Raw genomic sequence first — 143,188 nt, 5'->3', positions numbered from 1 at the left:
TAGCCGCCATTACTCCAGTCAAAAAAATGACCAAACGACATCTTGAAAAACGATGGCGTGTTTTCACATAACAATACACTTTTTTTTTCGAGTTCGGTGAATGTGTTTTGAAGTCGGAAGTTGTACTTCTCGGAAAGTACCGGAACAATTACTTTAAATAAAATATAAGTACATATTCAGAGAATGTACTTCAAGTTAAAGAGGCCCTGCAATGACTTTTTTTACTAATTTTACATTTGCACCGAGCCTGAGCGCACTGAACGTAGTAACTTAATTAAACTTTTTTTTTGTCGAATTTCGCTTCATTTTAAAAGTTAAAGGCAAATTAAAATTACAAAAACAAGCAAAAAATAACCTCCTTCATGGCGTCCTTGGTTGCTTGAATGGCCGGGAACTAGAGGAGGGGTAGTGAGCACAGCGAGCGCTCACGGCTGTCGCATTATGTGTCGACGGCGCGAGAGGCCGCCACAAAATCATGTTCTCGATAGGATGTATGCAGCGGACAGCTAGGGCGGCTCTCATTGCATTTGCTGGGCGATTAAACACTAATTCGGCATGACACTTCATTGGCCACAAACGACAGCAAACACGGGGTAAAGATAAGTTCAGAATGGGAGAAACTTTGCGCTCCCACAGCGCGAAACGGCCAAACCGCAGGACAAAGCTGCTCGGCGAAGGCCTTCGGAACGCTCGGAGCCGGTCGGATCCACCAGTCCCTTTTCGTGTCGGCGCCTGATCCCACTACACTTTTCTAGTGTGCGCCGCCTTTTCCACCGCTTGGTGGCGGGTATGTCGACGGGTCATTTCTTGTTTCCGTACTTTCTGAACTGCATGTGTTTCTTTTCTGATATAAAATACTGAACAAAAACTACTTTCATAAATAATTGAAACGGTTCGCGACACTTATATTTTGTATCTCGACTAAAAAAAAAAGTTTTTAGCGGCTCTAACCAGTAGTAAGGCCAGGACCTAAGGCGTCTCATATCGCGCGCTTTCGGTACCGCGGGTCGCCCCCGTCGGTGGAGGAGGTTTCTGCGCCGTCCGGTTAAAATATGACGCACTGATATTTAGTTACTCTCCCCGTGCCCGCTGGCTTGCCCGAACCCCAAGAGACGTAGAAGCCGCAAAAAAGGTAGACGCTTAACAAGTTCTCTAAACGTATACTTGAAAAAGAGTCGTTCAGACACCTCTTCTTCCTATACCAAAACTTTCTTTCTCGAAATTTCTGGACCACACGACATTCTTTCTGGGGTTTAGTTCCCTCTAAAGCTTTTCCCGAACTCCCTCGTTAATCCCTAAAATTCCCTGCAATCGTGTTAAAATGCCCGTTTCCCTTTTCAACAAAATTGAGACCGGAAATTCCCTGAAAAAGAAAAAAATTTCCTGCGTGGAACATCACTGGCCGGCTATGGCGGCCGGAAAGGATGGATGAATGGATGAATTCGGCTGAGCCCTTTGGATCGGGCGGTAGCTTACGCCACCTAGCCATTTTGTTTTACCATTTAAGCTTAGAATATTTAAATGTGAAAACTATATTCACTCCGCACTGCAAAGAAAGTGAGGCTAGAAAACCCCCTTGTCATCAGTTAATAAGAAAATACCTAGTTTTCTCTCGCTTTCTGCCACCATTCACTTAATCTTCGCTTGGTAATCTCTATTGTCTTGAAACCCACTTTTCCTTCGCTGTCTCTAAAACCCAATGACTTTATTAAATCTATGTTGTCTTCGGTAGGCATAGGGTGAAGCCCTTTACAGTAGAGCATCAGCCGTCTCGTCCTCCTCTCCACAGGCAGCGCACACTGTATTTATTTCCTGGTACTTCGCTCTGTATGTTCTGTTTCGCAAAACACCTGTCCTTGCCTCAAACAACAATGGGTTTCCCCTAGAATTGTCATGAGTGCTTTCTTTGGCAATAACTGTTTTGTTTAATCCATAGCTTTCCAGAGCTGCCTTTTTATGCATTAACTCTAGCCACCGATCTCTTTTTGTGGCCTTAACTTTCTTCTTAACTGAGACCTGGTCTTCCGTAACTCCACTATAGCCTAAAAACTTTCTTAATTTCCTAGTGCGCTGTCTCAACTTTGATTGTGTCTATACTCCTCATGTATAAATAGCTGAAAACCTTTCGTGCCCATTGCTCCCCATCCATTTGCCTCAACCGATCCTCAAATTATACCTTGCTCACAGCTTTCCTGCTCTCAAGTGACGCACATCCCATGTCTCCTTGAACTCCCTGGTTTGGCGTTTTGCAATGCGCCCCCCAAAGCCAGCCTACCTACTCCACGCTTTTTTTATTTCTAGTCTTGCATGTACTTAGGATTTCATGCATAGCACTGCGCTTCCAAAAGTCAAGCCAAACGCCATGACCCCCTTTCCAAATCTCTCTCACCACCTCGATCATACCTGTTGTAATTCCGAAGTGCTCTATTTTTCATTACAGCTGCATTTTTGTTGCCCTTACCTATTATATACTTTTCATGCTCACTGAGATATTCTGCACCATTACATATCCATACTCCTCGATACTTGTATTTACTAGCTCTCTCAACTGTAATATTCTGTATCTTCAGCCTCTCAACTTCATCATCGTTAAAAATCATGACGGCTGAATTTTCACTACTGAATTCTAAACCAAATTCCTCTCCTTCCCTACCACAGATGCTCATTAATTTCTACAAATCTATGCTGTTGTTAGCTATTAGTACGATATCATCTTCATACATAAATCCCGGTAAGAATTGCTGAATTTTCTGGCCCAGGTCGAATCCAAGCCCACTCTTCCCTAGTCTATCCTCCAGTCCTCTCAGAAAGCGCGCGGAGGGCACGCCGACTTGTGACAGCTTGAGTAACTGACTCCCTGATAGCGAATAAAAAAACACTAAAACCCCACAAAAGATTTTTTTTTTTGTTAGGCCATTTAATATGGTTGTCAGGAGACTACCCAATCAATATTTTGCTACAGTCCCATATATATTTAACAAAGACAAAAAAAAAACTCAACTGCTCCAAACCGCGTCGCTTCTTCCAAAACCGACGCGCCCCATCGCGACGAAATACCACGCAGTGCAGTCTGGGAACTACAGAGTGATACAAGGAGACGCCAGGCTCTGTAAATCGACCGGAAAATTCGGTACGACTTTGTGCAGCGTTGCCCACAGATGGTGCATTTTTTTTTTTTTTTTTTGTAAAATTTGCACAGAGAAAACTTACCTGAGGAAAAAGTACAGAAAGAAAAAGGCTTAGCTCCTATGGGAACGCAGCGACGCCACCGGTCTGCAAACAACACGGCGCCGTTTCGCACGGGAGACAAGAGATGGCGCAAGCGGTCGCGACGCCAACTGCCGCCAACGAAAAGAGCAGACGACGCCGAGAATCGGCCCGGTGTGTTTATACTCCAACGTAACGTCGACGGGCGCACGCGCCCGACCTCGTTGCGTTACGTTGCTGCAAAAGGAGTACAGTCAAACGTAACGCAAAGTAGCGCGCCTCGGCGACCGTCGGCGAAGGTTTCGCCGAGGTAGGCCCTGCTCGAATCTCGGCGTCGGCTGGCGGCTGTCGTGTTCTTTTCTTTTCGTCACTCACCCGTGAGCAAGGGACCGAACTGGTCCCGAAACGTCGGGTAAATGTTTATTAAATTTTTGGTTAGAGTCTCTATTTTTCGCTTCATACCCAGAAGCGTTTGCGCGAGCGACGGGTAGGAAGAAATCGAAATAGCGCACGGCGGTAGCCAGATGAGCCAGAGCGGTAGCGAAATGGACTTGCCAACAAGTGATGCCGAGCGTCTCATTGAGGCAGTCAGAAGTCGTCCTAGCCTTTACGATCTCGGCTGCATCGATTACCGAGACAAGCTCAGGAAGGAGAACGGATGGGCGTCCGTGGCCACAATCTGCGGCATTAAGAGCGGTAAGTTGACACTTTGCATGTCCATGTCTCCTCCGCCTGCAGAACTCGCCGAAATGAATCGAATTATATCCTCGCTTACGCGAGTGAAGTTGTGAGTACGAGAGGTCTGCACGGGCCGATATTTAAAAGCCCGGCTCAGCCCGGCCCGCTGTCTCTTGGGTCCGGACCAGGGTGTAAGATAGACAGGTGGGAAAACGGTCCATAGAAACCTACCGCAGCGCCGTGACCGGATTGTGTACTCGTCTGCTTGCGGGAGGCTTGCGGGTACCCCCGATTTGCGACAGATAGCGCTGCGGCGAGAAGAAAAAAATTGGAATCGAATTTGCATGGAACTTTATGGGAGAGTGCGGAAAATAAACCGAGAGCACGACAGTCCTCCACTGAAAATCCACGAGAAACCTTCTCCGTCAGTTTAACCGGTCGCCAGCGTTCGCCCAGCTGGAGTGAGAGTTCGCGGTGCTCCACATAGATGGCGCCACAGAAAAAGAGAAAACCGAGGGGGACACAAGCCGGTCGCTCATTTGGCTCTCGTTTCACCACCTGTCTATCTTACACCCTGGTCCGGACCAGCCCGCGGCCCGCTATCTATTTCCGACAGCCGACCCGGCCCGGCCCGGCCAGACACTCATTTTCACGGACCCGCTGAGGCCCGCTCTATTTTGTCTCAGTATGAATAGCCCACAAAAAGTGCGGCATGGTAGCTCGCTTGTCACTGCTACGTATATGTTTATTACGGAACCGATAATCAATGCTGTAAGCATCTTTTTTATTATTTTTGCGGGTATTTTTAGTCGGACGTCATTTTCTGCGACCAAACCCGCGCTTAAAGGACGGAAAAACAAAAATGACAAGTAAAAAACACAATGTGACAAGGTTGAAAAAGAATGGAAACGTTGCGACGGGTTTGGACAAAAGATGGACAAAGTTTTAAATTGCCCACCCCCAATGCGTACAAGTGGAAAAAAAAAACTCCCCGTCTTTTGCGGTGGTTTGCGAGAAATAGTTCAGGAAAAGAACCCCTCGGGGGAATCCCTTCACCCATATTGTGGATGCACGTACCCGGTGTACAGATGGTTTACGACGGCGAGGGTGCGCATTGTGTAGGCGCGTATGTGTGCGTGTTGATGGGGGGAAGCGATGGTACGATGGTGGCGGCGGCGGTGACGAAAAGGAACGCCGCCGCTAGCGTTCTGGAAGAGTATTTGCGGCACACACACACCAAACCCTAAAAACATATACACGCACATACACATGCTTTCAGCATTTGGGTTTCCCCCTCTGTGATCCCTCTTCCAAACCCCTTCCCCCCCGAACACGCTTGTCCAGCTCGCTTGCACCTTTGCATTTAATTGCATTATAATTGCAAAGAACATTGCTGCTAAAAAAAATAATAATCTTGGCCGGCTTCGCCCCGCCTTGTACAGTTGAATGCAAGGCCCGTACCCGGCCCGGGCCCCTCATGGATGTAGCCATTAGGCCGAGCCCGGCCCGCGGGCTGGCCCGTACCCGTGCAGTTCTCTACTACATTGAGTGTGCTCACTGCTTTTCAACAAAGCCTTGACCATTAGGTATCTGTTGTATAAACATTGTTTGCACATGCAACAGTATTTAGATGAATAGCTGTGGAAGCAGCTGAACCGACTTATTGACTAGTTCAGCATTTGAACTTTGCATTGAGTCAGCACATGGAAAAACTGAAGTTCCCATGTTTTTTTCAGGTGAGGAGGCGCAAAAAGCCTGGAAGCGCCTGAGAAACAAATATGTCCGGGAACTCAAAGCCCTGGAAGTCGCAACAAGGAGCGGCAGCGGTTTTGTCCGCAAAAAACAGTAGGCATTTATCGAAACAATGGCTTTTTACAAGGACCACATCCGGGTCAGGAAGTATGTAACCAATTTGTACTGCTCTATTGCTGTAGTCAGTGATTTTTTTTTTTTTTTTGCAGGCTTTTCATTTAGACGAAGCACAGACCGCGAATTTTAGACACGAGGGACCTAATTAAGCAGCACGCTAACTGCATACACAACATCCAAAAGGGCCGACTAGGAAGATAATGTCCCAATAATGCCAGTTAGTATCTTTTTTCCAACACACCACGTACAGCGTTCCCCAAATTTAAGGCGTTGACTTGGTTTATAAATATTAAGCTTTTGTCGGCACTTAGACGTAAAATCTCCCGTTGCACTTGTTAAACACGTTGAAATGGAAATAAAAAAAATATATATATATATAAGGTAGTGTGACTGGCAGTGGCATGAATAGTAAAAAATGGGCCAGGTCGTGGCGGTGTGCAGTTTGCAGAACGTTGAACCTTTCCCGGACACGTCTGTTCTATGCGGTTAACCGAACATGAAACAAATCAGTACAATCTACATTTAATATTGTCCAATACAGGGTACTGGAATGTACCAGGAAACACATACCCTGAAACTTCTGTGTCCGTAAACTTGAATGGTCGACACGCCCATGAGCAACAAAGCCCGTGTTTCTTTGCCTTATCTTCCCACTTTTCTCGTCTTTTTCTTGCCTCTTTCTTACTTCGGGAAGAGCTTCTTTTTTTCTTTTTTTTTTGTTGTTTGCTCAAGAATATTTTCTTTTCTAACATCGTACAACATATATAGAGATGTGTCCTGGGTAGCTTCCTGTTCCAGTGTCGTGTTGAACCTTGTTTACTTGCACGCCATAGCTTTTTTCACCTGTGAGCTCCTCCCGCATCTCATCAAGGAGCATCGACTGGTACTCAATTTTCAAATATGGAAGTTTTACTCAGAGCTAGGACAGGCCGGCACACTAATTGACAGTGGTGACTGTATACCACGCCAAACATATTAGTGAGAATTTACAGCACCAAAATACATCCGCGATTGTAGTTCTTGAGTTACGTCGCCAACGGAGCCACTCGCCATATCTCTAGGGTGTCCAGAACCACAAACTATGCCAATAATAAGTTTTCAAATGGCAGAGGCGCGTACCATGGCGGAAATCAGCATTGCAGCAGAGGGCGCCAACACGAACCGGAAGTGAAACAATGTTTCATGAAACTGCCCTATTGTAAATGCATTTGTGTCATAATACTGTCCTGCCCTACACTCGGTGATGTTACAAGCCCAGTGCAGAATCATAGTTGGCAGTTCCTTCTTAGCCCCAGTGCCCGTCAAAGGTACTTCACACACTTTTATTTAATAAAAGTTCCATTAAGCCCTGTTGAAGGCATAAATCAAATATATGCTGTGTCTGTTATTCCAACTTGCAGGACTGTAGCGTGCAATGTACAGGCACCGCCTGTGGGTACTACGGCGGAATCTATTTTGCGGTCAATGGTAGATTCTTCTCCGGAGGACTCTCCCAGCAACCTCCAGGGTGATGAAGTCGAGTACCAGGGCAGCCCTGGTGCCGCTGGCCACGACATGCCTTCTACCTCAACGGGGTACACCTCGAGCGCATCCGCAGGGTCGTCCAGCCACCCTCCAAGGTGCCCGGTGGAGCCAAGGCCCATGCCCTCCAAGCGTAAGGGAGACGGAGACAGTATAGAGCAGGAGCTGTTAAAGCACCTTAGCTGCAAAATGACGCAGAACGAAGCTTTTGCTTATTCAGTGGCACAGTCCCTGGACCGCTGGGGCGAAAGAAAGAGTGCCCGGTTCAGAGCTGCTGTCATGCAGATGGCGTACGAGTACGAGTGCGACGATGAGATTCAATAAAATGCCTTGCTGACCATTGTACCTCTAAAAGTGCATATATCATGTCTTGTTAATAATATACACACCCTGCTACACAGACACACACTGATTGTTTATGAACAAGCGCGCATGTTTCGAAGAGCAAAGCACTTGCACATGTTTTCGTTTCGTAGCCAGCGCCACCACCCTGGTACGACATTTGAGGTGTGTGTCAATAGGTCTGTTCGAGCATACATGTTGACAAAGAAAGTCATCTGCAACTGCCTTGACGCTGAATTGACCGGAGAAGGTGCAAAATTTTGCGAAACTGGTGCTGAACTTCTGCAGCTCTGGAATTATTCGAACCTATCAGTGGAGCGGCCTTGCAAAATTTTATTTAATCGTATGCGCCAGTTCCTGCACAGCGTGAACTACTTAAACCAGCTCAGGCGAATTGATGAGACCTAGTGTATAGACTAAATATTTTGAGTACCATTCTTTCCATACGATTCTGCCCCATTAGTTTAGAAAGCTGCATTGTTGGAGGAAAACAATCTTTTTAAAGCAGTCTGGAGTAATCTTCGTGTTAATGCAAAAAAGTGCCTGCACAAAGGTGTGAGTAGAAAACTATGCTCGGCAAAGGTATATTTTTGGAAGTTATGCTACTTCGAAATATCGTAAACCAAATCACTGAACCCCCATCTTGCAATCTGCACGCAACTTTTTTGTAAACGTTTCTGGGTTTACCAGCCAAATATAAAAAGAGAGATGGAAGAAAGTAAACCAACCGATAGACAACTTAATATTTTAATGAAAGACACCTACCACTAGCTTTTATTCTCTTATTCTGCTTCATTGATGCAGGCCTGTTTGCCTGATGTAGAAACGTCTGCATGTGTATGGAATGCCGTAGATGACCTTTCCACACTGGGCATACTTTGTTTGGCTCATTATAGGGTATCGTACACAAGCTTACCTGCATTTTTACATTCTCGTGTGTACTATCTAAGGTTGTGCCATATGGATGCACCATTCCATACCTTCCCAGTAATAAGCACCAAGGCATTATCACAAAGTGGAAAAAGTGGGTTTGAAAAGTAACATAGTATGTACGTACTTTATTGCACGAGTCCTCAAACAGAACACGGCCCAAATAGTATACAAGGTCGAACAAGTTGGATAGGAATACGAAATAAAGAATGAGATAAGCAGAAAATATTAAAACCCCAAGAAACACAAAATAGAGCAGACCATTTTAAACATATCCTTAATCGTGCTAAAAGTTCATGGTCCCATTGTATATTTTGGGCCTTAAAAAATAAGATAGTCAACACAGAATAAAAGCCCCGCAAAAAAAAATGTTTTTTTTTATATATACACGCATACCCCCATTCAACCTCTGATGCCTAAGATTTATAGGAAGCCCATAATACATAGCTCTAATAACATTTTTGAATCACGAAATAGGTCAGAAACTGTGCCTTTGACCACTTAATTGAGCGCAATGCACTACGACTTCAACACATCCAAGGCACAAATGGAAAATCTAGAGAAAACAAAAATATAAGCCAAACTAGGCACATGAACAAAAACTTTTGCAGAGAACCAAAATCACTCTGTAGACACAACATTATCTTGCCATCGAAGGGAACCATTGCGAGAGATAAAGTAATCGGCCAGCTGTTCCCTTATATCCAGAGCAGTAGGGCTGCTGTTGCCACCCAGGCTACGGTTGGCTCCAACGGCTGCCACCTCGGTTCGCCACGCGCCGTCCACTCGGACGCCCCTGCTCTCACTGTCTACATAGCCGGAAGGGCAATAGGCGTCGTCTTGCATTAAAAAGTTCTGGAGGCAAACCCCTGCCTTGATCATATTTTCACAATGTTCTAGCTTGCCTTCCATGGGGGCCAGGAACGTACGCCACCGGGCGACGAGAATCCCGAAGGCATTTTCTACAGTGCGCCTACCCCGAGAAAGCCTCTAGTTATTCACCTTCTTTCTCCTGTCTAAGCCTCTCCCAGGGAAAGGGCGCATAATATAAGTCTTCAGTGGGAAGGCCTCATCCCCCAAGAGGCACAGGGGTGGTGCAGGCCGCTGAACAGCTGGGATGCCGAGAGTGTTTGCAGTTAGGGCTTTTCCAATGTTCGACTCCTTCAACACTCCACCATCAGACTGGTGGCCAGCTGCACCTATGTCCACCAGCGTGAACCGGTAGCGGGCATCAACTACAGCCAGTAGGATTAGGCTGTAGAATTTCTTATAGTTGTTAAACAAGGAACCGGAATGGGGCGGGCATCTGGTGGCGAAGTGTTTGCCGTCAATGGAACCAATTGCATTAGGAAAATTCCATTTTTGCTCAAATTCCTGCCGGATCGCTTCCCACTGCTTCGGTGTAGGTGCTTTTAGCACCACTGGCGAGAGGCATTCCCATATGGCAGGCAACGTCTCTTTAAGTATGCCATAAAGTGTGGACTTCTGCATACGATAGCTTATCGCTACAGAGCCCAGGGTGCCAGGTGATGCAAGGAACCTGAAAATGTGACAAGAATAAAGTTTAGGAAACCATAATGGTCATGAATGGCCGACACATTGCTATCAAGAACAAATCAATGCATCTCATTAACATCACATTTTTTCTCTCAAGAATAAAATGCCTTGACTTCATTACCGAGAGAAGCCAAGAATGAATTAAGGCACACTTTGGTACCAATTTACATTTGCTGGAAACCTTAGAAATAAAGATACCATGGCAAACCATAGGGACGGCGTCGACTTTCCAGTTTCAACTAAAAAAACATCCGCCGCTGACGTAAATACAAAATCGGTTAAAACCGATGTATACCGGTGGTTCAATATTTTTGTTCAAGCGACCTAGGAAATAAGAGGATTGGAGAACCCCAAACAAGACTGTGAAAATTGAGCTGCAAGAGGGATGTGTTTATTATAGGAGAATCTGCAGGGTGGGCATCCGAGACGACTGCAAGCTGAGTGGTTTAAAATGTGAGTTTTTATGTTGCCGCCAGTATTCCATGAACACTGTCGTTGATCCGGTACTATTTTGCAAGCTCCATGGAGTCTTGGGCAGTAAGTAGTTACTAGTAACACGTTACCGGTAACTAGTTACTTTTTTCAGTAACTTGTAACTGTAACAGGATTACTATTTTTCTAAAGTAACTGTAAAGAGTAACGTCGTTACGTTACTTCTCAGATTTATCTGCAAAAAATATTACAAACATGACCGCAAAATCGTCTCGCAACTCATGAGAGAGTCCAAAGTCCTGACATGGGAAGCGCACAGCAAAAGCTGCTGCAGAAACCGACTGAAGCTCGAAAGAAAAACAAATAAAAAGAAAAAGATAGTAAACGTTGGGGTGACCCTGCTTCGCCAACTGGGATGATGGGGAGGCTTGTGTCCGTAGCCGCCGTGTAAAATGCATCGCCCACAGCGCATGCAGATGGAACAAAACGCGGTATCCCTAAAGTGTTTCGCATTTCTTCGTCCGGCGGAGGAAGCAAATGCTTTTCGCGGAAGAGTTTTTTGTGATTGTCGCCCCAAACCCCCGCAGGCTTACGGGACAACCGATTTTCTGAACCTCGTCTTTTGCCGCGATGCATACGGGTCCTTCCCCTATAATTTGAATCGTCTAGCTCACAGATGCACTCTGGCAGGGTCTCGACTTTGGGCCCTCCCCTTCGTTTGCAGCCTAATTACCGGCCTCGCCTCCCGTTGCCCACTTGTTGTACCCCATTGCTTTGCTTCTGGGGTCCGGTCACATGAGAAAGAGTATTTGCTCGAACCGTCTGTGTCCGAATGTGTCGTTCTGCTAGTTTGTGTGTTTTCTTGAAATTGAAAGACCACCCTTAGCCGGGACCAGAGGCACTTGTCATCACTTGATTCGTGGATATTCAAGTCGTGGGCTTTGCGGGTGGTCTCTTCTAGTTAGGGTGGTAAGCTAAAGGGGCGCAAACGTGTCCGATCTGGTTAGGAAATGGCGGAGAAAAGATCGCAACAACCGTTCTGAATTCCACACGCAGTGGCCGTTTGTACCTCGATCAGTGCTTATTTTGCACCGCTGCTGCGTTCAGCGGGTTTGAATGTGGCCGCTACATCGCTCTCCAAATGTTTAAGAGAAGCTTCGTGTTTCATGAAAGATTGTGCGCACGCAGAGAAAAGGATTCGATTGACGAGTGGATTAGAGTGGCACATCTACAAAGCTGATTGCAAGGTATGACTTATATTATTATTGACTTGACATATACACGATGCTTATTGCTTTCGTCCCATTTCGCCTCAACAAAAAATTTGAAATTACAATTAACCAATTGCATAAACTCGCACCATGACTGAATTCATGTTAAAAATTGAATTAAGAAGTATCAAACATGTTAATATCGGTTACTAGAAAAATCTTAGTTTCTAAAAAAAAAAAATATCTGATTCACTACCATTAACAACACAATGCCTTACGAAAAATCTATGTTAAATGAAATGCATATAAAGGAAAATTCCTTTTGAATGTTTTTTTTTTTAATATTTTTTGCAATATAACGACAAAGTAACCGCGTTACTTTAGCGAAGTCACTGTAACTGTAACAAGTTACTTTTTAAATTTGGTAACTGTAACTGTAGCAGAGTTACTTTTTTCCGTAACTGTAACTCTTATATCTTAGCAGTGACGTGTCCATGACTGGCCATGGACCCAGACTGGACGCTATACTAATCTGCCCGCTGTACATTTTGGGGTTGCGAGTGTCTAAAGAAAATGTTTAGCAGACGTTTTCATAGCTGCGTGTTGAAAACCGACAGTTGCGTGCTAGCATGTAAAATTCAAGCCTAACTAAGCATGCATGAATCTATTTAAATTATCAAATTTGAAGAATAAAAATGCGTACCCCATTCCGCCTGAAGTGTGTGTCCATCCTATTTTTTTTCTCCAGGTGGAAAGGGTTTTAGACGGAAAGGACTTCACACGGAAAGGGGTACATATTTTCTATTCTTCACATTTGATTATACAAATAGATGCATGCCTACTTAGTTAGGCCTGCACCTGACATGCTAGCAAACACCTGTCGGTTTTACTTGGCGTTGAGATTTAACGTTTTAAAGGGTCAATCTGGCCAGTAAAAGACGTATTCAATGTAAGTTTCGACGTAATACGTCGAGGTACTGATTTTTTTTTACGGCGATTTTAGTGTTGAAGTTATATTTTGAAACACCATTTTGAACAGCACTTCATCGGACCTGCACACGCAATACGTAATATACTGATTGTTAAAACGCCGTCTTCGAAATGTTCCAATAACAAGATTAATTCCATACCTGAGCGTGATGGCCAGACGCTCAGCGGGAGAGATCGGAGAACGATGTGTGGGCGCGTGGACAAGCCGATCGTACACGAGCCCGAGCAGATCATCAAACGAAGACTTGGTCATCCTACAAAACAAAACCGGAAGAGATATGAATTGGAAATCGTTCGTTTATTCTCTGCGATAAGCATGAAGTGCCTTGTCGCCTTACCTGAAGTATTGAAAGTGGTACTCGGGGTCGGATTCTCGGAGCTCTTGTACAAGGTGGTAGAACTCGCCGAGCACTTTTCGCTTGTTGAAGATGTCGCGCACATACATTGTACGCCTCCTCCGGCGCTGTATTCGGCGCCACAGGAGCACAGCTGCTATTTTTTTCTTTGTTTGAGCGTCTACGTTCATGTTGACAGCAGATCCAAACAAGAGGAACAAGGGCTCGCGCGCTCGCGGGCTCGCTTCGAACGGCGACAAACCGAGGAACCGGAAATGGCAACGCGATTGCCCTGGTTGCCATGACGACGCGCATGCGTAGCAAGGACGAGCGCGCCGAGGCTCGCTAGACTGCGCCGGACTATAGACCTTTCCAGCGGCAGTCTCGAACGAAGTGATTTACAGCGCGTGTCCCTGGTTTTGAGAGTCTACGTCAGTGTTGCCCGACTGCGCTGAGCTGTGGAGTTTCTCGTCAGTAGGCTGTGGCAGCCTGCGTAGGCGCAATTGCGGACGCTGGTGGCGGCTGAATTGCTGCGTTTTCTTTTTTTATCTTGTGTTCTGTGGTGAACATAATTTATACAGTTCTTTAAGAAAGCAGTGCTTTATTTTTGGGAACCAAAACAAAGAAATGAAAGCTGTTTCGGTGAGTCCGTGCGCGACAAAACAAATGCAACTGGAATGTTTGTTTCATTTTATGTTCATTGTTTTACGGCACCGTACACTCAGCCGTGTCAATCTATAAAGGTCAAAATATTTGACCACACAGGATATCCGTACTGCATGGATATCCCCCCCCCCCCCCCCAATATAGAATTCAATGAGTCTCATCAATCGAACAAAACATATATTGTACGTACCCCACGGTGCCGCGTTATCCGAACAGGATTTGGGAAAGGTCTCAATTAACACAGCATATCCAATATACAGTGTCGACGATAGTCACTTCACGACGATCGGACAGAATCTGGCGTGTTTTTGGGGAACATGTAAAAGAGAGCTCCTTTTTTGCACAGCTTCAAAGCAAATGAACGAACGTGCTTATTCCGCCGCCACACCCCGGACCCGACCCTATCAGCTAGTTTTTGCGAAGACCCGGAACATAACCGAGAAGGCTTTTCGGAGATTATCTCGACGGAAATTTTTTATTTATTTATTTCCAATACTACAAACCCCATTCGGGGTTGTTGTAGGGTGGTACAGTTTGAGATATTACAAGCAGAAAAATAATATTCAACACACAATTTGCAGGTAAATATTCAAAGCAAATATAGAAGTCGCGAATGAAAAATTAGTAAACAACTTCAATACAATAGATACACTGCACTTTTAAAAACAGCATAAAATATTAGTTTATGATGAAAAGTGGGCATCTACGTAATCGAGGAAGATTTCAATAGAAGAGGAATGAACAACGTTTTGAGGCAGGTGGTTCCATTCGTTAATGGTTCGGGGAAAAAAAGAGAATTTAAAGCAGTTATTATGAGCGACGTCTTCCTCGTAAAGCTTGCCATGGTTGTACCGTGTTAATCGTTTGCTTGTATGGATAAGATAATTTTCTTTTGGTAGGTTGAAATGATCGTTGGCTAATTCGTATAGAAATTTAAGTCTAGCTGTTTTTGCTCTTTTTTCTAAAGAGGAGAGACCCAGTTGCCTGCAAAGTTCAGAGGGAGAGACGTGCCTACTATACTTATTGCAAATAAACCTCGCGGCCATTCTCTGAACTCTTTCTCTCTTATTGATGCCGGAGACTGTGTGGGGAAACCAGACGACGTTGGCGTACTCGAGCATAGGACGTATTAAAGTTTTGTAGGCTAGTAATTTAGTGGCAGGAGATGCAAATTTTAAGACTCGTTTAAGGAAACTCAGTTTGTTTAGAGCTTTATTAGTTGTGGAGTGAATGTGTGAGTCCCAACGTAAATTTTGACTTATATTGAGGCCGAGGTATTTGTATTCACCGACTTGTTCCAAGAGGTTATTGCCTATCTGGTAAGGAAAGGAGTAGTGTTGTCTTTTATTGGTTATGGTCATAAATACAGTTTTATTCGAATTTATTTCCATCTGCCAGTCGCGGCACCAATTTATGATGTGTTGAAGCGCATTATTTAGGTTAATCTGGTCATTTGGGTTATTTATTTGTGAGTAAAGTATGCAATCATCAGCAAAGAGGCGAATTTTTACGTTCACATCTTTGACCAGGTCATTTATGTATATTAGAAACAAAAAAGGTGCCAGTACTGATCCCTGTGGGACTCCCGATGAAACTTTGACTTTGAATGATGAGTGCGCGTTAAGTGCTACGTACTGGTAGCGATCTGAAAGGTAGTCTTCAATCCACCTGAGAATTTTTCCTGCTCCTAGTATAGATTCTAGCTTAAACAATAGCTTTGGGTGAGATACCTTGTCGAAGGCTTTTGACAGATCAATGAATATGGCGTCAACCTGTCCTCTATTGTTTATGACAGTGGAAAAATCGTGAATGCTTTCAACGAGTTGCGTCACTGTTGAAAGGTGACGTCTGAAACCGTGCTGATATGGAGTAAGTATTTGATTATTCTCGATGTGGGTGGAGACATGGTTCAGAACAATGTGTTCGAGCAATTTACAGCAAGTTGAGGTAAGGGAGATGGGCCTGTAGTTCGCAAATTCGTTTTTGTTTCCAGACTTATGAATGGGGATGACTTTCGCTAACTTCCAGTCTTCAGGAAGTTGCCCTTTGTTAAGTGATTGTGTAAATATTATAACAAGATATTTTGTTACCCATTCGGCGTATCTTTTTAGAAACTCATTTGGTATATCGTCCGGCCCAGAACTTTTTTTTGTGTTCAGGTTGAGTAGAAGAGATAAGATACCCTGTTCGGTAATTACAACATCATTTACAGCCAAGACTGGAGAATTGGACGCGAATGAGGGTGCATTACCATTATCTGTTGTAAAGACCGAAAGAAAATAATCATTGAAGGCTTTTGCAAGATTTGCTTTGTCACCGAAGAGCGTTTCTAGACTCGATTTGTTTTTGGGTTGACATAGTTCCAGAATTTGACGGGTGAAGATTGAATAAACGATTGGAGAGTGATATTGAAAAATTGTATTTAGCCGACTTGATTTTTTGTCCAAGATCGCTGTTGAGTAATGCCATTTTGTTCTTATTTAGAAGAGTTCTGGTTTTCTTTACCTTCTTACGAAGCCTATTTATTTTGCGCTTTACATGGATGATTTCTCGCGTTATCCAAGGGCTTTTCTTAATTCGTTCAGTTCGTTGTGGAATAAAACATGAGACACACGTGTTAACTGCCGTTTTGAATTCGTTCCAAAGCATATCTACAGTGTTACGGTCGCTCTTGGACAGTAGAAGAAAGTTATCGAAGTGTGTATCAAAGAAGTCGAGCACGCCAACTTCATCTGCTCTGTCAAAGTGCAGAACCTTACAAGTCTGGGGATTGCCAGAAGTTGGGTGTTCGTTTTGAAGCAGCACAAAACCATCTCATGATCAGATATACCATTTAAAACTTCTACGCTGTGTTCATCTTTCAGGAAATGATAGGTGACAAAGACGAGATCGAGCATTGATTGCGACGTTCCCTGAATACGGGTATTTTCAGTAACTATTTGGGTGAGGTTATAATGAAAACATAGATCTGTAAGGATATCTGCGCCGAGAGATGATTCTGTACATTTCGATAGAGAGGACCATTCTAAGGAAGGTAGATTGAAGTCACCTGCAATTATAATCTTACTGCTGACATTAATATTATAATTGATATAACTATACATACTTTTGAAAAACCCTGAAGTGGAAGTGGGAGGTCTATAGAGAACAAGTATATAGCAGCACGTATTTTTATAAGCAATTTTACAACACAGGCGCTCAATTTCTGGGCAATCGGGTAAGGGGGTACATACAATGCCATTTTTTACAAGAATCGCTACTCCACCACCGCGAGAACCTCTATCCTTGCGCAAAATCGTATAGTTTGGGGGCGTGATTTCACAGTCAAGAATGCTGTCTGATAGCCAAGTTTCTGTCATTGCTATAATATCAGGTTGGGTATTCAAAACAGCAGCTTCAAGTTTATCAGTTTTATTTACGATGCTTCGCGCGTTTAGGTTTAGTAATCGAAATTCATATACACGGTTGACTTGAGTAGGGCTTGGTCACGTACTGGGATTCCGGGTTTCCTCAGATATGGGAACCTTATCGTTTATGGCCTCATTCCAAATGTATACTGTGCCATTTATCTTAATTTTGTCATAGGTAAGCGTGACCTTATCACCAGCAAGTTTATTTGATTTCGAGCTATCAAGTAATTTTTTTCTAATGCCCTGAATTCGCTTTGAGTAGTCTTCACTAATCGAGAGTCGTTCATTTTTCAATTTATTGCAGTTGCGTAAAATATTCAATTTATCTTTAAAGTTTACGAGTCGAAATATTACTGGACGGGTTTTGCCATGAGCTGGCCTCCCAAGGCGATGTATACGATCGATTCCATTAATCTTTACATTTAGTTTTCCACCAAGAATCTCTTTAGTTACTCTATTCTCGAGGGTGCTACTCTCTTCGTCAGGTAGTTCAGAAAGACCAAAAATAATTAGATTGTTTCTTCTGCTACGGTTCTCTAAATCATCAATTTTGTTCGAGAGTGATGTGATGGTGGCTTCGAGGCGGTTGGTCTTGTCGCAGTTTTTGTTCACAACGGACCTGAGTTCTTCAAGGCCTTCGAGGCGCGATTCTATTTTCTCTAGTCTCGATGTTGTCGCAGCCTGGCTCAGCTTAATTTCCTTAATGTCGACCGAGATATTAGTTAACATTTCCATCATCGCTGCCCTGTCAGGACCGGGATTTGTCTCTATATCTCCGCACAGCATGAGCAAATCAGCAAATCGTGCACGCATTTTACACTACAAGGCAAAACAGGTCCGTGGGCACGGCAGCAAAAAAAGACAAAGGTTGTTGCTACGGTAACAGAAAGGATAGCGTTTTCCTACCTGTGCAATGAACACGAAGGTGTTAACGACTGTCATCTTGGCGATGCCACCGTGCCCACAGTGGAGTGCAGATCGGGGGTGGTCTTTCATACTTGGCAGCGCTGGCGCTGAGGTAGCCGATGTCGATGGCGATGTGAATCTTGAGAATTCCAGGTTTTTGTTGAAGGTCCACCGAAGAAAATTTCGGTCTGTATGAGTCGCTGCTTTCTTGTTATCAGCCGTGATGATGCGCTCAGCTCGATGAATCGCCGCCGGACAGCTTTTGACGGCGTCACCGGCCCAGTGCGGCGGCAGAAGCAGCAGTACCTGTGCAATGAACACGAAGGTGTTAACGACTGTCATCTTGGCGATGCCACGGTGGCGATGGGTGGCGATAACCACGTGGCATCGCCACCCAATAATCCTCCAAGCACGTCGAACTGCCTGCGTCGCGGGCTGCTTGACGTTCGCTCTCTTCGTTCGTTTCCTGCGAAGGCCGAGCGGGCTACGAGCCCTGGTATTCCCTGGTTCTCACAGCGGAAGATAACATACAAAGGGTAAGCATCCTAAACAGGCGAATAAAATAAAAACTTCCAAGAAATGCCGCCGAACTCCGAATGCAAAATGCAGGTGGGGAGCCACGCTGACCAGGTTTCCACAGCTCAGGCGGGTGCCAGAAAATTCTGGCTGATAGGGGTCGCTCGATTCGCAGAATGGCGGCGGCCAGAGACCGTTCCATTAGGGTCATAGCAGAGAGGGTAAAAGAGAAAAAAAAATGCATTCCCCCTCTCCCCCGCAAGCCGTCCACTCCGCCGAATGGGCTGTAGCTAGCGTCCGGCTGGCGTGCAAACTCTGTTTAAAATCGCGTCATTTTGGAACTTCCAAGCGGAGATGCGCAGATTTTGGTATTCCAGTTATCGTGTAATACTATGCTAGATAAAAAGACTCGCAGGGTCCAATTGCACTGTTACCTGCGTGCAAATAAAAAACAAAAATAAGGAAAACTGTGTCAGATTGGCCGGTCTCTTTGGCGAAAAGAAAATCCGGTTGCTGTACCTTTTTTACTATACAAAAGTTCGTACTGGTGTAGGCCTTTAGCGACCATGAGTGGAAGTCTGAAATAATAAATAAAAACGTGCTCTCCTGCCGCAATACACGCAGTAGTTGAGGGTAGTACTGCCGGCTGACTCAACTGCTATTTAAGTAACGGAAAAAAGATATGCTAGTTTATCATTTAGCAAAATAGAACAACAGAGAGCTATAGGCTGATTTTGGAGTAGCCACAACTATCCTAATACCCCTGTCAGACGGGCACTTCAAATGACATTTACCCCAAATGACATTCAGCGTAAATGTCATTTAGGCAGTGTCACACGGGAACTTAAATGACATTCGACTTAAATGACATTCGAGCTCAACTGAGTTCGCCCAAACTCATTTACGGCTCGTAAATGTGTAGTCTCGTCAACAGCGGTCAGCGCAAGTTCCGCGAATTGAAATAAAACATTATAAATAATATAAATACAATTGAAAACAGTGCTTGTAGCAATTATTTTTAGAAAAAAATGCTTATAACCTGTATATCTCGCACACCTTTTGCGATATATTCGTTTAATATACTCGCGGTCTCAGTTGCCCAGTACCAGCCGTTGTCTGCTCGCTCGTCTGCTCGCTCGCTTACCTCGGTTGTTTAGCTTTCCCATTCCTTTTGCCATTTATCTGTCTCATCTTCTATTTCTTTTGTTTATATTTTATCATCGTTTTATAGTCTTTTATTCTTGTGTTGTATATAAATAATATTTTTGTTGTACATATATATTTTATTGTTTTAAGTCGTTTTAAGAACGCGCGCGAAGTGACACCATGTCGAACGGAGCGGGACCAGCGGGACCTTCGGCCGCGAAGAAGAGGGAACCGCGCGTAGTGTGGACTTCCCAGGAGACCTGGACGTTGATCCGGCTCTGGGAGGGCAGAATGGAGGACCTTCGACGCGCCAAGCGTAACGGAGGCGTGTACGAAGAGATTGCGGAGGAGCTGCTTCGTAGCGGCATCGTGAGGACGAAGGGCCAGGTCCACACCAAGATAGAAAATTTGACCAACACGTACCGGTAAGATAATTGTAAAGTTTCATGCACCCTGAGAGTAGTACGAGTCAGTACGGAAAATAAAAATTAAGATTACTTAAATCGTGGTTTAGATCATGATTTATATCATGATTTAAATATCCCAGTTAAAAAATCCCATTATACATACATCAATAGCTTTGCCATAAAGTTGCCATTTACTGCGATTCCATTTTTCAGAAAACACCTGAGGGAAGGGACCACCACGGGTTCCGGTGCCATGAAGTGGCCCTTCTTCTGGGACCTCAACCGACTGTTGGGGTCCCTACCGCTGAACGACACGACCCTCGTGGATGAAAGCCTAGCTTCTAACCATGCTACACCAGCAGTAGTGGAGGTGGGTTTTGTGGTTTCTCTCAAAAAAGTTTCCGCATTTTTTAATAACAAATCATTTCAATGTACAAGTGGCAGCCAGTGGCAAATGCATGAAATTATTTTGAAAATTGCCCACCGAGCAGAGTTCACCGAGCTAATCGAGGTGCTCCTCTGCTTTGGCTGCTTTTTCGACAAGCCGTTGCAAAGCGATGAAACTTTGCATGCGTGTGACGGTGCAGTGCGGTAAAGCTTGATGCAAGAGCTTCAGCTGAAGTGGAGCATTGTGGCTGCTTTAAAAATTCAAGGTTCTGCCAGACTATGGCTATACTCTTGACACATAACTATGGTAGCAATACCTAGCATTATGATTCTCAACTACAAAGCATTCATACACAGGGTTGGAGCTCCGTTACATTTGAGTACCAATTGTATAATGGCTTTGGGTGGCACCTAACAGCTTGCTGCAGTCTCTTGTAGCTTAACAAGAAAACTACTTGTGTGGTACTCCTCTCAGTTGCTCTCCGACATGCAAGAGGGAGGCGTGGTCGAAGTAGACTACTTCGAGGAGCCCGTCGAGGAACCGGGAGAGGAGCTGCGTGGCGAGGAAAGCCAAGTCACCAGCACCCCCGCCACTACAAGTGTCAGCAGGCCGGGGCCCAGCAGCGTCAATGGCACGAGTAACGTGCCGCCCAGGCCACAGAAAAGGAAGAGGCCGCAAGCTCCAAGCACCGCATATATTAAAACGGTGATTGATGAGCAGAGGCTGCTCAGGCAGAGTTTTGAGGCATCGAGGGCAAGAGAGTTCGCCCTACGCGAGCGGGAAATAGTCCTGCAAGAAACCGCCATCAAGGTGCAGCAAGAGCTCGCGACTTCATTGATGGCTTTCATGAATAAAAATGCCTCATAAACTGCAATGTAAGCTGTCCCGGTGTGCATTTATGCTACATTCAAGAGTAGCTCGGTGGCTCCCGAGCAGAATGTTTGCCTACGTATCCCCAGTTGGCGGGATATAATCCTGTCCGTGGTGTCTGCAATCTGACGGAGGCTTATTGCGGAGAGGGCGCTGTGTAACCAAGATTTCGGTTGTACCTCAAGGTCCCTAGGTGACCCACACTAATCCCCAGTTTTTCCTTAAGTTGTACCAGATGCCATTGATTGGTTTGGCATGTGGAGCCCCCAAATAGAATTCTTGGTATTCGATATTTGATTATACATTGGACTTTTTGCCAACTATTTGGGAATATTCGATTTCATTCAAGCTGAAATTCTACTATGTGCACACCCATACTTTTTTTCCTTGCAACTCTCGTGGAAAGCAACAGTTGAAGGAATCCCCCAAACAGGTGCTGGTATGGTATTTCTTGTACTCCAGCAGTGACCCTTTCAGATGATCTTTTGTTTTATAAGCTTTGTTTCATTGCACATAGTAGCTATGAGAGGTGCTTGAACTTATATTTGGGCAGTCAATGCCTTAAAATTTCTTAAAATTGTGTTATAAAAGCCACATGAAAGCATACAGAAGGCGAAGCATATGGACTGAAACATGAGACTTCACTTGGGACACGGGAGTTGGCAGCACGTCTTATGCTCCAAAGCCAGATTTGTTTGGCCCTAAAAAGGGCCTTTTGTTCTTCACGCACTGGAAAGGGCCCTCGTAGATGTCAAGGTCTGTGCTGCAAACAGGAGCAGCCACTTGAGCTCTTCATCTAGAGTCCTAGACCATTTGCCTCGAGCGTTGGTGTAGATAGCCCGCAATAGCGTCCCTGGCGCTCTGCCCATTGTCTGCCTCAGCATCTGTGGTGCACACCGGTTGCAGATAGATCCTATCCTCCGTCGCCACGTCGCTGAGCCACTGGGGCTCGACACCGTCATTGAAATGCTCGCACACATTGTTTAAAATGCAGCAGGCTCGCACAACAAGCCGGGCATTGTCCACCTCGCACTCCATCCTCTTCATGATGAAGCGGAATCGGGCCTTGACCCTTCCGAAGGCGTTCTCCACGACTCGGCGAGCAGATGACAGATGTCGGTTGAAGCCTTCCTGTGGAGAGTCCTTCTTAACGTCCTTGCGAGGGTACGGCTTGAGCATGTTGGACGTCAAAGGGAATGCCTGGTCACACAGGATCAGGGGCGGCACGGTGGTCCCGTTGACGGTGACCATGGGCATCTGCAGCGTTGGTTCTTGTAGAACAGCCGCCAAAGCCGACCTCCGGTACACATGTGCGTCGTGGCACCGCCCTGGTGTCCCGACGTTCACATACCGGAACCGGTAACGGTGGTCTACGAGGGCCAGCAGGATGATGCTATACCTGGATACAAACATTACAAGGCATATATCAGTTCCATGGGTGTTGAATGCTGTAGCCATACAGTCCTCAAAACTGGAGATTCAAAAGGGAAGTAGACAGCACAGCACAATTCGTTAAAACTCCGCAGAACAGAGGTGTACATAGCTTCTAAACATCACATTAAGTGTAAAAAGCTGGCTATCAGTTGCTGGCACCTCATATTCAAGAATAGCTATTTCATAACCTCCATGTCATCAAACACGTGTGGCTTATATGATATATCACCATATTAAAATTTATAGGGAAAAATGTTTGGTCCAGGTACATTTTATTCAAATCGAAACCTTTGAAACCATTTGCCGTGCAAGTTTGTCTGCTTTTTGCGCACCTTGTGCATTTGTTTTCCGCACCTCGTGCATTTGTTTTCCCCCCAAATGTGCCCACACGGGTTTGTTTCCCCTCGACCAAAAACGGCACGAGTTGGCTGCCTCATCATCGCAAATTTTCTATGCGTTCTCTTCGTTGCTCTTTGCTTGGCGTGCCCCTCTTTGTTTCGATGCATCAGACTCATTTTAGAACACTTGCTAGCAGGCAGCAACGAGTTTGCATCATTCAGTTTGGCCAGCTTCATTGAATTTGCTTACTGAGAGGAATTCACAGTCAATATTTATTAGAGAAATTGTTTTTTTTCCCTTTTTTTGTTGCAATATCGGTTTGAAAACAGATGCCCGACTTCTTAAAGGGCCAGGAAGTTCAACGTATATGGTATTGGTTCTAGCAGTCCATAGATGATCATACACATTATCCTTGAAGTAAAGGTTACCTACCAGCCCTTGTAGTTGTGGTAGTCGCTCGCGTTGACCTTCGGTGGTGAGATGGGGAAGTGGCAGCCATCCAGCGCCCCTATGCCCTGTGGAAACTCCAGAGCAGCTTGGAACTCCCGGATGTGGTCCGGAAGCTCGGCGGCGCTCACCATCTTGAGCCAGTCCTGCTCGAGGACGGAGACAACTACCCTACAGAACTCCCTGTAGTTCTCGTTGACGGTGGACCGTCCCAGGCCGAACAAGTTGGCGATGGTGCGGTCTTCTGCGCTCGAGCACAACTTGTACAGCGCGGCACCAACTCTCTTTTCCACCGGAATGGTGGAACGCATGTTGGTAACTTCGCGCTCCATGTGAGGCCGACACACGTCTACCAGGTACCTAAACGTAACCGGCTTGACGCGGAAGGACTGCTTGAAGAAGTGCTCCGGCAAGTGCGGTAGAGTGTCCTCAAACCAGCGTTCGTTCCTCCTGAACGCTTGGATGCTTCGTGGGATGATACTTGACGCTTCAACGGCAGCGAACATCAGGTCGTTGGAAAGGAGCCTTTCTTGAAGGCGGACGCTTTCTGCACTGGCAGATCGTATGTCGGCCCTCAGCAGCGTCAAGGCATTCTGTTGTTGTGCGTACAAACACGCCAGAAAAGCAATCCGACGCTCCGGATCCATCGCACTACGATCACTGTCGTCAGCAGGCTCCATCGCTACAGCGTCACGGTCTTCGCTTGATCGATCGCAGACGTAAACGTAAACGGGGTATACGAATCCGGCGAAGAACGAAAGTGCGCGAGGAACAACGGCGAGCAAGATGCGCGGAGTTCCGAAAGCAGACGAACCAAGCGGCGGAACGGATACGGCTACGGATTAATTGGGATTGCTGACGTCGTGTCATAGTTGCCACAGAATACCTTGTCTCCGTCAAAACGTCTACTTCGTTTCATCTCCGTGTTTGCATTCTATGTTCTGAGAGTTTATTACATTTTATTTACTTAGTAAACAATAAAATAAACACTAGTTTGCCGGGTTAACAATAATACAAACGCTACATTTTTAGGTTAACAACAGACCGCTATCGTGATAGACATCACCCAAATGACATTTGAGTTTCCCGTCTGAACACGACACGACTTAAATGTCATTTGAAAATCCTAAAGGCCTTTAGCGTAAATGACATTCGAGGTGCCCGTCTGACAGGGGTATAAGAACGCGAACCACTTCACAACGGCAGCCACGAGCGAGAGTTCGGTGTTCGGTAGAGCCCGCCGATACAGCCCAAAGATGGAGAACGGCAACCTCCCGGTTTGTCGTCTGCTAGCGGAGTCGGCGGCGTGCCCTCTCTCTCGTTTTACCCCGCCGAACCCGCTGAACTTCCCGAATGTGTGGAGAGGGCGCTGCGGTCGAACAAAATGGTGCCGGCCAGGGAGCGCTAAATGGAATGGTCTATACACCTTTCCAAAAAACACTCGACCCCAGGGGCAACAAACCGACTTCGAGCCCAGTCACTGAGTCTGAGGCTAGACTCTCACCGGCGTCCCTCCTAACCCTAACCGAGTGGACAGTGATTTCAATAAGCGTAGCCTGCATAGGCGCAGTTTCAAACGCTGCTGGCAGCTAAATTCTCGTTTTTTCCTGCTATATTTTGTGTTTCATGGTACGTGTATTTTCCCGAGGACATTGAGAAAGCATTGTGCCACAATTAGAAAAAAGAAAAAAAAAAAGCCCTGTAAACTATTTTTCTTGGGTAAGCGCGCGACAGAACGAATGCGACTGGAATGAATAGTTCTAGTTATTTTTTTTTTTCTTACGATAAGTTTTGACGGCGCCGAGGGATTCGCCGCATGTGAAACGACAAAGCGGTTTGCTGTCAAAAATAAATTGCAACAGAAGAGGACCGAAAGGCATGCATTTTTCACGCTCACAAATAACGTGTTTAACGATGGACAGGACACGGACATACAATTGAGGAAGTGTTAACATTCGAACAATATATCGTACGTACCACACGATGCAGCGTTATCCGAAACGAATTTATTTGAGAAAGATCTCAAATAACACAGTCACAGTTGACGACAGTCACATCTTGACGATCGGACGGAATCCGAGATGAATTCGTTTTGGGGCACGTTTCGGGGAGAGCTTCCTTTTTTCACAACCGCACCAAGGTAAAGAAACAAACGCGACTGACCCGTTTTTCACCCCAACCCGGACAACTATTTTTGGAGATGACTGAGGATTCTACGCGGATTATCTCTGGGAGGGGGGAGAACAATGTTCGCAAAATCGCGTCGAGGGTCGTTCGACGTCCTTCAACTCCTTCGTTTCCCGTGAATGTCGAGCAGAAAAGCTTGAATGGCAGGCACTTACCAGCCTTATTTCTCACAATGGAAGATAACACAGAAACGGTACGCAGCACGCATAAAAAAATTAAGTGGAAACTTTCAAGAGGAGCGAGAAAACGTCGAATGCAAAACCGCAAAAACGCAGGTAGAGAACCGCGCTGAGTGCGTCTTCACAGTCCCAGAGAGTGGCAGAAAATTTCTAGCTGATAGAGGGCGCGAGAGTCGCACCAGCCGCATCAGCATCAGCAACATGGCGGCGGCCTAGGAGCGTTTTTTTGGAAAGGTGTTGACAATTCCTTCCGCAGCGTGACGCAGCGTGGCGAAGTGGACGACGGACATCGTTTTGCGCCGGCGAACGTTAGGTTCGCCGACGTTGGAGTATAAACGCACCTTAGCAGACAAGGAACTGCACTTCCTTGCTGTTACCGCGCCTGTCTTTTTGTTTCTGCGACTGTCGCCGCCTGCGGAACGCGCGCAGCTTTTGAGTCGCAAAGATCGTCAGCTAAAAAGGCCTGCCCTCGGCGCTGTATGCTCGTTCGTTGGCGGCGTTCGTTGCGCCATCTCTTGTCTCCCGTGCGAAACGGCGCCGTGTTGTATGCAGCATAGAGTTATTACAATAAACGCTAGAGGCTCATCTGGCGCTAGTGTCTACGGGACTTCCAGTTGCAAATTGAAGCAGACAGCATGCAGTCTACTTTTCCAGTCTTCCTGTGTATTCCTATGGGAAAACGTGCGTGAATTTTGTAACGTCGCCGGAAAATAACATGAATAACTTTTGTTATTTTGGTTGTACCGGGTAGTATGTACCTTTATTAGTATTGTGAAAGTGTAATTGCTTTAGTTACAGCATTTTTCCTTTGCCACTGAACGATGCTAAACTTCGCTATATTTCAGGCCCAAACCTCTGTTCTATAGGAACCGTGCGCATCTAATTCAAGCCCCGACCAGGGCGCCCCTAGCGGCAAACGGGTCCATTGCATCGGGGAGCTTCTGCCAGTCGCTGCGTTGGTTGTGCGTTGTAGTGGGTTAGCGCTGTAAATTCTGAGATGGCTATTCCGCACCAAGAAAGCCGCAACAATTGCTGCGTGGTCGGCTGCAACAGTACGTCGAAGATAGCGCACGGCACGAAGTACTACATCGTCCCTTCGAAGCCGTACGAGGCGGAGTACTGCGCGATCTGGGTGCGACTTGTGCGTCCATGCAGGCTAGTGGCGTTTCTTACCTTCCAGTTCGCGCTTTGTTTAAGCTGCTGACAAATAATACAATTAACTTTTTTTCTATTCTAGCGACGATGGAACAGCATCGACACCGACGGCAAACTCTAAAGTATGCAGCAAACACTTCACCGGAATCGAGAAGCGGAATGCGGTCGCCCACCTAAGCCTACCTTTGTGTGTTTCCATCAGCCTACAGTGGGAATCGCGTAACGGCGCGAAAAAAATCTCCCAGTTATTGTCAAGCTGATTCAGAAATAAACGTACAGAATTACCACAGTCCACTCAACGCCAACTACATTTTTTGCGGGCGCGCTTAATTTCGTTAGCGGAGTACGGCGCTCCGTGACATCCACTTGTCCGTCGAAACGGACCTCCTTCACGTCGTACACGCGGCCAGATTCACGAAGGAGTTTTCCCTTCTTCATATTGGTGCCACGGAAGAAGCTTTCTAGATACGTAACCGCCTTAAACCCCGTCGTAATCACCCCGGGGACACTGTCCGCTGTGCTGCTCATCGCCATTGCTTCCCCCCGATGATCCTGCACCGGCTACCGAAGAAGCTTTCCGGATTCGTAATCGCCCACTGTCCTCTGTGGTGTTCGTTGCTATTACTTTCCAATGATTCTGCGCCGACGGCACCGGCTACCGAAGGAAATTTCCGAATTCGTAACTGCCTTAAATTCCTTCGTAATCACGACGGGGACACTGCCCGCCGTGCTCTTTATCGCCATTGCTCCCCGATGCTCCTGCGGCGGCTACCGCTAGGTCGCGGCGAACAATAGGCGACCGCCGCGACACGGTCGGCTTGCTCGCTTCCTATGGCAGGTATGTACCGGGTAATTCAAGGAGACGGCAGGCTCTTTAAATCGACCAGAAAATTCGGTTTCGTAACCTATCGCGCTACGACTTTGTGCAGCGTTGCCCACAGATGGTGCTTTTTTTTTTTTTGTAAAATTTGCAAGGAGCGAACTTACTTGAGGCAAAAGTAAAGAAAGAAAAAGGCTTAGCTCCTATGGAAACGCAGCGACGCCACCGGTCTTCAAACAACATGGCGCCGTTTCGCACGGGAGACAAGAGATGGCGCAACGAACGCCGCCAACGAACGAGCATATACGGCGCCACTGATCTCAATGACAATTGCTGGATCGCGTTTGCCCGCTCTGCGAACGCGGTCACTGGCGGCCATCTTTAGGTAGAGTTATATTACCTCTAGCCAAGGTACAGCTCCTGCAGCCACTGTAATCCATCCATGGCAGACAGCGTTCTGGCAGGTGTGGTGGCAGGCTGTCGTCAAAATAGGGTGGATGATATTTTGTGCCTGATTGAAATTGTTTGACGAAACATGTTTTTAAAACCCAGCGTGAGCGGTAGCGCGATCTTTGAAGACCCGGTGAAAGTTTCACGAAATCGCAGCACAGGGGGAAAAGCAGCACAGCTCGCATCGAAAGACGCATCGAAGGAAGCATCGAAAGCAGACGCCGTTACGGAGTCTGCTTTCGATGCGAGCTGCGCTGCTTTCCCCCGGTGCTGCGCTTTTGTAGAACTTTCTCCGGGCCCTCAAAGATGAGGCTACCGTTCACGCCGGGTTTCAAGAATCTGCGTCGTCGAACAACTTGAATCAAGCACGAATTGTCTCCCACGGTACAGTGTACTAGATCCACGGCTATTTTATGGCACCCGGCCGCCATAGGACCGAAGCGCTCAAGTTTCGCCGCCGACTACAGCGCCATTCCAGCCCCTGGCGGGACGCCCGAGTCCGAGTGGCTCGTTGTTTTTCGCCTCGCTTCTCCGTCGTAGGCGGTCGGATATGACACTCATTGCGATAGAGACGATATAAAAGCCCCGCTAGCACGAATATTTCGCTGTTGATCGCAGCAACAATCTCCGATGTTGTTGTAGTCGATCCTTAAAATTCTACCGCTGCCCTGAAAAGCCGTGCGAGACTCGAACGGCGCCAAGCCTGGACTACGTCGGTGCTCCGACAAAAGTAAGTTTCTCGTTCGTTGGAAGATCAGTTTTGCTAAATACGCGGGAAAAACTAAATAGAATTGGTGTCAGAATAGAAACAGAATCACTACCGAACGCGGAAAAGTCAGTTGGCAGTGCCTGCGTGACGGACTATCTGATTTTCGTGCACGTCTGTCGCTTCCCTCGAGGTGTTTGACGGGGCTTCGGTCGCGATGTTGGATCCCTTTGGCACGAATATTTCAACTACAATCACTGGCAGGGTGAGAACGGCAGGGAGAAGCTTCAGTTCCTCCAGTATTAGCTTCGAACCGTTGACAGGGTTTCTATCTCGCGACCGTCGAGCGTTCACGTGCAGCCACATCGCAACGAAGGGCAACGAAGACGTGCTGGAGCTCGGCCGTTCACAAGAGACGCCCTGCCTGCCGTTCTGACTTTGTCAGCACACTTCTAGCTAGGGGAGGGGCTTTTGGGGGTTGCAATTGCAGCTTTCTTCTGCCGTGTGTGTTTCTTAATCGCTGTTCGTTTTTTTTTTAGCTGTTTATAGCCATCATGTACGACGCTATAATATACACATGCATCCCCCCCCCCCCCCTCCCAAACAACACACACAAGGAATGCACTTCCAAACAGCCTCAACCAGCCAGCCCCCCCCCCCCCCCTTTCCTTTTTAAAATAAAAAGAAAGCCTGATTATGTTTTTACTTGCTAGGGACAATAACAGTTTCTATTATTTCGTGTCGATTTTCTGCTGATCACACCAGAGATCTTATATTATTGATTTATTTTTCAGTGGGGGCGGTTCAGTTTTGATTCCGCCAACGTCAGCGAGGATCTGCAGCGTGCACTTCGTGAACACCTGCAAGGACAACGCTCAGGCTCATCCTGCAACAAGTCACTAGACGAGATGCCAGCTGAGGTGTTTAATAAAGACTAATTGCAGGAAACCTACCAACCCTGTAATTGCTGGTGAAAGATTCTTAGTTAATTTAAATTAATTTTCACTCCCACGCTCGAAGATACAGGTGACCTTTCCTCATCTATGTTGCATTCTCTATGTGTGCCCGGTTCTTAGCCAGTTAAAAGTATTGTTAGTTCATTGGCAACTTCTGTAGTCTCTTTCGTCTTCGAGTTGCACGTTCTGGTTTAGTCTACCCCAAGATTCAATATAGCTTGGCTAAAGATGGATAAGCTTAGGTGACGACTGCTTTCTCACGAACTGGGAGACATCTTTCGTGAGATCTGGAATATCTTGAACAGCTGATCTGCCGTGCAAGATCTCTGAAATAGTCGGGGTTCTCGGCCCTACAATTTCTTGGACAGTCCTTGCTTCTCGAGATGTGTACATCATCTGCAAGTGTCCTGCCAGCCATACTTCGAGTCTGCGCCAATGTCACCGTGTTAAGAGCACGAGAAGAATTTTTATATTGTCACAAGGTTGTGTGTTTACCTACTCGTGGTTGTGACAAAACTCAATAAAAATTGTTTTCACTGTCAAGAAAACATTTCTGAAAGCGATGCATTATGCTGCTGTACCATATTTTCCAGACTATAGTCCATAGGGGCAAATTTGGGGTAAAAAATAGATTTTGCTTACATTGCACACATACAGTGCATCGTCTGCACCTGGTGCTTAGTGGTCACAAATATCCTCTCATAGACAGCACACCTTGAGAAATGTCTGCTTTCTTAGCGCAAAAAGAAGCTGGTATTATGCATAAATTATCATTAACATACCCTTTCATTCACAAAATCCGTCTCGTCATAATCAACGATATTGAAAAACAAAAATCCGGCATAGTCCGCACAGCCTAAAATTTTCATTTTTAAAAGCATAGCCCGGAAAATACGGTACATTTCTGGAAACGCTTGAAAACATGCCAACATGGCACGAAAGAAACTTTATTCAGTGAAGCAGCAATGAAACACTGACAGGCATGGATTATTTTTCCAGAAAATAAAAATTGTTCTACTAATGACAACCTATCATGTGTCACTGGTGTTTTCTTTGCTGCACAACATTTTCCTCCTAAAATGTCCCACACAGTAAAGTATGAATCAAGCCCCCACCCAATATTTGAAAATCTTGCATGTGGACTGGACAACTTGAACCTGAAAGAGAAATGAAGTTTTTTTTTATAAATCCATCCAACTGAACATTGTCATGAAAATTCGACTAAAATTACGTGCAGTCATATGCATAGCAGACATTTATGCTGGAGATTTAGTCTAGGCTAGCCTCTTTTCGTTTTCAACTGTTTTGCCCCTCTTTCTGGCAGAATCTCGCGGCACGGTATTGTTCAAACTCGCAGAAAAATTACCATTAATCAGCAGGAGCAGGTCCCCAGTAACTGCAACCTACTGCCTCAGTGAAGGGGGACAAAAAAACCTGGTAATAAATCTACGAGGCCTTTGTTCAGGTCGTGCCCTGGCGTTTTAGTTCCCTACTGCTGAGGCAGGCTGATGAGGACGCGTGTTCAACAATACTAATAAAATTACGAGCGTCGGCACAATGCTCGCACCGGTCCGCGACTCCAGCCCAGCGAGGACCTGCAGTCTCAACTGCACGCGGGGGACTTATCCCTTCCCGGAATTATCACCCTATGCCCGCACGATCCCCGACAAGTTAATATTTCTTCGACGTGGGCGAGCCCGAAAAGCTATCCCACTCGTAGCCTCTAGTGCGAGAACGTAGTCTGCCGGTGGTTCAGCGACCGAAAAATAGTATCCCGACGTCGTCTAACAGGACTCACGAGAACAGTGGTTCATTGTGATCAGTAATCTTTAAGGCACAATGTTATTACAGCGCAAAATTTAAACAAGTGCCGCTCACCTGTAAAGTTATCTCGTAGACGCCGCACGGCCGGCACGGATGGATGGATGAATACGGCTGAGCCCTTTGGATCGGGCGGTAGCTTACGCCACCTAGCCATTTTGTTTTACCATTTAAGCTTAGAATATTTAAATGTGAAATCTATATTCACTCCGCAGTGCAAAGAAAGTGAGGCTATGAAACCCCCTTGCCATCAGTGATTAAGAAAATACCTAGTTTTCTCTCGATTTCTGCCACCATTCACTTAATCTTTGCTTGGTAATCTCTACAGTCTTGAAATCCACTCTCCCTTCGCTGTCTCTAAAACCCAATGACTTTATTAAATCTATGTTGTCTTCGGTAGGCATAGGGTGAAGCCCTTTACAGTAGAGTATCAAGTGCTCAGCCGTCTCGTCCTCCTCTCCACAAGCAGTGCACACTGTATCGATTTCCTGGTACTTCACTCTGTATGTTCTGGTTCGCAGAACACCCGTTCTTGCCTCAAACAGCAATGAGCTTCCCCTAGAATTGTCATAAATGCTTTCTTTGGCAATAACTCTTTTGTTTAATCTATAGCTTTCCAGAGCAGTCTTTGTCTGCATTCCCTCTAGCCACCGATCTCTTTCTGTGGCCTTAACTTTCTTCTTAACTGAGACTTGCTCTTCCGTATCTTCGCTATAGCCCAAAAACCTTCCTCTTAATTTCCTAGTACGCTGTCTCCACTTTGTGTCTACACTCCTCATGTATAAATAGCTGAAAACCTTTCGTGCCCATTGCTCCCCATCCATTAGCCTCAACCTATCCTCAAATTCTACCTTGCTCACCGCTTCCCTGCTCTCAAATGATGCCCATCCCATGTCTCCTTGTACTCCCTGGTTTGGCGTTTTGCAATGCGCCCCCAAAGCCAGTCTACCTACTCCGCGCTGTTTTATTTCTAGTTTCGCATGCACTTCGGATTTCATGCATAGCACTGCGTTTCCAAAAGTCAAGCCAGGCACCATTACCCCTTTCCAAATCTCTCTCACCACCTCATACCTGTTGTAATTCCAAAGTGCTCTATTTTTCATTACAGCTGCATTTCTGTTGCCCTTACCTATTATATACTTTTCATGGTCTCTGAGATATTCTGCACCATCACATATCCATACTCCTAGATACTTGTATTTACTAGCTCTCTCAACTGTAATATTCTGTATCTTCAGCCTCTCAACTTCATCCTCGTTAAAAATCATGACTGCCGATTTTTCGCTACTGAATTATAAACCTAATTCCTCTCCTTCCCTACCACAGATGCTCATTAATTCCTGCAACTCTGTCCTGTTGTTAGCCATTAGTACAATATCGTCCGCATACATCAATCCCGGTAAGGATTGCTGAATTTTTTGGCCTAGCTTACTGTAAGAAAGGTTGAACCCAAGCCCACTCTTCTCTAGTCTATCCTCCAATCCTCTCAGATACAACATAAACAGCAAAGGCGATAACGGGCACCCCTGCCTAAGGCCTCGTCTTATCTCTATTTTCCCTGTCGCCTTTCCTTCCCATGTTATAATCACCTTGTTATCTTTGTAAATGTTCCTTAATAGTGCTGTTAGTCCTTCATCTAGGTTTAAGTTCTCCATTATGTCCCACAGGTTTCTTTGGTTCACATTGTCATAGGCACCCTTGATATCCAGAAATGCCAGCCAGAGCTGTCTGTTTTCTTTTTGCGCTATTTCTATACACTGTGTTAGAGAAAATAAGTTGTCCTCCAACCTTCTTTGTTTTCGAAACCCGTTCTGTAACTCGCCCAGTATGCCCTCGCAATCTACCCATTCCTCCAGTCTGTTCTTTATAATCTGCATTACCAACCTGTAAATAACCGGTGTCACGGTTATAGGACGATAATTCCTAATATCAGACTTATCTCCCTTTCCCTTATATATCATACTCATCCTACTAAGCCTCCATTCATCTGGAATATTTCCTTTTGTTATCATGGTACTCACTACCTCCCTTAGCTTTGCCTTAGATTTAGGACCCAAATTCTTCACCAGCTTGATAGGGATACCATCTGTGTCTGTCGACGTGCCACTAGGGACTTTTCGTTCCGCCTTTTCCCATTCTCTTTGTCCAAAATCCGCGATGTCACAAACTGGACTGCTACTTCCTTCGGTTCTCCTATCTTCCACATGTACCCGTTCCCGAAATTTCTCCTCCATCACTGCTCCTATATATTGTATCGCATCATCTCCCTCTAATTGATCTCCCTGATGCGAGAGTATAAACCTCTGTCTAGCTTGCGTTGTTTCACCGAGTGAGTTCAAGTGCTCCCAAAACTTCTTGGCAGCATTTCTATCTTTCTTACTTACATTACTCATCCATTCCTCACCCTTTCTCTGAATTTTCGCATTGATCAAACTGGATGCCTCTCGGCGACATGTTACAAAATTGTCCCATTTTCTTTTTACTTCCGTTTCGGTCTCCCCACTACGCTTGGAATACCTGTGTTCTCTAGAGGCTTCCTGACGTTTTTGTATCGCTTGCTTCACTTCTTTGTCCCACCAACTTTTTGGTCTATGTCCTTGCTTCCCCTTTCGTTTACTCTTAACTTTGTCTAGTTCTAGAGAAAAAAGCCTAGTTAGGCTCTCATAGGTCCAATCTGTATGCCATCGCCCTGAAACTGCTGCCTCTATTCTTTCAACAACTATTTCCAACTCTTTGTCGCTGCAGAAAGTTTGCTTTGAATTATGTTGTCTAGTTTCAGCATTTACTTCTCTGGCAAAATTCAGCTTAATACGTTTGTGATCACTACCAAGACTTTTGGAACCTTCTTCATCTATTTTCATTACTTGTAACTTACCATATATTTTGTGTGACACGAGTACGTAATCTATAGTTGAATGCAGATTGCCAGTTTCCCAAGTTATGTGCCCGTCACACTTCTGACTGGTATTACATAAAACTAAGTCATGTTTTTCCACCAGTTCTAGTAATATGCTTCCAGTTGAGTCCGTATACCCATCCAGACCCTCAATATGGGCATTCATGTCTCCCATAATAATTATTTCGGAGCCTTCCCCTAGTTCACTAATGTCTCTTGATATGCAATCAATCATTTTTCTGTTTTCCTCTTTAGCACCTGTCCCTGTCCATAAGTAAACCACTCCAAGGACTGTTGATTCCCCAGCGACTTTTCCTTTCAGCCACAAATGTTCGGCGCACTCCTTTCTGATCCTTTGAAAGTTCATATTCTTCTTAATGAATGCTCCAATTCCACCTCCCTTCCTCGTTCCCTCCATTCTGTTGCATTCTTCCCACACATAGTCAGGGTTGCAAGGTGGCTGCTCCATGTCTCTGAGATGTGTTTCCACAAACCCATACACCATTAAATCCTCCTTTCTTAGTTGCTCCTCTACCTCTTCCCATTTTAACCTATTTCTACCACCCTGCATGTTAATATATCCAATGTCTGATTGTGCTGATTTTTTATACCTGTTCTTACGTTTTCTCCTCTTTTTAACCCTGGGTGCCTCTCCTGACTTTGTTGGGTTTTCAGTTACTTCAGTGCCCCCAGGGCCCTCGGTCCCCCCAAAAAAGCAGTCACCGTGCGGCCCATCCTATCCCCCACCCTGTAACCCGTGGCCTCACTGTAGTGAATGCCATCTGCAAAAGGGCGGGAGCCAGCCTCGTACACTTCTCTGTTTACTTCCATTACGTCGTACCGAAGCTGTCGACTCATACCCTTAATTACTCCGTTGGCTTCGACAACCCTCCTCTCCGTTAACCCGGACTGCCCCCGAACTTCTGGAATGGTGCACACAACCACATGCACATTCTCAGACACGTCCCTCAGCTTACGTATTCCCACGTTTAGCTGCTTTCCGAGGTTCTGGCTCCTACCCTTCAGCACATCATTAAGCCCCGCATGAACTATTACTAGGTTCCTTCCCTCCCGGTTATCCCACACCCCCTCACGTGCTGCGGTCATAGCATCCACCATACACTTCCCTGGCTGGACCTCTACGGTTACCCTCTGGTCTCCCTTCACCCTGTTATGTACACCCCTCCTAACCCGTGCTACGTTAGAGCTCCCCACTACCAGTACCCTAGATCCCCCTGGTGCCTGCGCGCCTTTGTCCTGCGACTTATCTCCTGTCACCTGACTGCCCGACGCCTGCTGCTCGAAGGCGCCATTGAGCTGAGGTTCAATCAGCTCTCCAGCGTCGTCGAGCCCGCCTGCCAACAGGCCGGACTCCCGACCACCAGGGACCCCAGCCTGCAGACTGGTGGTTCGTCCCGCTAGAACTGACACTTCCTCCTTTCTTCCCTCGCTACTCTCACTCGCTCGAATTACCCCTTCCAGGCGCTCTACCCTACTGTCACACTCCCTCTTACGCTCCTCTAAACCCGCCTTCCATACTTCCCCCAGCTCTTCCGCCTGCTTCTCGAGGCCGACCCGCTGCTCCCTCTCATGATTAAGCTGCCTAGTCAGCTCCTCTACCTGGGCCTCGAGACCCACCCGCTTCTCTCCTTCTGCCTTAAGCTGGGCCTCAATCTCCCGAACTCTACCCTCCCATTCCCCAGTTACCTGCTGAAGCTTCACACAAAGCCGACACTCGAAACTCACCTCCGCCGCCACCTCCAGGCTCCCGAAACCCGTCTCCTCCAGGTAACACCACCTCCCACACCCCTCGCACTGCACCAACTCGTCCCCACCCTTGTCATGCCGACCCAAATCTAGACCCATGTCTAGACCGGGAACAAACCGTCCCTTCCCGCCAAAAATTCAAACAGAGCCTACTTTGCGAAACTAACGTTAACTGCTGCTGTTCAAACCTAATACTGCTACCGCATAGTCACTTCCAATCAACTCTCAAAAAAAGAGAGAGAAAAGAAGAAAAACTGGCACTTAGCTTCGGATGCTCGAGGAGAACCAGGAAACACGTCCGCTCACCGCAACTCAGTCGAGAGACTGAGTTGCGGTGCTTGCGGCCGTACTTGCGAGGCGGACCCGACTCGTTGGCGGGGAAATCAACCGCTTTCTCGGTGGAAGATGCTTGTTATTGAAGCTTTTCTATCGTTTCTTGACTCACCATGAGAAATATTTCTCGCACGCTTTCTATCCTTCTCTCAATCTTCGCCGTACGCTCGAAATACCTGCGACGCCAATGCAACGCTACGAGCACGACCGGCGCGACACGACCATGTGTTGTACTGCGGTGGCGCTATCATCGCAATTTCGAAGCGCCCCCTGGTTGGGCGAATCGATTCTATTGCGCTGTCCGCCATATTACTATGATGGCTAGAGATGATATAACTCTACCTAAAGATGGCCGCCAGTGACCGCATTTCGGTCCATAGGCGGAGCTGGTCAAACGCGATTCAGCAAATAGACATAGAGATCAGTGCGGCGCCGAGAGCCAGCGTCTTTAGCAGACAATCTTTTCGACTCAAAACTGGAGCGCGTTCCGCGGGCGGCGACAGTCGCAGAAACAAAAACAGGCCCGGTAACAAGGAACTGCAGTTCCTTGTCTGCTAAATACGCCGGCTATCGGCGTCGTCTGCTCGTTCGTTGGCGGCAGTTGGAGTCGTGACCGCTTGCGCCATCTCTTGTCTCCCGTGCGAAACGGCGCCGTGTTGTTTGAAGACCGATGGCTTCGCTGCGTTTCCATAGGAGCTAAGCCTTTTTCTTTCTTTACCTTTTTCCTCAGGTAAGTTTGCTCTTTGCAAATTTTACAAAAAAAAAAATGCACCATCTGTGGGCAACGCTGCACAAAGTCGTCGCGCGATAGGTTAAGAAACCGAATTTTCCGGTCGATTTAAAGAGTCTGCCGTCTCCTTGAATCACCCGAGAAACGAGTGACGATTCTAAGCAAAATAACGATCGAAAGGAAATCGAAAGGAATGTAGAATGTGTTCAAAGTTCGCCAGCATTCCGTTGGTGCTTATATATTGCTAATATGCCTGCCTAGCCCTCCCTATATAAAAATGACCCCGTCGTGCATCTTCACGAGTGGCTAAAGAAAACGTTCGAAACGTAAAGAATAAAAGACGTGGACTACGAAAGGTGTGTTTTTTATTATTTCATATGTTGGGCAGTTTTTATCGCGCACCTCTCCTCTGGCTTCCCCCTATTTACACATATTTGGAGTATGCGGGTGAGGACTGTGGGATTGCTCTTTTATAAGGGTACCACTTAGAAACACAGAAGGTTCCTCGGGTCCGGATAAAGACGTGTTTATTTGACTTAGATGACACACGCTTGCCCGAAGGAAAACAATGTTGGAGATGACGGCGCTGTCTCTTTTGACAGGATCGCCAGTCGGAGTCCGCGCTGCCGCTATTGACAGTATCACGGAGGGGGAGGATCATATAAGAATAAGAAGGCTCCGTCGAGCAGAGCCTCCCCCAGCGAGAGTCCCGCCCGTTGGATTAGGGCACTCATCTCTGTTACGTCACGGCGCAGTGGTGGCGTGTCGGTCGCACTTCCGGTCTGGGGCTGTCGGCAGAAGTCCCCATGCCAGACGTGTATGCCTGTGTTGTTTTGAAAGGAACCAGACAAAAACCTGCCTTCTCGTCAAAACGCCGGAACTGGGGCCGTACCAAAAGTGTGGAGAAAAGTTTGAAGATCATTTTTCACGTGCTCGGTTCGTCCGAGAATCTGGACATGTGCCGTGAAAAGGGAAAAGCAGACGCCGTCAAACTACGATTGCTAAGACGGGAAGCACTTTGGATTGAATTCACGGATGCTTGAGGTCATCAGATTTATTTGTTTTGTTCCAACATGAACACCAGAAAACCGACAAGTTGTGCGAACCACGTGCGGACTACGTTTAGTGTGTCTTCAATCTCAAACGGCGGCCGGATCGTTCGAACTGTCGTGTGCTCTTTGAAACGTTTCTGCTTGTCGTCTGCTCTCTTAAGGGGTGTCCAAACAGGACACTACAAAACTCACGACTCCGGCATATCGTGAAAATTGAAGCGGACGCTTCTATTTTTACGGTCTGTCGGAGTCGTGAAAATGTTTGCAGGAGTCGTGAAAATATTTACGATCACAACTGCTCTCCTCTTCAGATTGACGTCACACCCCAACCCCCACGTGCGTCTGGCTCACCTCGCCAACGCCCTCGCGTACCGCCGTCGCCTCGGCTCGAAGGCCAAGGAGGTCCGGCTTTGGGTGGATTTGGGACATTCCTGCGTCAAAGGGTGCGTTTCGCCCGCCTCGGATCTGCTTTCTTTGTCGAGATTCACTTTCGTCGTGATGGCGTCCGATTGGTCCGATGCGGTTCCGTATTGCGAGCGGAGGCCTTGAGCGATTGACCGACAGCCAACAGAGCGTGTGAGTGGCTCTCCGGACCCACGTGATGAGCAGAGCAAGGCCGCCGTGGAGGAAGCGAGGGGGAGATTTGACGGAGGGAAGTTTCCCCCCGGGAAGAATTGACGGAGGGAAATTTCCCTCCGACGGCCGGAAGCGGATCGCGGCAGAGCGCGGCGCGATTTGCCGGAGTCGTGAGTTTTGTAGTGTCCTGTTTGTTGGCCCGGTACTTGCGATAAGAAGTAAGTGCAGGCCTCAAAAGACTAAAGTTTGAAGGTTGGTAAGCAGGCTGGATGTAAACAGTAGATACAAGGAGATGTTGATCATTGTTACCAGTGGCCATCACCGAGTTGTCATTCCTAATTCACTTGGTCCGATTCTGCTTGCGATTTTCAGTATCAACGTCGACCATCTCAGCTACGGTTCACGCTTTTGCAGCCCGAGTGCCGTTGCGACTGAAAATTGCGAACGAAATCTCATCATGCGAATCGGGCTGTAGCGTACATACTGCCGCGTCCACGCGGAATGAATCGCCACATGTCACATTATTCACGCGAAGTTTTGCAGTGTAACTAGCTTCGGTAGTTTCGGTGACGCCGCTCAAGTAGTCAGACATCGCCAAGAAGACGTAGAATCAACAATTCGAACGCAAAAAAGGGCAGGGGGACTCAGACGGACGCCGACAACATCGCGTTCCAATGGTTTATGGGCGACGGCGAGCGTTTTGCCCACACCCACATCGCGCATGCGCGGCGCCGGTGGCGTCCGCTAGGGGCGCTACGGTTCTGCGGGAATGGACGCGCCCAGGGTGGGTCTGTGTTATAATGTGAATAAACTGTTCTGCATTACAAATAGAGTTTGATGTTGTTTACTTACATTTGGTGGGGTGCCAATTTGTCTTATACCTTAGTAGTTACATCACACTGCATTTGAGATATCAATCCTGCCCCAACAATAGCTAGCGCACATGGGCCCCTTTTTTCCTTTCTGATCACTCCACAAATAATGCCCGGTGCTTCTCTGCGTGCACCAGAGCAACGTAAGAAAGCTAACTGCGAGAGCACTGGCTTTTCTCCGCTGCGTGGAGAAGGTTACCAAAAAAGAGCTGGTGCTTTTCACATACACCGGCGCGATGTGGGAAAACTTACAGCGAGAGCACGAGTGCTTCTCCGCGTGTACTGGTGCAACAAGGAAAAGCTTAACACGAGAGCATTGTCGCAAAGTATTAAGCTTGATACTGGCATTGTATTGAGAACACCACAGTTTGCAGAGACGTGGTTCATTACTCCGACAAGCTGGAAGTGCGCTGTGGAGGCATTTGTTTACAGCATTTTCAAAAAAAATTGTTTTACCGTCGAAGGATGTATGGCCATATCTGTAGACTATAGAAAAACTTTCCAACACAAAGAATGGAAAGAAACTACGGTGGACTGCTTCCTTCAACCAGCAATGACAGTGATGAATTTTGTTGCTGGTTGAAATAAGTAGTAGTCGTCTGGAGTTAGTATTCTATTCCTTTTATGTCCAAAAGTTTGAAACCAACACTTTATTCTTATTTTCCTGCTAATCCTTAATGCTTTTCAGAGGCTGCTGGCCCAGATAGCTAACAATTTCTTTGTTTGCATTGTTCGGCCAAGCATCACAGCTACCAGACAACTGGGTTCTAGTCGCCTGGTAGAAAAGCTGCTTTTCTACCAGGCAACTGCACGTGCCGCCTCGATTATTATTATAGCAACAGGATTATTATTATCAGCAACAGGATTATTATTATAAACCTGTTGCTGACCCTCCTAATTCGAGGGCCACAAATGACAGCCCTTTTTTGCCAGCACTATCTACTATCGCTGTAGCGCTGCCAAATCATTATTTGCAAAGAAAAGTGGTGTAACATAATTCCTCGTGTCTCTGCGGTACAAGGCAGCGTTTGCCTTTGCCCGATTGACACCTACACAGAGTCGCAAATACTTTTCCAGAAGCTCTTGTCTCCACTATAATCAACTATATAAAGAACATGGCATTGCCACTCTTTCCGAGCATTTGTGCTACCCACTTATCTATACACTTGAAGCATAAAAGCAGCAATATTACAATATTAGTAAGTTAGCTATAAAAAAATTAAACAGTTTGGTTCTTGCATGGGACATCCTGATTGTAATTATATCATCTTGAACTTTAGAAATATCTAGAACACAAAGTTCAAGCTGATATAATTACAAGTATGTACCAACAAGCTCAACTCTTAACCGTTACACATCCTGATTCAATCGACTTATAGATTTAATGTCCATCCGATCGATTCCAGAAAAGCAGACCGTACCGAATTTCACCTGCAGGGTGCAAAGTTATCTAATAGTATATCAACAAAATGTTGGAAAAAATTTTTCAGCCTATCTTCATCCCTTGGCCATCCCCCATTGCCCTCGTATAAATTGAGGGCTCAATGTCGCATGCTGCAAATGAAATGATTGGCAGTGGTCATGCACTGACACACATATTGACAGGGTGGAGGATAAAAATCAAGTTGATTTAAATCGAAATCATGATTTAGACCACAACTTTAATCATAGAGGTTACTTCTAAAATGTAATTTAATTACAATTACTTTGCTCCAAAAGTAGTTTAACTACAGTTACAATTAGTACTACCTGAGAAATAATTCATTGCAATTACAAATTACTTTGCTGATGACATCATCAGTGTTGATGACAATGCTAATGTCGGTGACGTCATCAGTGACGTCACTGATGTCATCATCAGTGATGATGATGCAAGGATTTCCGGTTGGCACCGGAAATCCTTGCAAAAGTAATTGTAATTATGCCTCAAAGTTTGTAATTACTGATGCTAAAAAGTAAATAAAGTACAATTGCAGCTCCCTTTAGCAGGAAGTAATGAATTACAAATTACCAGAAAAGTAATTAAATTACAGTAATTTAATTACTGTAATTAAATGACTACCCAAGTATGATTTGAATACCGATGTTTCAAATCAAACATTTTGATATATTAAAAAAAACATTAATTTTACCACTGGAACCTCAACTATTTTATTGTTTTCAGGTGTATTTATCTTTTCATTCCATGTAAAGTAATTATCAAGTAATATTGATATGGGGATAACGAGCAAATATAAGACTTCTTCGAGGCACAAGTAAATTGTAGAATTGAACGCTCTATCTACTTTTCAGCTCGTTCTTCAGGTATAGCAAAACGAGGGAAAGGGTAGAATCAACAAAAGAACTGCGTGCGTGAACAAGCATACAAACTCAAATACCAGCAGAGAGAGGTATAGAATCAGGCAGACAGACTAAAGTGTCTCTGGTTGATCTTGCATATTCTAGTGTATTTATTATTTTCAGAGAAATTATATTTCTCTCAAAAAATTATTTTGAGAAAACAGTTTAAATCTAATCAATGATTTTTTCTTTTTTTTTTTTTTAATTTCGCCAGTGAGAAATCTGTAATTTGGTTAGTTTTAAAGTCATGTTCAGTCAATCAATGTGGCCTATCGCCATAAGTGCTCTTCGGAGGATGAGATTCGCGCATGGATTTCTTGCAGTAAATGTAGATAATGAAGAAGTATTTCTAGGTCGCTTTTCCGCAGTACACAACTTTGTAAGGTGAAGCGCACTTGCGGGGTTTTTGCTTTCCTGCAAAACTCGGTGTTTCAGGGAGAAGCACGCTTATGGAACGTTAGGTCTTCTGGTTTCCCATCTTACTGCAAGTGACAAGTACATTTGCTGGTTCTGCGCTTTCCCACAGGGAAAATACGTGCAAGGGGAAGCACACTTGCGAGTTACTTGGTCCGCCGCTTTCCCGCCGTACAGCAAATAGAAAGGGGAAACCCTCCTTCCAGGGTACAAGCTCTTTTCTGAGTTTCAAACTGTTCCACAAGGCACATTCTCGTAGGAAGAACCGCTTTTGCGGGTCGCGCTATTCTGGATAGCGTGCGTTTTTAATTAGAAGCACGTTTGTGGGCTTTCTACTCCACAGATGTCATAGAAAAATGTCCTTCCAGGGGCAAGCAGACTTCCAAGTTAATTGTATTTGTTCCTTGAAACCTCTACTTCAGCAATGTTGCTATTGTGATGAAGCACATGTTTCCTCCCAATTATAAGGTTAGTACAAATAAATGGTGTACAAAACACGTCTTAGCTTCAGCCAAAACTCTGTACTCAGCATACAATGTGTATGTAAAAGAAAACACATGGTGATATAGATTTGAATGATTAAATCAATATAAAACAGTAATAATAATAAAACTTTGTGGTGGAGGAACACTTCAAATGTTAAAATGTAAAGTTGCATAAGTAACGATGTACTAGAATAATGCTTTCTTTTTATTTCTTGCCTGTTTAATAGTTCCTACACTTGGAGAGTTCATTTAATAATTAATAATCGCCACAATTCAATACCATCTAACCTCTGAAAGAATAATTACATTCAGGAAGTCATCTCCAGCTATCCCATACTCACCAGTTCAATCGATCATTCCCTTGCACAGACACATAAGCTACCCTAGCCTCGCATAGGACTCCAGCTCGACTGACGCAGGCTTTGCCCTTTCATACGTAGTTTTTTCTGAATAATCATACAAAATTTAAGGTTTCATCAGCAAATTTTAATGAGAAGGAGATGGTGGTCTTTGTGTGAAATATGATTAATAAATGGAAGATTGTGGAGGGAAGGTAAAAAGAAAGGATCTACCAATCTATGGGGGGATAGAGGTAAAAGAGATGGAAGAATAAGCAGAGAAGGCGTTTGGCCCCACAGCTTCATGAATTCTTTCAGAGGGGTCAAATGATGGTGTTTCCTTCGGTCATAATCTCAGACATAATCTCCTACACCCGCTGTAAATGGTTCGGCTCTTCGCCTATCATCTGTGTATTGCTTGCTGTGCTTCTGGTAATCAGCAATGCATTGGCGGAGTTGCTGCATCTCGATGTGAACGGTCTCGTCAAAACTTGGGAAGCCCACAATGTCCATACGGGTACGCATTTTATGTCCGTGGATGCGCTCAGCGGGGGAGAGCTTCGTCGCTGCATGTGGTGTGCTTTGGTAGACACCCGGAAACTCCTCAGGGCCTGTACGAACGTTGGTTTGTTCCTGCAGGATAGTTTGGATGTACTGCTTAAGCACTCGGTTGAAGCGCTCAACCTGACCATTGGCTTGTGGATGGTATGTCGGAGACCGATGGTGGTAAATCCCTCTGGACTTCAGGAACTCCTGGAATATACGGGATTCAAACTATGGGCCATGATCAGAAACAATCACCTTCGGATACCATTCCCGGTTGAAGATTCTAATGAGGAATTCACATACAGCTTCAGCCGTAACTTGGTTACAAAGAGCTACCTCTGGCCACTTACTGAAGTAGTCGACTAGGGCGACTGCAAATCTGAATTGCAATGGAAGTTTGTAAAAAGGTCCGACAATGTCTATTCCTAGTTGTTTCCATGCACCCGATGGGAATGGAACTGGTTGTAGGGGTGCCCCTGCCGTCACAGCTGTCTTGTCGTTCGCCTGACAGGTGTTGCAGTCTCTAATGTAGGTGTCGACCTCGATGTCGACTTTGGGCCAACAGAAGAGCTGGTGTAGACGCTGCTTCGTCTGCACAATTCCAGGGCGTGACTCATGAGCTAGATCAATGAGTCGATGCCGTAGCCAAATAGGTGGAACCAACACTTCACGACGTAGTAGTAAGTCATCCACGGAGGAAAGCTCTTCTCGCAACTTGTAGTATGTAGATAGTACTTTATCACATTGTTCCTCGTGACCCCATCCAGTGCAGATACACTGGATTACTCGAGGCAAATTAGGGTCTTGCCTGGTTTCTTTCTTGATTTCTTCTTGATCGATTGTGCATAGATTGCGTACCGGCAAGTGAATTCTTCCTTGTCGTCACTAAACTTGCTGCCATCCGAAGAATTCGGAGTAGGCAGGCATGACAGTGCGTCTGCTACAACACTCTTGTTTCCTTTCTGGTAATGTACCTCGTAGTCGTACCTGAGGAGTCTCATAGCCCACCTGGTTATCCTCATTGGTTGTTGACCGGATCCTCGTGTAGAAAGCAAAGTAACGAGAGCCTGATGATCTGTCTTGAGCGTGAAATGGCGCCCGAAGAGAAAAAAAGCGCCATTTCTCGCAGGCCCAAAGGCACGCCAATGCTTCTTTCTCCCCTGCAGAGTAGTTGCGTTCGACGCCTGAAAGTTTTCACAATGCGAACGACACCGTTCGAATTCCTTCCGGATGTACTTGCTGCAGAACCGCGCTTAATCCGTAATTAGATGCATCCGTTGTGACGACGGTGGGCAGCACCACGTCAAAGTCAGTGGATTGCTGTTTCGTATCAGATCCTTCACAGCAGTGAATGCCTCTTTTTGTGCCTTTTTCCATTAAAAGGGAGCATCCTTCCGCAGGAGCACGTGCAGAGGCTCCACGATGGTCGCGAAGTTTCGTACAAACTTGAGGTAATATGTGAGCAGGCCGAGTAATGATTGTAGTGATGTTATGTTTGTGGGGGGTGAAGCCTGCATGATAGCCTCAATATTATCTTTGCATTGTTTGATTCCCTGCGGTGTCAGCTCGTGCCCTAAGAATTGAAGCTGCTGGACTGCAAAAAAACACATTTGTGCTGGTTTAGTTTCAAGCCTGCATCTTGAAGGCGTGAAAGAACTTGCCTCAGGCGGGCATCATGCTCTTCTCTTGTGCGCCCGAAAATAAGTACATCATCCAGGTAGACAATGGTACCTGGAGTACCTCAGAGTATATATTCCATCATTTTTGAAAGGCAGGGGCGGCGGATGCCAGCCCGAAACATACTCTGGTGAACCTGAAGAGACATTCATGCGTCACAAATGCCGTTAGGTCTCTGCTTTCCTCTGCCAGGTCCAACTGGTGATACGCCAATGAGAGGTCTAGCTTGCTGAAGACGTGGGCACCGGAAAGCTGATGAAAAAGTTTGTCGGGGCACGGTAGAGGGTCGGAATCCAAAACTATTGCAGTGTTCGGCTTGCATAGGCCTACACAGAGCCGGATCTGCCCATTCTTTTTGCGGGCCACTACGATGGGAGACACCCACTCCGAAGCATCGATGCGCTCGATAACCCCGGAGTGTTCCAGCTTCACCAGTCACTCAGAAACTTTCTCCCGCACTGCGAAAGGTAGTCTTAGTAGCTTTTGTTGGAAAGGAGCGACGGAATCTTTTGTCTTTACCTTATGTACAAATCCTTTCGCATGACCTAATCCCTCGGAGAACAGATGGGGGAAGTCTTGTGTGATCTCTGGAAGGTTTCTCGCGGAGACCGTTGCTACCTGTCCTCCGGTGGGAGGAGCAAAGTTTAGTTGGATGTCCAATGCACAAAAGGCGTTTAGGCCCATGACAGCCGCGCCTGTTCGTACGACGTGAAATGTGCAGGTGCTGAGTCTTTGAGCGAACTGCACCGGTGCGTCGAATTTCCGCAGAACGGGAATGTCTTTTCCGGAGTAGTCCAGAAGTGTTGCACTCAAACATTCCAACTTGTAAAAGTGGAAGTGTCTTCGGTAGACGTCAATTTTGGCAGGATTGAAACGGATGAACCCGTGTCGACTAAACATTTGGTGGGAACATGTGCCAGATGTATCTCACACGTAACCGATTGTTTGGTAAAGCTGGTAGTTAGCACCTGGACTTGGTCGTGCGCTTGTTCCACTCTTCGGACATGGGATTTTGCTCGTGAAACTCCCTGCTTGCAAACGGAGGCGAAGTGTCCCTTCTTGTTGCATTTTCTGCAAGCTTCATTCTTTGCCAGCACTTAGGATGGTCCGCCATGTGGTGCGGTGACCCACATCTGTAACAAGTGCCGGACGACTTGCTGGGACTTGCCCTCGAATTTTTGGCTTTTATTTTTGCCACTTGTGAACTGGATCCCTCGTCCGTCAAGAGCTTGGCCTCCTTCATCACTTGCTCAACTTGAGAGGCGATGGCAAGAGCAGATTCTACAGAAAAACCAGCTGCTCCATCTCGTGCTCCATTCGTATCCCCCTTCCTTTTCGTCCTCGTCTACCAGCAGCCAGGATCAGCTTGTAGACACAACAGAGTATACGCAGCTATTTAATAGAGTTGCAGGACGGTGAGGGCGACGCGCTCACTGAATGAGTCGAGTATCACATTCATACATTCGTCTCCTTCTGTGTTCCTGAGTCTCGGGTTTTATTACCATGTATCACATTCTACTCTGATAACACTCTACGCATTCTACTGCAGTGACAGGGCCAGGCAACATATGTGACCGAGTGGTCCAGTCAGCTTTAACCGTGAGTGTGTCATATGGTGGGCACACCTTTTCAGTACTGCTCGGTTTGATTGAAGGTGCAAGTGTCAACACCTACACAAAAATCAGCCTCAGAAGAAAAAACTAAATCTGGTTCTATATAAAAACAAACACAAAGAACAAATGCATAATATGTAAAATTAATATGCATGATTACAAATTGAGTTAAATCCCAGTTACAATTCTTTGCTTCAAGTTGATTCCCAGTTAGGTCCCCATTGGTTCCCAACTGGAACCGGCATATCTCAGTAGTAGTGACTCCAAGTGGACCCAGTTTCAAATCTAACTGGCGTACCCGCAACGACCCCCCTCCCCCGTACCACCCCCGTTCCCTCCCGGGGGTCGCTCCTATCCGTTCAACCTTCTTGCAGCTGGGTTACGCACACTTACCACCTGTAACTGAGAACCTTAACGTAACTCAGCTGTTGGCTCGTTGAAAACTACTCATTAGGTGCGATAATCAATGATTCTGGTCACGTTTGAGATCTTTGCAACAGCGAACACCCATCTAAGCGCGCGGGCGCACTCGGCCGGCCGTCACTACCGCCGGTCACGCTGGTGCAAGAAAGCATTGAGCGTCGTGCTATATTCCGCTCGCGGGCAGTGTAACGAAGGCTACGGGCACGAGATCAGCTGCGAGACGTTTTTTTCACAGGACGAGCGCCCGGGCTGGAGGAGCGTGCAATGTACAATGCAAGGGACAGCCGATTCGGAGCACACTACGGCACGCGACGCGCGCGCTAGGGCCACGGCAGCCACGCCCACAATAATAACGTCACGTGACACAAAGACAATAAAAATGTATTTATATGCATTAATACTATTTTTATAACTCACAACTTTTGTCAGGCTGTCTTTAAAAAGTTGTAAATAAACAAATGTTGTGACAAAAATGTTTAGTCACGTGACCTTTTACTGTAAAACTACAATAAAATCGAACGGGTTTATTTTTATTTGCACTTATTTTCAAAGGCACATTATATTCTGTATTTAGTAATGATTTATATTAGTTATTAATAATTAACAGGGTGACGTCACTTCTGTTACGTTACTTCCGGCGTCGGAGGAGTGATTTGCACACAGATGTCACTAGGGGTGTCGCAAACTTTTGTCGAACCAGATTTTTAAGTCAAACTTTCGGGGTTCGACTGGGTCGAACCGGTTCGACGAACCTTCGAACTTTTCCCCAGATTCGACCGGTTCGACTTTGTGGACAGTGTGGCCAGACCTTGATACAAGCATGTCTAGGTTTGGAGAATGTTTTTTTTAAGAAAAGAATTATTTTATTTTATAAACAGTTGCAATTAAAAAAAACTAATTCTAATCACTGAAGAGGTTAATAACTTAATTTTTTTTGTACTGTATTAAGTGAAATAACCTATCAGCGCTGCCCTTAATTTATCCCTTAGCCATTACCATCCAATCCGAAGCCAACTGGCCAGCCTGTCGCGCATGCGCACACGAGTCGAACCTCAATACAAGGTTCGTCGAATTTTCCACCAAAAGTTCGAAAAAGTCGAACCTGGTCGAACTCGAACCTCGGCCGGTTCGCGACACCCCTAGATGTCACTAGGGGTGTCGCGAACCGGCCGCGGTTCGAGTTCGACCAGGTTCGATTTTTTCGAACTTTTAGTGGAAAGTTAGTCGAACCTTGTATTGAGGTTCGACTCGTGTGCGCATGCGCGACAGGCTGGCCAGTTGGCTTCGGGTTGGATGGTAATGGCTAAGAGATGAATTAACTGCAGCGCTAATCCGCTATTTTAGTCAATACAGTACTAAACTTTAAGTTATTAACTTCTTCAGTGAATAGAATTAGTTTCTTTCAATTGCAGTTGTTCACAAAATGAAAATAACCCTTTGCATAAAAAGAAATTCTCCAAACCTAGACATGCTTGCATTAAGGTCTGGCCACACTGTCCATAAAGTCGAACCGGTCGAATTTGGTGAAAAGTTCGAAGGTTCGTTGAACCGGTTCGACCCAGTCGAACCCCCAAAGTTCGACCAAAAAATCTGGTTCGACAAAAGTTCGCGACACCCCTAGATGTCACTCCTTCGACGGGCGTCGGAGGAAGTCCGGCCAATTGTGTTGGGCAAATAGAAACCTTGGCGAGCATAAATACTTGGTCAGTACACCTTAAAATATTTTTTTTTTAAAGTTTGATTACTGTAAACGATTTAATTTTCGCGGGCTCAAATTTTCGCGAATCGGGCCAAAGCTGAAAATTTGAAGTTATTCGCGGGTTCCAATTTTCGCGAATCGAGTGTAGCTTCCGTAGCGTTCACATTTTTCGCGAATTGTAGGCGATTAGCTAAATTCGCGAAAATTAAGTTCTCGCGAAAATTTAGTTGTTTACAGTATATTTTTTGCCCAACCTGGAGGACTTCTGCCGACATTTTCAGATTGAAAGAATTGAAGATAGCTGTTAAACATTCGCGTAACACATTTCAAAGGAATTGATGGTCGTTTGAAGGGATTGCATAAATTGGTTTGTAAATGTGTCGAGCTAAAATGTTTTAATGGGTGGCTGAAGAACGTGGATTAAGGTATAAAAGTTTTACTGATCAAACTTACCTGAGTAAATAGAATAGAAACCAAAAACTTGAAATTCCTACCTAGGCTACAACAGCCGTCTGCTAAAAAAAAAAAGGTGTCTGGCGCAACAACCAACAGACGGCGGCACGTAAGATTACAGATATGGTTACCAGGGACGGCGCCAAAGGGAGGCGAGGGGTGGCGGGCGCCTCCCCTAAAATTTGTCCTGCCACCCCAAAAATATGCCAGCCTTTACAACCCCCCCCACCCCCCCCTTCACCTTAATTTTCGCGCGCAGACCCGCATATGCTACATGGCTTGTCATTTTCCTAATTTCCTCGTCCCTTGGAAAAAGCATTGGCTTGAAGGATAGCCAGTCTACTCTAAAGAGGCCTCACACCGGTTGTTTTCAACTTTTTCGTGCCGTCCACTTTATTTAATTTCTTTCCGTACCCTGTGAAGAACGATGCATGAATATCGGTATGGCTTGCCGAAGCTAAGGAGCGTCGTCTACCACTCAATTCCTCTGTCGCCAACCAAAAAAGACTTCCTGAAAGTAGCTTCACCCAAGTGATTACTCGGAGACTTGGAATCCCACCTGCACTGCGCCGTCGCTTCGTACCTGCCAGACAAAGGAACTCAAAGGCGCTGTTCATGATCTGACCGAGGAAATCTCCCAAAGTCCTGAGACGCTCGAGCCGGCTGGCCAGTTCCCAAGGGGCGGCTTTGACGTGTCTAGGTCATCCTGCTTATTTCAAATCTTTATGGAGTCCTTGAAGGAACTCTGGTGACGGCGACTGTGTGCTCGGGAAAGGGTATAGGTCGGAGCCTGGCGGTTCGAGAACTGCCATGCTCCCATCATTCGTGACCCTGGGGCACAGAGTCCCTTCGAGGGACTATCCCAGGAGGTTGGAGGAAAGATGAAAGTGTTTGGGTATAGGGGGGGAGTAAAACAGTGGAAGTGCTGTAATTTGACAGCGGGCTATCGAAACTGGAAGAAAGCTCTTCAGAAAGAAGGCGGACTACGACGCCACTCCAACAGTGCAGCACGCAAGATGTCCCAAACATCATCGGCTTTCTTCAAGCAGATGAAGAAAAGTTGGGCGGCTAAATCAGTCGCCGTGTAACTCTGCCAGGCGTAAGGGAGAGTCGTCACTACATCTACATGATCGCTGCTGTGCTCCGGTTTTCCGCAGTGCAGGGGACTGCCTAAAGAGCACATGATGAGCCACGACAAGCGTGAGCGTGCTTATTTAGTATTGCGGCATGTAAACATGCCTGAATATTTTGCACGTAAAATGCTACATTAACCCGAGTTGTAGATAGGTTGTAAAGTAATGAAATAAACTGAGCTGATTTCTATTAAAAACTCTCGAAGCGCCAAGTCATCGTCCCTGAATATTTGCTCTTTTAGTCGGATCGAAAGCCCATGCCTCCTCAAAAATGCCGTGCGCCTCCCCACTGCCCCCTCACTATGAAAAGCCTGGCGCCGTCCCTGATGGTTACAGAGGCTACAGGCGGTACACGCGTGAATTGTGCCACGGTTCAAGACAAATAACTTGGCACATGGGCATCTGGAGGGGATAATAGCGGACAATGTTTCTAAGCTAAAAGCAACACACTCTTTTTCTTGCACGAATTGACAGTGCACGGCTGTTTTATTCAACCAATGAAACAGAAAATGCAAGCTAAAACATAAAAAAAAAAAACCAGTTGCATTGTTTCATTTTTTTCAACAATTATTTTTGGCTACATGTCGCCGTCTAATCTGCACTCTCTGGTAGTTACCGCGTCACTTTTCTTGTCTACAACTTTCATTCATGCTCTTTCGGGGCGCATTTAGCTCCCAACAAGCGAGTGATAGTTGCTCTGTTATGGAGAGTGTCAGAGAACAAAATAGGTCTAGTGACGTTTTCGGAAGTTTCGACGACGACCTCCAGGCTCCCATACAATTCTACGCTGGGTAAGGTGCGCCTCCCTTCAAAACAAGCTACTGACAACAGCGGTGTCATCACCGAAGCTGATGCTGAAAAAGCAGCACTCGTGGTGTCTTCACTGCCGAAGCCCACCTGTCAACGCAGAGAGCACTGCCATCTATTGGCTGCTGTGCCAATAAGATGCCTTTGGTTAGCACACGGCCACCGCAGGTATATAGTGATTTCAAGTTTTTCAATCCTAATATTTTACTTAGGTAAGTTTGATCAGTGAAACTTGTATACCTTTAATGCATATTCTTCAGCCATCTCCGAGAAGAATCTTAGCTCAATACGTTCAGAAACCAATTTTTGCAATTCCTTCGAACAGCCTTCGATCCCTTTGACTCACACCGTAGTACCAATAAAGCTAAAGACCCGACTGGCACAATTAATAACAAGAGTACAGTAACGAAAGCATAACCTACCAGTTATATCTATAAAAGTTAGTGTTTGTTTACAGTGCTTGGTCCTTAAAAAATCTAGGCTGTATCTGCAGAATACCCAGGCAAGTCCGTGCAAATTAATAAAATAATTTAACGGCAAGGCCTCAGATTGGGACCTATGGCTCACAGAGGTAGAGACTCGGGCAACCCTACAACATTGGCTGCGGCTAAATTTAAAGCTAAATAATGTCTAGGGGAAATTCTTTTATATTCATCCTTCTCATGAACATTAATTTGATTTTCCCTTTTTAAGGAACAAACATTAGGTAATTGTGATTGGTAAATCAAACATTTAAAGCCACACTTTTTTGTTACACTTGGAATTTAAAAGAATGCAGCTTCAATTACATATGTCCACCGGTATCAAGCGGTTGTGTCCTGTCAGCATAAACTTTCTAGGCTTCATTGTAGGCAGACAAAGTTGCAATAGGGAAGTGTAAAGACCTGTTCACATTCTTGCAACCTCTTAAGCCTGTTCACACTCTCGCAACCGAGTATGACATAGAGAAACCGAGACTTGCTAAAACCTCTTAAAATTTCTTAGGACAAGAGAACACACTGGCACGCTGGCGCCATCTATGCGGTGACCCTGGAACTGCATTTCACAAGAGCAAAGGTTTTGCGGTATTTCCGAGGTCAAATGTGCGTAATACCTACAAGAAAGGCTCGTTCATAATGTTGACAAAAGTTTTTCGAGCAAAGAAAGGATAATGCGCGAGAGAAATAGAAAATATGCCGGAATGCCAAGTTTACACTGCTAACCAATAGATAGCGCCAGTGTGTCCTCTTGTTGCTTGATACCAGACTTTACCGACGAGGATGGCCAAAGAAACCAAGGAACTGAAGATGACCGCAACTATCGGGAAGCCGCCGGAGTTCCAGGCAGACAGCGGAAATTTCGAGATTTATCTCGAACGCTTCGAGCTGTTCGTGGCAGCCAATGACATCGCAAAAGAAAAGGAACTCCAGGTCTTCTTTACAGCCATCGGTGAGAAAGCTTACACCGTTCTCCGGAGCCTGCTTCTGCCGAAGACGCCGAACAAGGTATCGTACCATGAGGCAGGAGGCCGTCAGCATATTTCAAAAACACTACGCACCTAGACGCTCACTGGTCACAGACCGATTCCGTTTCAATCAACAAAACCAAGGGCCTCACGAGACCGTGACTGACTAAGTCGTCGAACTGAAGAAGCTCGGAGCGACACGCGAGTTCGGCGTGTACCTCGAGGAAGCTCTACGCGACAGACTCATCGCGGGTCTGCACCCTGACACCATACGCTGTCGTCTTCTCGTAATGCCCGACACAAAAGTCACCTGGGACTGTGCATGCAGCATAGCTACGGCCATGGAAGCGGCGGCTCAAGACACAAAGGAAATGCTGACGTCAAGCAACGCGGGACAACCTCCAAACACTGCGGACGTCAAATGGGCAACAAGCACCGGCCCCACCACGTCGGACAGCGACAACGAACATGCCGACCAAGTCAAAGGGGCATGGACAGGAAGCGGCGAAAGCTGTGGAGCAAAGAACTAAAAAACCGTATCGTTGGTGTGGAGGACAACACTTACCTGTAAGTTGCCCTTTTCTGAACAGCGCTTGTTATAAGTGTGCTAAAAAGGGACATGTTACAAAGATGTGCAAAAAACAAAAGTTGTGCAACACGTAGCCGAGAGTGAGTGTGACAGCGAATTGCTCTCGTTGTGTCGCACGAACCAGAGTTCGGGCACGCCTACCATTTTAATTACCGTCTCGTTAAATGGTAAGAAAGTTCCGATGAAACTAGATACAAGGCCGCAGTGTCGGTAATGTCCAAACCAGAGTGCGCGAAGCACTTTCCTCATGCAAGCTTTAGAAAATTGAACGTCAAACTCGTGACATACACAGGCACGCGCACGATAAAAGGAATTGTGGACGTGCAAGTTTGCTACCATGACCAATGCTTTCAATTGCCACTGGTTATTGCAAAAGAAACTGAGGGCACAAGAATGCCTACGTTATAGTCAACCGGCAATGGCCAGGCGGCGCCAGCAGAGTCAGAGCACATGGTTATACCCTGTTTCGTTGTAACTTGGCAAAGGGTGGACGATAAGCCCCATACTGCGTGCTGAAGGCTTTGAAATGCGTGGCGTATACGAGCGCAGCACACACGTATTGGCAGTCTAAAAGCATTGGTGCGTGCATTGGTACGATAGATTTTTTTCCACCCGAAATCTGGCTGGCACCTAAGCATACCCGGTTAGGCAGCACGCAACACAAGCCAACAGGGCGACTGGCAACAAAACGCTCGTCTCCTCGCTGACCGGTGCAAGGAGGGGGTAAAACGTCTTCAGAGATGCAGCAGTGCCCCACTCCGTGTTTCCCCCAAAAAAAGAAAATTCCTTAAGCGTGCTCAGTTTGTGCGCAGCAACACTCGGCCGGCGTCGTAGAGAGGCTTAGGGGAGGCAGCCACTGAAACTATACGGAGGGTTTGCAATTTCATAGTACTTGCCTCCTTAAGCTCCCGGGAAAATGCAAGTGCACATGCATTGCCATGGGTCAAAGAATAAAGCAGGCAGAGACAATCCATGCTTTCGTCATTGCAGCTCCAATTGCAAACGCTGCTCCACGCGGCCCCGATTGAGCAAGGGACAATGTGCAAAACCAAGGCGCCCCTAGCGGCTCGGGGGCATTCTGGGAAACGTCTGTCAACCGAGAGTTTCTTCCGTCGGACCGCGGCTAGCCACGAGCGAATATTGCGGACCTGCACCACGCCCTTCAATGCAGTGTACCTCGCAGAGTCTTCGTAGGTTGACTTACGCGTGTATCTGATGCAGTAAGTATAGACCTTTCCAGCGGCAGTCTCGAACGAAGCGATTTACAGCGCGCGTCCCCGGTTTTGAGAGTGTATGTCAGTGTTGCCCGACTGCGCTGAGCTGTGGAGTTTCTCGTCAATGCGCTGTGGCAGCCTGCGTAGGTGAAATTTCGGACGCTGGTGGAGGCTAAATTGCCGAGTTTTCTTTTTTATTTTGTGTTCTGTGGCGAATATAAGTTATAGAGGTATTTAAGAAAGCAGTGCTCTATTTTTGGGAACAAAAACAAAGAAGTGAAAGCTGTTTCGGTGAGTCCGTGCGCGACAGAACAAATGCAACTGGAATGGTTGTTTCATTTTATGTTCAACGTTTTACGGCACCGTACACTCAGCCGTGTCAATCTATATAGGTCAAAATATTTGACCACACAGGATATCTGAACTGCATGGATATTCCCCCACCCACAACATGAAATTCAATGAGTCTCATTAATCGAACAACATATATTGTACGTACCCCACGGTGCCGCGTTATCCGAACAGGATTTGAGGAAGGTCTCAAATAACACAGCATATCCTATATACACTGTCGACGATAGCCACTTCGCGGCAATCGGACGGAATCCGGCGCGTTTTGGGGAACATGTAGAAGAGAGCAGCTTTTTTGCACAGCTTCAAAGCAAATGAACGAACGTGTCTATTCTGTCCCCACACCCCGGACCCGACCCTATCAGCTATTTTTCGCGAAGACCCAGAACACAGCCGGGAAGGCTTTTTGGAAATTATCTCAACGGAAATAATCCTCCAAGAACGTCGAACTGCCTGGGTCACGGGCTGCTTGACGGTCGCTCTCTTCATTCGTTTCCTGCGAAGGCCGAGCAGCCTACGAGCCCTGGTATTATCTGGTTCTCACAGTGGAAGATAACATACAAAGGGTAAGCATTCTAAACAGGCGAATAAAGTAAAAACTTCAAGAAAAGCCAGCGAACTCCGAATGCAAAATGCGGGTGGGGAGTCACGCTGGCCGGGTTTCCACAGCTCAGGCGGGTGCTAGAAATTTCTGGCTGATAGGGGGCGCTCGATTCGCAAAATGGCGGCGGCCAGAGCGCTCTTTTTGCAAAGGTCTATACCCTTCGACACTTTATCTAACGGTAACTGATTCAAGGGGGAGGCAATCTTGGGAAAGAGGAAGATGAGGTAGCAGCTAGTGGCCAAATGAATTGAGCGATGAAAGTAAAAGATGGCTGAAAGGGACACTGACGGGGTTTTAATGCTCGCCGAGGTTTTTATTTCAACGTGACCTATGTGAGCCCCACTACCAAGAACACAATTTGCGGCTCGAAGTTTTTTTCTTTTCACCCGAAAAGGGCCGGTCGAGAATTGGCCCGTTTCAGTCACACTCACTCTCTTTTTCATGGTGACATGGGATTCAAACTATGTGGGCCAAAGATATTCAAAGTTGTGGGCCATCTAAAGCAGAGCTACATAAAATTTTCAGGCCCGCGACCCCTAAAACACTTGAACGCCGTCCAGTGACTTAGGTCAGAGGTCCGCAAAAAAGGGGTCACGGGGGTCTAAGAAAGCTGAGCTGCCAATAGCTTTGATATTGCTATAAAGGGAAGGATCTTTAGAGCAGCAGCAAAGCTATTAGTGGCTTGACTTTCTTAGACTATCGCTTTGCACACCTCTGACCTAAGGCACACATTCAATATTAAAAAAAAAAGGCTCAAGCTGTACCTGAGCACTTCTTACGAGTTGTGAATGCGAAGCATGTACGTCTGCAGCATATATGCGTAACATATTTCTATAGATGGCAGAGCAGCGTGCTCTGCCGGTCAGGAGAGTGCGCCCTTTCCTCGCTGCTCTGACCTTAAACGCTTCGTGTTAGCAGCGTGCCGACGAACACACAGCGTCATGGGGCAGCAGTCGTTGAAACTGATGCACAGCGGCCAATGGGAGCCTCGTCGACATGCGCCAGCCAATGGGACCGAAGCCGAAATCCATCAGCTTTACTTCACTACTTTGAAATCGGGGAAACTAGGCGCTGTATGGCTAGGCTTTTCGCGTGGTTTCATAGCTGGGAGCTGGCTGCACTTGAAGAAAGGATTTAGGGTTCTGTTCGGCACGGTTTCAAAGCTGATCACGTCGGCTCGCTCCCTAAGACAGTTAATGCTTTCGCATTAAAATATAGAATGAATATGAACCCAATTTCTACGGCCTCCAAAAAACTGCAAAAACATTGATTGAAAAAAAAAAAAAAAATGTTGCCCAGATCCCAGGAAGTGCATGTACATGTATGTCATCCTCACTACGACGACGTACCGCAGGCTGGACGACGCGACGGCGGCGCACAACGGACCAACGTTGCAACCAACATGGGGCCGCTACTTTGAAACTGTCGTCCGTGGTAGCGGCCGATCGATCTTCCACAGCTGAACATCGAGTGGAAGGGATACAAGTACGAAACAATCGTACGACAAACAGTGCAGGCAACTTCGCCGTTGTCGTCTGCTCCACACGCCAAACAAGTGGAAAGAAAAAAACACGGTCTGGTGTAGCCCTGCGACCTCCGGCATCTCTCTTCACCTCGGTACACATCGGCCACGTGGCAAAGCCATGAGCTTCCATGCTTATGTTTCAATTTCGAGCACTTGAGTTTTTTTTTTTTTTGCTTTACTGAAAATATACACGACTTAGTAGCAAAATATTGATTGGGTAGTCTCCTGACGCCATAATAAATTGCCTGGCAAACAAGAAAAGAAAAATTTGGGGGGCGGGGTTAGTGTTCCTTTAAGAATGATGGACAAAACACGATGTAAAGACAGTGTGAAAGCCCGACACTAATGTTGGTGCTGGTCCTGGAAGTCTGTTGAAGTCGAAAGCCCCCAAGGAGTTGGCGTGTAGAGGAGTGTACGTATATTAAGATTAGGTTTAGTTTCGCTGAAGCGATGTGGCTTGCCTTCGCCTTGCATCAGTCGCCGTCTGATGAAGTCACGAAAAGCATGCTTACATACTGCATAACATGCACACGCAGGTCAACTTACGAAGGCTCGGATCAACCTCCGCAGGTCGACCTACGAAGGGGCATGGTGCAGGTCCGCAGTGCCCGCTCGCAGCTGGCTACCGTCTGATGGAGGGAACTGAAAGTGAAGCCTTTGTTGACAAATGTTTTCCAGAACACACCCGACACGCTAGGGGTGCCTCGGTTTTGCATTGTCCATTAAAAGCACTCTGCAACCTAGGCGCACTGCTGTACTACCGCGTTCCCATTGTGTTTTTCTTTCCGCGTGCTCTGTCCCTCGAGAACTTGGCACCTACTACAGACCCACTGCAGAGGATGGCACCCACATATAAGACAGACTTCTGTCCAGCTCACGTGCTTACCGTGCAGGACAGAAGGCTGCAAGATCAGCTGTTGGCACAGGTGCTTTGAGGGGTACTCCCAGCTCCTCAAACAAGTGAATGAGGCTCCACAGGGTATGGTCGGTTTGCCTTGCTGCATACCCGGCATTTGATAAGGTGAGGCTCGTAAAAAGATTGAAAAATAAAAATTGCCTGAATCGGTACTGCCTCAATAAGCACAGCCGATTTAAAGCCAATTCCATATAAATTAATTGGATCCTTGGATCAAGTGGGAATTTCACCAAAAAGCCAATTGGGAACTGTACTTAGAAAAAACTGGGCCACGCCAAGAAACAGCCCAGGAAAGATTGACACGGAGAAACGATCTTGCAGAGCCCGACACCAGCCCAACCCCACGAAGGGGCAATCAAGGGCAACACCAGTGGGTCAACGATGGTTGAGGGCATCCCTGCGCCAACTGCCGCAGTAGGGATATTTGCTTTGCCCCCCCCCCCCTCCCAAGGGCAGACCCCTGCTCGGGGGCCCACCCCTCAGTGGAGGGATAGTCGCCAGAGCCTCCGTTGCAGCATACAAGCTGGCAGGGCGCACCACGTGCAGGTGGAGGTTGACTTCCCTCGCGGCATCTCACCACAAAGGCTTGCGCCCCGGTTTCAACAAAAAACTACATTGAAGTGGACATGGACGAGACAACATTAACATTGTTATCAGCTGTGCTTCAGTTCAGGCCATGGCTGCCTGCGCACCGCCTTTGATGGCAACACGCACAATGTCGTGTGGTCGGCTTGACTTTGCTACCATAGGGAAAAGTCCGCCACCTGTGCACCGTGGTCGGGCAACTGGGCTGGGAGCCGCCAGGGTGCCCACACTTCCCCCTCAAACTTCGTCCGGCACGTCGACGATGGTGTCGTTGTCGTGGGCATCAGGGTGGATGGCACTGCTGGCTGGACTGGCATAGCAAGTCCGGTCGGCGCGGCTGGACGAGTGCGATGGCCCGTTCGCGGTCGCGCTCACCGAGTTGGTTGATGCACGCAATGCGTTCGGCGTCTGCCCTCTCCCTATGAAGGCGCCCCCGTTCGTGTGCCGCCCGACAGAGGTGTGCTCCTTGAACACGGTCCAGGTGGCGGCGGTCTGCTGTGGCCATCCGCTGCGTCGCCGGCACAGGCCGGGCCCTTGGGGCCGTCCTGTAGGGGGTGGCCACGGTCCACGGCCCCCTGGGGTGCCCCTGTTGTGCCGACGGACGTCCTTGGTGGCCTCGTCCACTGCCAGCCCGGCCGCCATGTCGTCCCGATGGCGGTGTGCGGTGGCGGTGTTGTCCACGAGCCATCTTCTTGGAGAAACGAGGAAGCAGATGCCGTGCGTGCTTAGTTGTGGGTTCAGCCTGACATTATATTCGCATCGCTTCGAGAAAGTTCGAAATAAGGTATCTGAGGTGGGCACACAATCTTCTTCCCATCTCTCTTGAAAAGGGAGCGGATCCGTGGAAGCAGAAAACTACCCCCAAAATGCGAGAGAGGCAAAGCTGAGGGGACAAGAAAGAAAAGGGTTCCTCTCCCTTTGGTGTCACCGACGTCGCAGGTTATACCGCCGCCTTGGTGGAGACAACGGGGTTTCCAAAATGGGTCTGCCATCAGTGTCATACCGGTCCTGCGAAGAATCTTCGTCTTCTGCTTGAAAAAATTGTTTAAGGTCAGTGACATGAACAAGTCCGGTTTCTTCACTAGACTCGCAGTGAACTAGTTTGTAAGTGAATGGTAAGCATTTTTTATGCACGCGAAACAGACCTTCCCACCTGTTTGCGAGGGAGGCTGCGAAGCATCGAGCGGCGTCACTCAGTGAGTGAGTACACCGGAGTACAAAATCTCCCACCATGAACAGCAGGTCACGTTGCCCTTGGTTGTACTGTTCTGCCTGCTGTACTTGGGCGACGTCGAGATTTTCTCGGGCCTCTTGAAGGTTATCGGAGAAGCGCTTTAGGAGGTTCTCTCCGAACTTCACTTAGGAGCAAAGACTTACCCCAGACTCTGTAGAAAAAGGCTGCTAAAAAGTGGAAACAATGGCTCCTTGCCGAAATTTAATTGGGCAGGAGTGAGACCCATTCACCAATAAGTGGTAGTAGGGGTTGCGAATGCCAGCTCCAGCAGTTTCACGTCCCAGTCCTTGTGGCCCTTGGTGCAGGCCACTAACATCATCATAAGGTTCCGATTTACCCTTTCCGTGATGTTTGCTTGTGGGTGGTATGGAGAAGTTCTTTTGTGTTTAATTCCCAAAACCATGCATCTGTCCACGAACACCTTACTCGTTATGTAAGAGGCGTTATCGCTTACAAGCTGTGCTGGAAAGCCGAACCTAGCGAATGTTTCAGACAGCCCCACGTTTCTTGGAAATCTAGCTTTCGTACAAAAAACAACTCGACCCACTTCACGAAGTGGTCAGTTACCACGAACAAGTACTGATTGCCGCGGGGACTATGTGGGAAGGGGCCACGACATCACAGCAACAAATCTGACAAAGGCTCTGGCTCACGATTGTTTCCATGAGACCGGAGAGGCTAACAAGCATGTGGTTTTGCCTTTTGGCACACCGAGCAACTACGAGCATATTGGAGCACATCCTGCCTCATGCCTGGCCAGGTAGCGACTTAGGATAACTTTTCGTAAGTTTTGCTCCCACTGCTGTGTCCTGCCAAGGCAGAGTCATGCATGTATAGAATGAAAAGCTTACGGAGCTTGCGGGGTATCACGGTCCGGAACGCCGAGCCATCCGGATCGTCGTCGGCCTGGGGATGTAGCGCAGCAAGATGCCATCTTCACTCATCAAGTAGGAGTCAAACTCCTTGTCACTTGGGCAGTAGACTGGACCTCTTGCTGCCAGCCAAGTGGACACGCGTTGGCAGAGTCCGTCATCCAGCTCTGCCTTGCGAAGCTCCTTGCAGCTCACCAATGTACCTTACCGTGAATCTGGGGATCCTCGTGCCATGGCCACGATGGTCACCGAACCATGGGCTTTCGCGAGTGTTCCTTGGGAAGTGGAGCACGAGAGCGCATCAGTAACTTTGTTGGTTGACCCCGGGCAGTACACGATAGAGTAGCTGTACTTTTGTAGCGTAAGCACCCAACGAGCAAGACGTCCAGCTGGATTCTTAAGTCCTCTTAGCCATGAGAGCGCTAAGTGATCAAATTGAATCTGGAACATTGCGGCATCCAGGCACATGTTGAAGCACTTCAAAGCATAAATAATGGTGAGACATTCCCGTTCCGAGACACTGTAGTTGCGCTCGGCTGGAGTTAGCGTGTGACTTGTGAAAGCAACTGGTCGAATGTCTGATGGGTGAATCTCGATATGAAGAAACCCGCGACTGCAATCCAGCTTTGTAAACACGTTCACATTACCGAGCGCATACATCACAAAAGAAATGCTGGGGAAAGGGTTAATGTCTTGTAAGGACACATCAATAAGCTGCCTGTAATCCACACAGTCTGGCTGTTCAGTCTTTTTTTGGAGCGAGAACAATGCGGAAAACCTAAGGTCTCTTTAACTCCCACACTGAACCGGTGTCAATCATCTCCTCGAGCGCCGCATCTAGGAGTGCCCTTTTGTAGACGCTGATCGGTCGAGGGTTGCACCTCCAAGGCGGCGGGTCACCGGTTTCAATGCGGTGTAGCAGGACGTCAGTTTTTCCAGGCATTTCCGTGAACGTCGGTGAGAAAGACTCCAGGACTGCTTGCAGCTCCTGCTTCTGCTGACGAAAATAAACCCTGGAGAAGGGCAATAAGTGGGACAAAGGACAAACAGATATCTTCAAACAACCCCACCGTGAATCTCGGGATCCTCATGCCGTGGCCACGACAGTCACCAAGCCATGGTTATCCTGCGAGTGTCTCTCGGGAAGTGGAACAACGAGAGAGCGCACTTTTGCAACGATTCTCAAACGCCGGCAGGCAAGACGTCTGGCACCGTGGTGAAGTGGGCTGCAATGGGTGGGTTCCGGATGCGGTCCTCCCATCTGGCAAATAGAGTCAGCTCTGGTTGTTGTCCCAGCCGGTATCCGCCACAAGAAAAGTCAAGTGTCATGTTTTTGCCTGTAATAAAATCTCGGCCCAAGATCACGGGTACTAAGAGTCCTGGCAAATAAAGAAAACACTGACGCTGCTTCTTTCCATTAAACCGAGTCCGCAGCCTCATGGCTCCTCCAGCTGTTATCGCTGTGCCAGAAGCTAGCTGCAAACGAGCTTCGCATTCCCGGATGCTTACCTTTTTTGCTTTGCAGAGTTCGACAATGAAATCCCCTATAAGAAAGATAGAGGCCCCAGAATCCAAAAGTGTGGCAATGAAAAATCGAGCAGTGAAATCGTCATGTGCGGTTTCATGATGTTAGGCTCGGGCTAGATTCAACATACCGATGGAATCCGTGCAGCGGCTACACTGTCCCCAGGGACTGTAACGGCCGTCGGCTAGTGGCTGTCTGGTTTCAGCGTTGCTGACCGTAATAGTTTCCCTGGTTGGTCTGGTTCTGGCTCTTTGCCGCCGTCTTGGCCACCTCTTGTCTGTAGTGTCCAGAAATCTTGGACACCGGTTTTGGTGATAGCCGTGCTGCTCGCACTCGTACCAGCAGTCCAACGACAGTTGGACTGCTTAGGCAACCCTAGGGCTGGGCAGTATCGCGATAGTATCATAGAGATACTTTAGAGTATCTGTATCTTTATGTAAATACATTAGAAAAGCTACGTAAATACATTAAAAAAATGTATTTGTATCTCAGTTCTGAAATACATTTACGACGTATTGCTTGTATCGCAATACTTTGTCATACTTAGGTATCTCGTAACATTTGTTGTCATTTTTAAGAAAAATTTAAAAGATAAAACATCAGTTTGGTGCAAGCTGCTTCGTAATTTATAATATGAACCCGTCCTATAACATAATTCATCATCTCTAGCCCCAACATAAAGGCAAAAAAACTGGTTTAAAACTGTGGAAAAAGACACAACGTCTTTTGCGAGCGTGGAATGCAGTCTTTACCTTTCTGCAACTATTGTAAAGACTTATTTTTCGTGAGCTCAATATTTTGTGATTTAGGTCAAACCTGAAGTTCTGGATTTATTTGCAGGTTCTAATTTCCACGACGCTGTGGGATCTCAATACAGTTAAACCTCGATGTAACGAAGTCGGTAAAATTCGCAATTTACTTCGTTACATTGAAATTTCGCTAAATCGAAATTTGGCTTTAGCATGCGAAAAAAAAATTCCGAAACATTTTACGGGTATGAAAACTCACCGAAAATGACATTTATTTAGGGGCAAAGTAGTCCGCGAGTTTTGCTTGCGCCTTGTCCGACAGTAGCAGCGGCGTCATACTGGTCATACGGCGTTCGAGCGCCCAGAGCGCTTGCACGGCATCTTGCTGCCCATGCGACGCCGTGTACCTCCTCAGTACGTCCATTGCGTCGAGCACTTCCCGAGTGCTCGTGATCTCGGCAGTTTCTTCAGGATGGCGTCCAAAACGTTTGCTTTCTCATCCAAAGAAAGAACTTTACGTTTCCTTATGGCAGCAAGCACGTGAGTGAACCGCCCGGTTAAAAATTAAAGCTGTTTAGTTTAGGCGGTGCCAATGTTTCCAACCTACACAGCACTCTTGCCCGCACAGTTTACTTGCCCCCTTGCGCCCACAGTGTACTTGCGCCTTTCCTTTACATCACGCTCGCAAGACGATAATCGGTCTTCTCCTAGATGGCACTGCCCGTGCGGTCGCGCCATCACGTCGCTCCCCTGCTGAAGTTGGCTCCCGCGGTACAGTGGACTATGATGATCAGTGAATGTCAGTGGTGATGCTGTTATGCCGTGTTAACTTTTTGCTCGCCATTTTCTGGCCACTCCCGCGGAATCCGCTTTGCCGCATGCCTCGCCGGCGCTACCGGCGCCGCATCCTCGGGCAGCCTAGGAACGTTGGAAGGCCTGTCCCCGTGAAGTAACCTATCAAGCGCTCGCGTTTGTGCATAATTTTTTTTTTAACCACAATTTTTTTGCGAAGTTGTTTTTTAGAGTTGATTTATTTATTGCCTTCTATGGCAATGGCGCTTCGTTATATTGAAATAGCAGAAAAATAGACTTCGTTATATTGAGACTAAAGATACATGGGGTCTATGGGCAAGAAACTGTGAAAAATAAAATACTTCGTTAAATCGAGGATTTCGTTACATTGAAGTTCGTTATATCGAGGTTCGACTGTATAGATTCCAATGTGTTTAGATTTAGCGGAATTGATCGGGGGGACCTATTTTTCGCGAATTGTAGGCGATTTGCGAAAATTAGGTCCTCGTGAAAATGAGGTTGTTTACAGTATCTGGTTCAACGGAGATAACATGTTTTCTTTAGCGGCAATAATGATAAATAAAGAGTTTTAGGTAACGGAAACAGCGTAAATTACACAAAAAAGGAGAACAAGCATAAATTACCATTCATATTCGCCCTCGAACTGCACCCTCCCCACCTAACACTGTTCGAGAGCTAATGTATTTCTATAAGTATCTGTATCCGTATTGCAGAATACTTTTCCCCTGGTTTTGCAGAAGTATCTCAGGGATATCCCGTTACATAAAAGAAAAATGTATCTCAGTACCTGCATTTTTGACCTTAAAATACATGTATCTCAGTATTTTATTCCCGAATACTTTTTGGAGTTTCTCTGCCCAGCCCTGGGCCACCCGTACAGAGGTGCCCGTCGGACTGTTTCCAGCGATCGGGTAAAGAACCACTATGGGAGGGCCTCCACCAGGCTTGCGCCCCGCTGTTATGGGGAGGGCTCGTTCCGTTGCGGTGGGGGTCAATGCTGCATGGCTGCGGGATATTGACTGTAGCATGTCAGTTTTCCCCAGCACTTGCTGGAGTAAACTGACCAAGATGGTTCGCTTGGGTGGTGATCTCCATTGGGACCCAGCTTTTGATAGGGCGCTGCTAACGACCTCCCACCTGTCGAGGCGACCCCCAGCCGGGGCCTTTACAAGCCCCACAGTGACTTCACGGAGACCTATCGATGAGAGTTAGGCGAACATCCGCTTATCCCGCATGGGAGAACCCCAGCTAAAATGCACCATTAGATCCAATTGGAATTCAAACTGGTTTTAATTGGAACTAATTGGTTTTAGTAGGGTACAACAGGAAGCACACTGGCCAATGGGTCTCACCAATTAAAAATATTTTTCCAGTTGGAACCTCAATGGGTTCCAAATGGTTCTCATTGGTTCCCATTGGCAGTGATCAATTGGTTGTCCAAAAACCTAACTGGTACCAAAGGAAAATTTTTAATTAGAACCTAATGGGAATTTTTAACTGGGACGTCATGCATGCCATGCCAACTCTCCTGGTTGACGTGGTGGGGAAGGGAGGTCTCGCTCAGACAGTCCACTTGCGTGGAGGCCTCGGGCCCTCACCATGCGCATGCCGGTTGGAGCGTGTAATTGGCTGGTGGCGGTGGCACGTAGTTCCGCTCGGCATGAAGAGCTTCCTCGATGAAGCGGGCGCCCGGGCTAGCTCTTCGAGAGTCTCAAAGGTGCAGTTGATAAGGTAGACGCGGTACCTTGGGTGACACTGTCTTCTGACCCGAGCTACTCTGTCCAACTCCGGTGTATTCGGGTCCGCCCTCTTGAAGAGCTCTTGCATGACCCGAATGTACCGGACCAGACTTTCATCTGGGTGCCGCGTCCTTGCGTCAAGCTCTCTGAGAATGTGTGTTGCACAGCCCGCAGGCAGAAACCCTTATCGTAGCCTTGTCTGGAAGTCTGCCAGGCTGGTGAAGGGTTCCCTGCGACCCCAACAAGCACCTGGCACTTGCTCGTAGTGCAAGCGGCACAATGCGGTCCACAATGAAGGCTTCCGAGGCACCGGAGACAAGGTGGTACACCAGCAACTCGCCCATGAAGTCTGCCATGGACTTCACATCATACCCCTTGTAGACTGGCACAGTCAAGTGTGGTCGGGGCTCTCGCGGTGGATGTCCTGCTGGCCAGGCGTGAGGGCCAGGTGCTGCATCACAAAGTAGCACATCTTTACCACCTTGTGAGAAGGTTCATTTGTGCCGCTGCAGCCATCGCGGCTTCCTGCTCCCGTGTGAGCATGGCTAGAAGCACAAAAAAAGGCCTCCCCCCCTGTTCCCCAGAAACCAACACAAGCGCACAAAATGATTGCCGTGGTCACAAAACAAACAGTCTGAAGCGCGCCAACACAACAAACGCGGACAGGACGGAACCACAGAACGATGGTAGGAAACACGTGGAGTGGGAAAAAGGCTTACTGAAAGAATGAACCAAGCTCCGTAAAATCCTGTAAGTGGATAGCATACCACGCTAGGGCGCCATTGTGGTTGGTTTGCCTTGCTGCATACCCAACCAGGAGGAATAACTTGGAGTGAGCGGTTTCAACAACAAGAAACTACATCTAATTGGACATGGATGAGATGATCAATACATAAACATCATTACCAGCAATGCTCAAGTCCAGGCCGCGATTGACCGCGCGCCGCCTTTCATGCGCCTTATCAAGGCAGTGAGCGCGACGTGCGTGTGGCAGTCTTGACTCCGCTGCCATGCGGAAAAGTTTGCCACCTCTGCACCATAGTCGGGCAACTGGGCTGGGGAGCCGCCCAGGTGCCCACAAGGGAACGCTGAAATCTCAAGGTGGCAGAGGACATTCTTTAGGTGCCGCAGGTGCATCCTATAATCATTGGCCGTCTTCTTGTGCCAGCCCCTCACACTCCACCCCCCTCCTCCTCCTCTTCCTCCCCCCCCCCCCCCCCCCCCCCCGCATACTAGTGAAGAAAGATGCAAAAATGTGTAATGGCTTTTTTTATTTAGAAATGGAAAAATTGTGTTAGTTACATTGCTTGCAGCTCAGGCTTTACATTATCTGCTGACCAGACTGTGGCAGAGCATTCTCTGATCTATTGTTGTATGTCGACGGAAGTTTCTATGCTTACTTTTTGATGGCAACTTTGCCTTTTCCACACGTGTAAAAGCACTAAGACTGCGGTGTCAGATTACACTGAAAACGCTCAAAGTCCTTTGACATCGTCCCCCAACTGACCATTGGATCATTTTGAACATTCCCCATGTCTAGTTTGTGTGCCGAATGAAATGAACGGTTGCTCGATAAACGGTGGTTGTTTCTTAGTGCACGACACTCTTTAGGACTTGGTAGGCTTCCTCTATGCAAACTCATTCTGCCACTCAGAACACAAAGCGGTTCCCAAAATCTGTCAAGATGTATACGTAGCCTGCAATTTGAGCTTTTCAGAATATACCGTAAGTGTTGTTTCTTTCAGCATTAAAAAACAGAAATTTATGACGCTTGCGTGACTTCATGAGATCCACATAAGTTTCTTCAAACATGGAGCTGAAGACACCGGTTACGTTGGCTATGCTGTGACAGGGAAATCTTCCAGATCGGCGGGACGGAAAAAACCCAAATGCATCCTTTTATTACAATTTAAATGCTCGGGCTGGTACCGTCTGTAAACCACCTAACCAAAAGGCAACTACGAAAAGTTAGTGATTTGAACGCGTCACTCAGTACACTCCTTGCGTTTTAACTTTGCGACCTTGCAGAACCATTCCCTCGTTGCTCAGCTACATTGGAAGATGGGCTTTAAACAGCAAAATAAGTTATTTCTGGTGTATTTGCAGCTGTGCTAGAGTGGGCAGTGACGAGGAAGCAAACCGAGCTGCATGCATCTGCGTAGATAGACGTCAATAGCATCCCAGTCACAAACTAAAGAGCATTTAAATAAACCACTCATGTGAATCCGATACCTGCTAAAGCTCCGTTCTGTAACACCCATCTTGAAACGAATGACGCAGCACCAAACATTGGGAAAAGTATTCCTGGGTAGGATGGAGATTGACCATATGCGGCTGACACAGCTACTTTTTTTAAGAAAAGGAAAGCAACTGACGCGTGAACAAGGCGTGGAAACCCTAACATTGCCTCACAATTATGGCTTCCAGGATATTTCATGAAAACTGCGCACCTATCTTCTTATTTTATTTTCCAAGCGTGTACCAGTCCATATGAATCTTGGTAGCTCTAAACCTCCCGTCCTTTATACGCGAGGTATTTTTATTTTTGAAGAGTGCAGTTTTTTAAAAAGCACCTTCAAAATCAGTTTTACGTTAATTAAATATGGCAAAATTTTGGTACACCTTTCCCGCGATTCTTGCTTCTCATTTTTGAAGCACTTTGGTCTTCGATGCCCAAGCGCCAAAAAACCTCAATTTTGACTCTATCAACCTTTTTATTCACTTTTTTTTTTTTTTTATCTGCTCGTCCAATTGCTAAAAGCACAGGAAAGATGAAGACATCCAGTACAAAACGAGAAAGAAAGTTGAGCCAGTTAAGAAAGTGGTAAAAGACGAACCGGAGAAGGGGAGTGTTATGCCTGGCTTGGGGCCAAGGTCAATCGACGCACCTACTTAGCTGTCTGCTATTGTCGTCAGATGCCTCCCAATTAAAGGATTAGGATCCGCTGCCAGCAGATTACTGGGCGATGCTCCTGGGCGATGCTCCTGGGCGATGCTCCTAAAATGAATTTACGGAGTTCAAATATTTAGGTGCTTTTTTCACGTCCAAGCTCAAATGGGACAAGCACGTCAACTGTACTTTTTGTCGCGCCCTTAAAAAATTAGGTTATGTTAAACATACTCTTAAATGCACTACTAAAGAATTTACACTCCGTGCTTATAAGACCCTTAATTGTTAGGCCCATCTTGGAGAATAGATCTGTTGTTTGGGATCCTTATTTTAAGAAAGGCATTAATCTCAATGAATCTATCCAGGCCAAGGCTGTAAGGTTTATTTTGAATAGGTATGACCGTAATTTTTCGCCCTTTTTTTTTTGCCAAACTTTGAAAAAGTTTGGCAAATTAAAATCTCCTGACAAAATAATCCGATCACCAGGCCTGAAATGCAAACCAAGGTAACTCCTCGAGGAAAGCAACGGAAGAAATAGGAGGCCTGTAAAAGGCTCCTATGACGTACCTAAAATTACCACTGTAAGCTTTGCAGAAAATACACTCTATATCAGAAACATCTGGCATGCTCAGTATTTTTAAAGAGTTCTTAAAAAGGACATGCTCTGCCACCTTTACTTTCACGGTCTTTCCCGTAAACACTGTAGCCCGTAGGATTCACCATCATATATGCTCTCACCAGGCACGTAACCAGGGGGGGGGAGGGGGGGGGGGGGGCCAGGCCCTCCTCCGAAACCTTCCATTTTGCTGGGGCATCCTCTCCCCCCTCCCCCACATACAGCATTTTGTCACGGGCGGGCCCTCCCCGAATCGAAATCCTGGCTACGTGCCTGGTTCTCCCTTAACCACGTCTCCATTAAAATAGCAATATCTGGATCACGGGAAAACAACATTCCCTCTAACTCGGTGACCTTGTTAAGAACAGTCCTACAATTCATGTTCAATACTTTCAATGATCGAGGGCCACCGCTTCGTCGTCATTTATCGTTATTGTTTTAGCGAAAACTTCCATAATCTCTCGTCTGCATCTTGAAGCGTGACCTCCGATCCTTTAGTGCACTGATCTCAAACTGATCTCGGGAAGTGGGCCACATAGACAAAATTTACTACCCCAAGGGCCAGGACTTCAGGGTAGAAAAACGTTCCGGGAAGTTTATTCGTGTAAAATACGTCATACGTCAGAATGCGTCATAAAATAGGTTTATTTCGTGCAAGGAAGTCGAAGTAGGCTTATTTCATGAACAACACAAAAAATGAAACCATCAAGTTCTAAATATAATGACTTGATAGCCAACATCGCTTTGCTGCAACAAGCAAAAAAATGGCCGCCTATCCTTATGGTTGATTGCAAAAGGTCCACTGTTATTCTTGACCCGAGTGTTGACTCGTTCACCTTCAGCAAGGAGAAGAAGTGCTCGGACGTGTAGGTGCCCCCAAACATGGACATGATCCTCACTGCTTGTTGATGTAGAGCCTCTTGCTTCATCCAGAAACTTGTAACACTTTTGCCTCAGAGTGGTGCTAGCCAGTAGCTCTAGCTCTATCTACAGCTCTGGATCGACGTGATCTGTCTGCATTAAGAGGGGCAATTAGAAAACTTGAAAGTCCTTGAAGAGGCTGCTTATGTCTTGAACTCACTCTTAAAATTCTTTTTGGAGACTACAGAGAGACTCAGAAAAAATACCGCAAGATTCTTGATCTATGTGCCCCCCCGACTTTAGCATTGGATAGTGATCAAGCATTTGCTGCCCTATCTGCCACTCCCAGGGATGCAGCTTGCCCAGAAATGCCCGAATGTCGGTATAAATTGTGATGATAATTTTGTGCTTCCTCTGAAGCTTAACGTTCAGGCAGTTCAGGTGGTCAGTTATGTCAGTGATGGCAAATGGCTTATTTTCTCAAAGGTTTTTTTTTTGGTTGGACATACAGAACCAGAAACTTCTAGCAGGCACTTTTTGGTGAACGAGCCATCGCTGAACGGTTTTGAGGATGAGTAAAGCTATACGCACTCCGGAGTGCACTTCGGACGGAATGGCTATACACACTCTGTGGAGAGCTCATGCCGCTCGGGCCACCTTTTTCAAACGGCGCGTGTATCCCTGGGGAGCTCATTAACACAGCCCCCCGCATGCATTCACGCCGCTTCGCGGTGACAGTATGCGGCTGCTAATTACAAAACCTAACCAGTACACGCCGCTTCGCGGCGTCCAGCCGGCAACCCAAGCCCCGCTGTCCCCGATCGCACCTCCGGAAAGAGAGTCTCATACCATTTAGTTCTGCGAAGTTTCGTTGTCAACATTCGGCTTTTAGTGTTCATCGCAAAAAAGATATGTCGTAAATATCGCCAAATGCCTCGACAAAACAAAATGTCCGAGAAAAAAAGAAAAAAAATTAGGCTCACCGGGGATCGAACCTGCGTCCACTTGAGTATAAAGTGAACACCTTAACCCCTAGGCTATACAATCGCTCAGAAAACTCGTTGTGACCATTTGTTTTATACGAGTTTAGCGGAGTGCGTATAGACATTTCCGTCTGAAGTGCACTCCGGAATGCGTATAGCTTTACTCTTTGAGGATTTGGCCACAAGCTCAGAGACAGTAAAGCTCGCTCTTACCGTTTCGTTGCTTGTCCGGCTGGCTTCCTGAAACAGGTCTTGCTGCTTTGCCAGTGACGTCCTAAGTTGAAAAACCCCGTCCTCGCATATTTTTCCGGTGAGCGCACCACACTTCTTGCCATGGCACGACTTGAAGTGCGTCAGATGTCATACTCCATAGGCACAGAAATGGCCTGCTGGCAAATGAAACACTTTGTCCCACGATGGTATGGCAAGTTCCCACCGCTCTTGAAAAAGTCGGTTCTCGTCTTCAATTCTGCGCTTCGTATATGGCTTTGCCAACGACATTGCAACATCCACCACAGAGCTTCGTTGTTTCCATGACAGCTGCCGTAGCAAAACTATAGCTATACTGAAAGACATTGTAACAGGGTATGATACCGGGCGGACTAACGAAGACCCGTAAATTTTTCGGAACTAGTAGTGTTTTGAGAGTATCTGAATCAAAACTCTTTCGCTGTGGTGATGTCACTATGCCCTGTTGGCACATTGTGCAACTGTGAGCTAAATAGAGTACCGTAGTCGTCCCCCCCAGACAAGGGGGACAGATTCCCAAACATGGCTTTTGTCCCCGCTGTGGCTTATGTTTTTCTCCAATCATTCGGAAAAAAAATTGGGTTATGGGAGAGTGGTTGTTTGGGCGAGTTGGTTTGACATCTTATACAATCTTGTGCGCAACAAAGACGAGGACAAAAGCAGAGAAGAGGACACAACAAGGCGCAACTTTCAACTGAATTTTATTGAAAACGTGTTCCGGTATATATATAGTCTCAACCATCGTCACAATGACAACAAAAAAGACAAAAGTAAAGGAAAAAAAAACACCATGACAGAGCATAACTGGGAAACAACACTATCTCGTTCTCAGGAAAAACAATTCCTTCTCCGATAATGTGATCGGCGGCATAGCAACACACATGTCTCCTAAATAATCAATGTGCTCGGCTTCTATGATTTCGCGTGTTACCGCTGACTTGCATTTCCCAATTTTTACGCATTCATCCAACAGTGGGGTACAACCGCATGTCCTGCAATGCAAGTCAAGAAAGCCACCGTTCTTTTTTTGCACGTTGTTATTGTGCTCGCGAAGCCGATCATTTAGGCAGTGCCCCGTTTGCCCGACGTAGTGGCTGCCACAGGACAACGGAATGCGGTAAACCACGCCATCTGTACAGTCGACAAATTTCGTTCTGTGCTTCTTTTCACATCCGTGTTTGGCACGCACGCCAGGCTTTTATAGTTTGCACAGTTCCATGAGCTTATTGGGCGCAGAAAACACTACCTTTACATTTGATCGCATTGCTATTTTCTTTAGATTGTGCGACACTCGGTGTACATACGGAATCACAACAACTTTTCCTTTTTGTCTTACCGGCGTAAAAATTGGGAAATGCAAGTCAGCGGTAACACGCGAAATCATAGAAGCCGAGCACATTGATTATTTAGGAGACGCGTGTTGCTATGCCGTCGATCGCATTATCGGAGAAGGAATTGTTTTTCCTGAGAACGAGATAGTGTTGTTTCCCAGTTATGCTCTGTCATGGTGTTTTTTTTTTTTTTCCCTTTACTTTTGTCTTTTTTGTTGTCATTGTGACGATGGTTGAGACTATATATATACCGGAACACGTTTTCAATAAAATTCAGTTGAAAGTTGCGCCTTGTTGTGTCCTCTTCTCTGCTTTTGTCCTCGTCTTTGTTGCGCACAAAATTGTATAAGATGGGTTATGGGGTTATTTATACAGCGTGTAGTTGGTGAGCCATTAAAGTTGCGACGAGTCACACGCTGTAGATGAGCAATTTAGCCAGTGCAGTACAACCGCTAGCCTGGGGTCTTTAACGTGCATCACGCAGTAGTGATACACGACCGCACGCCGGTACGAGGCTCATCTAGATCGAAAGGGGTAGGGGTGGGGCTCGAGCCCAGATCCCTCGGTTCTGAGGCGCGAGCTTTCGCTCCACGCGCGTCAAGCCGGGTGTGCACTTTAGCCCACTCGGCCGCCGATCCCCCCCCCCCCCCCCCCCCCCCCCCCAATCATTCGGAACCCTGCGCACACCTACGATTCCATCACCATAAAATCATCATCACAAGGCGCCCATCGCGGGCCTCCATGGTACGGGCTGTTGCCTTTCTGCGATGCCGCGGCTCTCCTGAGCCAACAAAGTTCGGTCGTTACTGACGCTCTTTCTTTTCTAGACTCAAGTAACGATTCACGGAAATAATCGCTGGAGAAAGGAGATAAGGGGTAGAAAGGGCAAACACATGATCTCCAAACACAGCTGGGTGACTGGTGCGCGACCGAAAAAAATCCGCCTGGTCCTGCACCTTTGCATTTAATTGCATTATCAATCATTACGATTTACATCGGCGAAAATTGCTTTATTCCAAGGTACAAAAACGCCCAAAATTTCTTGGAGGTTCATTCGTACGTATGAGCTCGATAACTGCCGACTTTTAAAGCTTTTAAATACATAAAGCGGAAACACTGACGGACAGACAAAACAAGCACGCGCAAGGCAAGGCTAGAACTGGTCACCTCAAGTGCCTTGCGCGACATGGTATTTTTCTGATGCTCTAGAGCACACCGCGGCCGAATCGCTACTTTGTTTACGGATTTGCTGTCCACTCACCGAAACACTTGAAAAACTTTAGCGATAATTTCCCTCCGTCGGCAACGACCACATCGAAATTGACTCCATTCGAGTTGAAACATCCGCTAGGTAGCGCCCCGTACGCTCTCTGCTGCTTGCGCTGGTACAGTGACGCAAGCGTCTGGGCCGGAGAGTGTACACAATAGCTTAGATGTAGTGCGGCGACGCTTTGATCCAAATACGAGGGGAATTTATTGTGTAAAAAAGACCAATCCAAAAGACAAATGGGTGAGTACAAGTTTGATTTTTCCACTCAGCGCTTCTTTTCGGCCGGTTTTACAGGGCCGATTGCTTCGAGAGCGCTATTGTAGGCCCGAGAAGAGTTCTCTTCGCTCCGCGAGTGCTGCAATTCAAAAGCTGCCAACCTTTCCCGCCATTCTTTATGAGCCTCTGCTATCACTTTCGGCGCTATTTGATAAATGCGGATCATGTCGAAGTATCGCAGGCTCTCTGAGTCACACACCGAAGCGGCGGGAAGCAGACCGCGCAGTCGAAACGCTCGCTTACCGGCTAGAACGCCGCGTCGAGACCGCGTTTTCCACGAGAAGGGGGTTTGCCAGCGCCAAACAAAAGGACGAAGTAGGCCTAGGAGTAGGCGCACAAGCTGGCGACCAATGGGATCGCGTCTTACGGACGGGCACAGGCTCTTCGACCAACCGAGACCGCCGACACGAAGAGCACGCCGTGCCTTTACCCAATCGCAAGGGCCGCAGCCTTTTGTTAGGCTTAAGCGCGTGCTAGCGGCGAGCATTTTTGATTAGGTCACGGACGATCGTGATTGTTTCGCGTCGGATACAAATTGGTACGGCGTGCTCCGTGGCAGTACAGGCCGCATAGAAAGCGGTGTCGCGCCGGCGTCGACTAACGGAAGCGTTCGTTCTCGTCCGTTCACCGATTTGTAGCTGGGGTCTTCTTTTGCGGGACATTAGGCCTAGTGGCACCGAAGGCGAGCAGCCGTAGCTTGCACAATGGAGACGGGGAAGGGGGGGGGGGGGGGGGGGGGGGGGATTACATTTGGAGGTCCGGGAACGGTGAAAAACGTGCTTAGGTGCGGCGATGACCATCACGCAGACTTACGCTTTGCAAGTGTTCGCACTGGACACTCGGCGCCTCGTAGGCGCAGGCGATCCATACTGCCGTTGCACGTTTACATTTGCTCGAGCCGCGTTTTGGTTGCCCACGATGTCTTGCTCGACGCACCCGCGATGTTGGGGATGGTGTCCTTGGGTATTTGTGCGGTTCAGAGATGGGCAAAGCAGCGACACAGCCGAGTTCGGACACTCCAGCGTCCACAAAGAAGGGTCGTCCGTCCCTTCGAGACAACACTATAATGCTCTTGGTTGATGGAACGCCATTTCGTCAGAACACGTTTTACAGAAGGGGCACGTTTTTTCGAAGCTCGGTTTCGAGAAAGCGGAGCCTCGATTTGGAGAAACTTCGTTTATTGAAAAAGAACGCTGTTTAAAAAAGGCTTCCCTGCTTCGCGCGTGTTAAACCCCTCGTTTACGTCGCTTTGCGGCGGCATTCTGCGGTTGCTCATTAGAGAAATGTTAACTCACCTGACCCATCCATACACGCCGCTTCGCGGTGGCCGAATTCGCTAAAAGGAGGCTCATCGCTCTTTTCTCCAAACTGGACTTCTGGATAAAGGGGCCCGATAAACTGAGTTTGGTAAAACGGCGTTCCCTGAAACGAGCTTCTTTAAACCGCATGCCTCCTGCTTTTCTTTCACCACGATACGGCATGTTCGTGTGGTGAAGGTGTAAGAATTGTAAATTCACCGCACGTGGGCATGCTCTTCTGGAATCCATTTCTCCGGTTTAGCAAATTTAAAAGGGATGGCACGAGCGGTGGCACGTCTCGCTTTTCTAAGGAAGACACTTAATCGCACTGTTGGAGTTCGGCGCGGCGTTCATTTGTTAACAGCACGTAAACTGCCTTTGTGCTGTTCCTTTTTTTTGGTTCTTCTGGCAGCTCTGGGTAAAGAAGGTGCGGAAATGCAGCGGGGTCAGTCCCCGAGGTTCGGATCAAGGGCGTGAGGGTTTGTGCGGGCGGCGAAAACGTCGGAGACGCTGGACGGCGCCTTACGTCATGTGCGGACGCAGGCGGCGAGGCCTGGCGCGAGACAAAAGTCCTCCTCGCCAGGCGAGGCCGAGTATTATTTCGAATGGAAAACGGCGTCCGCTTCTTTTTAGCGCCTTCTCGAACGCCCTCTCCAGCGCCGCTTTCCCCTCGGGGTATTGATCGGGAGCTCCCCGTGTAGCCCTCCTCTCCCGCTCCATCCCGGCAGCCTCCCGGTGCTTTAATCGGCTCGCGTTGTTAAAATGGCCTACTACGCTGGGGGTTTGGGAGCGCGATTCCCACATCGGGCCTCTGTCTGGATGAATGAACGCTGGGGCATGCCAGTCCCTGCTCAGGATGGAGCATCGCGCTGGATGAAACCACCACCTTCGTCTGAATTTTCTGCCTTGTAACTTGCACTTGTATTCCACTACTTTTTTTTTTTTTTTGCCTGTTAACATTTTAAAGCACACCACAGTTCCTAATATTGAATTTCTAGATTTTCTACTAACATCGGGTTGTCGGGTCCCAACTTCTAAATCCCGGCCGGACTCTAGCCAGACAGAGCCTGAAATAAAGACCTTTTTGTTTGCAGTCGCATGAACCCTGCCATCTTAGACTCGTGTGAGGCGGCCATCCCTAGGTTGCTTCAACTCCCCTCCGCACCTTGACGAATGCATTGTATATGTGCTTTCCATCGTGGTTCACCACATTTTCTTGCCTTACTCCGTAAAGTGTGGTCCCATGCTTATATCTGCTACCTAATTGCATTACACCATGATGTGCACAACTTCTGCAGTTAGTTTGGTATCACGATTTAACTATTTCCACTGTCGGTGTACCAAATATCTATGAGACGCAGCAATTAGCATTGAGCCACATTAGAGATGTTTTAAAGGTTAATCACTTTCGATAACTCGGGTTTTTTCGCTAAGAGCAACGGTGGTCCAGTTGCACCATTTGTGCCATTTTTTTCAGGTGGTAAAACGAATTTCGAGCTGCGCGTTGTTTTCTGGGTGGTTGTGCTCTCATGTCATGTACAAATAAAAACCTTGGCGAGCATAGATACCCTGTCAGTGTCCCTTAGGGTGATGGCGGCCAAGTGATTATGGTGCAAGAAGCGCAAGGTATATTTATGATCTTAAAGAAGGCTGTCAATACAAGGAGTCATTCTGTATGTTTCTTGAAAGCATTGTCCTTGGCCTTCATAACAAATTAAAAAAAGTTGCCTTTAATTATGTGGGGGAAACATTTTCATGGTATGAACATTCGCTTGATCTGTTTATTAATGGATTTAACTTTACATTCTGCTTAATCTCATGTCTCGAGTCATCCAGTATCAATAACAATATCAAATTCAGTTAATTTATTTAGACGCAAAGGCTTGGACTTCCTGGGTGAGAACGGAAGAAGCACAGCTTGTATCATTACGGGGGGGGAAAGGGGGGGGGTCGTTTTATGCGTCATTACGGGTGGCTTCCAGGTCGTCATTTTCCACAAAATATTGGTTTCTTCGAAAACCGAACAGTGAGCACTAAACTTTCGAGTTCAGTTGTTATTTGTGATTCAGCACATTGTTAGTCAGAATATTGACCTGCTTTTTCACTGTGCCTCCATGCATTAGTCTCTTCATTCATTTATTTTTATGGAAGCTAGTATCGGCAGGTACATCCAGTCTGGCCGTAGACATCGGTAATCCTCCCCGGCCATCCTTTCACTCGTTTCACTGCTGAACCTGGCTGAATGAAGAATGTGATCAGATGAGGGTGTTTGTAAAAACGTCCACTATTTGGGGTGGTAATTACGTCGCAGTTCTTAAGGCAGCTCATTACCACTGTATGATTGGTTCTGAACCACGAGGGATACATTTATATCACAAAACTAAATGAAAGCGACATAGCACACCAAGACAGCCACGAGCTCGCTGAAACCGAAACCAACCAAATTGAAGCCACCTTATGATGCTGCGTGTGTCAGCGCCCACTGTCCACTGGTCAGGTGACTACTGAGATGAGATCTATGGATTCTCTGAATCATTATACAAGGCTCTTTTAGTCTGTCAAGTTCACGGAAATCTGAGTGTCCACGAAAACAAAACAGTGAGTAGTAAATTCCCAATTCAGCACATTGCTAATCAAGCTGCTTCATCCCATTCATGCATTAGTTTTTTAAATTATTTTTCTGAAAACTAGCGTCATCGGGCACGGCTATAGACAATGGTAATCCTCCCTGTAAATCGGTTGAGAGTTGTCTCGGCCATGGCCAGCAATTTAGGCTCGAAATTATTCCCTGAAAGTGGCTTGGTACCACTGTTTCATTGGTTGTGTGCTATAAAGGTTGGCCTTTTAAGCTATCCTCACTCAAACTCACAATCACCATTTTTTACTCAGTCAGAACTCGCGCCCACTGACAATCGCGATTTATTCAAAATGGAAGGAGGACTCGAGCACTGAGGGTGACTTTGCAAAGAGTGAATGCTCAAACGTGGCAACGGAGCAGAGCAGATGACTGTGGGAGATTTTTTGATGCTGCGGGCCCTTTTAGAGCAGGAGTGGTGCTCAGCGAGACAAGTTGCGCCGAGTGCACTGCCACTCTCAGAGTAATGTTTCTTGTCTATCGTGGGGTGCTGCACTGGCTGGAGGGTGGCTTCTTTCCGGTGGCTTCAGTGACGCTCACGATTCGGTGGTTGAGTAAATAAATATATATTTACAGCTTATGCACAACTTTTTACAAGACAAAACAGAAAAACGTCGCGCTGCTGATGCCGCTCGCGGCAACCCAACGCCAACAATAGCACCTCGGCGCCAAGTCCCTTGTTGCGCACGGCAAAGTCTCTGTCTCGCGAGACAGAATACGCGGAGCCCTCAGGACCGCGGGAGAATAACGTCTTGCTCCGCGCACGGGCTCATTCAGACTCAACTTTCCCGAAAAGGCGCACCGACATACCGGAGGGAGGCCGGGCCTCCCTCTCTCCCCCGAAGTCGCCGACATGGCCCTGACAAGGTCGCTTCCCCAATTACCACAGCGGCAAGGGCGACCACCCACTCCCGCCTGGAAGGTTTCGTTTACTTCCCACGCGGGGAAATCTGCTTCCACTTTCGGGAGCTGGCCGCCGCTTGCCGCCAAAGGGAAAACATGAGAACATCGGGCGCCTCCGAAGGATGCTTCGGGTGACTGCGCCGCCAATTCCCCGAGCTCTTTCGGCTAAGCCCCTTCGGCCATCCCTACACTCAGTATGCATTGTCCCAGGAAGCAAAGTGACGTTCCGGTTTGCTTGCTGGGACCCTAGATTTCACCGTCTGCCAAGTTATAGCGTAAAACTGGTAGCGTTTGAATTTATTGTCAGTAAAACTGCCGCCAGTTGGAAATAGGTTATTTTCTGCCGTTCTTTGTTGGCTTTCCTTTTAACTTGGCAGCATGCTCCAGTTTGCTGAGTCATTCCCCACTGTTGCCCTGCAAGTTGATATGGCCGTGCACTTTGCACTTTGAAAGAATGGGGCAGTGTTTGCAACCCTGGAAATCTCTGCAGGTTGTTTACCGACTTGAGGCTGGCAGTGTGTCACGCAAAATTGCATTATGTGGTCGGGTGGACAACAGATTAAGCTTAGAATGCCTCAGTGTCGAGGATCCAATGGGCCTCATTGGTAGCAGTTTTTTACTGGCGTGTTGCTGCAACCCTGGTCTGGCAATCGCCATTCTCTCTTACTATTCGGACAGCATCTTTAAATAGCATTGCAAAGATAGATTGGGTGGCTTTTCAAAGGGTTCTCGAAGAAAGAACCGAGGGCAGGCATTTTATGAATGGAGGTTGCAAAGAGTTGATCCCTGCAGCGGACTACGACTACCACCACGCCATGGCCCAGCACGCGGCCGTGGTGTCTGCGGCCGGCGGGGGCCAGCTGCACCCGGCCATGGCGCAGCTTCCCATGCTGCCCACTGGGTTGAACCTGTCGATGGGGTCGGCGGCCAACATGGCGGCCAACATGGCGGCGGCGGCGGGCCTGCAAATGTCCTCGCTGGCGGCGGGCAACTCGACCTCCTCGGGGTCGGGCTCGGGCTCTGGGGTGCACCACCACCATCACCACCACCACCTGCAGCACCAGCACGCCCCGGCGGCCCACCAGGGGCTGCACCAGCACCAGCACCACCACCACGTGGGCTACATGGGCCACCTGGCGGCCGGGGCCGGTGGCAAGCTCAAGCACAAGAAACCCAAGGTGAACAAGGACGGTGTGCCGGCGCCCAAGCGGGCCACGACGGCCTACATCACTTTTACCCAGTGGTACCGGGAAGAGATGAAGAAGTCGGGCAGGCAGATCCCCCGGGTGAGTACACACTGTCTACTCCGGTTGGCCTGCTATATATAGGTTCCAGTATCCCTATATGCGGATGAATGGATGGATGGTAATGGCTATACCCTTTGTAACGGGTGGCAGCTTGGCCACCTGGTCTGACATTTCGTCATCCCTTTTTTAAAATTTGTATACATTTTGTTTGTTTCTAATGCACCCCCCCCCCCCTTTAAAGTTATTCCATGGCTGATTTTTTTCTGTCTTTTTTTTTACTTTTCCCTAGATCTTTTCCTCCAATCTTCCAATCTCCTCTTAGTTAACGCAATTCTTTCCCTATCCATTCATCCATCCATGTGTGCGAATCCCAGTGCCCCCTCCAAAATCCGTGTTCATCCCCCACCTCGAGAGGGTGGGACAAAGCACTGTGCCCCCTAAAAGAAAAGATGTTCTGTAGTTTCCCTCTCGCGTTTGCATGTGTCACATGGAGTGTCTATTTCCTGGAACTTAGCTTGTGCGCCGAAGGATTTCTAATTCTAACAGCGTCAGATGGCAAATCATCACGTGCACGTGTAAACAGCTGCTGAAACATAGTTTGTTGGGGGCAGTGGCAGCTTGGGACTACTTGGGATCCGGAATCACTCCGCTGATCCGTCCGCACACGTGCACCTTTGTCGACCGCTTCACTCGGGGAATTCGCCCTGAAAAAGGGCGTGTCCGCAACCTTTGAACATTTTTTTAACGTGAAATAGGCCCCGCATGACTGTAGTTTATAGATTTTTGGTATGCTTTCACTGCGTAGATGGCATTCCCTCTAAAAAATGGCGATCTCGGAAACCACTTCAGTGCATTTTTAAAGGACATGTGCAAAGAAAAAATACATTTTTTTACACAGCCTGGTTGGGAAAAGGAGGTCATAAAACAAATTTACAATGAAAAATAATAATTTTTAAAGCTATATATATGACACTATACGAGTTTGTATTTGGCGCCGTGGGGAGCCATGGAAAAGTGGCCACTATTTGTCACATGGTACTTGCGCTTTTTTAGAAGCTTCCTATGGTCTCTAAAAGTTGCTTATTCATCTTTGTTTCAAGTGCAACAAAAAATGAAGATTAGTAAGTAACTTTTAGAGCCCAAAGGAAGCTCCTGAAAAAGTGCAAGCAGACGTAATAGACCGGAGCAGACAAACTTGCATGGCGGCGGTGGCGCCTTGGAGCAGACGAACTTGCGCGGCTGCGTAGAGAAACGCGTTAAAACAGCAGCACACCACGCTCACTGTGTGGCGGCGCACAGGTGCACCACGTGACTCGTGGCGGCTCCCATGGGCGCCAACTACAAATTCGTTTCACGCTGTAAATATACATCTAAAAATATTTTTTCTTCGTTGTAAATTCTTTTTATAACATTCTTTTTCCATCTAGGCTATTTAAAAATAATTTATTTTTCCTTTGCAGGTGTCCTTTAAGTGCCAAAGTTTATCAATGTGGTATCTGTAACGCAACTTTAATAATGATATTTTATTGCGTGTCAAAATAAACTAATAGAAAATCACACCTGTCAAGGCCTTATTGGGCTTGCGTGGCAGTGCCTGGCCATTAGCAGAACGAAACAGATTCATAGTCTCTCATAATCTCTGTGAAACAGACTTCACACAGCTTGTGAGAGATCTTAAAAGAATTGAATCATGGTGTAGTAACAATAAGATGTCATAGAATGCTAGCAAGTGTGTTCATGTGTGCTTCACAAGACATAATAAATTGACTCATCAGTACTACATTAACAATGAAAATATTAGAATAGAACCATCTTATAAATATACAGCACAACCTTAAACATGTAAGCAAAGAGCTTAATTTAAGGAAGCAGCGTATAAAGCGTATGTTAGAATATGCTTGTCATGCGTGGGATCCGTCTTACCAGGTTCATATCAGTGCTATAGAACATATTCAATTTATTGCTGCTCGATTTGTCCTGGGAAGATATGATCGTTTCAGTAGCACAACTGAAATGAAAAAGCAACTGGGATGGGTGCATTTAAATGAACGTCGTAAAAAGCTGCATCTCAAATTGTTTCACTCGATTTATTGCAACCAAATTGGAATTTGTGCTGCAAAGTTTCTGCATTCACCATCTTACCAATCGGCTGTACATACCATTGTTATAAGGTTCAGCCGTATTTCTCCAGGACAAACATTATGAAACACTTTTTTTGCTTGAACCATCGCACAATGGAGTTCATTACCGGTGGAAAAGGTATGCGGTGAGACTGTGGATCTTTTTTTTTTTATTGCTTTGTGCCCCCCTGCTGCGGGTTTTTCATGAATAAAGAATGAATAAAAACGATTTGTGAATAAGAATTCTTAGTACAACCTAATTAAAATGTTTTCAATTATGAAGTAATGTTTCACAAAGCCCATTTCTGTTTGTATTTGAAATTGGCATTCTGAACACCAGGGTCAGGTTTGTTAAAAAATGCTGGGACATAATATTTACTTATTCTTTTTTCCATATCTTGTGGATCACCGCAGTACTTAGTAGCAATGTTTAGGCCTTAGATCACGTGCAAGAACATAGGGGGTCTTTAAGGGGTAAGACCAGAAAGACCTATGTACAGCTGTTTCAAAATTAAAATTGGGCATATATGTGTATTGCGCATAAATTGTAGGAAATGTGGCATAATATTGCCAGAATTTACAAATTTCTACAAAATATGACAGACATAAATTGTAGGAAATGTTTGTTAACAGAAGACATCAAATTGAGTTCTTGTAGAGCACAATGACAATTAACACTTACACCATATGAAAGTACTGTAACCCAAAGCATGCACAACAATTTTCTTAACCGATAATGGCCTATACCGTAAAACCTCAAAAGGGCCGCCCTCCCCCGAGAGATCCCATCACGTTTTTCTGGCTGATCATCTGTAAACATAAAACTTGCGAAACATTGCCCACCCCCTGTTCCTGTCGGACATCACGCGATGCCCGATGGGAATCGCATCAACCGTGCGATCTGTTGCACCGGTACGTGGGATAAGGAGGTTCGTGGCGGGTTCACGTGTTTTTGTGTGCAATCTGGATGCGCGATATTGACTTATGTGATACGCGAGTTGATTCCACATGTTTATTGAAGCGTGAAATGCGAGTTTGCTGCATCCGCAATCTGCGAAATTTGTTCCTGCGACATGCAGGTTCGTAGCGAGTTCCCTCGTTTTTTGTTAGCAATTAGCGCATGCAATATGGGTTCCTACGACATATAAGTTGTCCCCGCATGTTTATTGCACCGTAAAATGCATATCTGCTGCGTCTGATTTGCAGTACCTGTGTTCATGACATGCTTTTCATGTCAGGTTTCCACGTGTCCTTCGCACAGTGTATTCAGTGGTGATAAGTAGAGCCCTGCACGGATAACAGTTTGATTACCCGCATCCAATCCCCACCCGCAGACTTTGCATCCGCATCTGAACCGCATCCGTAAAATTCAAACTCACATCTCACCGATCAATTCACGCATCCATTTTACAAAATGAAATCAAGCGCAAACAAAATTTTAAAAAGCATTGGGATGGTATCCTATAAGCCGTCTGCTTGCCTTTGCACAACAAACCCTTTGTGTCAGAATACGGTGAATGTCATTTTACAGTATTTATAAAATAAGCAACCATCCGTCCAGAGACACTTCGCTTTGCTGGAAAGATGATTGCAGTTATGAGATTGTCTTGGGATTCCCTGACACTTGACAGTCTGTCCCAAAGACGCTCTCAAAAAGTGGAAACTTTTAATATTTATATTTCATTTCACTTCGTAAAACCCACTTCAAGCAGACACAGATTCTACAAACATTAAGATGAACGAACGACAAACTAATAACATTGTGTCATTTTATTAAGGCCAAAAAATAAGAAAGTGGGAGAAGAAAGGCACTTAGTCACCACAGAAAAGTACTCATGTTGGTAAGGTGCGAGTACACCACTGGGAAACTATTGCAATATTCAATAATGGCAACACCTATTGGTTTTAGTTTTAGACACAGACCCTCAACTGCATGGTAGGAACTATATACACTTAAAAACAACTCTATGCTAACTGTCAAAAAAAAAAAAAAAAAAAGAAACCCACACATGCACAACGTTTTACTTGTCGAAGTTGCTGTTGGAAGACACAGTATTGTAAACATGGACGGATTCAGGCTGGTTTGCCTCTTTCAAATTAATCCCCGCTAATGAGGGTCCCTTTCCATTTGATGCACTTGATGCAGGGATGGCACACACAAACTCCGCTACAAGATCGAGGTGCGGGAACTCCACCACTCCAGAGAATTGAATTCAGTCTCCTCGATCTATTCGTAGGCAAAGAAGCCATTTCTAGGCATCTTTTTCTCGTGCCTTGTGCGTTTTGGGTTTCCTTTGTCCAAGGAATGTTTTCTGCTTTTTCCCTACCAAGCAAGAACACGCTTTCCCAGGACAAGTTACTCCTGCATTCTTCCCTTTTTCTAGGGACAGCATTTTTGGCAAGATAGAATGTTCTAAAGCAATCTTCGGTGGGAATCAAATCTTTCTAGACGCGAAGGAAAATGTCCTCCCCGATTGGCACCTTTTATTGAGGGGAGTAGTTGGTTCCCCCAATACTTTCCACAATGAAGTTCATAGTATCACTCGCTCGTTCTCCCTACACTGTGTAATCGTGCGCACTTATGTCCCGCCTCGGCAAAAATGTGGATCCGGACCCACGGATGTCCGCGTCCGATACACAGTGTGCCAAATCTGATTAGATTTTATCTGCATCTGCCAGTTTACTGCGGATACCCAAGGAGTTAAAAGGAGCTAAAAATGTAGAGAAAAATTCGCAAAATGGTGAGGTGGCGATTATCGCGAGAAGGCAGAATTGGGGTCTTTTATTCCCGACGAAATCACTGGATACGTGCCTCTGTGATGTAGCTACGGTGTACCGTTGCTCCTACGCCCCTCGCGTCGACCTTCACCGCATTGCACTGGGGCGCTAAGACCAGTGACTTGCACGGGGGAGTTTCTGGGTTAACCTGATGGGAGATTACGGGTTGACCTACCTTGAGCTTGATTGTAGGTCTGCCTCTAATTCTAAAAAGCTTTAAATAAAAGCGCCGAATAAGACGAAGACCAAGAGGTGAAACGACACAAGGCACTCTAAAAAGCTGTGCCTAGAAAGAAGGAAAAAAAGGCTGGTCTATATTTGGGTAAATACGGTAGTTCAGATAGTGTCTGTGCAGCAATTGATCGAAAGAGCAGCAAACTGTGATTCAACTCTGGTTCCAATGCCGCTAAAGAGCACTTCTAAAGCACAACTAGGTTTTTAGAATATTTGGGGTTTTTTGCAGTTTATGATATTGGAGCATGGAATGATTTTTAACGGACCCCCCACTCCATTCCAAAATTATTTTCGTCCATCTGACCTTGCGTTTCCCGCTAAATTTAGTGGGGAAACTTAGTTGTAGTTTAGCTATATCTATATACCAATTAAGTTTCCCTGCCAAGATTGGTAGGGAAATTGATGTCCCCTGACCTATACACCCATTTACTTTTCGTGCTTTGTTTAGTGGGCAAATTGATAAAAATTAAGGTTCTTCGCTCTCTGAGACGATAGTTTAACGGATACTACAACGAAATTTCGGTGCTTATTTCTTCGTCTATTTGTGTTCAACGGAGCAATCTCTCTTTGAAAAAGGCACAAAATTTTAAAATAAATGGAACAATTAGCAAAGAGCACCTGGTGGACGTCGCAACACCTCGTAATTGTAATGCCCGTCTAGGAACCTTGACGAGTAGTGACGGTAACTGTCTCGCCTCCGGCCATGACTAAAGCTTAGAAGAGAGAAGAGCTGAAGGAGGGACTCCCCTCTCCCTGAGACTCTCTTTTGTGTGTCCCTGAAGTCGCTATTGTCCCTCTAGAACAGGGGTTCTCAAACTTTTTGGCCTCACGGAACCCCAGGAAGCCTCAAAAACTGCCGGGGAACCCCCTCTATATTTGCCGACCGAGAAGCAACAGATGCCCAGTTGTAGGCAATTTTGCTTGTGCTGCTTCCCATATATCCCCACCATATCAATCGCAATGTCAGTACAAAGTGAGATGAAGGCGCTTTGCATGGTCCTGCCGTGCAGCCTGCGGCAAGAAGGGGGGGGGGGGTGCAATTTGGGTGTTCGCGGAACCCATGAGACCAGCTCGTGGAACCCCTCTGTTCCCCAGAACCCAGTTTGAGAACACCTACTCTAGAAGATTCTAGAAGATTAACCTCACACTCTAAATTCATACAAAAGCAGCTTTGGGGTTAGTTTGGGTGGCTTGATCCCTGGCTGGAACAGCTAGGATATCAGCCTGGCCTCAGCTTTGCTCCTCCCTAGACAATCTATGTCAGGATAGCAGCATATGTCACATGCTGTCCACTGGCTGCTCTCCAAGCACTTGCCTGTGGGAGCCATTTAGAAGGAAAAAGTACAGCCATCAGGCTCAAAGTACAAACATGCGATTGTCATTTACGGATATTGTGGATCATATTCTGCCTATTTCTGAACACGACAGGTAGATTTTAAATTTCCTTGAAGTGTGTTTTGAATGTCTTATAAATGAATTTAAAAACCGCATTTCATGCATCGTAATACTGCCGACGCATTTGTTTTTATAGGATATACCAGTTTTTGCTGGCATTCTTATATTTACAAGCTAAATAAACTACTGAGTGTAAAAGGTGGAAAAGTTTTTATGGTCCATTTTTAACCATGTTTAAATAACCATAACGGGCGGGCGGGCGGCCCCCCCTCCCTCCCCGGGCCCGGGCCTTGATCCTTATCGAGACGCTGTTTACGTGCCACGTAACGAGTTTCTAGCAATGGCATGTAAACAAAATAATGCCCATGTTGCCTTTATTGACAAAATACATGAAAAATAGATTCCCAGCGTGCTTCCGGGGGGCTGGGTGCTTTTCTGCTTGTGCTGAAAAGCCCCCCCTCCCAAACAACTTCTCAGCCTGCCCCCCCCCCCATTGGGAAAATGGAAAGTATAGGCCGCTGGTCTGGGTGACCTCGTGCTGGAGCAATACAAAAATAGTGCTACGAGAAGTCTCCATGGGGCAATCATGGTCTGACCACGTTTCCTGATGGCAGGCCGGAAATGCGTTAAGGCTGATCTTTGGATGCAGACCCAGTCACTGCACCCAGAAAGCAAGTTGCTACCCAAACAACATAGGAGTGTTTCAAATGGATCTTTCTCCCGCACCGCGCACAAAAGTGGGTAGCTCAGCGACGTAAACCCGGGTCACCACGAGAGGTCGCGTCCCTTGGCGAGAGTGACGTTGAAAGCAGCATTGGCCCTTAGCGTCAAAGGTCGGCTGCCGGAGTGACTCCAAGGTGGCCAACTGTGCTTTGGCTTTCTTCACCAAACATTAGGGGATCTGTACTAGTGAGCGTAGTTCCTATATAGTGGCACTGCCGTCAGAGCCCGTCCCAACATTTTGTCGAAGCTTCATAGCCGACAGCCGGGTGGTTATTGTTTAAAGCAGTTTAAAATATGTTTGCTCACATTTTCCAACAAAATTGTGATGTTTCTGACGTTCTACTGCTTTCCACATCATGTTGAAGGGAAGGAATGGGCTCCAGAATTTCGTTTCCATACCCTTTAAAGGGACAGAGACGGGGTATTTATGCTAGCCGAGGTTTTTAGTTGTACCTGACATATGAGAGCCCACCTACCCAGAACATATTTTGCGGCTCGGTATTCGGTTTCTTTCCGCCGGACAACCGCCGATCGAGAACTGGCCGGTTTGAGTCGCGCTCACTCACCTTTTTCTCCGTGGTCACAGGCCGTTTTCTAAGCTTTAGATACAACCACAAGAGGTAATGAAAGCCGTGTGTCATTGAAGGCAGGCACACACTATTAAAAATAGAAAAGAAATATACCCAGTTTTTGGGGGCTTCTAAAAAGTTTAAAATGCGTTGTTTGAGGGGAAAAAAAGTATCGCAGCCACGTGACTTCTGCCACCTCTCTCCTCCTCTATATTTTCCTCCCCAGTCCGGTTTTGGGCAGTTGCGCTTTTTTGAGTTTATTGAAACTATGTGTGACGCTGTAGCAAAATTAATTTGGGGGGTGTCAGTGTTTCTTTTAGGGGGCAGTCCAGCGATTTTTGTAGAAGCTCGTATTTGATGTCATATCGTTTGTTGGGCTTTAGTCAATAAAAAGGACCAGTTCTAGATGTAAACTCGCAGCCTCGGGTCCCCACCACCTCCGTAAAATTTGACCAAGGCAAATGGTTAATGGCGTAGAGATTCCGAACGTTATTGTTTTTGCTCTTTGTAGGCACGTCACGCATTATATTTCGACAGATGTGCCAAATCTTGGGGCGTAGAAAACATAATGCGTCGATTATTGTTTGAATACTCCCGTCTGGCGGCGACCCTTGGGGTCTGCTCCAGGCTGCAGAAAGAAGGGCGTGTCAATCTTTTATTGGACTCTTAAAGGGCAACTCCGGCCAAAACTCAAAATGAATTAAATTACTGGTATCGCTTTAGTGACACAAAATACGACCCCAGCCAAAATTTCACGTCCGTGCGACGCCGCATTCTCAACTAATGTCGATATTAAAAACGCGAGCCGCTGCTCCTTAGCGGGCGGCCAGCGGGTTGCCGATCGCTAAAGCAACATTGGGCCATGATGTCAACATCATTCTCTTTTTTTCCTCTGTTCCGGACGGGAGCACGGCGTAGCCGTCGCGTGCGCTTCTTTGTGCCGCTACCACCGCTACTTCGGCTTGTTATTGCGTGTTTAGCCGTTGCTTTTACCTGTAGCCCGTGTAGCTTCGGTATAGCCTTTTGTTTATTTGCTTGCGAGGTCTCCTAGACTCGTTTTAGCGAGCAACTCGGTGCGTCCAAGACTGCCCAGCTGTTCCTCGAAAGATGCCGAGTACAACTTAAAGCGCTGTGGGCTGCTCAAACAAGCCGCTGCGCAACCCGGAGGCGCTTTTTCACAAGTTTCCAACGGAGCGGAAATTGGAGAAGGTGTGGGTGAACGCTGTTCGACGAGTGGACTTTGGAAAGCCTTGGACGTCGACCCCCAGATCGAAACTCTGCTCCGATCATTTTTCGCCGGAGAGTTACGAACGAAACCTGTGGGTGTTGGTTGCTTGTGGCTTGTCAGCGAAGGGGTCGAGGCTTAAAAAGGATGCCGTGCCGTCGCTCTTTGCCCATCGTACATGTACCGAAAAGGTAAACATGATAAGAGTATCCTGATCAATAAATAAAACAGTCATTGTCAAGTGCAGTGTTGAAGATTGAGCATTCATGCTCCATTGAATGGGGAATGGTGGGCATGTAGAGTACAACCATTAACTAGCTCCAAACACTGAAGTTTGTAATGAAAACGAAAACAATGTTCTGCTTTGCGTCACTGCTTGTTTACTACGCAATCCTGTGCGTAGTATTCAGGTCCGTAACGACTACTAGCGAACGGCCGGCGCGTGAAGCTCATGCGATATAAACATCCGCCTCCCAATCGTTCGAACCCGTTACGCAGCAGTATTAATTAACATTGCGCTTGTGAATACCACAAGGGACTTAAAAGAAATCGCGAAAGTTCGGATTTGTAAGTTACAGCTCTCTAATTTGCCCGAGTTCGGCTGGAGGTAAATATAATATTTAAAAATGCAAAAAAAAAAAAAAAAAAAAAAAAAAACTTGCTTTAGTCAAAAGTTACGAAGGAAAACTTAAAATCCTTTGTATTCTAATAAAAAAAAATTGTTGTGGGTGGGGGTGGGAATGCGGAAGGGAAAGAAAATGTTCTCACCTTGCTAACGTTCTCTGTTTTCCTTTATCACCCACAAAAACTTTTGCTAGCTTTGAGAAGAAAATAACTGCCCAAAGAACTTTTTTTCTTTTTTTAGTACGGCAAGTTTTTTTTATTTGTACAAAGATTCACTACCTGGACGAACTTATGTGGTAAATTAGTGTCGTAGCTTACAAATTCGGCTTTTACGCGCCTGAGAAAAAAATAACGAAAAAACAGACGTCTGCAGCTCGACACACGTCTGTTCGGTTGTTGCGGAACACGCCGGAGAGCCTCAAAGCTTCGTGTCTGGGACTGACCCGCCGCGCGAGAGCGCCAGCACTGTACGTCACTGGCAGCGCAACGTAGAGCAACGCCGCTCCATCCACGGAGCCCCGATGACAATTTAAGCCTAGCGACGGGTGCGGGAGACCGCACGCACGCCGACAGCTGCCGAGTACAGCACCGAACGAGTTCACTCGTTTTCCAGTCGCTAGCTTTTGGGTATACGCACTAATTCTTGCTACATATGCTGGATAACTACCACGTATACAGAATTAAAACAAAATCAGTTTACATTCTATGTTTAGACGACTAGCGCAACAGAGGTAGGTGCCGCTTGGACTGCTTACTCGCTGAACGAGAACGATCTTGGCGTCACGTCCACATAGCGGCTGATTTCCAGTGTTGCCGGAACCTCGAGCGGCTAGTTTCGGTTTTGTCGGCCGTGCCCCAAACAAAACTTTGAGACGTCGACATCTTTAAAACTACGCACAATTACGAAAAAAAAAAATGACACCTTGCAACTCGGGGGTGCTAACTGCACTAAAAACAGCCATAATCCCAAAATCGAAAGTATGGACCGGAGTTGCCCTTTAATAGGGAAATCGGCCGCCCACAAGTAATTTTGAGTTTTTTTAGGACACTTATGCCCGAGTCCCGCTAGAGTGGCAAACAGAAACAAACGACAGCGACGGGTCTCGAACCATAGTCTTTCGCGATTTGACAGGCTTTGTAGAATAAAAGAGGCCATGCTCAGACGTGAGCATCATGCATGTGAAGGTATCTTTGGCAGGCTTGCTATCGCTCGCGCTTACTTACGAGCGCCGAACGACTAAAAGCCTGGCGAAGGTGCCATTGGGAGCATGCTGCATGTGTTTGAGGCTCGTCGCTGTCTTTTGTTTCTGCTTGTCACTCTAGTGGGACTCCGGCATTAGAACCTGTAGCTTAAAAACCGCCAAAATAGATCATTTCAGAATCAAGCATGCACAAGGAATTTATTATTTTTTCTGACTTCTGGGTCCTAAGTTGTTAACCAATGTATATGGAAACAAAAAAAATTCTTCCGCTTACAGGTGGCTTGGCAGCACACTTAGAATGCCTAGTAAAATTAATAAATTTGCTCCTTTTAAACCACTGAGTGCGATGAACAAAAATAATATGTGTGGTACCTCTTTCATATTAAAACAATTAACAATAGCAAAAATGCCATTTCAAGGAACGAACAAACATCTAAATAAAAAAAAATATTCTAACCTAACCTAGATAGTTGCATTTGATGTATCCTAAAGTATATTTAAATGTAATTGTGCAATATTAAAAAAAAAAAAAAAAAAAATTGCGCACAGATTGAAGTTGCACTTAAATGACATAAAAAAAAAAATTGCTTTCGATTCTCATAATGCATGTGTAGCTATACCCCCCCCCCATGGTGCGGAAAATATTTTGTTCATAGACCTCTGCGAGAAATTGAAGCTACAGAAGACTGCAATGGAGAGGAGACGGCTGGACCTAGTTGTCAATGTAAATCAGGTGGCGGGCAACGTCGCAACTTGAACGGAGAAAAATGGCTCGAATTCATGCCCTTTTGGGTTGCCTGAAGGTCTTGAAATGGGTATTTGACTAATTTCGCGATCATAACCGGCACTCGTTATTTTTATACATGAAATATGGAGATTCAAAAATAATAAATCCCAAATTCACCTTTTTTTTTTTTTAAATATTGCCCGTTTTTTACCCCTCTGCGTGCATTAGCATGCTCGTCAGAATATCGACATGTTTATTTCCCACATGCCGACATTAGGTCATTTTGAAACTACATGTGAATTTCCAAAGGTGTTTATAGTGGAAAAAGCTTTTAACTGAGAATTGCACAGCTGTATTGCTACCATCAATTTTGGCGCTCTAATTTACTCTAATATTGTTGCGGTGGAAATTGCATAGCTAAAACAATTGTTTCCAAATGTTTGCATTGATGAGTTGGCATCTTGTTGGCGTATCTGAAATGTGCAAATGCAGTGGAGAGGGGGCTCTTGGAGGTCAAGAAATGTAATTGAGGGTCAAACGAATGAGAATGGAGTGTTGCTTTGGTGTCCTCCTGGGGGCGGGAGGGGGTTGAACTGCAATGTTTGCTCTCATCCCCTGTGCAGATTGGAGATTTTGGCAAGGAATGTGCGGGCAAGTGGAACACAATGTCGGACGAGGACAAACAGCCGTTCCTGGGTGCGGCCGCCAGGGACAGGGAGCGCTACAAGCGAGAGGTGCGTCACTCTTTTGCTCTTCCTCACACGCTGCGAGAGCTCCATCCTTGTTGTGGGCTCGTTCATTTAGCCAAGATTTGATTTGGCCTCTTTAGTATGAATCGTTATGCTGGAGGTCTGCCAGCTTTCACAACTTTCGATTATAAAATCCTACCGTATTTACTCGCATAATAAACACACTTCTTTTTCCAGAAAAATTGACACACATTTGGTGGGGAAGGGGGGGGGGCTTTATTACGCAGGGTAAACATTTTGCACTTACACACTTTGTGCAAATATCATTAGGTGCCAATATGACACGGCAAGGTACCGTGGCAAGTCTCTACTGACGGAGGCGCACCCACGGCTTTTCGGGGCTGCGCCACACTATCCATGCTTTATAAATTATGAACCCTTTTAGGACGCTTTCGGCATGCCTTTTGCGTAAGGAAGAGCGCACTCAGCATGGAGAGAGACGCGACCGCTCTGAGGCCTATCCACTTTCACGATTTCCCTGTCCGAAAGCAGACCACAGATGAAGCCGTCTTCGTTGACATCATTGCATTCAATAGGCGAAGAATGTCTGGGCTGGGCAATTCCTCGGCTCAAGCTCTATCAAGTGCTCGCACCACTCGGTTTCACTGTTGCTAATTTCTGCAACTACGCACTTGCAGCCATTGCGAGAGTGGCTTGGCTTATTGTGAATTCCACTCGCAGATCTGGAGTGCTTTCCAAAATCCGTGAGGGAGGCAAAATCCCGCTCCATGGGGCCTGCTCCGAATTGACGAGGGGAAGATAAACTTGCATTTTTGGAGCGACCTCCCCCACCCCTCTCCCCACCGCCTCCCCCTCCGTTGTTCAAAATGGCCGCTGCTCAAACTTGACAAGCCCACCAATGCCTCAGCCGACTGATCTTTCCAACGACCATCGACAACTGTCACTGCTTAGTTGCAGAAATAACACGCGACACAGGCCGGGCGAAATTATACGTACCACAGCGCTCCTGTCACAAATAACGAAGACGTCCGCGTTCGGCACCATCACATACCTTTAGGCCGCTTCGAAGCAGCGGGGCACGAACAGCGATTGCCAGCGGTGGAGTTCAGATTTCTGGTACAAGTTTAATAAACACAGAGGTAATAAACCATCACCTGCACGGTCGTTGCCTAATCTCTTCTTGCTTTATTGCATGGGAAAACGCTGGCGCAATGCTCTGTAAAAAGGTAAACAATCATTGGCTGCAGAATGAACAGGCCTAACCTTGCACCTGCCTCCGCCTCCGGCTTTTCTGTCATTCTTTTTCTCGTTCTTCCTCGCTACAAAGTCCCAGCTTTGTATCCCTGATCCTTGCGAGGTACAAGCGTTAGAGCCGTCACAATCCCTCGTAAATAACCGACGCACCCGAACAGATCCAACTCGACGACCCGACCGGCCCGCCGACCTCTCCAACCTTGCCGCACATGCGCACTGCCGATTCAGAAGGAAATGACGTAGCGCTCTGTCAACTTCAGGAAAGATCTGTGAAATCCCGCAGAGCAAGTTCGGCGGGGTTTGGGTGCTCCGTCGAGCGGGGGTCGCCAGAGATCTACGAGCGGAAGATGACCAGCTCGAGCCAGATCTGCGAGCGGAATATGCGCACTCCAAATGGAGCGCTCGAGATCTGCGAGCGGAATTCACCATTAGCTTGGCTTGATCTGACCGCTTGGCGGCAAAAGAAAATTGACTTTGTCGCTAGCTAAGTTGGACACAATTCGAGACTCGCAGAGCCGAAAATTGGAAATGCAGTCGTTACATGAGGGGAAAAAAAAAAAAAAGTCAAAATATTGTTATTTGTTGTGGGGAGTGTGTTCATTATGCGAGTAAATATGGTGTATTATCTCTCTTCAGTTAGTAGTCTGCTCTGGCGGGCAGTTAGCTTTGTCGAGTGGGCTTCTGGCCTCCCTTGTGTACCGCACACCGCCAGAGCAGACTACAAACTGAAGAGAGATAATATACCATATTTACTCGCATAATGAACACACTCCCCACAACGAGTAACAATATTTTGACTTCTTTTTTTTTTTTTCCTCATGTAACGACTGCAGCGATTTTGCTTATCTTGCATCTCATGTTCCCCTTGTGGCCGATTCACAGTCGGACTGATCTGCGGAGAGATTGATCACGTGACGACATATCCGCTGTTCGTCCGTCTCCCAAGCGCACCCACACGAGGGAGACGACGAGCAGACGCCAGCGAGAAGGGACTGAACCTGTTTGCCACTCCAGAGTGCCACAAAAATCCAACTTCGCATTGTGGCACCGTTGTTCAAGAGAGAAATCTGTGTTTGCTAGCGCAACAAAGAAATGTATTGTACGCTGCTGGTAAGCACAGGTCGAGACAGAACACAGTGATAGCCTTCGCACAAGGCGACACTAGCTTTACTAACCCAAGGCATGACACTGACACAGTCATGGTCCTGCTCGAGAGGGGTTTGGCGTAAAAGCGACGGTGTTCTCAACTCGCAGAGGGGTGTTCGGAGTTGCCTTCACGGATTCCGCGCTCGTCCACAACACCACAGTCACAAGAAAGGTCTTGCTTGGTGAAAGGCTGCTTGGACGTGCAAGAATTATTGCAGCATGCTGGAGAAGTTTTGTCGGCAGTTTCTTGACACGTTCCCAGAGGAAGGGCCAGAACGTGCATCGCGTTAGCCGGACACCGTTTCTGCAGTTTCTTTCATGCGTCGAACCAAGAATAGTGCGACAAAATGAACCAGGGAATGCGCAAAACACAATGATGCGCCGTTTTTGGTTTAATTCTCCGAAAACACAAAACAAAACATTGCACCATTCCCAGACTAAACACTTTTCAAGTCAATCTCCCGCGAAAAATCCGCGAGTGAGAAGACTTCACTTCATGAGTCCGCGAACGAGGTGCAAATCGCAGGATCGGTGACATGACGGTCACAAGGTACATGGTCCGCGGACGAAATTCGTGATTTGGTCTGTCATGTGAATCTGGTATTAGCAGCTCACATGCTAAGGGGAAAGCTCTCCCTCAGTGCGGGACATAAAATATACGAGTGACCGGTATACAGTGATATAAGTGCTGCGCAAGGATGGTCCAGTTGCGTCATTTTGATGAATTCCCGCTTGCCTGCGCCTTGCTGCGCCCAAAGGGAAATGTTGCGCCAAAGTGGACAAATCTGCGAGCGAATTGGTGTTTGGAAGAGTTTTCATTGTCGTCTGGCAACTGTGGGAATCCAGTGGGGTTTTGCTGTCGCAATCTAATTCAGGTTTCAGGCTCCGCTGCATTGTTCCGCAGGGTCCGCACCAATTTTCCTGACATTCCCAACATGCCACAGTTTTAACACTTTAAGTTGCATTTCAAAGCGCACGAAACCCTTTCCCGAAACTAGTGACCTGGAAACCCCGTCGAAGCATTCTATAAAGGACAGCTTTATAGCTGCCTCTGATAGTCTACAACTTTACTGTCATATTTTTGGTACGCTACCCTCGAATGATGGCGCATTAAGGGGAGACACTACCTGGGAGGGTCAACTTTTGAACCCCTGGCTTAAAATGAATGAAATTTAGTGAGTGGCCTGCTGGTCATGGTAGATGGTGCAGAATGAAATTTCAGCACTGTACAATAATTGCGAAAGAAATTACAGTAGTCTTCATAAAGGACAAACATGCATTGTTTAGTCAATCTATCGTTAGAAAACTAAGATATAATCTCACTTTTTTTTTTGCTAGGTACAAAACAGAATGTTCATTGTATGCGCCTATGAAAAGATTTTAGTAAAAAGTCATTTATTTCTATAAAAATATTGTTCTGCAAAATCAATCTACTTTTCAGCCCTCTCTGTCTTAGACAAAATGTTACAAAGTTTTATAAAAGAAACCCATAAAATAAAAAAACAATCCCACAGGCACATTCCTCATTAAATTTCAGTCCAGAAAAACAAAGAATGGGCCTTTCCTTTAGTCCCATTGTCAAACGATAGCTTGACTAAAATGAAATTTATGCTGAAAAAATGGAACGGAGAAAAACGCATCTAAAGTTTCCACACCTCAGATATGCGTTTATTGCCTCAAAAAGGCCACTAAAACTGTCCAGGAGCATAGGTAGGACCCTCCTGGTTGAGGCGCTTCTGCTCAACAGCCACCGCTTCCAGCTTGCGTCGCTTGTGGGCGACCTTTGACGAGTCCAGGGCACTGGCTCTGGACCTGGCAAGTCGGTGCTGGGTCACCTTTCTTGTCTGGGACTCGTGGTGGCTCCCGGCTTCCATCTCCATTTCAAGGAGAGCCCTCTCCATTCCTTTCGGTCCCATATTAAAATCCAGGACAGCTAGGGCCACTGCCGTCTCAATCGTCTGAAGTGAAGCAAACTCGGTCTTTGGACATCTTTTCCATACAAGGGCATTGAAAGACTCGTTGGCGTTTTGGGTCTTCATCCGTGCGCACCTGGCCAACAATTCTTTCTGTGCCAAGCGGTTGTACAGTGGCACAACCTCCTTGGCCACCTCCTTAGAGAAAGCCGGCCGGTGGGGCTTTGCACTTGATGGTTTGCCAGACGCTTGGAGTGCCAGGTGGCGGTTGTGGTGGCACCTGCCACCACAACTAACACAACGCATGCCCCCTTGGGGCATGCGTTGTGTCGAGGCTCTTCATCCGTTGAGTACATGTGCAGCAGAGTTGCGAAGACGCCTCGCTGCATAGCCGTCACATCCGGGGCGTTTTCCTTGAGGGCGCTGGCGTAGTAATTTGTCATCCGCTTCATTACCACGTTGGTCAGTTTGCCTCGTCCCCCCCAGTCCTTTCTTGGCTTTCTTGAGTTTTTCCAGTCCGGCATAAACTCTCTTTGCAACATGGTTTACACAATCTTCTTTGGCAACCTCCTTGTCATACAGCTGGAGTGCAGAGACATGGTTGTAGGCTTTGCTGTCACCATCGCAGAGGATAGTTGTGTACTGGAGGTTGTGGAGACCTACTGATCGACTAAAGATAACCTCCGCTGCTTGCACTTCCATGGCATTTGCTGAGCCATCGAAGTTTTTCTGGCACTGGTGTTTTTCCAGCCACTCCTTGTAGCCTTCTGACCCCTCTTTGGGTCCAATCCTACAATCATGGCAATAATTGCTGACAACAGCATAGTCGAGAACGAGGCCCGTCTCCAGCTCTATGGCGACGCCAACGCCGAAATGTGACGTGTGGCCTCGCTTATGCCATGTCCCATCATAACTGACGGACACATCTTGCAGTGCTTCATCATCAAGGGTTGGTTCACCGTCGGGGTTGGTTCCCAGTGCCTTCCGCACCATCCGCGCGGCCTCCTTCATCACGTTAGACGCCGCTCGCGTGGCCGCGTCGTGCACCTTTGTCGCAATTTTTTGGTAAGTCTTGAGGTGCATCGGTGGCGGGGCATTTAGTCCGGTAAAAAAGTTGGTTAGTTTGGTGAAACCGATGCCACAGTTCCGAGAAACAACTCCAAGGCGCGCTGCAAGTTCGGTTTGTTGCGTTCCATCAACGGTCGACGAGAGCGGCGCCAAGACAACGACTCCGCACATAGAGCACTCGACTGCAAACGCCAGACGAGCTCCCACACCAGTTTCCCGAAGTTGGGGACCACCAGCACGACAAGTTGGACAGAGCAGCGCTTCAACCAGGCTTTGCACACAGGACACGTCCAACAAACGGTAGCCGGCTGCACTGTCACCGGAAGCTTCCCTGGGATTTTCTCCATCGCGCCCGCCGCTTTCGCCGGCCTCAAAAAAGCTAACCTTCCGCTCAAACGCAGTGAGCGTGTCCGCGTTGCAAAACGATGCACTTTTGGATGCTGGCGCTGGGGCTGGGGCCGCGAGATCCGCTCGAACCGGCGAAGATCTCTGACACACAAGCACGTTGTCATCGGCGGCGGCGGTGGCTGCTTTCTTTGGACCGTTCCGTCCTCGTGCTTTCGTAAATCGCAAGCGGCGGCCGTATTGTTTCCGCGTTCCCGACTTTACCACAGGCATAGCGTCAAAATGTAACAAAGTCCAACAGAAAGTTCGCGATCGGAACTGAGACGTGACAATGTTACAACGCAGGCTTCAAACAAGAACTAACGTGCGAACGGCGAGTCGGCGAACACGCAGAGTGCGGGGACCAATGGGAGCTCAGGTTTCAACATTCCGGCCAATAGAGGACCGTGTACCTTTTATTTTTCGCAAAAACGCTCAGATTTCGACGGGGTTCCCAATCGTTTTCCAGCGCGCTCGCTTATTCTTGAAAGACGACGAGTGCCAGTGCCGAAAATAGAAGAGATAAGCATTCGAACGAGAGTATGATCTGCTCGCTAGGCCTAGCGTATGCGGAGAGCTTCCAAAGTAAAATGTGTAAATATTGCCCGACTCTGCGCCCGCGCCCCGTCGTTTTGTACCGGCTCGCGTCACCGGCGCGCCGAAAATAATTTATAACAAAATAACTATGCAGCGGACGTAAATAAAACTTCGTAAAAGTATGCTTCAGAAGTTGATGAACTTAATAACACCATTTTTCAAAATCAACTTTTTTAAAAAAAAAAAGTCTATTTTTGTGGTCGTGTCTCCCCTTAAAAGGGGACACGACTCCTTGAAAAAAAAAAAAATGACAAAAAATCACAGTTTTAAAATTATGTTTTTTAATATCTACAGGTATTTTCGCATCTTTTATCAAAGTATTATCGCAAGATACGCCCTATTTATTTTGGGGTATTGATTTGAAATATCTAAACGGAGATGCTTCCTCCGAAAAAAGCAAAAGAAAAAGGTACAATTTGACCGCCGGTAGCTCGAGAACAACGTGATAGAAAGGGGGCATCTTGGTCTCATTTGAAAGCTCCGCTCCCGCTCTTTCTTCTCCCGCCGTTGACGATGCTAGGCGGCTATTGGCCGCCGAGAACGAAGCACAAATAAAAAACTAAATCTTGCCACGCGGTTGGCTGTTTCGGATCACGTGTGCAAATGGCACTTTCTCATTGGCTGTTAGGGTTACGCAGCGTCTGCTTGTTGTTTCCGATCCGCCATCTTGTTTGATTCCCGTGCGCGTCTCTGACCATGCCGATCACAACAACTCCATGGAGAAAGTTTCACACAGCCCACAAGTTTGGAAAAAAAATGAAAAAAGGGCCCGAGGAAGCTAATCCACGGCGCAGTTCAACTTCCCGCGAGCCTGAACGTCGACGACGAGGTGCGGGAGCCCGAACACGAAGATGTCGCATCGACGGTGCCGTCGACATCCGTGACTTCAAGCGAGCGAGTGCGGCTCGACACGGTGATGCTCAGCGCTTCGGAGATCGATGAGAAAGAAAAAAAAGCCGAGGAAAAACTCGAACAACTTTTGTCGACGTCCGCTACGACGCGGAAAGCTGCCCTGATGGCCGGCGTCTCGGGCGCCGATCAAGAAGCTCCCGAGAGTACAGAGTTTCATCGTCGTGAACTCGCTTCTTCAACTCGCGAGGTGTAAAGCTTGTTGCGGCGATGTCGAACTCATAAAATGCGATCACGAGTATGGACTTGCAGTAAAACTCAAGCTCTGTTGCAAGATGTGCGGGGATGTCGCATCCGAGTGGAGTTCGCCGCGGGTAGCAGTAAAAATCTGTCCGTGAACGTTTTTTGCTGTTTCCTCGAAATGAACTTTTTGCGTAGTTTGCTATTTTGCGGAAACCGTATCCCGGCCTTTACACAACCAATCTTCCTAATTCTTTCTTGCTTTGGTAAGTGTATAAGTGGGGTATCCAATAAGGGGTTTAATTGCATCAACCTAGGCATCAGTATTTTTTGTTAGCACCTCCAATATAGATTGTAAAAATTAATTTATAAACTGAAAATTTCGAAATGGCGTAAAAATGTTATAAATAATCATGGAGCCTTCATTTATACCTTATTGGATTCTGTGGACCTTCTAGTTTACAGAGATATATTCCTTTTTGAGTTTTGTCTTTATAATGTTTTGGAATCTCGGCCATAAAATGTTCAAATAAAATAGTTAATTTTATCAAAACTAACCAAGCTATTTTAAAACAAAGTACATATTTGTCATTAGAATGGGAAGATGATTATGCTCTATAAATGCCATTTGGACTGGACCATAAATAAAAAGAAAAGCTCAAGAAGCAGTGTTTCCTCTAAGGGGGGACACTACCCAGAGAAAAAAAGATTCTTCAAAAAACATTGATTTTGAAAAATTACATATTTACATTCATCTACATCCAGAAAGTATTCCCAGAAATTTTCACTAGTTTACACTGCATAGTTAATTTTTTATAAATTATTTTCTGTCCACCAAAGCTAAAGGAAAGGTAGGGTATGGAGCACTTTGAACACATTTTTCTCTGTTCCACTTTTTTGTATAAATTCCATTTTAGTCAATCTATCGTTTGAGAATGGAAATACAGGCAAGGCTCGTTCTTCACTTTTCCTGACTGAAATTTAATAAGGAATGCGCCTATGGAGTTTGTTTGTCACTTTACGGATGTCTTTTATAAAAAATGTTGACATTTTGTCGGAGACACAGAAGACCAAAAAGCTGACCAATTTTTCAGAAGAGAAAATTGATAGAAATCAATTACTTTTTACAAAAGCCTTTCCATAGGCGCACCTCCAAGGCATTCTGCTACATATCTAGCGAATAAAAATCTTTAATATTGTGATAGTTTTCTGACGATAGATTAACTAAACAGTGTAGGGGTGTTGCTCATAGAAGCTGCCCTAATTTCCTTCCCACTTAACCGACAGACCTAAAATTTTGTTATGCACCCTCTAGCGTGACCACCAGCCTACCCTGTAAATTTCATTAATTTTAAGCCAAGGGTTCAAAAGTTGACCCTCCCAGGGGGTGTCTCCCCTTAAATTGGTTTGCAAGATCGGGAACGTCTGTCTTGGCTTTCAAATCAAATTGTTTTTACTGGCTCGATATTCAGCTGAAAAGGGGCAGCGGTTGAACTGTGCCCTTTGGACATTTCGGACGGCGCAGCCATCTTGTTTGAGGACATTGAGTGTTGGTCCGCTCTAATCACATACTAAAAAAAGTTACGCCGCTGTTTTATCGGACGCCACTCGTCCAGAAAAGCGAGGAATTTGTACCGTCGAAATTGGCCTTTTTCTAGATGCAGTTTTGTGTGCAGGGTGCCTAGTTGTGAGTGGTCTGTTACTGGAGTCTGGGAGGGAGAAGGGACAGAGGGAAGGGAGTGGTCGAGCAGAGAGAAGCAGGGCGGCCTCTGGAGACGAAGGTTGTTGCAGATGGAGGTGTACAAGCCGGCCCGCGACGTGAACAAGCCCAAGCGTCCAGGCACGGCCTTCATGCTCTTCATGGCCGACTTCCGCAAGGAGATGGCTGGCAAGGAGCCCGAGGGGGGCGTGGCTGCCCTGGCCAAGCTCGGTGAGTTTAGATTGGGGATGAACGGAACTGCTCATTTTCTTTTCACTCTACGTCCTCGCATGCCAAGCATCTGCCGTAATACCTTGAGGGACCTACAATCTGAAGGAAAGAAGGGGGCGTGCGAGAAAAAAGAAAGATGTTAGATTCTGCGACCTGCGAAAAACTTGCGATTGCAGGGAGGGCCGACGAACCAAAGACGGCCGTTCTGCCCAGTCGGCGACACAATCTCCCGTAGTGGCTAAGTAACGCCATTTCGGCCAAGGTGCCCGGGACCCCGCAATTACTAGACGTGTTTGGTGTTTCCGTAAAAATTGACGGTGCCAAAAGTAACCTCTCTCAGGGCATTACAGTAAGCGGCTGGAGTCTCGGGAAATCTTACTTCGTCCGCTTGAAGCTACGCGCTTCGGCAGACCGGTACGTGTAGACCGCATATAACATATGTCTCGGGAGTCGCGAGAATCCGCACTATAAGCGGTACCGCGCTATAACCAAAACATCAATTTTTCAGGCCAAAATACATGCCATGAGACAACTTACCTTTGTAAAATGATTTATTTTATGTTAGATGAAAAATTAAGCTTAGTTTGAGGACAGTCTTTATTTCACCAGACTAGTACAGTTCTGTCTCAAGTATGTCACACATTTTGAAAGAAATGAGCGGCTTTTGCCTGGCGCAGCCTTTTAACGGCATCGCGGGTTGCGGACGGACATTGCGAGCGTTCAGGATTGCTAAGCCTAATCACTTTTCTCCGGTGATGAAAACGCGTGAAAATTCGCATCCTTCATTCGGTACGCGCCAGTAATACCTTGAACTTGAGCACACGCATGAAATGCACTAAATAAGAAATCCGGGCGATGTTCGAGGAGACAAATGCTTAGAAAGCACCACTGTAGTCGAAGTAAACAAACACAGGCGTTTCTGCCGTCTTGAGAGCGCCGCCACGACATCGCCGCACGAGTAGGTGGATCTTCTCTTCTAGTGCGTGCTGGGTTATAATAGCGACATACAACGAAAATTCACAGTCAAGGATAGCGCTTTTACGCAGAACGATGAGATGAACGCCGTCTACGACGACGATCACAACCGACGCCATGTTTGCGGATAGCAGCAGCCGGCCCGCGACCGGCATGCAACGTGCGCGATCACTTCTCTTCGACCTGTGATTGGTCTGTCGTTGCAGTTGTTTGTTTCTTTGTTTCCAACGCAGCGGAGGTGGTGGAGGGACGCACGCACGTGAACGACACATGCGTGCGTCCCTCCGTTGCTACGGCAACTGCAGCCTCCCTCACCGCTTCTAGAGTAACTGCTTCTCCCCGCGAGTGCCCCTTGCGGCTCGCGCCGTCAGCGCCGTTGTCTACTGTCGCACAGGGAAGCGTGCTCGCTGCTCCGGTCGTCGGCGCGGCCGGCGGGCTGTGCCAAAAACCGCACTATAACCGGTATTTCCCTTCGCGCGCCTGCATTTTAAAGGGGCGGTGCAACGATTTTATGATTAAAATAATTTGCATCTCGTCATTTTTACGTTGTTTATCGTGTCCCGGAGAATAGCGAAAACACTTCCTTCATTAAAAATGTCGCGATTCCGCTGCTTAATCGCAAAGCAAAGGTCGAGCTTTTTCCCCCGCCTGCAGCCCCAAGTGGCAGCCGAAGGAACTACGGCGGAAAGATTACGTGACCTCGCTCGGCTCTAAGCCGCAGCATAGCGCCCGCTAATGCACGCAGAGAGAGGGAGCGGAAGCGTCCTCCGAGATAGCACAAGGGAAGCTACACGGCACTCCGAATGACGTCACTGGGAGTGCGACCAGGTGTGACCCTGAAGGCTGGGAGTGAGTTGAGGGGTGCCCGAAATACCGATCTTTATCTTTTTTTTACGCAAAAACTAGGACACGCAGGCGAAATCGGTTTTCTGTTCTTCAGAAGTGTCTGGGGGCAACTTCCAGAAATCTTTGACCGAAGTCCGAAAATCATTGCACCGCCCCTGTAAGCGGTATGTAATTACATGGAGTTCTATGGGAGGCGAACCGGTGGTTTGAAAAAACCGCGTTATACCAGGTCCTGCACTATAAGCGGTTACGTTGTAAGTGGTCTATACTGTACGTAATTACAGACGCGCAAGGGGTAGGGTCGGGTGACGAAAGGGAAACTCCCACTGCACCGTCAGCTCTGGGTGTGCTGTTCTTTTTTTGCCGCGCCGAGCCAAGTCTCGGTGGCACAGCGCATTTTGGAGCGTGCCGACGACGACTGAGGATGACTGCTGCAGCTAACCCAGGCACAACCTGAAGGTCGTGGCACTTGGGGAATCATCTTCATTTTCGGCGTGCTTTTTGAAGAGGGTCGAACGTCATTTTGCGAACTTTGGCCACTAAGCGCTCCTTTGATTCGCATACTCCTTTAGGCCAACATTGCGTATTCTTTTGAGAGGAACGGGGGAACAAGACCTTGACATTTGTGACCGACTCTTTGCAGTCGCACGATTTCGTGGGTTTTGATGAATATAAATGGACTTCTTCCAAAACCGACGAGCCCCATTGTGGCGAAATACCACGCAGTGCACTCTGGGAACTAGTTGGCCACTCAGTTTCGGTTCCGACTGAGCAGCTTCATCTCGTGCTATCACGCCGCGACCGAACGCGCTGCTTACGTTTTCGATTATGTGACCTTTTACGAATTTATGATACAATCATTTTCGAGCGATACAAAACTAAGACCGGGGCACTTTCCTTGGTTCCCAAAACACCGGATATTGCGCGTGAGTAAGCAAACTTAGTAAGACGTGGCTTAGTTGCCTCTCCCCACGAATGCATCTTGGAGCTCAATGTCAGTAATCCCGTCTAGTACCAGTGATGTATGCATTCTTATTGCTTGCTACAGCTTCTTGATTCGTACACAAGCAAGATCCCCGAGCTTTGCAACGTTGAAATTCCCAGCACTAGCTCGTCCAGATACCTTGAAACGATAACAGAAAGGCTCAAGTACAAAAATAGAACAAGCATGCGTTAAGACAAGCTATACGTCTCTGGCTTGTGCTAAAGCTTCGAGGTCTGGCCATTTAGTTTAGAGACCACAAATGACGCTCCGGGACTAGAAAACATGAAATAACGGCCATTTATAGCCCACGCTCTGTGTATAATCTCTTGTCGAAGTGTCGATCAAAACCGATACTATGCCACTCTCCTCCCTGGCCAACTAGTTCCCAGAGTGCAATGCGCGTTGTGTTGCATGCAGGGCTTTATGGAAGTAGTCTATTGTGGAAACATTTAGTGGGCGCAACATTTTACGGTCGGGAGTGCCGTGCCATTTGCGCCAAATTGCACCACGGACGAAGTCTGGTACACCTTACGCCAAAATGGCATTTTTGCTGAGAATTGCGCCACACCTGCACCAAGATGGGCTTAAAGCAAAAAAAAATGGCATTTTATTATTGGTCGACCTTAACGTTTGGAGAAGCGGAAGGAAAGAAACATTGTACAAATATGAATTTCACAGTGTCTCTACTCGCCGTATAGACCAACATGTGATCGTGACGTCATGCGACTGCGGTGGCGCTGTCAACAGCACTGCGCATGCGCTTCACTTCACACCAGACATGTACAAATTACTCAAAAAAGGTAGTTAAGTTACTGAGTATCGACGCCAAAAGTAATTGGAGTAGAGTAGAAATTACGCATTTGTAATAGTAATTGAGTAAACTACTAACTACTGTAAAAAGTAGCGAGTTACTTTGAAGTTACTTTTGAAGTTACTTTTTTATATTTTTGTGGTAGCAAAATGAACATCAATTTTGATCAATGAAAAACCCTGCGAGCCTAAAATGAATGCAGTCTATTTATGTCTTGCGTTTTCGCCAAAATAGTTTATTCGCTCGCACAAGCAATTGACTTTCAAAGTTCTTGATAGGAGAGTTTTCCCCTTTTCCTTCTAAAGACGTCCCCAGCCAAGCTAAATAGACGTTCCACCGACGGGCTGGATGGAACGGCAGCGTTGAATTTGAGAAACCGGCTGTGCAGGGTCGGGTAAGCGAGTGTCGGCATCTTAGGTGCCCATGACGAAACATGTGAGGTTTGCCTCGGGTAGAGGGTCTTTTATAACAAACTTTCCTCCTTTTTTCTTTCTTCTTCGTCAAGTTGAGATTGTTATGACTAGCCCCTCTTTATTCCGACGTCGTTCTGAGAGTACGCTGAGCGAGTGCACCAGACCGTCAAGGGTTCAAGTCTCGCGCCACGACGATGAAGGCATCCGGACGACTGCGCGTCCCGTTGTAGTGCTAGTGCTACGCTACTGAAAAAACAAATTGTTTCGGTTTAACAGAAGATGAACCGAAGTATACTTCGCCGCTGACGCCGGGTCCAACAAAAGGATCTCCCAAGGGTAACTCGCAATCGTCGCCGGCGACTACAATATTCTGACGCGCCTGACACGCCTGACAAGTAAATCGTTTTTAACAAAGAGGAGGTCTCCCAGGCATGGATGGTCGGAAGGACGCGAAGGATTACGTGAACAAACATCGTCGCTCGTATACAATTGCAACTGAAAGCGGGAACGTGCTCCCATGGACGGATTATCCGTACCAGGGTTTGTGCGCGGGGGAGTCCGGCTTTGCAAAGGCGTATGTGCTGACGACAAGGCGATCGTGGGAACAGACGCCCAGCTGCGAGGTCATTCCAGTGGCGCCTCCCGTGGAACCTACTGCTTGAGTCAGAACTCACTAAAGACAGACAACATGAAATCAACAACTCTCGGAGTGTCCCCGTCTTTCACGGTTGCAGCTGGAAATGCGGCGCCTGTGTGCATTACCGGATTAGGTCAATACCCGACCAAGGCTTGTTAAGCATCTCTTCCTGCATTCGTGCGTGCCGGTGTTATGTTTTGGCTGCTCGTCGCCACCTTGGTCCAAGGACGCCTAATGAAACTTCATCTGCAGACGTCTTATTCATTTCTGCGCTCAAACTTTCGTGATGGGCGAAATTTGCACCATATAATTTCAAAAGTAGTTAGTAATTTGAGTAGAAGTTCCCTGAAAAAAGTAGTTAAATTAAACTACTAATTACCCGTATAAAGTTGTAATTGAAAGTTACCAAGTTACTCGGAAAAGTAGTTAAACTACAGTAGTTCGAGTAGAGTAGTTGAACTACGTCCAAGTCTGCTTCACACGAATTAGGTTTCTGCACATGCACAGTGCCCACACCTGGTGTGGGCAAATGCAAGCTTGTTTGTAAACAGTGTGTCAGTCTATAGCTTGTGTGGTCAGAGCACAGTCGAATGCTCAAACACATTCAACCACGAACTAAAAGCGCGAGTCATTTGCTGCACTTGATTGGCTTACCCAATGAAAGAACACATACATGAAGATGACGCATTATGTAGCGCTTTGGAGCTGCGAATCGACCGGCCAGAGCCGCTGGCGCTGAGCATCAACCGCTCTGGCTGGTTGATCGCCGACATTGCCTAAATTTCCAGACAGTGTCGTCGATGTCGGGAACTAAGGCTGCCGAGAAAACTTTGCAAAATAGTGCATATGCCGATTCCTGCTATTGCGATGAAACTGAACCAGGGTCTTGTGCTCCCGATAAGATTGCTCGATTATCGTGCCCTCGTTCCGTGGCTGCAGAGTACCGTGGCACTTGTGCAGTTCGCTTCAACGTTCTCGGCGTGCGCGTGTCGAGCTTCACCGCTTTGCATCGGAGTGCTAGAGCTGCGGCTGACCTGGGAGAGGGCCCGGCTTAGCGCAAATTGTGCTCGCGATTATTACGGGTTAAACTTCCTTGTCCAAATTGTAAGATAATCTCTAACCCGAAAGAAAAAAAAAAGGAAAAAAATATGAGGGGAGAAAGAGAGAGGACAAAACGAGGATCCATATATATTTCAATGGATACGGTAGTCACGGTAGTTCCCGTGCAGCTGTTGATCCAAAGAGCAGAGAGCTTTGATGCAGCTCTGGTTCCCAGTGCCGCTAAAGAGTAGTGTCACGGCCTACAGGGGTCTATTTTTTAAATACTTTGCCAATTGCAATGAAACGTTTACCATATGTTAGTTATGCAAATTTGGGAGGGCATGCAAAATTTCAACCAACAAGGAAGATTTTGAGCCAAGTTAGGGTGCAATATGCAGCACCCATGAAAAAAATGTATCAATTAAAAAAGAATTACAACTTTTTCTGTATATATGTAATGTTCAATAAGTGATGAACGAAGTAAGGTATGTAGCAATATTTAATATAGCAAGCCTCGGCATAAAAACGGAAAGTTTAAAAATGGCTTCATTTTTCTCTCGTATGACTTTTTCTAGAATCAAATTTTCTTGATGAACAACTGCAGGGGTGGAACGGCTGCGCCATTTGCGCCATTTTGCGCCAGACGCATGTGTCTGCGCCACCCTGCGCCATGTTGCAGAAACTGCGCCACAGCCAATACCTCGCGCCATTATGCGCCAAATCGCATGACGTGCGTCGAAAAAAGTTTTTAGTTTGTCTTGGTTTTCTGTTTTATTACTCGAATGGGGCAGCAATGAGCGCGTTTAGCCTGGTTGGCCTTGCAATCCTTTGTTCCGTTTATTCTCCCTGTGTATCCCGAGTCGGAAACGCGATAAAAAAAAATCGGATTCTAAGCGCTACACCACCTGCCACTGGATTGTTATTTTTCAACCATAAGCTGTGAAGCTTGTCGACTGAGGTGAGGTCGAGTCGTTAAGCGTCATATTGCCTGAGGCTCTGCGGCCTGGGATCCGAGATCCGGACGTCAGCCAGTTGAAAACAAATTAGCAAAATATTCCTTTTTAGTACTTCATCGTTAGAAGTTGGAATTTTATTTTCGCAAGATAAATCGTGATTTGATAGAACTGAAACGCGGTCCGATCCGAACCCTTGCCGACGAGCACCTCTTACGCGAGTGGTAGATCTACTCTGCGTACTTTAACCTTGCTCCTGCTTATCGCTTCAAATACGATAACTTCGTTAATCGTAGTCTGCTGCTTCGATATCGAGTTGCACAATAGGATAAACTCGAAATTCGTTGCCCTGTTCCTCCGCGCAACTGCACGTCCGTTGCTTACGCACGTCACGTGGTTCGCACATATAATTACTAAGTCGAGCACGTGTGGGTTGTGCGATAAGCAGTTCTAGTTCGCATTTTGAGCAGCTGAAAGCCACTGAGAAGATATGAAGGACGCTATTCTTTAGAAACGTAGGGTACTTGCTTTTTTGATTCTCATTAAGGCTCGCAAAGTTTCAAGTTTTCGCATCTGTTACACTCTTATCCCATCTACCTAGGTCTCTAACCACTCATGGTCATCTGTGCTGCTAAGCGCGATTGAAATTGCTCCCGTTCTTGTCTAAGACACAAGCTGAAGTGCAATGAAAACTGATCTGAGCTGCTCCTAGCCTGCTCCAGAACGTAGTTTAAGCTGCTCCAAACCTGCTCCAAAACAGCTGTTTCAGCTGCTCCCAAGTACATTTCATGAGTTCCACCCCTGAACTGAAAATTATTAAAAACAAAGTACCTTAGTAAATTTTCCAATAACTTTCACTCCAGACAAGCAACACTTCAGGAGTCTCAGTCCAAACTCTAAAAAAATGATATCTTTTCAAAAATGAAAAAGTGTTCAAAATGGCAAACTGAGAAAAATGAGTTTGAAAGTTCAAACAGTGTTCGGCTGAAAACAGTGCTTACTATATCATCTAGAATGCTCCATTTCCTTTGTTTGGGCCTTTCCGATCTTTTGGGTGGCCTTCGCAGCTTGCACGGCGTGATGGCTCCCTGGCCCGATTCCCATCACGAAAAGGGCATGCTCAAAGCCTTGAGTCATTTTCATAGAGTGACTGGACGGTCATATTAGCAATATATAAGCACCACCGCAATGCTAGCGAACCTTGAACACACTCTACATTCTTTTCGATCGTTAGTTTGCTTAGAATCGTCGCTCGGTTTTTACATACCTGCCATGGAACATAGGTCTGGGCCTTCATCGTTCAGTGTTAAAGAAAAATGCTGTAATTAAAGCAATTACACTTTTACAATATTAATAAACGTACATACTATCCGGTACAACCGAAATAATAAAAGTTATTCAGGTTATTTTCGGGCGAAGAGACAAATTTCATGCGAGTTTTCCCATAGGAATGCACAGGAGCACCGCAAAAGTAGACTGGTTGCTGTCTGCTTCAATTTGCCTCCCGGAAGTTGCATAGACACTAGCGCCAGTTGAACCTCTAGCATACATTATAATAACTCTATGGCACACATACCCAACAAAAATAGTTTCCAGTTTTTTTTTTTTTTTTTTTTTTTTTTTTTTTTAAATGTAATAGAATGCTTTCTCAATGTTTTTGGGAAAATACATGTACCATGAAACACAAAATATAGCAGGAAAAGACTAGAATTTAGCCTCCGGGAGCATTTGAAACTGCGCCTACGCAGGCTGCACCTATTGAAATCAAGTCCACTTGGCTATAGGGTTAGGAGGGATGCCGGTGAGAATCTAGAATGAAACTCAGTGACTGGGCTCGAAAGCGGTTTGTTGCCCCTGGGGTCGAGTGCTTTTTTTTTTTTTTTTTTTTGAAAGGTGTATATATGATAGACTACGTTATCCTCATTGACTATATCCTGGCAGTACCTTTTTCCAAATCAAGATTTAGCTAGGATACTTCAATATTGCAAGGATATTTCTATGCGTTCTTTGGTATGTTTATTTATTTAATCCAGTTCATTTGTTTAGCTATGACTTATATATAGATGTGAATAAATTAGAACCAAGTTGGTCGGAGCAGTGGATGGAAGCTCGGGAAGAACTTTAATGAGTTTGGCGGGATTGTTTAAGTTTTGTTCGCAAGCCGTTTTTGTTAGGAGTTCTACACATAAAATGTAATTGATGTTTGTAATCAAATGACAAGTGCTTTGTTTTTATCTGAATTAAGAATTGCTGTTTTATTACAACCTTAAGAACTTGATGGAACCCTTAATTTATGGGCTCAGTAATATTGTATTATTTCACTGGCATTCGGTACCTTAAATAACTATTTACAGCAGTTTGTTCTGTCCTTCATCACTCACCCTGTCGGGTGCATCTCCACGCAACTAAACACTAGTTATGCGTTTGAAGGTTTAACTCCTGCTGTGCAGTTGATGATAACAAAGAGCTGCACGTAAGTGAGAAGTCAATGTAGACATTGCCTTTTATTCATACTAATGTGTGTTGGACATGCCGACACACATTAGTATGAATAAAAATGATGCTACAGGGGTTATTTTTGCTGCTCCAAATTTGACTTTTGGCCGCTCCAAGGGCTGCTTTGAAATGACTTGGTCCAATCACATCACTGCTCCTGAGGGCATAACCATAGTAGTTCCGGATCTTCTTGATCTTCTCCCGAGTCAGCCTGTTCCTTCCTCTATCCGCTTGTGGACGTGATTGATGGGGTCTTTCTTCTGAACTTTGACGAAGCCATACATGTCTGCCTCCCTCAATGCACAAAAGGTCACCATCTGAGGGAACGGCGGTGTAACGCAGTGCATGTTTGGCCAGGGATCTTTGAAACATGATCAATTTAGCTTCACCCTCCATGCGACCAGCATTACAGTCAATGTTCCTTTGACGAAAGTGGGCTGCGTACCAGTTGCTGTAATTCTCTTTCTCTGGGTTCGGTCCCAGGGCACAACCGAGGCAAATGTTTGAGTAGGCCTCATGGTCGAGGGCTAGGCCCGAATGCAGTTTGACAATGCAGCCCACACCAACGTGGGAACTGCGTCCTCTGGTCATACAAGATCCATCGAAGACGACGTCTATATTAGCAACAGGGTTTGAGAAGTCTGCGTACAGCTTCTTTGCAACTATCACGCTGACAGCGTCACTCGCACTCGCTGAGTTTTCGCGGGCTTTCACAAAAGTCTTCGAGTGCCCCTGGAAGTTCTTGCGGTGCAGGCCACGATGAGACAAGTTTAGGCATGCACAGAAGTCTGCCAGGGCCGATCAACTGAATCTCCTTCATGGCCCTCACGTGCACTTCGAATGGACTGATCTTGGCCGTTCCGGACACTCTCGGTGTAGAGAACTGCTTTTCTTTTTTTTTTTTTCTTGAACTTGCACGTGGCGCAGTTGAGAATCAGTTTGACTGCAATGCCATACTCCTGGTCCGTAGCCTCAGTGATGGTCAGTGTTTTTACACCACGGCTTCCACACTTGGTCCGCGCGACGAGGTAGTTAAGGACCTTTCGTGTCCACGACAGTGAACTGTGTCCCGGCATCGCACTCCTTCATTGATGCCGAGAAGGTGGAACTTGAGCAGGGTCGCCGACTTTTCGGACAAGGCTTGCATGCTTTGCTCCTCTGGTTAGACACGTTGCTCAGCCGCGGAGAAGTATCCGGAGTTGACTTGCACCATAGTTTTAGAGCTCGAGAAACGGCCCGTGGCTGGGACCTGTAATGTCTTCGCCAGGCGACCTGGCCAATATTGCCGCATAGCCACCCGTTCTGGCAGTGCAGATTGCAGTAGCGTCTTGTTCCAGGCATGTTTCTTCCTTTTGAGAGCTTGCCACATGCTCACTTTCAACTGGGCATCGGCCCGCATCTTGTCAACTCGAAACTCCCGCAGCTTTGTAACAAAATGAGGCAACAATCAATGTCTAATATTAGTGTGCAAACAGGAACTAAAAACGTGTGTTTGATCGCTGAAGAGACGAGCGAGCGGCCGACAACAGTGTGCAGGTGACAGTTGAAACTTGTGCTGAGCTGGGCATATGCAGCGTGCATGACTCATTGTTCACGCAGGCCGGAGTAATAACAAAAGACCCCCTCCTTCCCCTCACCGGAGAATGCAAACTCCAGCCAAACGCTGACAGGGTGTTCGGTTAGGTCAGCTGAGCACAGAGTCGTCGTTATTTGTTGTCCCCATCCGTGGAATTCTGAAGTTACCTGCTCTCAACTCTTCCCCAAAACTAGTAGGGCCAGGATTTTAAGTTGGACTTCCCAGAAAGCAACATTGATGCGTCAATCTTGACGTACACAAAGTAAACAATTGAGTGCAGAAAGAGCAAGGTTAAAAAGAAGAGTCAGTAAGTGCTTCTTCATAATTACTTACAGCGCGACTGGGACAAGGACAGACAGAGGAGAAACACAGAAACACAGGACAAGCGCTGTGTTTCTCCTCTGTCTGTCCTTGTCCCAGTCGCGCTGTAAGTAATTATGAACTCTTACCAACTCGCCCAATTGTCCATTTTGCTAAGCGCTTCTTGTCGATGGGGTACAACACCTCGAAGAGCAATATGTTATTCGAACGTTCTTCGAAAAACTGACTCACGTTACGAAGCTTGTTAGCATTGGCATGGTTTTGTCGTGCCCCGAAGCTTCCCTAGGAAGATGGTCCTTTTGTAGAGGCAACTCGGTTGTTTACCATGTAGAATCATGTCGTCAATGAGTTAGCAGGAGGCTCCCTTTGCATTGACAAATCCTGGTAGAGTGCGTGCATCCACAACGAGGGACGTACGATACTCGTCCCCGAGACTGTCGATGAAACGTGAGGATTTCATCAACTGTCTTTAACTTGAGTATTGGAATGTGTTCTAAATTTCTGTAGTTGGCAAGCATTGGGCTTTATTTCATACCATACTTTTGCACCTTGAAATGGTTTCAGTAGACTTATCAAACTCGTGATTTGGGCCGTTAAATAAGCACAATCTTTCGTTGTCACAATGCTTAAGTTGCACTTCTTTTGATTTCTGGAAATCCAGAAGTGGAACCAACTTGCTACCGGGCAGTCCTCAATAGCTGCCATTCAGATAATTCCTATGCTGTTTGCTTTTGATACTATGGGCTGGATTATAATTAAGGAATGCGTATGTTTGGAAATGGTTCTGGACGGTCACGTGGAGATTTGGTTGCACCATTTTTGTATTTAGGAAAAGATGTCCGCACACGCTGTTGCAAGTTTGACCTGGGTGACCAGCTGTACCTCTGCGCTTCCCGGGTTGCTCCATAGCAGAACTTTGATCGCTCCGTGGCGTCTTTCTCATGTGCTTGTGTCACCGGCGCCTTCCGCGAGCTTGCTCTGAGGACTTTTGCCGGGTTTGGCTGCCAAGTTGGCGTGTCGAGTGAGACGCCAGTTGGTTGGCGGGTGGCCTAAGGGTCCTGCAGCACCTGCGCCCACTTGTGTTCCCAGCAGTGGTGCTCCGCTGAACCCCCCTAGGGCAATAGATCTTGAGACTTGTGGAGAATGCCTGTACCAGGGGAGATGAGGATGGTTGAGTTTGAAAAGGCCTCCAGGTCGAGGGATCTCCGGTAAAGTGGACATCCACAAACTACACACTGACGGTTCTTTCATCTCATAGGTGGTTGCAGTTTCTGTAACAATCTGAATTTGAGGCAAAATTGCTTGAAGTAGCAAGCTTGTGATTTTGTAAAAAAAAAAAAAAAACTACAAAAGACAACAGTGAGTGGTTTCTTTCTAATCTATATATAGGCTGCAGTCATCTTTAAAAGTAGAAGAAATATTAGCAGTCTCCAAAAAGCTTGGCATTCAGTTCACAACGGCCTAACGTGTGAAAAAATGGAATTCTGTTCTTGATGCATTTAACCGGGAGACACTAGAATTTTGGTATCGATAACACTGGTCAGGTTTCTCTCTTTCCAGCGCAGTTTCATGGATCTTGGGGTACATTTTTAGTTAATTAAACCCCACCTCACAAGTTTTGTCTAATTCGAATGAAGCCACTCTTCTATATTTCATTCTTTTTAGGGTAAAGGTTAGTTACAACACTGCCATGTTTTTGTTGGAAGTAAGACAAAGTAAGATGGCACTTGACAAAAAAACACAAAAAACATGGCCGTGCTTTTAATTGAATTCTGCGATGCATCGTTGCGGTATTTGAGCTAGGATGGAATGCATGAAATGTTGAGTACAATCCCCTAAAGTTTTCTGGCTCTGTCTATGTGGAACTTTGAATGCATTGCCCGCCCAATTCACACGCTGTCTGTTAGAACTTGAGCTCCGGCTGCCTTCTTCCCAGCCAAGCTCCATGAGATTCCTTGCTTTGCTGCAAGGAGCAAGGAACTGCACCCAGTGTTTAAATGAGGAGATAGTAAAGTTGGAAGACTGTTAAAAGATAAATGGATAATATCCTGCGCATGGGTCATCTTATAGGCATTGTTGCTGCCAACAGGTGGAGTGCAATTGTACCAAGGAAAAAGAAAGAAAAATTGGGGAGTGCGCTTGGATGGGACCTAGCCGGGGGCTGTTGTGCTCGTTTACCAAGGCACCCTTGCACAAAAAGCACAAGGCAGGAAAAGCGGCGTAGGTGGTTTTTGGCTGCATGGCAAGTGTCTTGGTGTGCAGGGGGCGAACGGTGGAGGGGCATGACGGAGGAGGACAAGCGGCCCTACGTGGAGAGGCAGAACGAAGAGAAGATGAAGTACGAGACGAGCATGGAGGAGTACCGCCGCAAGGTAACTTTCGCAACCATTTCGATTCTGCCACTGCATTACCGTGGAGGCTGACACCGCTCGTGGCACGCTCTGCCCAGCAGCAGACCGCCGAGAGCCAGGCGGCCAAGCTGCAGCAGCAGCAGCAGGAGGAACAGCAGCAGCAGCAGCAACAGCAGCAACAACAGCAACAGCAGCAACAGCAACAACAGCAACAGCAGCATGACAACGGAGGGGACTCGGACAGCGGGGAGGACACGTTCCAAGGGAACCGCAGCCACTCGAATCCCCCGTCGGGGGCCTCGACGCCCAGCCCCGGGGGGGGCGGGGCCACCACGCACTCGGAGCACACGGACGAGTCGCAGGGGGCCTCCGGGCAGGCCCCTCCGGAGCGGGGCAACGGGGGCCTGCCGTCCCTGGCTTCCCCCCTGTCCCTGGCCCACCCGCTGGCCTCGCTGGGCTACCAGCACTCGCTGGCCAGCTTCGGCATCGCCTCAGGGGGCTTTGGGGGCTCGCCGCACGCTGCCCACGCGGCGGCTGCGGCGGCCTCGACGGTGGCCTCGCAGTACCTGCCGGGCAGCGGGGCCACCTACTCCCAGGCACACCTGCCGGGCCCCTACAGCTGGACCTGAGCAGGCCTCTTATGCAAGCGGCCCCCCGGGGTTCTGGGGGGGCCGCCTCTCCGAATCTCGGGAGCCGTCGTTTGTCTGGCCCCTGGGCCCTCTCCGTTTTTCTCCTCTGGTCGCCCCCTCTGCGTCCCAAGGAGTTCGGACGAGACTTTTCCTGCCGGCGGGCTCTCTCCCCCGACGCGGGAAGGTGGCCCGACCGGAGCGTGATCCGGTGCTGCCGACGTGTGTGTGCCGGTCGGACGCCGGGAGGCTGGGTTGACCCTTGCCCGTGTCTTCTCCGCCTTTTTTTTTCTTTCTCGTAAACACCCACCAAGTTTTTTTGTTTTTTTTTCTTTCTCATTTTGCTCTTTTAAGTGTTTCGGAGAACGTCATGCCACCATGATCATTTTGTTCCGTGCTCGTGTCGTGCGTTGCCAATTTTCGTACTGTTTGAGTGCAGGTTCTTTCTCCCTCTTGGGACTAGTGTCTGTTTTCCTTTTTCAGTGTTTGCGTTCTAGTGCCACGTCTTCATTAGTCCTCCATCCTAACTTATTTGCCCTCTCGGAAGGCGGGCGTCCCCTCCCCGGGAAATGCAGAAAGGTCGAGGCTCTCTTGCTAGCAGTTCTTTTTTTCGGTTTGTTCCGTCACCTTGGCTTTTATCGTTATTTCCGACAACAGCCTTAGAATTCCGTGCAACAATCAAGTGCGCCCATCGCCGCGAGACTTTGGAAGTGTGTGTGCGAGAGTCTTGACGTGTGCGGAATGAGAAATACTCAAAACCCCCTTTTAACCTCCACGTACGCAGATTTTAATCGAGGTCCTCGCGTCCGCAGGAACAGACAGTATTTTTTGTTGCGTGCGTGAAGGAAACGGTTCTTGGCACAAATTTTTCCCTTTTGTTTTGTACGTGTCTTGTACAGTTGCGTGAGTGCTTTTCCTTTTTTTTTGTTCCGCAAGGTTGAGGCAGCCTTGTCACTTGTTTAGAAAACCTCAAAATGATCACAGTAAATAATGTGATAAGAATTTTTTTTGTACTGATGTTGTTTTTAGTGCTCGAAACATGTTTTGTCTCATGCAAGTGGAATAAAGAACTTTTGTAGCTGTTATGCGAGCTTAATAGTATGTTTGATAGCCGCTGTTAGAATATCTGCTCTGGGCAATGAATACTGCAATTTGAAGAAGAAAAACATTTTTTTTTTGTTTCTGAAGTTTTGCAAACGTTCAAAAATGTTAAAAAGTTTGGGGTTTTTTTTTCTTTTTTTTTGGGGGGGGGGGGGGGGGGGGGGCGGGATTTGACCATTTCATAAAATCTTCTCATTCAGTTTTGAAAGTGTTCAAGCCACAGGTTTCCTCAATTCCACTTGGTAATTCTGCTGCAATAGACCGCTCTAATCCAGTGAGTGTCTGGCCTGTTGGTTACCCATTGTCCCTGTACAATATGATTTGTGTGCCGAGAGAGTGAGAAGAGCATAAGTGCAGAGCTGCGACAGACAGACGAGCTTGCAATTGCCGCGCGCTCTCCAAGCAACGCCACGCAGGTCATCGTGTAACATAACGGCCAACCAACTGTCTGCATTGTCATTTCCATTGCTGTATAAAGTGTGCGAAGAATGCAGATAGAGGTTCTCGTTTTTCTTCCTCATTTTGTTTTATAGTGACTGTAACGAGTTGAAGCAGGAATCAACCTTGTGTATCACTTATATTTTTTTTCCTCCTCGTGATGTAAATAGTTCTTCATCTCAGCAGTGTGCACTTTGAAAGGCTCTCGTGTGGTTTATCGGCACTTCAGTGTGTTTGTAGCACTCCTATTTCCCTGTCCCCAACCAAAAAAAAAAAAAAAACTCAAATGAAATACAGCAGTGTGTGTGTGAAAAAATTGCCAAAATTTTAAGACTGAGTGCAAAATAAAGCGTAATTTTTTTTGGTTAATTTCATTGCCTGTTACGACAGCTGCGTGACCCTGCAGGCACTCAGTCTGTCCGTTATCCGACCGACCCATCAATTGTCCAAATAGTTTACAAGAGATACAAATGCTTTCCTCAACAATTTTTCTAGAGCGTGGAACGAATATAGCGCAATCGTATATGCGTGGAATAGTCGAAAAAACTCTGTTGCAAGATTAATTTTGTTGGCTGCAAACTCGTGTTATGCAGGTACAAGAATATCCATCATTACTGCGAGGATATTTATGCATTAAGAGCCTCTTGAAATTTATGCCTTGTTTGTTGAATTGCCCGACATCAGTTTGCTATTGATAGCATTTTTTGTTTCTAGGTCGGGCATCCCCCGTTTTTAAGAAAAAGTCTGCAAGTGTAATGTAGCATGCATCTGCGGCGAGAAGCGGTTGGAATTTCTCATTATTTATTATTTCATTTGCAACGCTCAGTATTCTACACGGATCAAATTTGTGCCATGTTTTCAACGGGTGGTGGCAGCTTGTGTGGACGAAATTCGCCTCTTGCTTTTTTTTTATGTACCACTGTTCATCGCTTGCTTTGAGAAGACAGTTTGCTGTGTAAATATATTGACAAAAAAAATGAAAATGCAGTCGGATAAAACTTGGCCTCCTTGGGCTTCCAAAAAAAAAAAATAAGAGAAGACTCATTATTTTACGGTGGGGATGGTTTGTGGTGGGGCTCCATCGGGGTGACAGAGTGTTGCATTCCTTGGATCTTGCAAGTACCTGAATGGTTGCATCCCGCATCGGCCCCACAATAGGCACGAACTACGGGGGGGGTTTGGCTCTCAGAAAAGCAAGTGCCTCCAGGGCCTACGCCTCACTCACCTTGTATGTGCATTGTGGCGGGTGCTTGCACATATCGGCAGGTGTTACCGATGAACTGGAGCAGCCAGAGTAACTACCTGCTCCGATAATGCTCAGAGGCGGCCATGTTTGATCGAAGGCCACACTGGGAACCAACCTCACTTCTGCAGGAGGCCTGCTGCAGCGTGCAGAGAAGATATAGTGTGGTGTTCCATTATTTGTCTCGTGCTTCTCTCTCTGCCCTCCGTAGCAGGCGAAAAAGACATCCATTCGCAAGCTGTAGTTGTGCATTGTTTGGTCAGAGGTGCCTGGACGTGTCGGTCACTCCGCGAGTGTCGCAGACTGGAGCAACGTGATCGTCCTCCCTGCCGTCTGCTTCCCACACTTTGGAAACATGTAAAACAATGACTATGACCCAGTGGCTACACATAATGTTCAATGGTTAATACACTTGGTTCGATTTTAGAATGGGCTGTATTTTGTAAAGCAGGAAGCATGCTTTGCCCAAAACTGCCCCTGCAAGGGGAGGGAAAACTGAAATGGGTAACGGTTACATACTAAATGTGTTCTATTGGCGTGGTGATGGGAAAAGAATGTTTTTGCCCATACTGTAAGCGGCAACAATTGATGATGGCGGCACCCTTGAGAAAAATTACTGCCACAAACCTCCGAACCTCTTGTTATTCAAGTAGTTTTCTGTATCTCGTAAGTACTATGCGGCACATAGTTCTTGGGAGATTTGGTTGTTGGAGGCAAAAGCGGTGCTTTTGGCGTGTGGAAGGTGTACGTCTTGATAAGATATCTAATTTAAAATTCACCTGTTTGTATCTGAATTATTCACAGAGAGGAAATTAGGTTCCGTCAGGAGCTGAGCTTTTTCTACGGTTCTCGGGGTGAAAATATGGAATGCTTTTGGGGGTACTGACACACCATGATACCTTTAGTTGGTTTAAATGAAAAACCACAGTTTATCATATACAGATTACCCACTGTAGATTAAACCTATGGTCTAAATTACCGCTAGGCATTGGGGAATAGCTGGACACAATCTAGGACATTGTGTCAATGATAATACAGAACAACCCAAGCTATACTATTTATGCCAGCAATTTAAATTCTCGACAAAATAGCTTTACAAACGCGAAAGTCCTTCATTTATTTAACTTTTTGGTCCCAGTGAAAGCTCCCTCACTCTAGATATTGGGAAAACTACTTTTTCTTTTTTTTTTTTTTTGGGGGGGGGGGGGGGGACTGTTTGTTCCTTTTGTAAGGCATTTGGTTTGCTTTGGCCCTCGTGATATGTGCCAATCAGTGGACAACAACCACTGGTGATCAAAAGAGCTTCTTTCACGCAGACAACCGTTTTCTTCATCTCTACGTAGAATAAATAGTGCGAAAAACGATCCAAACGGTGCATGCATCGATGCGATTGTTGAATAGCAATCCACAAACATGCACAGGTAATACAAATCGCTTGGGTGTGAACAAGAGTTTCAGTAAATGGTTCCAAGAATGCCGATAACGATACTATTGGGGAGTTTTAGGGAACCGTTTTTGCACATCCCATACGGTACGAACTGCGCATATGCGAGTCTGCTAGCGCACACACATTTCGAGCTGGACGGCCCATTGTAACTGCATCGGATGTGCATAAACTGTTCCCTCGGGTTCAGAAAGCGTTTATTGGCCTTAGTGAAGGAAGGGAGGGAATCGGACCTGTACCTTACGAGCTTGAATCAAGGCCAGGGAAGGGGGTTTTGGGGATTTGTAGATAGGCTGTCAGCCCAGCCTTGTGGATAAAATCTAAAAGAGGTCATGACAGCGCGATGTTGGCAGGAGGACCTTTAGAATGAGTCCGTTCCTCTAGGTTGGTGACGTCTGGTGGTATGTGTTTGCGTCTGATCTCTTCGAACTCTGGACAAGCACAAAGGAGGTGATACTGGCCGACAGGAATGACGGGGTCGTTGCAGAAATAGCAGTGGGATGCTGTGGATTGCATAGACCAACGTGCCATGCGCGCCGGTGTGCATGCTGTGTTACGATCCTCTGCAGCAGCACAGTGTTTCCCCTGCCCATCTTGCTCGGGAGTGGATCTACACACGGAGTCAAGGTCGCCCTCGGGGTCTGTTTCGAGGTTTGTTTGGCTAGTTGCTTCGCCTCGGGGTCGTAGTCTGGTTCATCGCAGTCTTCACCGAGCTCCGGCGCGAGCGAGTACCTGTGATCTCGTAAGTGACTTTGCACACTCTTCGACTTGTGGGGGATATCTAGCTGCGCGCGAGCCTTAGAGTGAGCTTGTTCATTGCCCTGTATGTCTGCATGGGCGGGTATCCAGGGCACTTTGATGGTTGTGCCGTCAACAGGTAGTTGAGAGGCCATCCGCCGGATCGCCTTAACCCTCTTGTTCGGTGATTGACGGTTGCGGCATTCTGTGAGGGTTGCCGCCGAGTCAGTAAAAATGTGGAGGTGTTTGGGCCGGACCCCTTCTATGATGATGCGTAGCGCAAGTTGGATATCTCCAAGTTCTCCACCCTCAACCGATGTGCCGCCGGGCAATGTCTCGGCCATAGAAAGTTCTTGGCGGGGAATTACGACTGCGACGGAGCAAGCCGGCGTGGGGGAGGAGACGAAGGTAGCGTCGGTATACACTATGAGTCTTTCACTGGTGTCCGTCAATTCTTGGACGAGTTTGCAATGTTGGCGCACTTGGCATGCTTGCTTGTCAGGACAGCTGGGTCCCGCTCCCCTGGGTACCGGTCGGTCGTCCACGATGCAAGCGTCGTCACTCCAGGGGGGATCCATTTCCGGAAGTGGGGGAAGGGCTCGGTTGTTGGAGCCTATCATTTCTAGGATCAGACGTCCGGGGGCTGAATGCTGAAGTCGCTCTAGGTGAGCACGGGTACGCCCTTCCACAGTTTTCTGAACCGTGTTGAGCCTTGCGTTGCCTTGAGTATGCTCAGCGGGGTGTAACGGGGAAGGCCGGTGATAACGCGCGCTGCGTTGTTGAGGACTTCCAGTTTCTTCCACTGTGTCTTGGTGATTCTGTAGTGGAAGGCACCATAGCAGATCCTGGATACGATGAGGACTCGCCATTTGGCGAGCCACCTTTTTGTCAAGACCACCTCTGGTGCCACAAAGCCTTATGATGTTAAAGGCCGCCTGGCATTGCTGGGTAACCGTTGTCAGCCAGGTCTTGGCGGTGCCGTCTTCTTGGAAATAAAGTCCTAAAATCCGTACCGAATTTGCTGATATGATAGGGCGGCCGTCAAGGGTCAAGGGAAGAGAAGAGCTGACGTCTGCATCTCTTTCTTTTTGGGGGGCTACGACGACGTAGCTCGTCTGCTCCGGCGAGGCAGTTAAACCTACGCTTTCAAGGTGACTTGCCACGACGTCGAGACCACGCTGAAGGGTCCGTTGTTGAATGTCGCCCCGTACTGTCCAGAGTGAGATGTCGTCTGCGTATATAGTGAAGCGGAGATTGGGAAGCTGTTGGAGTCGATTAGCGAGGCGCGCCATTGCCAAATTAAAGAGGAGCGGGGACAGAACAGAGCTCTGTGAGGACTCCCACTTTGTTTGGCTTGGGCGCTCCAAGGTGCTTGCCAATCCGGACTGCAAAGGTGCGGCCCCGAAGAAATGAATGAGGGCGTGGCCTCCTACGCCGAGTGCTTGCGCTTCTTGGATGACAGCCCAATGTGGGACGCTCTCAAAGGCTTTCTTCGCGTCGATCGCGACGACTTTTCTGATGTTGAATTTTTCTCAAATGGGCTTCAGGATGAGATCTCGGGAGAGTAGGAGGAGACTTTCCTGCGTCCCCATGCCTGTCCGAAAACCTGTCTGGGCCGGATGGAAGGCTCCTGTCTGTTCCAAATGCCAGGAAGGGCGGCCAAGTAGCATTCTTTCTCCTAGCTTGCAGACACATGAGGTGAGAGAGATGGGACGAAAATGAGCTAAGTTCTGTTCTTTTGTCGGGCTTGGGAATCAGGATAACCGTGGAAAGTTTCCATTGATCTGGAATATTTTTGGAGTGTTACATCTCATTGATGTTTTCGAGGAGCGTGGTCTTTGCGGCTTCGGGAAGGTTTCGGAGCATGGTGTTGGTGATTCCGTCTGGTCCTGGAGTGCTCTTACGTTTCCCGTGATGCAGTGCTTCCTCCATTTCCCCCATGGTGAAAGGTAGATTCATGGGATCTGTTTAGTTGATGATGACCCATTGATATGGGTCTTCCGTCTTCGGTAGGGGGTTGGTCGCTGTTGGTTGTGGGTAGAGCGTGTCTCCAGCCTCTTGGGCCAATGCTTCCACAGCCTTGTTGTGCTTGCGAGCGTGAGTGTCGCCGCACAATCTCTCTTCCGGCCCAGCATAGCTCTACTGACGGCCCATAGCTTGCGAATTGATGTCTTTTCTGAGAGCGAGGCATTAAAGTCCAGCCACCTTTGCCGGTTAAGCTGCTCCGCATACTTGCGAGCTGCTATAGTGGCTCGGCTGACCTCCCTCGGAGCTCTCGCATTGTTCTGGCCTCTCCTGTAGCGTTGTAGCGCTCTCAGCCGTGGGGCCCAGAGGTTCAACAGATGAAGATCCGGGGTGGGGTCATGGAGCTTTACTTGTTTTTTGGTGGTCGCAGCCGCGATGGCTTCCTTGATGGCGTCGCAGAGCGTGGGTGCCTTGCTGTTTTCGAGTTGGTTTTGGTAGATGTCCCAGTTTACCATTCTTACGAGTCGCTTCCCAGGTCTGCCACCGGCTTCCAGGTGTGGCTCGTCGTGTGCGGGTTGTTAGTGCAGGTGAGGTCAGGGGTCGTACGATTCTGCCTAATGCTCCAGCTTAGGCGTGTCTTCTCTCCTGGGGTATTCATGAGGGTGTATCGGTGGTGGACCATTTCATCCATCAGATCTCGACCAGCAGAGGTGTCCCGGGCATAGCCCCACACTGTGTGTTGAAGGTTGAAGTTGCCTCCGATGATCTTCTGCTCTCCCGGGTAAAGAACGTCGAGATGTGTAATCCAACCATGGTCCCTGGGTTCCTTGAGGGAAGCCCCAGGCCGGTAGTATACAGACACCAGAATGACGAGTGTTTTGTTGGGCTGTTCGGACAGCCACCACTTCCTGGTGTTTCGTGCACCACTGTTGGAGGTTGACCTGGTGTTGCGGCCAGTCTGTGTAGGTATATCGTGGCTTGTCCAACTCTGTCCGCCCGTACGGAAGGTATTGAGGGGTCTGCGTAGGACTTGAAGCCATTCAGCTTTATAGTGGTGTAGTTGACCTCTTGCAGGAGGTAAGCATCTGGGCGTTCCTGGGGTCTATTGCTGTGTTTGACGTTAAGTTCTGCAGCGCGAAGCCGCAGGCCCCGGCAGTTCCATTGAATAATGGTTACTGCCATGCTTGGGGGTTAGGATTCCTCTGCATCGCATTGCCCATTTGGGCAACGATGGCCATGAAAACCTGGAATAGCCCCTGCATGGTGGAGAGTACTTGATCGACCATCGCCGTTGGTGCGGGAGGGGCGGCTGCTGGTGTAGGAGGGTTGGGTGGAGCGGATCTGCGACCGCCATTCCGTTTTGCCTGAAGAGCCTGTTTAGTGGGTTTCGAGCTGCCTTATTCTTTAGGGAGATGCGCACTTTCGCGCCGTCTTCCGGATCCTGCGAACAATGTCGATTCTCTTTGCGCAGTACTTGTCCGTGGCCAGGTGCCCATTCTTTTGGCACATTTGGCAGAATGGAATGGGGGAAGGGCAGGTCACTTGGCCCTGGTCGTCCATGGTCTCTTCGTGGGGCTTGCCACACGTGGAGCCAACCTGATACTCGGGACAGATGTCCTGCTTGTGACCGATCTTGTGACAGTTGCTGCATGTCACAGCTCGTGGCCTGTATGGATATACTTCCAGGACGTTTCGTCTGTACCAAACGGTTCGAGGGAGATGAGGTCCCTGGAAGGTGATAAGGCCGGTTCTGCTTCCGCTGCTGCCAGTACCGCTGGCCTATTGGATTGCAGTCTGGCTAAGAGAGAAGCGTTGCCTTCTTATCATGTGGATGACCCCGCGGATTTGACAATTCCCGATGGCTTCGTACGCCTGGACGGCTAGGGGTTGTTAATCGGTGATTTGGATTTCCTTGATGCCCAGTAGTGCCCGTTTTGTGTCCTCTGACTCCGTCAGGACTGTGATGGTGTTGCTTTCCTTGGTGGTCTTGATGGAGACCATTTCTGTCTTGAGACCGAGAGGGCATGTAATGGCCTCCATTAGTCCTCTCTTGGGAAGGGCTGTGACGTCGATCTTGCTGCGCGGACGCAGAGCGACGACGTAGCGCTCGCGAGCTTTAGGGGCTGGCGAGTTCTGTCCGGTCTTTGGGACTGGATGCGCACTCAGGCGAGCTCTCTTGGTCGCCTTTCTGGAAAATACTGTCGTCCATAGACCTCCAGCATCTTGATTTGCTGCCGTTTTCTTGACGTCAGTTGAGGATGAAAGAAAAAGACGCCGTTCTGAACGGACATTGTTTTCAGCTTTCTCCAAAAACCGAAATCGGCTATGATAGATAATGCTGCAGCCACGTTTGCTGCAGCTCTACGCAAAACCTGGTCCCAACCTTCGGCTGAACCAGGTTCCGCAACGCCTGCAACTACCACTCCACCATGGTCACAATGTCACCAGGGCTGGACCCAGCCCTGGTGACGTTCACTGCCACGCCAACACCTTGTCATGTCGGTTGTGATTGAGAGGAGTTAAGTAATCACACGGAGACAATTTGGATACGTTATATAAGCTTTCACTGGGCAGCAAAAGGAGATTGAATGAGAAGAATATGTACAATGCTAATTACGTTAGAGTTATTCGAGCACAAAATTTTTACTTAAAACTAAAAAACACATATATATCAGGTTGTCGAACCGGAACCGAACCGAACCGGTATTTTTTCCGCAACTGAACCCGAACCCGAACCGTTATATTGTTATCGCGATAAACCCGAACCGGAACTGAACCGGAAAGAAAAGTAACGGTTACCGGCTCATGTCAAAACGATTCGGCCACGCGCTGTTGACAATGAATGTGCTATCAATGCCATTTGTTTTTTAAGTGCCGTCAACTGACACACACTTAGCTTACATATTTTTCTTCTCCACTCAGTCTTAGGAATATAAACGCTGCATCCATGAATCTTGACATAGGAACCAGTATTGCGCTGGTCGCGGCTTGCACGGAAGAAAGAGAATTGGAAAGCTGTGCAAAAAAAAATCGCGTTACAGGATTTTATTTTCCTACAATCTCGTAAATCCTAAATGCTGCTGTGTGCTCATTTCATAGCACGTTTCTAGAACACGCGAGTTCTTGAAGCTTGCTTCCATCGGAATGAGAAAAGAAAAGGCTGTGGAGTTTGATAATAATGCATCCGGTTTCGTATAGGCACTTAGAAGCTATATCATATTTGTGAGACAGCGAACTCTTCTATTTTAATATTTATCCTATTACGTCCTTCTGGCGTTGCGTTCGGTGAAGTGTTTTTCATATTCCGTATCTTGTTTAATGAAAACCTCTTTAGGGTCTAATTTGAGTTACCGAAGGCTAGTTCAAATAAAGAAAGCTGTATTTTCTCCCCACTGTTCCTTCAATTGCTTACACGCCGAGGTGGTGGGATAGTTAGCGAGTTCTACTTGTAAGTGGGTTTGTCAGGAGGTCGCGGATTTTACAGCTACTGCGTCGGACCCAATTAGATGAAGTCCGAATGGGTAAACGTCGGTGAGGTAACCTTTGAGTGCACATAAAGAAACCATTCCTGGTAGAAATCCCTGAGCCTTATTCTACGATGTATCCCGTTTCGTATGTGCTGATTTCAGATGTTTTATTTGTAATTTATTTTGATGTTGCAATTTGTCATTTATAATTTCCGAACCGGTTCAGCGCCCCAAACCGGTTCGCGGATCGAATTAATCGAACCGGAACTGAACCGGAACAAAATAAATTTACCTGAACCGTAACCGAACCCGTATTTTTTTCGGTTCGACACACTGATATATATATATATATATATATATATATATATATATATATATGTGGTGTTTCACGAATGGTGGACGAGTTCGATACTGGGAAAACTATGCGTCGCAACAAAAAAAGGCTCGTGTCATTTTGGTCCTGGGCCCGGGGCATGCCTAATTAGGAAAATTATTAAAGTCCGGGATAATTAAGTTGTTAATTATTTCTACGTAATGAACTTTTTAATATTGTTTTAAAGGGGTGATCATGGATCGTTTTTTCTACTTCTTCCACCTTAGCTTTAAAGGGGTAGTGAAACGAAATTTTAGCGCCGATCTTGTTGCATAAATATGGGCTAGGGACAGGCACCACCTCGGAAATATAAATATTGCGTTGTAAAACACAGGAGAACTAATTTTAAACATAATTAAACGATTTCAAATTCTCATCTGGTGGATGGGGGGAAGTTCTCGTGACATCACTTGTGCCGAAATAGCAGCGCCGTTCTGCGGCAATACGGCGTGCCGGCAGAATTCGCCTAGGCCTGAACGCGTTTGCAAAGCCTTGGCGGAGAAAGCCAAAGCGTAGTTGGCCACAGTGAGCTCGTTCTCGTTGCGGCTCTTTGCACGACACGGCCCGAGCATGCTTCTGGCACGGCCGGTATTAGTTGCTGCGAGTCGCGAGCTGCAAGCCGACGTTAAAAAGGATATGTTTGAACTACGAGGGTGTCAGCAAGAGCCACGCAAATGCCAAATACCTGTTCACACTCGGAGCGGACACGCGCGTTTGATCGAAGTGCTGGATTCGCTCTGTTAGACCGCGTTTCGGTAAGCGCTTCTGGACCGATATTTTACGATTGCAACTCGATACTGACATGACACTCGGCAAAGAAAGGTTAGACCGACATCGCGTAGCTCCCACGAACTGCTATAGCTCGACACTGACGTAGCGTCGAGTCAGAATAAAAATGGCATACTAATAACAGAGTGTACATACCGAGTTACCAAGGTAATCCGTATGGCGTTTATTTGAGCTCTATATCACACAAAACAAGGAGATAGAATCAATGAGAGTCCCTTTTCGACGACAGCGTTCGTCACCGCTGTCTCGGAAAACAAGGAGATCGAGATGACAAGGGGAAAATATTGACCTCTGAAATTTAGTTCAGGGATCAAACTACTCATCCGGTAAGGGTCCACAAGGGTCGCGCGGGCATATTCCATTCAGTAGGCCAGCCGGTCATGGACAGACGGTCTTGGCCAAGGACCGCCGGAGCAACGGTGCGCCGAGTCGATGTTGCTGCTAGGCCTACTATATTCTGCCGAGCTCGCTCGGTCGGCAGAATCGTGGCTGTTGTAGCTCTTTTCGTGTGTTTCTGGATCCTGCGTTCTTGATCGTCGTGGTCTGTTTTAAGTACTCCTTCCTTTTTTCTTGCTGGTTGAAGTCGGGACGCACGAGCAGAGCACAAAGAAAAATAAATGTCCGTTGGTGGCCGATACCAAGTAAACTGAGCGACGCTGTCGGCCTTGTTGATTTGATCGTAAAAAGTGCGTAAGACAGCTTCGGAGCTGTCGTAGGATTCTGTCGTAACCTGCGCAAAGGTTACGACAATTTCGTTTCGAGAGCACGGGTTTTCTCTCAAATTTGTCGTACGCACTTTTTTCGTCGTGAATTCTCTTTGAGAATCCGGCCTCGGAGCTGGTTTTGTCAGTGCTGCCGTGGTTGCCGACTTGCCGTGGTCCCGTGGTGCAGCGTGCGTGCAGCCCTTGCACATCTCAAACGGCCACGTTGTCACAGGTCGTAAATCGTCGACGCGCCACCAAGTGGCAACGCTCGTAACCACAACATTCACGCCGTAGCCTTTCCCGACCGGCACAAGTGACGTCACGAATGCGCCCAATATCCCAAGACGCATCGCGCTCTCCGATGGCCGATTTTTGAGCGCGCGCCCAATCGGGCCCATCAGGGTGAAAAATATAGCCATCCGTTCAAAATACAAACGCGCGATTATGATTTATGAATATCATTGATCATATTGAACCTATTTCTGACCATAATAGGTGTATTTCAAGTTTCGCTTCAGTATCCCTATAAAAGCACGGTGGAAGCTAAGTCATCGCACCGGTGCCGAAGAATGTCACGGCGACGTGATTTCACAATTGGCATTTGAGTTGAGGATTAACTCAACTCAAATGCCAATTGTGAAATCACGTCGCCGTGACATTCTTCGGCACCGGTGCGATGACTTAGCTTCCACCGTGCTTTTTATGCACACTATAGAACTGGTCATTTCCCAATGACGATAAGTTCCGCCAGGGCACTCATTGGCCACAACGCAAATCCGAATATTCGTCGTCGGATTTATTGTTGACGAGCGCATACGTCCGAGTGACGCAGTTCTCGTGTCCAATCCGTGAGCTGGGCTCGGCTGACGTCAGTTTGGCACCGCTGACGCGCTTTGGGAACCGCGGATGTATCATAGTGAAAAGGCGGAGAGCTTTCGAAGGAAAGTAGGTACAAAATAGTCCGCTATATTTGCAAATGTTTGTACCGAAAAGCTGGCTTTTGACTTTCTACCCTCTTTCTTTTGGCCAACTAACCGATTTGCAATTAGTAAAGTCCCAATTTAAAATAATTTCTCCCATCCCAAAATTTGTTTCATGGCCCCTTTAAGGGCATGGTTTCAAGTAGAAAATTGCTCAGCGTCATCAAAAAACACTAAATCAACAAATTGCGGAACGATAGAAGGTACGCGAAGCATTTTACGGTTTTCTGAGGAACCGCACAAATTCGACGGGTTTTAAAGTTTCGGTTTGCCATCGGGGCGCATCTCGGCCCCGACGGCACCGCGTCCTGTGGAAAAATAGTGCAACTAACCTCTACTGCGCTGTCATCGCGCGACGCAGCAAAGGCTGATGTCACTAGGGAATTGTAGTAGACCGTTCCCGCAGCCCGCTAAGCACCCGGATAGCGCTCCGTAATCCGCCACGAAACCTTGAACTATGCAGACAAGGCTGGCGGCGCGCCTGCGCATCTGCGGCGTTTCCCTCGGGGATAACGTAGCGGAGGAGAGAAACGATCTACTACAACTCCCTACTATTTCTTCACGGGGCGCGGTGCCGTCGTGGCCGAGATGCGCTCCGATAGCAAACCGTAACTTCAAAACCCATCGAATTTGTGCGTTTTTTCAAAAAGCCGTAAAGTGCCTCGCGTGCCTACTATCGATCAGCAATTTGTTGATTTAGTGTTTTTGATGATGCTGAGCAATTTTTTAATTGAAACCTTGCCCTTAAACACAATAATAAAAAAAGTTAATTACGCAAAAGGAATTAACAACTTAATTATCCCAGACTTTAAAAATTTTTCCTAAATAGGCCCCGGGCCGAGGACCAGAACGACGCAAGCGTTTTCTTTCTTTTTTTGCGACGCGTAGTTTTCGCAATATCAAATTTGTCCACCTTTTGTGAACCAGCCTGTATGTATATATATAGATATATACGGGTATATATATATATATATATATATATATATATATATATATATATATATATATCTGTGTATATACATATATATATATGTATATGGGTGTTTTCCTCTCAAATCGGGCAGGCTAAAAGGGTCTAATTTTTAATTTTCACGAAAAAAATATATGTTTTGGGGGAATTTCTCGAATGAAGGAGGGCGCAAACCGCATCTTCCCCAGATTTTTTGTTCTCGATTACGAGCCGTAGAAGCCGCAATGGCAGAAACTAGTGTTTTTGCCTGCCCTCGCAGGTCGCGTGTTTGGCACCCTCTGCTGGCGCTAGTGTTTTGTCTACACCTTTTTAACCTTTTCCTCTCATTTAATAGGTATTATAAAGATACCTTGACGCATCATATATTTTTAGGAATTTGATTGTTTTCTAAAAAAGCATGTCAAACTCGTCACTCCGGTCGCTTTTTGGTCAAATTTGACAGGTCATTACTTTGTCTGTACTTAAGGTAAATTTTGTTTATTTGGCTCTATGGAAAGCCCAAAGCAAGCTCATTATAGATATAATAATATAATTATTATCTGCCAAGTAGCCGCTCCGCTACCTTCAGGTAAACGTTGTAAGAAATAACAAATGTTGAAAGTTTGAAATCGATTTTCTCAAAAATCCCATTTTTGTAAATTTTTATTTTTTAAATTCTTTTAGACATATTAGTCGACTACAAGAAAAAACTGTCGAGAAATGTAATGTTTTTGTTGTATGTCCTCTGTTTGAGCCGCAATCGCGTGAAATGTGTGAACATTTGTTATTTTTCACACAGTTTACGTGAATGTAGCCGAGCGGCTACTCAGCAGATCGTAATGATATTACTGTATCTATACTAGGCGTGCTTAGGGCTTTCTATAGAGCTAAAGAAATAAAATTTACCTTAAATACAGACAAAGTAATGACCTGTCAAAGTTGACCAAAAATCAACCTGAGTGGCGAGTTTGACATTTTGTTTAGAAAACAATGAAATTATTAGAAATATTTGAATACTTCAAGGTATCTTTATAGTAGTTATTAAATGAGGGGAAAAAGTGAAAAAGGTGTAGGAAAGACACTAGCGCCTGAAGAGGGTGTCAAACACGCGACCTGCGACGGCAGGCCAAAACACTAGTTTCTGCCACTGCGGCTTCTTTGCTTCGTAACTCAAGATAAAAAAATCTGGGGAACAGGCAGTTTGCGCCCTCCTTCATTTGAGAAATGCCTTCAAAACACATATTTTTTTCGTGAAAATTAAAAATGAGACCCTTTTAGTGTGCTCGATTTGAGATGAAACCTCCCATATCGGGCAGGCTGAAAGGGCCCAGTTTTTAATTATCACGAAAAAATATATGTTTTGGGGGTATTTCTCAAATGAAGGACTAAAAACAAATATCACCGACTTGCATAACAATACCAACATTTATCAGACGTTTCGTCTCCTATACGGGAGACATCATCAGTGCGGCCTGGGAACACCCGACTAGCTACCAGAAATCCAACGCTTCTTCTTTCTCTTCATCCGTAGCGCTGGTTCTGCCGACTTCTTCGTCCATGGCATACGGGAGACATTATCATCGTCTGCACTCGCTTCAACTTCTTTTTACGTCCGTCCTGGATGGGAAGTTAAATGAAAGGTTATTTCAGGATGTCGGTGTACACGTCGGGGAGGGGGCCGCGGTTAGAATTGCAGGCAGATGGGTCACTGCGAATACACCATGATTCCAGAAATCTTCTGGGGCGCCACCGTTGTTCGCGTGCCAGGGTAACAGCATTCGCAAGGTCAAAAGTGTGACCAGTCGTCCGACAATGGTCCACCAGTTCAGTTTTTGATCTTGTGGCATGTGTTGCCTTCTCCACGTCTCTTTTGTGCTCTTTGAGGCGGGTACTCCGTTTGCGGCCAGTTTCTCCGATGTAACACTTGTCACAGTCCTGACAGTTCACTTTATATACAGTACCACTTTGAGATTCAGGAGGGGTTGGATCTTTTGGCTTCAAAATGAGGCCGCACTGATGATGTCTCCCGTATAGGAAACGAAACGTCTGATACATTTTGGTATTGTTATGCAAGTCGGAGGTATTTGTTTTTAATCATGAATCCCGGCTTTTGGAACATTTTTGCAAATCAAGGGCGGCGCAAACCGCATGTTCTCCAGGTTTTTTGTTCTCGAGTTACGAAGCGTAGAAGCCGCAGTGGCAGAAACTAGTGTTTTTGCCTGCCGGCGCAGGTCGCGTGTCTGACACCCTCTGGTGGCGCTAGTTTTTCTGCTATACCCTTTTAACTTTTCCCCCTCGTTTAGTAGGTCCTATAAAAATATCTTGACGTATTCAAATATCTCTAGTAGTTTTATTGTTTTCTAAACAAAATGTCAAACTCGTCACTCAGGTCAATTTTCGGTCAACTTTGACAGGTCATTAATTTGTCTGTACTTAAGGTACATTTTATTTCTTTGGCTCCATAGAAAGCCCTTAGCATGCCTAGTATAGATATAGTAATATCATTATGATCTGCTGAGTAACCGCTCCGTTACCTTCACGTAAGCGTTGTCGAAAAATAACAAATGTTCACACATTTCACGTCATTGCGGCTGAAATAGGAAACATACAACCAGATATTACATTTCTAGACTGTTTTTTCTTGTAGTCGACTAATATGTCTATACGAATTTAAAAATAAAAATTTACACAATGGGGTTTTTGAGAAAATCGACCTCAAACTTTCAACATTTGTTATTTCTTACAACGTTTACGTAAAGGTAGCGGAGTGGCTGGTCTAGAGATCATAATGATATTATTATATCTATAATGGGCTTGCGTTGGGATTTCTGTAGAGCCAACGAAAGAAAATTTACCTTAAGTACAGGCAAAGTAATGACCTGTCAAAAGTGACCAAAAAGCGACCGCAGTGACGAGTTTGACATGCTTTTTTAGAAAACAATCAAATTCCTAAAAATATTTGAATACGTCAAGGTATCTTTATAATACCTATTAAATGAGGGGAAAAAGTTAAACGGGTGTAGAAAAAACACTAGCGCCAGCAGAGGGTGTCAAACACGCGACCTGCGACGGCAGGCAAAAACACTAGTTCCTGCCACTGCGGCTTCTACGGCTCGTAACTCGAGAACGAAAAGTCTGGGAAACATGTGGTTTGCGCGCTCCTTCGTTTGAGAAATGCCCCCAAAACATATGTTTTTTTTCGTGAAAATTAAAAATTAGACCCTTTTAGCCTGCCCGATTTGAGATGAAAACACCCATATATATATGGGTGGTTTCATCTCAAATCGTGCAGGCAAAAAGGGTCGAATTTTTAATTTCGATGAAAAAAATATATGTTATGGCGCCGTTTCTAAAACCGCAGTCGTCACAAACCGCAAGTTCGTCAGATTTTTTGTTCTCTACTTATGAATTTTTAAAGAGGCCGCGGCGAAAAGCAGTGTTTTTCACACCCGTCGTGGGTCGGATGTTTCGCTTGATCTCCCGCCATGGATTTTCAGTCCACATTATATTATCTTTTTTGAAGCACTCTGTGGACACATTTAAAAGGCTCCAATACCATGAAATAATTTTAGGCCTTTTGCTTTTTTTCTATAAAAATGTCAAAAACGCCTCCTCGGTCAATTGTTGACGAACTTTGACAATTAATTACTGGCGATCTACTTGGGTTGCACCGATATTTTTTATGTCGACGGAGAGCCCAGAACACGCTATTTATATTTATTATAAAATGCCTTGGCTGTATAAAATATCCTTTGCGGTACGTTTACGTTAATATTATGCAAAAACCAAAAAGTACCATTTTTAAAATTGATTTTCTCAAAAAACCCATTTTTTATTTTTTTATTAATTTTTTTCAAATGTAGATATGATAGTTGTCTACACGAAAATCAAGCCTAGAAAGTGTATATTTCGTTTTCATGTTTTATATTTAGGCCTCAATATCGGAAAAGACGTCTTTGTTTTGCAAGACCTAAGTCAGACATAGCGACCCATGCGTCTCTATGAATTGTGAAGAAGTTTTCTTGAATTTTCTTCTGCCTTTTGTAATCAATTATAAACGGATTTTGTGGTACTGAATATTTATGTACGCTTGGATAAGAGCGGGAACCATGAGATACATATCTAACCAAATCAGCAGGCCTGGTAGACTTTCAATAACCAAAAGGCACAGACGTTGTATTGTTTCGATTTGTAAACCTTTCAAAGTAAACTAGCACGACTAGCTATTAGCTGTCATATTACTTAGACAAGGAAAGTCACCACATCGTCAATATATTATATACAATTTTTTCGAAACCAAACACTGGGGCTTGTTCACCGTACATCGCACAGGTCACCAGGGAATGTCCTTTCACTTCCGTAATACACAAAAGTGGTGACACAGAAACGGTCCGAAACACACAGAGAGTGTGTCATGAAGAGGGGTAGGAAATAAAAATAAATAAAGAGGAATTAAATTGCCCAACTCCGATCTTAACGAAAATTGCGTAAAAAAAAAATAAAGTGTTTAGGTTCCAGCGGTGGCAAGGCGATAGGTCCACGCCTGGTGGAGAGTCAGACAAAGAAGTCGACGACACGTAAAGGTAAAACAACAAAAAAAAAAGTGAAAGCCGTTTACAAATCCCTGTAACGCCGAATTGGAGCGCAGCTCTTGAGGAGGAGGAGTGAAGGGTACTGAGGGGAGGGTAGACCCCTCCCCCTTCTCCTCCTCCTCCCCTCATTCTTTAAAATGCTCCGGGGGGGGGGGTCACGTGACTTCGGGGAGGGGGGGTCACGTGACCTCGGGGAGGCGTGACCTGGGGGTGACCTCAAGGCCACGTGACCCCAAAGGTGACCCCCACGTGACCTTGGGGGTCACGTGACCTGGAGGGGTCACGTGACCTCAGAGGGGTCACGTGACCTGGGGGTCACGTGGGGTCACGTGACCTTGAGATGACCTTGGAAGGGGTCACGTGACCTTGGGGAGGCGACCACGTGACCTCGGGGGTCACGTGACCTCGGAGGGGTCACGTGACTTGGGGGTCACGTGACCTTCAAAGGGTCACGTGACCTTGGAAGGGGTCACGTGACCTCGAGGGGTCACGTGACCTTCAGGGGGTCACGTGGGGTCACGTGACCTTGAGATGACCTTGGGAGGGGTCACGTGACCTTGGGGGTCACGTGACCTTGGGATGACCTTGGTTACGCCGACGCCGACGGCGACGGCGACGCCAACGGCGACGCCGCTCAAGCCGGGAACGGGCCCCTAAGAGCTGCGCTCTAAAACAATAATTTAATAAAGACGGGAAAACTCAGCCGCACATGGCAAGAACAAAAACCAACTGCTCCGGGCATTCCCTAAACGGGACGCAACCAAATGCGTGCGAACACGCTCTACATCACCGCCAAGCCGCTACGCCATGACGAAATAAACCCAACAACTGAACAGTGCTAACAAACAGTTAGTAAGAAAACATTAAAAAAAAAACCTTCAGAAAAAACTGCACCCGAGAAACAAAGTTCAGCGGGGCGAAGAAACACACACGAGTCGGTCCCACTACATTGAAGTCTGGCATGATGACGGCGTCCAGATGATGCTCAAATCTGTTCCTCCCTCTATTACGCACATCCACGACACCTGTGCGGAACAGTGGCTGTACGAAAGAAAGTGAAGAATAGATTCGAGCAGGCGATGCGCGAGAAGGTAACCGAGACTGTGCTTCAAGCTTCATATCGGGAGAGGAGCTTTCGAAGTAGTTTCTGCAGTTACTCAAACTTTCTCTTTCCCCTTCCCTTTTTAGAGCGCAGCTCTTAGGGGCCCGTTCCCGGCTTGAGCGGCGTCGCCGTCGGCGTCGCCGTCGGCGTCGGCGTCGGCGTCGGCGTAACCAAGGTCATCCCAAGGTCACGTGACCCCTCCCAAGGTCATCTCAAGGTCACGTGACCCCACGTGACCCCCTGGTCACGTGACCCCTCGAGGTCACGTGACCCCTTCCAAGGTCATCTCAAGGTCACGTGACCCCAAGATGACCCCACGTGACCCTTTGAAGGTCACGTGACCCCCAAGTCACGTGACCCCTCTGAGGTCACGTGACCCCCGAGGTCACGTGGTCGCCTCCCCAAGGTCACGCGACCCCCGAGGTCACGTGACCCCCAAGGTCACGTGACCCCTTCCAAGGTCATCTCAAGGTCACGTGACCCCCAGATCACGTGACCCCTCTGAGGTCACGTGACCCCAAGGTCACGTGGGGGTCACCTTTGGGGTCACGTGGCCTTGAGGTCACCCCCAGGTCACGCCTCCCCGAGGTCACGTGACCCCCTCCCCGAAGTCACGTGACACCCCCCCCCCCGGAGCATATTAAAGAATGAGGGGAGGAGGAGGAGAAGGGGGAGGGGTCTACCCTCCCCTCAGTACCCTTCACTCCTCCTCCTCAAGAGCTGCGCTCCGATTCGGCGTTACAGGGATTTGTAAACGGCTTTCACTTTTTTCAAAAGAACACGTCAACTGGCGCTAACGTTTCATCTCGGGAGAAGCCCACTCTTCACAAACGGTTATAGTTGACAAGGAGGCTGACTTCGACCCTACTAGTCTCCGGGCAGAATACAAACGCAAGTATATTTACCAACACGCTCGTTTTAATGTCAGTCTCCGGGCTTTGCTGTTTCCAAAAGAGATAACCCTTTATAAGGACAGAACGAGCGGGTTGGTGGGGATAATTAAACTTAAACACTCCCTTCTCGTTTTCTTCTTCAAGTTTAATAGATAACCCCTCGGTGCTATCGGATCTCCCCGGAGAGAGAGAGAGAGCACGGCCGTTTCAAGGTAAGGACAGGGCGCTCGAAGCTAGGGCAAACATGCGGTATCGTTTCACGCATGCACGGATGGCTGGTTTTAAATTTCCCCACATCCCTAACGAAACCGGCCCATCTTCTTGTGTGCGTCTGCGCGATTTCCGTCCCGCGCCGCCGGTTTTAGCGCGCACGCGGCGTTGTTTTGGCTGGCAGAACAGTTGTTGACCGTCGACATTGTAAGGCCGTGGTGTCCTCATCCTTTCAGGCAACGATTCCTTTGCTTTCCCTTGTGCAATACTCTGACAGACTCCTCCTGGGTGGCTGTCACTGTTCGCCGCGTCAACGACACAATCGTACCATTTCACTTTTGGTGACACAGGGTGCGCTGCTCGCTTTACTGTCACGGGCCGTCCCATCTAACACAGCGAGCGCGAAAGGTCGTGGTCATCTGCTGACTCCGAAAGGGCGGAACGTTCATGCAGGCCAATGAGGGCCCCGAATCAATAAGACGTCTGCCGACTCCTACACGTTAAAAATTTACGACACCTGCTGGTGTGTTAAGAAGTGTTGCTTTCTCTTTTTGGAACTCCTCCAATGTAGCTTGCCGCCTACAATAAAATTTAAATAATCAATAAATATATCAGGGTGGAAATACTGTATTTCATTTTTACGTGGGAACGTTGAAAAAAAAAAAGAAAAAAAACTATTTCCAAGCTAGTGAAGACCCGCAATTCGCAAGTCCACTTCGAGCCGTAAAAACACGTTTTTGTACGATATTGATGCTTAAATGTAGAACATACAAACAAAATATACACTTTCTAGGCTTGATTTTTGTGTAGACAACTATCATATCTACATTTAAACAAAAAATAAAAAAAATAAAAAATGGGTTTTTTGAGGAAATCAATTTCAAAAATGGTACTTTTTGGTTTTTGCATAATATTAACGTAAACGTACCGCAAAGGATATTTTATACAGCCAAGGCATTTTATAATAAATAGAAAGACCGTGTTTTGGGCTCTCCGTGGACATAAAAATATCGGTGTAACCCAGTAATTAATTGTCAAATTTCGTCAACAACTGACCTAGGAGGGGTTTTTGACATTTTTACAGAAAAAAAGCAAAAGGCCTAAAATTATTTCATGGTATTGGAGCCTTTTAAATGTGTCCACAGAGTGCTTCAAAAAAGATAATATAATGTGGACTGAAAATCCATGGCGGGAGATCAAGTGAAACATCCGACCCACGACGGGTGAGAAAAACACTGCTTTTCGCCGCGGCATCTTTAAAAATTCAAAAGTCGAGAACAAAAAATCCGCCGAACTTGCGGATTGTGTCGACTGCGGTTTTAGAAAAGGCGCCATAACATATATTTTTTTCATCGAAATTAAAAATTCGACCCTTTTTGCCTGCACGATTTGAGATGAAACCACCCATATATATATATATATATATATATATATCTATATATATATATATATATATATATATATATATATATATATATATATACATATCGAAATCGTTCCAGTGAATAACTTTGTACACTGTGTAAACATTCAATTAGAAATTCAAATGCAACTTGTCAAACTTCGCTGAGACAACTGGAGGCGCACGGCGGGTCAGTCCTGAAGAAAACATACCGCGGAACGTATGCGGACCCCTGTACGCCGGGTTGGGGGCCCGAAGATGCCCAGATTGAACAGAAAAGGCTAGCGGAAATCGCTTGTGTGAGACGCGACAACCTTGCATGAAAACTTGGCACTCTCGTTTGAAAAAAAAACAAAAAAACACGGAGATGTTTTATTGACTTTATGCCAAGAAAGCGTCACCGAAAGCAATTTATTACCGTGACATCGAAATGAGCAGTGACAAAGCGTTATTCCCGTGCTTCCTAAAAACATCATGCACGAGAGTAAATATCTGCCAACGCAGTCCAAAATACTAACCGAGCAGAGGAATTCCGAGACACAAAACACGTTTCATCGTTTCCCGGCAGCATCGAAAGGCTGGCTCGACCAACCTGACGACGCCAAAAGTCTCCCCGGTACAGTCAACCGCCTCGGTATCCTTTCTACATCCCTCGTGTTAACCCCTTCATCGGCTGTGGCAGTAACGTTCCAGCAAACAGAATGCCCACGTTGAACTCAAACCACCAACACCAAACCAATCTCGCTCGTAGTCATACCGCCGCTTCTCGGTGCTGTCGTTGTTGCTCGTGCAGACCCGCCTGTTGCTAGCTGAAATGGTGGTTTTACAACACCTTCCTTGTCACCCCTGGCAGTTCAATAACTTCGCAGGCGGCTAGAACATTCGCACGAGAGCGTTTGGGACGCACACAGCACCTAACCCAACTCCAACTCGGTGAAAACGGGCCCCGCGGGGCGCCTGTTTTCATCGCTCGTATACCCTGCCGAGCCTGCCGCTATCGCGATGCTGACTCAAAAGTGGCCGCGCGCAGCGCTGTTTGCTTGGCCATCGGTAGCGGTTCCAAGCGGACGCAGGGTGCCTATCCCTATTGAAAAATCTTTTCACCGGAATTTCATTTCCAACAAAAATTTATTTACTGGATTATTCGCGTTTTTCACTTCCAGTAAAGCCGGAATTCAGCAGAAGTCACCCGATTTGCAAAATTCATGAAAAGTCCGCATTTTTTTTCGGACGTCAAAGGAAGGCACTTAGCCGTGTGTGACGTATGTTTACCAGATGCTGGAGGATTTGGTAACAACTAAAACGCGGTTAGTCTATACAGGCCTGAATGTTCCATGTCTTTATTTCATAGGGTCGATACCAGCGAAACAAATATTTGCACAGCTGTAGAAAGAAGCCATCAGACCAAATAGCAACAACCGAGTTTTTTGACGGAAAAAGTATCTTTGAAGGTATTCACAATGCCGCTGGGTAAATTCCTGTATATTCGGTAGTTCAACTAATTAAACCGAGCAGGTGCACCACACACACACACACACACTGTCAGTAGCCCGTTTAGTGAAAACCACGAACGCGCTGAACGAACATCTGCCGCCGTTGAGAAATCACGGGCACAGTCAGGGCGTCTCCGGCAACTTCTTCGCTCACTGGATGGTTCTGAAGGCTGACGGACAATGAGGCGTAAGAAACAGTGAAAGATATTTTCTTTTTATCCCCACACCCAGCTGTTCGGAAGATACAGGTCGCACACATGGAACGGGAAGCCTACACTGAGCATCCGTTCGGGCCGCTGCTGGTCGACGGACAAAGAAACCGGCTTTCTTCAAAAAAGCAAAAAGACCCCCCCTCATTTTCCCCACGAACCCAATGCGAGAGAGAGAGAGGGAGAGTGCGTGGGGACTCGTCCTTGGTGCGTTCTGGGCACCATAATTACACACCGAGTCCCTGGCTCGTCTCGGCTTCCCCCTCCCCTCGCGTCGGTTTCCAGTGAATTTCGGTAAACGGGGAAACGATGTCACTCGTTTCCGGTAACATATCCAGCAAAACCGGGATGTCTGTTGAACGAAAGTGGCTGCCGATGACATTCCAGCGAAATCTAGAAACCCGCTGCCGGTGAAGTTCCGCCGAAATCTGTTTGTCGGCAAATATTCCAGCAAAGGCTGGTAAACTACGTTGGTTTCGGGTGAAAACGGGTGAAGCTTACCAGTTTTCACCGGGTGTCACTGGAAGTTCACCAAATGTCACTCGAAGTTTTTGCCGTATTTTTCGATAGAAATTGTCTAGTTTTTTCCCCCTTTCTTTGCTTCATAACCAAGATTGAAGATTGACATCTGTGTGTCCTTTCCTCACCCAAAATCCACACTATGCGCGTCCCAGAAATGTGGTCACCCTGCGCACTTAAGATAAACAAACAGGTTTTGGGTTCAGGACGACGCATCGACCATTATTTCGGAAGAAAAGAAAAGGAATCGCCTTAAGTGAGCAAAGGGGAGGTGCGACCACGTTGAAGAAGAAACTTTCAAGCAACACCGTCTTCGCTACGTCGTGCCGTTGTCTGAAAAAGATTAGACAGGCGTGTGTGTAGTGAAACTGTCGGGACGAAGTGTCTGACAAACGGTGTGTGCCCGTCAAGAAAGTGAAAAGCGGCGTGTTTTTTGTCAGATGGAAGGAGCGTCACCGGACACCGGTTTTGCTGCAGACTCCACGTTGTCGTGTTCGGAAGACGTCTAGACACGCCAAGCGTGGGTACAGCGAAGTTCTCGGAAACGAGTGACTGACGAACGGTGTATAAGAAGTGTTGCGCTTTCCGTTAGAAGGACGGATCGTCGTTCGACACGTGCGATTGTCGGAAAGAAGTGACTGACATCGGTTCGGTGCACACCAGTGGCGAAAGTGTGGGAAGAAGTGACTGACAGGCTAGTTGTTGTTTGCGGGTTTTATAGCGCAAGAGATCCGATGGCCATTATGCGCCAAACTGGGTAAGCTAAAAACACATTGGTAAAAGTACACTAAGACTAGACTAGAACTTGTCTATAGTTTATGTAAAATACCAGTAGCTTTTAGAAAAGCTAAAAGACGTTCAAATGATATGAGAGGCTGCTCCCCAGAACAATGAAAGGCTAAAATGAGATTTTCTACTTGAAAAACTAAGGGAAAAATGTCCTGTATTGTTGTAGGAAGCCACGGCAAAGAGAGATCACATGCAGAACAGATGATGTTTCTCCCCAGTGCTCGCATAATGACGGTTCCTCACCTATAATAATAATAATAATAATAATAATAATAATAACAATAGCTTATTTCCTGAACGCCCTAGAACAACCGTTAGGTTTTGGTATGGTGGCACAACTGTCCACGATTGGATAAGAGAAAAGAGATTAAGCAGTATCTCATGAGACAGCTGTCCTATACATGGTACAAGTGCATGTAGTACAATAACTGAAAACGTCCAAAGTTGGCGAGTCAACATTGTTCACAGAGATTTGCATGCGGGTTAATGGCGACAATGTTTCTTGAAAGTGAGGGTAAAACAAGGAACGATGTCTACGAGATCGAGCAGGAGCATGAAAATTCACTGAGCCTAAAAGAGCAGCGTCGATGTGACCGTTAATTACTTTATGCAAAAATAAAATATCACGAGAAAGGCTTCGCTTCAATAAATTCTGTAAACATATAGCCTCTTAAGAATGTCGTCGTAGTTATAATAGAACCTTCTACCAAACTAGTTATCATAAACAAGACGAATAAAACGTCTCTGCACATTTTCTAGCCGTCACGGATCAGTGGCAGTCAGCGAATTCCATGCGACACTACCAAACTCAATTTTGCACGTACCAGACATAAGAACAGTCGGACAAGGCATAAATGATTCTTAAAGTTGCATGATAAGCGGTATAGCAAACCCATCATTCGGACAGAAGAGGCAACAATCTTTGAAGCATGATAAGAAAAGGAAAGTCCAGTGTCAAAATCGATAACAAGGTCGCGGACGCCGGTGACTCGTGGGATGGTAGCTGATTTAAGAACATAAGAGTAAAATAACATATCGCGTTTACGAGACATTGATAAGATTTTTGTTTTGTCATTGTTAAGCACCAACAGGTTTGCGGAGCACCATTCAGATATGCGTAAAATGTCATCTTGCAATACACTGCCATCGTCAAATGAACTTATATTCTTCAATATCTTAATGTCGTCAACAAACAAAAGCCAGTGTGAATGTTTTAATACACTTTTCAATGTCGTTGATGAATACAAGGAACAGTAGGGGCCCGAGGTTAGATCCTTGGGGGACCCCAGACGTCGGGATAACAATGTCGGAATAGCTATTC

At 46.8% G+C, this 143,188-nt stretch overlaps 5 protein-coding genes and 1 pseudogene across 9 annotated transcripts; 2 read left to right on the top strand and 4 right to left on the bottom strand.

Annotated features, from left to right (window-relative positions):
* Positions 1-8,923: 8,923 nt before the first annotated feature.
* On the bottom strand, positions 8,924-13,421 carry LOC115332751. Its single transcript, XM_029995194.4, has 3 exons — positions 13,076-13,421; positions 12,878-12,991; positions 8,924-10,087 (listed from the first exon to the last, which is right to left on the bottom strand). The coding sequence occupies exons 1-3, from the start codon at positions 13,261-13,263 to the stop codon at positions 9,538-9,540; spliced, it is 852 nt and encodes a 283-aa protein (XP_029851054.3). The 5' UTR covers positions 13,264-13,421; the 3' UTR covers positions 8,924-9,537.
* A 3,522-nt stretch (positions 13,422-16,943) lies between these two features.
* On the bottom strand, positions 16,944-18,408 carry LOC115318757 (annotated as a pseudogene).
* A 939-nt stretch (positions 18,409-19,347) lies between these two features.
* Positions 19,348-21,378, top strand: LOC115317095. Its single transcript, XM_029976627.4, has 3 exons — positions 19,348-20,141; positions 20,337-20,493; positions 20,986-21,378. The coding sequence occupies exons 1-3, from the start codon at positions 19,897-19,899 to the stop codon at positions 21,376-21,378; spliced, it is 795 nt and encodes a 264-aa protein (XP_029832487.2). The 5' UTR covers positions 19,348-19,896.
* An 807-nt stretch (positions 21,379-22,185) lies between these two features.
* Positions 22,186-23,735, bottom strand: LOC120839878. The gene is made up of 2 exons (XM_040210255.3): positions 23,587-23,735; positions 22,186-22,780 (listed from the first exon to the last, which is right to left on the bottom strand). Exons 1-2 carry the CDS (start codon positions 23,733-23,735, stop codon positions 22,186-22,188), a joined length of 744 nt encoding a protein of 247 aa, XP_040066189.3.
* Positions 23,736-57,920: 34,185 nt separating this feature from the next.
* On the bottom strand, positions 57,921-74,454 carry LOC121836839. Of its 4 annotated transcripts, none has more exons than XR_006078029.1 (3): positions 74,381-74,454; positions 71,753-71,928; positions 57,921-59,945 (listed from the first exon to the last, which is right to left on the bottom strand). XR_006078029.1 is itself a non-coding variant. In XM_042292100.1 (2 exons), exons 1-2 carry the CDS (start codon positions 71,872-71,874, stop codon positions 59,495-59,497), a joined length of 576 nt encoding a protein of 191 aa, XP_042148034.1. In that variant the 5' UTR covers positions 71,875-72,417; the 3' UTR covers positions 57,921-59,494. The 4 variants fall into 4 exon arrangements, 1 of the variants encoding a protein (XP_042148034.1); XR_006078030.1 differs by having other exon boundaries at positions 71,753-71,925; XR_006078031.1 differs by lacking the exon at positions 57,921-59,945 and adding an exon at positions 70,631-70,709.
* A 37-nt stretch (positions 74,455-74,491) lies between these two features.
* Positions 74,492-118,375, top strand: LOC115318894 (high mobility group protein DSP1). 2 transcript variants are annotated; one of them, XM_029978610.3, is made up of 6 exons: positions 74,492-74,629; positions 80,294-80,787; positions 92,969-93,079; positions 102,298-102,436; positions 115,753-115,862; positions 115,943-118,375. In XM_029978610.3, the coding sequence occupies exons 1-6, from the start codon at positions 74,626-74,628 to the stop codon at positions 116,468-116,470; spliced, it is 1,386 nt and encodes a 461-aa protein (XP_029834470.1). In that variant the 5' UTR covers positions 74,492-74,625; the 3' UTR covers positions 116,471-118,375. The 2 variants fall into 2 exon arrangements, with proteins under 2 accessions (XP_029834470.1, XP_029834463.1); XM_029978603.3 differs by having other exon boundaries at positions 74,509-74,629; positions 115,940-118,375.
* The last annotated feature ends 24,813 nt before the right edge of the window (positions 118,376-143,188 follow it).

The sequence above is a fragment of the Ixodes scapularis genome, unplaced genomic scaffold (genome assembly GCF_016920785.2).
Source record: "Ixodes scapularis isolate PalLabHiFi unplaced genomic scaffold, ASM1692078v2 PGA_scaffold2__306_contigs__length_199485367, whole genome shotgun sequence".
Lineage (NCBI taxonomy): Eukaryota > Metazoa > Arthropoda > Arachnida > Ixodida > Ixodidae > Ixodes > Ixodes scapularis.
The sequence above is the reverse complement of the archived record's forward strand: the minus strand, read 5'-3'. Positions and strand labels throughout refer to the sequence as shown.

Coding starts and splice junctions, on each gene's coding strand:
- LOC115317095 (XM_029976627.4), top strand. CDS start 19,897: ATGTCGAACGGAGCGGGACCAGCGGGACCTTCGGCCGCGAAGAAGAGG. Junction 20,142..20,336: donor AATTTGACCAACACGTACCG/GTAAGATAATTG, acceptor TCCATTTTTCAG/AAAACACCTGAGGGAAGGGA. Junction 20,494..20,985: donor CTACACCAGCAGTAGTGGAG/GTGGGTTTTGTG, acceptor TACTCCTCTCAG/TTGCTCTCCGACATGCAAGA.
- LOC115332751 (XM_029995194.4), bottom strand. CDS start 13,263: ATGAACGTAGACGCTCAAACAAAGAAAAAAATAGCAGCTGTGCTCCTG. Junction 12,992..13,075: donor TACCACTTTCAATACTTCAG/GTAAGGCGACAA, acceptor TTTGTTTTGTAG/GATGACCAAGTCTTCGTTTG. Junction 10,088..12,877: donor CGTCTGGCCATCACGCTCAG/GTATGGAATTAA, acceptor TCACATTTTCAG/GTTCCTTGCATCACCTGGCA.
- LOC115318894 (XM_029978603.3), top strand. Junction 80,788..92,968: donor CGGGCAGGCAGATCCCCCGG/GTGAGTACACAC, acceptor TCCCCTGTGCAG/ATTGGAGATTTTGGCAAGGA. Junction 93,080..102,297: donor GGGAGCGCTACAAGCGAGAG/GTGCGTCACTCT, acceptor AGGTTGTTGCAG/ATGGAGGTGTACAAGCCGGC.
- LOC120839878 (XM_040210255.3), bottom strand. CDS start 23,735: ATGGTGAGCGCCGCCGAGCTTCCGGACCACATCCGGGAGTTCCAAGCT. Junction 22,781..23,586: donor TACCACAACTACAAGGGCTG/GTAGGTAACCTT, acceptor GTTTGTATCCAG/GTATAGCATCATCCTGCTGG.
- LOC121836839 (XM_042292100.1), bottom strand. CDS start 71,874: ATGGCAAGAAGTGTGGTGCGCTCACCGGAAAAATATGCGAGGACGGGG. Junction 59,949..71,752: donor GCCGGACAAGCAACGAAACG/GTAAGAGCGAGC, acceptor CGTTTCTCCAAG/AAGATGGCTCGTGGACAACA.